This window comes from Bos javanicus, chromosome 12 (assembly GCF_032452875.1).
Source record: "Bos javanicus breed banteng chromosome 12, ARS-OSU_banteng_1.0, whole genome shotgun sequence".
NCBI lineage: Eukaryota > Metazoa > Chordata > Mammalia > Artiodactyla > Bovidae > Bos > Bos javanicus.
Genome location: NC_083879.1, coordinates 24,683,856 through 24,828,034, shown reverse-complemented (window position 1 = coordinate 24,828,034; position 144,179 = coordinate 24,683,856). Strand labels below are relative to the sequence as shown.

The 144,179-nt window shown below is 40.1% G+C and overlaps 4 protein-coding genes, 1 long non-coding RNA gene and 1 pseudogene across 25 annotated transcripts in view; 3 read left to right on the top strand and 3 right to left on the bottom strand.

Annotated features, from left to right (window-relative positions):
* Positions 1-53,820, bottom strand: part of SMAD9 (SMAD family member 9) — a 64,930-nt gene extending 11,110 nt beyond the window's left edge. Inside the window, exons 1-4 of the mRNA XM_061434758.1 lie at positions 53,693-53,820; positions 15,276-15,912; positions 7,954-8,211; positions 4,113-4,334 (exon numbers count right to left, since the gene is read on the bottom strand). Coding sequence (XP_061290742.1) covers positions 4,113-4,334; positions 7,954-8,211; positions 15,276-15,687 — 892 coding nt within the window. The 5' untranslated portion in view covers positions 15,688-15,912; positions 53,693-53,820. The remainder of the gene's footprint in view (positions 1-4,112; positions 4,335-7,953; positions 8,212-15,275; positions 15,913-53,692) is intronic.
* Positions 53,821-53,995: 175 nt separating this feature from the next.
* On the top strand, positions 53,996-61,401 carry LOC133258310 (uncharacterized). 4 transcript variants are annotated; one of them, XR_009739922.1, is made up of 8 exons: positions 53,996-54,411; positions 55,275-55,365; positions 55,461-55,602; positions 55,910-56,070; positions 56,907-56,952; positions 57,230-57,303; positions 57,398-57,583; positions 58,490-61,401. It is a non-coding gene; the product is annotated as an uncharacterized LOC133258310 (long non-coding RNA). The 4 variants fall into 4 exon arrangements; XR_009739923.1 differs by having other exon boundaries at positions 54,003-54,411; positions 56,910-56,952; positions 57,398-61,401; XR_009739921.1 differs by having other exon boundaries at positions 54,006-54,411; positions 55,915-56,070; positions 57,398-61,401.
* A 1,780-nt stretch (positions 61,402-63,181) lies between these two features.
* On the bottom strand, positions 63,182-90,384 carry ALG5 (ALG5 dolichyl-phosphate beta-glucosyltransferase). 5 transcript variants are annotated; one of them, XR_009739918.1, is made up of 11 exons: positions 89,216-89,333; positions 85,547-85,718; positions 85,103-85,149; positions 84,699-84,767; positions 84,066-84,158; positions 82,394-82,507; positions 77,405-77,464; positions 72,403-72,554; positions 65,433-65,518; positions 64,715-64,782; positions 63,295-63,380 (listed from the first exon to the last, which is right to left on the bottom strand). XR_009739918.1 is itself a non-coding variant. In XM_061434754.1 (10 exons), the coding sequence occupies exons 1-10, from the start codon at positions 90,095-90,097 to the stop codon at positions 63,265-63,267; spliced, it is 969 nt and encodes a 322-aa protein (XP_061290738.1). In that variant the 5' UTR covers positions 90,098-90,384; the 3' UTR covers positions 63,182-63,264. The 5 variants fall into 5 exon arrangements, 3 of the variants coding, with proteins under 3 accessions (XP_061290738.1, XP_061290737.1, XP_061290740.1); XR_009739919.1 differs by lacking the exon at positions 64,715-64,782 and adding an exon at positions 67,675-67,744 and having other exon boundaries at positions 63,367-63,380; positions 89,216-89,334; XM_061434754.1 differs by lacking the exons at positions 64,715-64,782; positions 89,216-89,333 and adding an exon at positions 90,038-90,384 and having other exon boundaries at positions 63,182-63,380.
* A 225-nt stretch (positions 90,385-90,609) lies between these two features.
* EXOSC8 (exosome component 8) lies at positions 90,610-99,901 on the top strand. The gene is made up of 11 exons (XM_061434757.1): positions 90,610-90,685; positions 92,590-92,626; positions 92,862-92,925; positions 93,927-94,000; positions 96,393-96,438; positions 97,296-97,401; positions 97,487-97,532; positions 98,300-98,396; positions 98,977-99,097; positions 99,305-99,411; positions 99,688-99,901. The coding sequence occupies exons 1-11, from the start codon at positions 90,669-90,671 to the stop codon at positions 99,801-99,803; spliced, it is 831 nt and encodes a 276-aa protein (XP_061290741.1). The 5' UTR covers positions 90,610-90,668; the 3' UTR covers positions 99,804-99,901.
* Positions 99,813-139,298, bottom strand: SUPT20H (SPT20 homolog, SAGA complex component). Of its 14 annotated transcripts, none has more exons than XM_061434739.1 (26): positions 139,209-139,298; positions 136,916-137,012; positions 134,394-134,429; positions 133,677-133,735; positions 133,154-133,220; positions 130,571-130,700; positions 129,469-129,572; positions 128,053-128,169; positions 127,883-127,936; positions 126,325-126,464; positions 121,658-121,814; positions 121,509-121,565; positions 119,647-119,718; positions 119,206-119,363; positions 117,354-117,380; positions 116,804-116,836; positions 116,130-116,247; positions 115,430-115,532; positions 115,100-115,258; positions 113,087-113,393; positions 112,460-112,614; positions 109,698-109,753; positions 107,643-107,780; positions 102,506-102,611; positions 101,079-101,182; positions 99,813-100,321 (listed from the first exon to the last, which is right to left on the bottom strand). In XM_061434739.1, exons 2-26 carry the CDS (start codon positions 136,916-136,918, stop codon positions 100,184-100,186), a joined length of 2,598 nt encoding a protein of 865 aa, XP_061290723.1. In that variant the 5' UTR covers positions 136,919-137,012; positions 139,209-139,298; the 3' UTR covers positions 99,813-100,183. The 14 variants fall into 14 exon arrangements, with proteins under 14 accessions (XP_061290723.1, XP_061290725.1, XP_061290722.1 ...); XM_061434741.1 differs by having other exon boundaries at positions 130,571-130,697; positions 139,209-139,296; XM_061434738.1 differs by lacking the exon at positions 139,209-139,298 and adding an exon at positions 138,950-139,039.
* LOC133258107 (protein SPO16 homolog) lies at positions 110,048-111,988 on the top strand (annotated as a pseudogene).
* Positions 139,299-144,179: the final 4,881 nt, after the last annotated feature.

The window sequence follows — 144,179 nt, the reverse complement described above, 5'->3', positions numbered from 1 at the left end:
TTTAAAGTAAATGGTTGTACAATTTCAACACTGCAGTACTACGAGGGCCTTATTTCCACATCTCAGAGTTGATTATGACATACTGTGGCTGTGGCATACGACAACCACTTTCATTCCATATCAAAAGATTCAATTCCTCAAGCACTGAACCAAGAGGGGTGCTGAGATGAAAAACCAGGAGGGTCCCTCCCCTCCAGCAGAAGGGAGCAACTGGGCCTGAGAGACAGAGCCATGGGTGCAAAATCTATCCCTTGTGGGACCATGGGTAAGCTACTGAACTCTTCTGAGCTTCTGCTGCCTCACCTGTAAAATGGGACGAAGAAATCCTAACTTGTAGAGTGACTACAGAGCAGTAATATGTGGAAGTGCCTGCAGGGTGCCTCTCAGATCTGGGATCTGTGGGGGTAGCTGAATCATTCAGGAGAGGTCAGGCAGTTTGCCTGGTTTTTAAGGAGGAGTATGTACAGACCTCGGGTTAGAAGGCAGTGTTCCAGGTTCTTTGAGGTCCTGCCTCTGATACTGAAGCTGCAGCCTCTGAGATTCTAGTGCTAACTTGCTAATGGCTATTTAAAGCTCTTGGCCAGAGAGGTCAAAGCAATAGATGTGTTAACTGTTGCAAGGTTACAGAGAAAGGCTTCGTGCCAACCCCTCTGCCTCACGGTGCGTGGCATTAGATGGAGAACAGGATGAAAGAGCACGGTGAGTCAGCCCGTGAACCATCACCACCACAGACAAAAGCTCAAAGTACACGCACTGCTGACAGGGCGGCAGCACAGATCTCTTCAGTGGACTGCCATCTTCCATAAGTGGCAAGAAACACGTGCCAGAAGTGACCTCGAAGCCACTGATAACTACTGAGAGGAGAAATGGCCCATTGTTAACTATAACAAAAGAATCTTTATAGGTGTCTCACCCCCCACAACGCACAGGCTCATTGCGATATAATAGCCAGGGGATCCTTTTACAGTGAAAACTCAGATCTATAAACTCCAACTTAACTCCACCTTCTTGTGTCACACACACAAAGCTAAAGCACTCCGCATGGCTCCCAGGCCATGTGACCTGGTCCTGTCCCCTCCTCCTCTATGACTTCCTAGCCCCCTTGCTCACTCTGTTCCACTCGCCCTGGCATTGCTGCTGTTCCTCACACTGTGCCAGGCAGGTTCCAGGGCCCTTGCACATGCTGCTCCCTTTGCTCAGAAAGGTACCCACACTGCTGAATCCCTCTTTAGCTCTCGACTCAGATGTCACTTCTTTAGCAAGCCTGCCTGCCTGCCTAGCTCCCCCATCCTCCCCCATTCTCTTCCCCTCCTTTTTCTCTAGATACTTACCATTTGACTGTGTGTGTGTGTGTGTGTGTGTGGATGTATGTATGTGTATGCATGCGTGTGTACTAAGTCACTTCATGTCATATCCGACTGTTTGTGACCCTGTGGACTATAACCAGCCAGACTCCTCTGTCCACGGGATTCTCCAGGCGAGAATACTGGAGTGGGTTGCCATGCCCTCCTCCAGGGGATCTTCCTGACCCACGGATCAAATGCATGTTTCTTACATCTCCAGCATTGGGTGGCAAGCTCTTTACCACTAGTGCCTCCTGGGAAGCCCCCATGTATGTATGTGTGTGTGTGTGTGTGTGTATAATTTCTTGTTTGTCTTTCTTTAGTAGTAGATAATCCACAAAGCCAGGAGTTTTTTGTTTTGTTTTGCTTGTTTCCCATTGCTATATCCCGAGTGGCAGAATTGCTTGGCCCAGAGTGGATGCTCAATAAATATTTGTGAGATGAATGTGTATCTCTGAAGTTTGAGCATCTCCCGTAACTAACTCCACAGTTAATGGAATTAGTTAGTTAGTTAACTAACAAGCTAACTTGCTCCATAACCTTGGGATGCGTTTGGCTGCAAACTTACTCAGGCTGGTGCTCCAGAAAGCCATGCAGCTAAGAACCAGGGAAGCCACAGGAGCCCCTGAGAGAGGTCCCCCTGACCTCACAGAAGACCAATCACTCTTGCTTTGGAAATATTCCATGCCATGCTTTATGGCATGTCTTGTAGCCACCCTCCACCCCGCCTTTTTTTCCCCCAGTTCAGTTCAGTTGCTCCATCGTGTCCGACTCTTTGCGACCCCATGAATTGCCACAGCACGCCAGTCCTCCCTGTCCATCATCAACTCCCGGAGTTCACTCAAACTCATGTCCATCGAGTCGATGATGCCCCCCAAACCCCGCACATCAAGGCAATTCCAAAGCAGCTTTCTGAGAAAACTGTGCCTTTGCCTTGGGTACCCTGTTGAGGCTGGGGTGTCCTTCCATCCAGGTGAGTGCTTCCTAGGCTCTCTGGATCTTGCTCTGATGTTTTTTTAACCCTGTAGATTATCTCTCAGTTAGTAACATGACACCAGCCCTCCACGTCTATCCATCCACATCAGCAGCACCTTGAACAAACTGCTTTCAGAAAGCTTCCCAGAAGGTATTCAACACTCTCTGCATATTTTAATTCTATTTTTAGATCAAGTGGCTTAAGTAGAAGTCTCTCTTACAGACCAATCTGCAAAGCCCTGCAGCAAATGGCTCTACAGCAGCACATTTTAACATTCTATCTTTAGATCACCTGACGATTCTTATAAAAATCATTCCAAAGTAAAACCATCCTGAGAAATTTAAGAAGTCAAAAGTATCACTTCCTGTGAGGACTATGTTTTCCCCTTGGGATAGAAGTTACAGATTAAGTTTCCGTTTTCTGAACTCTCTGGGAGCCTAGGGGAAATTTTTAACCACAGTCATAATCACAGTGCTAATTCTGAGGGATGACATACTTGTACTCATCTCCTCGACCCACTCTCAGCTTCTGACTTTCTCTTTTTGATTTATCATTTCTCTATAAAGGCTTCTCGTAAGCCACCACAGAGCCACTATGGGAAGATACAGGATAAAATAAAGTAACTGTCACCATTAAGGGTTAACATCAGTGAACAAATTCGGCCTGCCTCTAATCGACGGTCTGTAGGTTGACAACAGGAGACGTTTGGGAGATAGTTAGGAAAAACACAGATTGCATCACACATGAAATAATGGTCTTCCCTGGAAACTTGAAAGAAAAGTCTTGTGGCTACTTCCCAAGGTGGTAAGTGCTGGACGGGGAGAGAAAAGATCAAATGGCCCTGAAGCCTCTTTACACCTGTGATTTCAGTGGACAACCAGGCATCATTCAGATTGCCAACTCTTCGGATAGGAAAGAAAATATGAGGGCTTCCCTGGTGGCTTCCTTCCTGACAATGCAGGAGGCACAGGTTCCATCCTTAGTCTGAGAAGATTCCACACGCCAAGGAGCAACTAAGCCTATGCTCCACAACTACTCAGCCTGTGCTCTAGAGCCTGGGAGCTACAACTACTGAAGCCCTCGCAACCTAAAGCCCATGCTCCATAACCAGAGACCTGTGGACCGAAACTAGCGAGCAGCCCGTGTTCGCCACAGCTAGAGAAAAGCGCGCGCAGCAAAGGAGACTCAGCACAGTCAAAACTAAACAGAAATAACTAAAGATCCTCAACCAGGCCTCAGGCTAGGCTGAGACAATCACACTGATGAGGTGGGTTCCAAAGGCGTCATTTCCAGACCCGAGTGAGGCCTGTGCTGGTTCAGCTGTTGTAAAAGTGCCTGGACACAAGAAAACCCCAATCCCCTACCAAAGGCTTCCAAACAAACAAGTCATCGAATTTTTAATGAGCTCCCTTCTCAGTCTCTAAAAGTAACTTTACCTGATACAGATTCCTCCTCTTCAGAAGTCATCCTATTTAGCATTTGAGGCAACTCAAAAATAATTCTTGCTACATCTCTTCAATCAGTTCATCCTGTCTTTGTATTTCTCGTCTTGTTCATCTTCCTAACACCCACCCTACGCCATCCCCCAGAAGATGCTGTATCTACCTCAGAGGTGGAGACACTAAAAGACCCCAAAAGCTCTCACGCTCTCCCCAACAGAATCCCCAGCAGTCTCCCAGCTCCCAGCCCTGGGAACATCCCACTGGGCCACGCAGCCAATCCGTGGCTTGTTTCTGCTGCCGTGTTTGTTAGCTCAGAAGAACATATGCAGTGGATTACACATTTGCCTTTACCCTTTCCTATGTGTCTTCTGGTATTTTCTATCGTTGAGTTTCTGTTTACATTAGAAAGAAGTCCGAGACAGAATCTGTTCCTGTTATTTGAAGGATCTGTGAATCCATCGATCAGCACGCTTCGGGAGGAAGCCTGGAATGTCTCCCCGACGCGGTTGTTCAGTTCGTAGTAGGCGACGGAGCACCAGTGCTGCGGCTCCTCGTAGCAAACGGGCCGAAACTCTGAAACAGAAGTGAATCAGACAGGACATCACTACCACCGTGCCCGGGGCCTCCCAGCCCACGGCTCCACCAGGAAACCGAGGTGACCGCTGTCCCCCAAAGGCTGGCTGTGAGAGCCACTGGACTGCTGTGCGTTGTTTTCAAACTTGCCTCTTTCACGGAAGCTGCCTGCAGGCTGCTCACCTGGTCCACGTACCTGGGAACAGGGGCCAATGTCCTGATGACTCTCCCAAGGCTGGAATCTTTGTAAATAAGTTTATTATTTTTGAGGGGCCAGGCAACGTTGGTATGATTGGATCTGTGTAAACTTCATCCCCCTACCCAAAGGAAACACGGCTAAAAGGAAGTTAGAAGGTCATGTCACCTTTACAGCTGAGAGACAGCATTTTACTGCCAAACTGAATTCCTATAGCAAAGAGTATCCTTTTCTAAAGAACTAAAGATGAAAAATAATTGTTCAGATATGATAAAAAAAAATCAAAGCAAAAATACTGCATATGATTTAAAATTGTTAAGAAAGAAAAAAAATTCCATATAGACTCACATTCTTCTTTGTGTATATATGGGATTATTATTTCATGCCATAAATATACTTTAAAGGGAGAGATCTAATTCATTAGGAAATTGATGAATGTTATGTTTTCACCCCAAATTTTTCAAAGTAAGTTGCCAGTAAATTCAGAAACCCAATTTCAGAGTTCTTTCTTTCTTTGCCACTCACGTTCTTTTTCTGCCTTTCTATTGATTATAGTATCTTTCTTTTCTTTGCGTATCCTAGTAATTCTTGTATCTAGAGTGTGTTCTTATAAGCACTAAAATATAAACTTACAAAACAGATAAATTAGGGGGTTGTTATTTGGTTTCCAAATGGACCTTCACTTATGAAAGAATTCCCCCTGAGATATGTTGAATAGTAAAGTCCTTTAGACCCTCCCTTCTTGGTGTGGTTCCTGGGACCACAGCCCCTGCAGCAACCTAGGAACTTCTTAGGAATGCAGATTCTTAGAAGCCACTCCAGATGCAGGGAATCAAAATTTGCATTTATAAAAGATCGCCACACGGTCTGTGTGAACCTTAAAGCTGAGCAACATTTACCTAGCTTATTACAAGGACACAAACTGGAAGGAAATCCACCACAAACCTTTGTTGTTGTTGTTGTTCAGTCGCTCAGTTGTGTAGGTGGATTCTTTACTGTCTGAGCCACCAGGGAAGCCCATGAATCCTGGAGTGGGTAGCCTACCCCTTCTCTAGGGGATCTTCCCGACCCAGGAATCAAACTGGGGTCTCCTGCATCACAGGTAGATTCTTTGTGCTGGACGCACAAAAGAGAAGGCAACTGATCTCAGAGTGGTTGACAAGACACAGTGTGCCAGATGTGACAGTAGATACACATGGAAAATAGCAGCTGTGCTATTGAAGGGCAAAAGGAGTGACTGACGGTGTAACTCAGTGTGATAGATATGACAGTAGATACACATGGAAAATAGCAGCTGTGCTGCTGAAGGGCAAAAGGAAAGACTGATGGTGTGAGTCAGAAGGGAAGAGGAGGGACAAAGCCCTTATCTTCCTACGTTTTATAAGTTTTCTGAGGACGGGAATAATTTCAATTAACATTTTAATTCTCCTTTCTGAACCCTAAGGCAATGCTTGCACACAATAAGAGCTTGACAAATAACTGTCAAATAGTGGGTTGGCCAAAAAGTTTGTTGGGGTTTTTCTGTAACATCTTAAGGAAAAACCTGAACTAACTTTTTGGCCAACCCAATGACTATGGGAAGACATGAGAGGCAGGTTGCAGCATCTGGCACCAAATGCATTTGTGCACACCCTTAAAAGGGCTTCTCAGGTGGCGCAGTGGTGAAGAATCCGCCTGACAGTGCAAGAGACGTGGGTTCAATCCCCGTGTCGAGAAGGTCCCTTGGAGAAGGAAATGGCAACCCACTCCAGGATTCTTGCCTGGGAAATCCCATGGGCAGAGGAGCCTGGTGGGCTACAGTCCACAGGGTCACAACGAGTCGGACGCAGCTGAGCAACCAAATAACAACACCCTTAGGAACTTGTGAGCTGGGGGTATTCTTGATCTCACTCTCACAAGGTATGTAAATCTCTCCTTCATTACCTGACTTAGATCCACCTTTCGAAGGAAAGGACTCCCTTGGATTGCTGAGAAAGGCAGTCAGAGAAGAGACCTACCACTGATTTCACTACAATGCCTGCCCTCAGGCCACGTCTTCCTGGTTAAGTATTTTATAATCTTACTTCTAATTCCTTAAATTAAAAAAGAAAAATCCCTGGAAATTCCAAAGGATGATGTTCAAATCCATCTAGTTTCTCAGAGCTCCTGCACCCCAGGCAAGGCTTGCAGATAAAAAGAGCTCAAAATATCTGTTAAATAAATGAGCATAGGAAGACCTGAATGAGGTGGATGACAGCAGCCAGCACCAAATGCATTCATGCATGTCTGCAGGAACTTGTCAGCTCCTGATATTCCTTATTTTACTAGAAGAAACTGATAACTCATACCAAGTGAAGCAAGTCAGAGAAAGACAAATATCATATGATATTGCTTATATGTGGCATCTAAAAAAAGGCTCCAAAGGAACTCATCTATAGAACAGAAATAGAGTCACATATGTAAAAAATAAACCTATGGAAAAAAACTTATGGTTATTGGGGGCAGAGAGGGGAGGGATTAATGGGAAGATTGGGATTGATACATACATACATACACACTACTAGATAGCATATTGAAAAGCAGAGACATTACTTTGCCAACAAAGGTCCGTCTAGTCAAGGCTATGGTTTTTCCTGTGGTCATGTATGGATGTGAGAGTTGGACTGTGAAGGAGGCTGAGTGCTGAAGAATTGATACTTTTGAACTGTGGTGTTGGAGAAGACTCTTGAGAGTCCCTTGGACTGCAAGGAGATCCAACCAGTCCATTCTGAAGATCAGCCCTGGGATTTCTTTGGAAGGAATGATGCTAAAGCTGAAACCCCAGTACTTTGGCCACCTCATGCGAAGAGTTGATTCATTGGAAAAGACTCTGATGCTGGGAGGGATTGGGGGCAGGAGGAGAAGGGGACGACAGAGGATGAGATGGCTGGATGGTATCACTGACTGGATGGACGTGAGTCTGAGTGAACTCCGGGAGTTGGTGATGGACAGGGAGGCCTGGCCGTGCTGCGATTCATGGGGTCGCAAAGACTCGGACACGACTGAGCGACTGAACTGACTGACTGACTGACTATATATAAAATAGCTAATTAATAAGGACCTACTGTATAGCACAAGGAACTCTACTCAATACACTATAATGACCTATATGGGGAAAGAATCTAAAAAAGAGTGGAATATGTATATGTGTAAGGGATTCACTTTGCAATACACTTAAAATTAACCAACACTGTAAATCAACTACACCCCAATAAAAATTTTTTAAAAAGAAAAAAAACTGATAACTGCTCCAAAATGGATTGAGTCCTGATCAAGAGGGTGGGCAGGGTCCAAGGGCCCCCTAGAGCCTGTGGTTTGAACTGCAAGTGACAAATGATGCTCACGATGGCCCCACCCACACAACCGCGTTGGATCGCATCCCAGGAGACCGCGGCCGGCACTGACCTGAGTGCTGGAAGGGGCTCTCCGGTTCGGAGGGGCTGCCCGGGGAGTGGGGGTAGCCGGCCGTGCACGGGGACGACGGGAACGGGGCCCCGGGCGACGGCGGGAAGGTGGGGCACGGAGGCTGCTGGAAGGAGTCGGGGTAGGTGGCGTTGTGCGGCATGAGAGGCTCGCTGTGCAGGGACGCGCTGCGGAACTTGGCCAGGAGGCTGAGCTGCGGGTTGTACTCGCTGTGTCGGGGTACCAGCACGGGCGGCAGCACTGGGGGAGGAAGAACCGACGCGTTAGATCCTCCGCTCGGCGCCCCCAAATACAGAGTGGACGCGGGCTGCTGCTGTCTGTCCACTCGGGCCACAACCTGTTCATCATTCTGTGTGCTCCTCCTAGCACTGTCCAAGATGGTCCCATCTCTTCTCCAAAAGGGAGCTTGGCAATCAAGCTAAAGCAATGGTTTCACCCCTCGCAGCCAATTTAGGAAAAGTTTAGAGGAGAATCCTCCTGATGTCAGTAGTCTAAGCACTGCCTATTCATTCCCACAGCAGAAATGACTAGAGCTGCCAGCCCTGTTACCTGACCTTGTGGGGATCTAATCGTTCACCTCTTCCTCTGATTCTGCCATTAAAGTGTTTTTTCTTTCTTTCTTTTAATCAAAATCCGTTTCTATTGCTCATGATGAAACCCCAAGTCATGCCCTGGATATTTTTATTCAGATATTAATATCTCAGGAACTGTGTTGAATTATTTAGATGACTAGCCTAAATTTTTTAGGCTCCGTGGTGCTGGTTAAGTAAAAATATTCTACTTGTCTTTAACAGAAAGATTTAAAGGTAACTAAAAATTATAAAGTAAAAGATAAACAGTGAATAATAATAAAAGTGAAGAAGTAGAAGATGAAGCAGTAATAAGAACTTATCTGTTCATTTTAGTAAGTTTCCCTCTGGGTTCCCTACTTTAAAAAGAACATGAGTGTTTTTGCTCCTGACTCAACACAAAAACAAGGACAGATGCAATTCTCAAAGGCAAGCATTGTCCAGACATCCCTAGTGCCCACTGGCTTCTGAAGTGTCCCCAGGCTTGGCAGAAAGAAGTTATTCCATGGAGTGTTGTTGAGGGGTGAGCTGGGACCAACCTAAGTTGCAGAAGGAGAAGCAGGGGAAACAGACAGAGGAAGTGATCAAAGAAACAACAGGGGAAAATGTCTCAGAGCCTGAAGAAGGATCTATGTCATCAGATTGAAAACAGCCACAGAGTATACAGCCCAATGAGTGAAAAAAAGATCCATCATAGTCATACCATCTTGAATTTCAAACATCTAAGGACAAACTGAAAAGCTCCCAGAGGATCACCTCAAAGTCACCACAAGGACATGAGAAACTGATTTATGACATCCCGTCATCAATGCTGGACAGCAGACTGGATTTCTCTGCCGGTCCAGTGGTTAACAATCTGCCTGCCGATGCAGGGGACATGGGTTCGATCCTTGAGCCAGCAACTAGATCCCACATGATGTGAACAACTAAGACCATGTGCCAAGGCTCCTGAAGCCCCAGCTCTAGAACCCATGCTCTGCAACAAGAGAAGCCTCTGCAATAAGCCTTGCACTGCAACGAAGATCTGGTTCAACTAAAACATAAAATAAATAATTTTTTAAAAGGCAATGGACTAATAATCTTCTAAAGGGAAATAATTTGAACCCCCAAATCCCACACTGGAAATATATAATAGCAAAAAACAACAATGTTATATTAACTTAAATAATAATATAATATAAACCAAAATATAGATTGAGAAAAGGAAGAAACGATAAAGGTGATATAAATTAACTAAATCTTCACCTTTTATGTTAGAGTCAATGAAATTAGCTAAAAGTGATAAATTTGGAAATAGATGTATAAGCACATTATTTAGAATTATCTATTTTTTTAGTAATAATGGAGAGAGCTAGCAGAAGAACCAAGCAAGAATGATTAAAAGAAATTGTTCCTGGAGATAGCTGAGGTAGCACTTGTTTCAAATCACTCTATGGATTTCCATCACATGCAAGTATCTATAAAAACTCTCATAAAAAGTAAATATTTTGGAGTAAACAGACAATAAGAACAGTATGGTAATAATCATATCCATCACAAATTTCACCATTTACCCACTATCATACATTTATCTCTTCTTGAAAGTGAAGTCGTTCAGTCGTGTCCAACTCTTTGCGGCCCTGTGGACTGTAGCCCACCAGGCTTCTCCATCCATGGGACTGTCCAGGCAAGAATACTGGAGTGGGTTGCCATTTCCTTCTCCAGGGGATCTTCCCGACCCAGGGATCAAACCTGGGTCTCCTGCATTGGAGGCAGATGCTTTAACCTCTGAGCCACCATGCAAACTATCTCTTCTTAACAAGCAATAATTTTCAGTTCTACAGATAGAATACAAACTCCAAGAGGCAGATGAACAGTTTTAAGCTAAACCACCACAAATGAGGGTGGCAGGGAAACAGTGATTTCTTCCTCCTTTAAAAGCCAGTATTTGCATATATTGCCTTATGAGATTATAGAACAATCCTCAATATCATGATGCAAAAATGACACAGACGATAAGCCATTCAATCTCCTTTTACTTATTGCATGAATATCAGATCAGATCAGTCGCTCAGTCGTGTCCGACTCTTTGCGACCCCATGAATCGCAACACGCCAGGCCTCCCTGTCCATCACCAACTCCCGGAGTTCACTCAGACTCACGTCCATCCAGTCAGTGATGCCATCCAGCCATCTCATCCTCTGTCGTCCCCTTCTCCTCCTGCCCCCAATCCCTCCCAGCATCAGAGTCTTTTCCAATGAGTCAACTCTTCACATGAGGTGGCCAAAGTACTGGAGTTTCAGCTTTAGCATCATTCCTTCCAAAGAAATCCCAGGGCTGATCTCCTTCAGAATGGACTGGTCGGATCTCCTTGCAGTCCAAGGGATTCTCAAGAGTCTTCTCCAACACCACAGTTCAAAAGCATCAATTCTTCGGTGCTCAGCCTTCTTCACAGTCCAACTCCCACATCCATACATGACCACAGGAAAAACCATAGCCTTGACTAGACAGACCTTTGTTGGCAAAGTAACGTCTCTGCTTTTGAATATGCTATCTAGGTTGGTCATAATCTTCCTTCCAAGGAGTAAGCGTCTTTTAATTTCATGGCTGCAGTCACCATCTGCAGTGATTTTGGAGCCCAGAAAAATAAAATCTGACACTGTTTCCACTGTTTCTCCATCTATTTCCCATGAAGTGATGGGACGGATGCCATGATCTTCGTTTTCTGAATTTTGAGCTTTAAGCCAACTTTTTCACTCTCCTCTTTCACTTTCATCAAGAGGCTTTTGAGTTCCTCTTCACTTTCTGCCATAAGGGTGGTGTCATCTGCATATCTGAGGTTATTGATATTTCTCCCGGCAATCTTGATTCCAGTTTGTGTTTCTTCCAGTCCAGCGTTTCTCATGATGTACTCTGCATATAAGTTAAATAAACAGGGTGACAATATACAGCCTTGACGTACTCCTTTTCCTCTTTGGAACCAGTCTGTTGTTCCATGTCCAGTTCTAACTGTTGCTTCCTGACCTGCATACAAATTTCTCAAGAGGCAGATCAGGTGGTCTGGTATTCCCATCTCTTTCAGAATTTTCCACAGTTTATTGTGATCCACACAGTCAAAGGCTTTGGCATAGTCAATAAAGCAGAAATAGATGTTTTTCTGGAACTCTCTTGCTTTTTCTATGATCCAGCGGATGTTGGCAATTTGATCTCTGGTTCCTCTGCCTTTTCTAAAACCAGCTTGAACAACAGGAAGTTCACAGTTCACATATTGGTGAGCCTGGCTTGGAGAATTTTGAGCATTACTTTACTAGCGTGTGAGATGAATATAGAGGAATAAAAAGATGTCTTGCCTCATGAATACTCTGAAAGTGAGGGGCTGACACACTAAATGACATAGGGCTTATTTTTCAATGATGCTTCTTGAGCACAGTGTTAACAATGATCAAATAAACACTCACTTTTCTTTTTTGGATGAAGAATTTGAATACTCTCTGTGACTTCAGTTCTAATATACCTACAGGGTATCCTTAACATTGATAAACAGAATTCCTCATATCTGAAAGCAGAGACCTTCATTCCTCCATGGCCTGCAGATCTGATGCACCAAAAGAGAAGATGAATTTGTCTTTATTGAGATAAACATCTTGATAATGTATTTCTATCATCTGAGTAAAACTAAAGGCAGTGGAGATTTGTAAGGAAAGCTGATAGTATCATCAGAGTTGTAATTCAGCCTGACAAGATCCGTTAACCTTAGGATTGCACTGATCGTATTTGTAAATACTTTCACTCAAAGCACAGCTGTCTTAGCCCCTGTGGACTACTAGAACATATAGACCATAGACTGGGAAGCTTATATACAACAGAAATTTCTTTCTCACAGTCCCAGAGGCTGGACAGTCCAAGAAGGGGGTGCAGCCTGGTCAGGTTCTGGGCAGAGCCTCTACAGAAGGGCTGTAGGCTGCCTTCTCTCTGTGTCCTCATACAGGAAGGGACAAGGGTTCTCTCTGGGGACCCGTTTATAAGGACACTAATCCCACTCATGGGGGTCTGGCTTCATGATCTAGCCATCTAAAGGCACTGCCTCTTAATATGATATCATCCTTGGGCATGAGGTTCTCAATATATGAATTTGGGGGGACACAGATATTTAATCTAGAGCAATAGCTATTCTTAATCACTCAGTTCTATTTCTGTGTGACAACTGCTGCTTGCAAATAAGACCTAGTGAGCTTACAGACATTGGTCTCAACATGTGCTCAGTCGCATCTGATTCTTTGTGACTCCATGGACTGTAGCCTGCCAGGCTCCTCTGTCCATGGGATGTCCCAGGCGAGAATGCTGGAATGACCGGTCACCATTTCCTCCTCCAGAGGATCTTCTCAACCCAGGGATCGAACCTGAGTCTCTGGCATCTCCTCCACTAGCAGGTGGATTCTTTACCACTGAACCACCTGGGAAGCCCCTCAACACAATGCTACCTTTTAAATACCACACCATCTAAGCATGACCTGGGGGCAGATCACGGAAGGAGTTAACTGTCTTATAAGGGACTGCAGAGCAAAGCTGAAAAAAGCTTTTGTATCTTTTTCAGAAGTCATGTGGTTTTGATAAAGTGTAGGAATTTAACACAGAGGAGAAATTATACTGAAATCACTTCCGGCTGCATGAAGAAAAATTGTTATGAGCCCCAAAAACATTTTTGCACGGCTTCTACGAGACACAAGCCACACAAAGTGAGGTCTGAGGACTGGTGAGACTTTACCAGCTGTTGGGTGCCAGTCCATCCAGATACAAGTATTCAAACTGAAAGTTTGTGTTTAGAAACTTAATAGCCACTTGACAGAGTAATTTTATATCTGTTGAAATGAATAGTAAGAAAAAAATTGAGGTTGTATTTTTTAAAATCAAGCTTTCATTTTTAAGTCTTTTAAAAATTTCATCTGCCCAGTAATTTATTTGTATTGTAAAAATATTGATATTTGACGGATTGGAAGCTTTTTTAAAACTGGTGCTTCACTGCAGATAGTTTGAAAAGCACTAAAATAGATTATTTTAATAGTTTGTGAGAAGGAAAAAAAAAATCTAGAATGCAGCCTTCAAGGTTCCAAGCATGGGTGGTCAAAAGATGAGAGATTTCAAAGGCAAAACTTCAGTTGTTTTATGGTAATTAGGGACCCAGCACACTTGCTGAACATTAGCATCTTTCATTGTTCTCCAAATACTGACTTTAAGCCCGGACAGAAAGCTAGATATAAAATTTGTCTTTTTATTTAAAAAATCAAAGTTAGGAATAAAAAAAGACAGCTTAAACATCACCTTAAAATTAATACCATATTTAGCCATCTTTCATCTTGGAAACTCAAACCTAAAATACCAAGATATGAAACCTGCCATATGTAAAAACATTCATTCTATTATTCCTGAAAGAACCTCACATAATATGAAAAATGAAAACATCAAATAATCCTCTAAAATCAGGGTTTCGAGTGTTCAAAAGGAATGCCTGATACATCTTACAAACACATCTAATAACTACATTACTGAGGAAGAGAAAAATGATTTCCTGATGAACATTTTTCATGGGATATATTCTGAATGCTTACTATAACTCAAACTTAGAAACAAAAAAGAAGTCGTTTCTGTCATAAACTCCTTAATGACATGTTTTTAAAGTAGATGAAGAAAGCCCAGAGATAAGCAAGAAAGAGAAGAAAGCAAAGAGGTATATGATGTAGGGAAAAACACACTGGATTCACCAGGAAGGTGGGCCTTTCTCATCATGGTCTCATAATGTATCCTGAGTGACATGACTGTGAGAAGCGTCCACGCTCAGGTGGGTAACATCCTTGACATCAGTGTAACAGCATGATGGCAAGATTCAGGAGCCTGAAAGGTCACCTCACTAAGATTGCTCTAGGCTGGGCAGGACTTAACAGGGCTGGCTACAAGGTTAACTGAATCCAGGAGGGAGCCAGGCGGCAGGCTGGACTCCCCCACCACCTGTGTTCCTAGACAGAGCCGCCTCCTGATGGACATGGGCTGCTTCCCAGAGCGCATGAGCCGGCCCCTCCAGGAACGGGGGGAGGAAGCTCCCTCAAAACCTGCATCCCTGTAGCTGCAGAACCCTCCACTCAAAGAGAAAAGCAGCCCAACTGTTACACCAGTGTGAAGGAACAAAGATGAACACCGGACTTAACACACACGTGCGTGCCTGAAACGTTTTAGGATTAATACCTTCCTATATTTAAAGTCATATTTAAGAAGAGCTGCCAATCTCCCCTCACACCCATTGTTTTCAGTCTTGGAAGGGTTTCCAGCAACTCTGCCATCATCTGCTTAGTTTAGAGGACACCTCTGCTTACTTTAGCGTGGGGAGAGTGCAGCTGGTTTAGTTCAGTACAGCTGAGTTCAAGGGGAGGAAACGGGGAGAAAGATTTCTTTTTTAAACAGTTGATCACGTCAAGGCCATATTTAGACCTTTCAAGAACTGGACGATGACTCGAAAATACATCAAAATAAAATGCCGTTTTCCAAAATCACACAAAGCTTTCATCTATACTGAAATGAAAGATCTTCTGTCTAAGTTATTCTGACTACAAAATTTTGGATCGGCCTCTCCAAACTGAACCTCCCTCATTCTGTCTCTCTTGCAGTGGTGGTAGGGGGTTCCTTCTCCTGACGGTGGCCCATGGCTCTCCACTAACCGGGATGCGCCCTCTTACCTGTCACGGTTAAACCATGAAGGAAACCCACCTGGCGTCTCCACGCGGCGGTAGTGGTAGGGGTTGATGCACACCTCTTTCTGCTTGGAGCCGAATGGGAACTCGCAGCACTCCAGCGGCTTCAGCTCGTGGTGGGACTGCAGGTCCGGCCAGCGCCACACCCGGCAGTAGATGACGTGGGGCAGCCCCTTGCGGTGGGACACTTGAAGCCGCCCGTCCAGGGAGCGGGGGATGGTCACGCACTTGCTGGGCTGCCCCGGGCAGCTGAGCGCCCTCTCCAGCTCATCCATGGCTCCTTTCTTCTTCTTTAACTTCTTCACTAGAGAGTCCACTGCCTTCTCCGCCCACTTTTCCTCTTCATCTCCTTGCTTCCAGCCGAGCAGTCTCTTCACTGCCGGGCTGGTGAAGGAGAAGAGGGAGCTTATGGGGGTGCTGGAGTGCATAAGAGGGGGGAACTGCAGGCGTCCGGTGCACACAGGAGCTGGACCCACAGCCCTTCACTGCCTGCAGGGACCGAGCAAAGTGACCAAGGACGCCCCTTGGGAGGTCATAGGTCCCAAGTCCCCAGGGATGTCATAGGTCTTCCCTTTCTTCTGGAAGTGACTGTGACCAATGCAGGCTGAGAAGCAGTTGACTTTCTCCAAAGCCCTGGGGTGGGCAGGACAACTCTGGGGGGAGGAAAAAAAAAAAAAGACTTCATTGAATTTCATTGGGATAATTTTCAGAAAAGGGTAGAGGTTGGGTGTAAGAGAGAAAATATTTTTCAGATGTTCTATACTTGAAAACACTTAGGATTCCCCTGGTGGTCCAGTGATTAAGAATCCACCTGTCAATGCAGGAGACATGGGTTCAATCCCTGCCCTGGGAAGATCCCACATGCCACAGGGCAAATCAGCCACAGGCCAAATCATGCACCACAGCTACTGAACCCATATGATAGCCACAGCTACAGAGCCTGTGAACTGCAACTACTGAAGCCCGAGTGCCCTAGAACCCACGCTCCAAGGCAAGAGAAGCCTTCACAGTGAGGAAGCCTGCACGCCACAAAGAGTAGCTTGGGCTCGATGCAATTAAGAAAGCCCGTGTGCAGCAACAAAGCCCCAGGACAGCCAGAAATTAATTAATTAAAAATAATAAAGGCAGATACCAAAAAAAAAAAAAGAAAGAAAACTCTTATTAGTCATCTTGACTCTTCCTTCTGTTTTATGCCCTATTCCAAGTCTTGGTAATTCTGCCTTCAAAACGTCTTTCAAGTTTGGGAGGTTTCTCTCCATTTCTGCCAACATCTAAGCCTCGCCCCACCTGACCTCTCCCTTTGATCACTGCAACACTTCTGAAGGAGCTCCTCTCTTCCAATTCTAATCCATGGATAAAGGAGCCTGGCAGACTACAGTCCACCGGGTCATAAAGAGCTGGACACAGCGGAGGGATTAACACAGTAATCTCACCACTCGTTTATGCTTCCAAACTACTTTATAGGATAGTGGTTCTCAAAATGTGACCCAAGGGCCCCTGGGAGTCCCAGAGTCCCCTTTAGGGGACTGTGAGAGCCTCTCTTTTCCAACTAAGACATCTGGGTGCCCTAAACTTTCCCCCATGTACTTGAACCCAAACAACAGATCACAACAGATTGTTTGCAGGAGCAGTTATGAGAATCCAAGTGTCATAGTCAACCAGGCATTAAGGAGACTTGCAAAAATACAAAACAATAACACTCTTCACTATTGGGGGGTAAAAGCTGATTTTTAAAAAATAAAAATGTTTATGTTATTCATAATATATAATGAGTTTATCATTGTCTTTAATAAGTCAGTAAACGTTCTAAGCTTTTCAGTCTTAATTCCTAAAATGGTGCAAAAAAAAAAAAAATGAGCCACATCAACAAAGGTTCTTTGGAGTTCTCAATAATTCTTAAAAGTAGAAAGGGGTCATAAGACCAGAACGTTCTAGAAGTTACACACAGTCACACACACAACACGCATACCATCACTTTTGTTATTCTCCCTTAAAATCAGCTGAACTTTTCTTTGCCTTCTCATCCCAAGGAGACATTCCTCCCCAGTTTTTCAACAGTCCCATTTAAATTTCCTGAGGTAGCTCTGCATTTCCTCTTCTGTGAAAAAATAGCTGGCTTAAACAAAACCCTCTGCTTCTTCCAGATTTTAGAAACCAGCTCCCTTGTTTCCCTTGTAAAATGGTTGCTGGTAGGATTTTGGAGAAAGCTGACTCATTTTAGCATCTTGGAATCAATCTAGTTCATCATCTCCAACAACTTTGCGTTTAATACGCATGAGACGTAATTTTCCCCTTTGCCTCCCTGGAGTTGCACCTTTCTGGGTTCAATTACATACACGTCTTTGGACAGAGGTGCTGTCACAACGCCTGCTCTTATGATGATCATCAGGCAGCTCTGTGAAGAAGGGTTATTGGTGGCTCAGACGGTAAAGAACCGGCCTGCCAATGCAGGAGACACGGGTTCAGTCCCTGGGTCAGGAAGATCCCCTGGAGAAGGAAATGGCAACTCGCTCCAGTGTTCTTGCCTGGGAAATCCCATGGACAAATGAGCCTGGTGGGCTATTGTTCATGGGGTCTCAAAAGAGTAGGACATGACTTAGCAACTAAACAACAATAACAGAGCTGTGTGAAGAGGATGGCAGTCTGATTACACAAAAATGGGTGACATTCAATAAACATGAAGCAACACGTACTTCGCTTTATTCCTTGTGTAGACTTTAGTTAGCCCTGTATACAGAGAGAGGGTAAACTATGGTGAAAGGAGAGTTAAAGACTCCATAGCTGTTCTTTTTCTCCTGGCAGTTTGACTTACACTCAGTTTTATTTGGAAAGGTTGATTTTGTGGCTTAACAATCATGAATTTATAAAGTATAGTTAAGTCACTGTGTTCAAGCTCTGTTTACTTAATTGAGACAGGCTGCCTTAAAGCAATCGTTGAAGAGGATGAAGGGCTCTGAGGAGGAGAAGCAACATGACACAGAATAACCTGAATCTCAAAAGAGCTCTGAATTCTGCTTAGTTTTACACAGAATTTTTTATTAGTAAATCGTGGCATAACTCTTGAAGCTTAGGCCATCAGTAGAAAACAGCTGCTTATAAAGATGTTCAGTAGAGTTAAACTAAAAGACCCTTTAGAAAAACTTTTGCTCCAGGAAACAAATCACAGTTCTGCAAACCCAGGTTTGCTGCTATTGTTTTAACTGCTCCAATCTACTAATGGCCTGGGAAATCAATTTATTGGAACAAATTGCTTTTGTGGAAAAAAAAAAACAGACCCTATTTCAGTGCAGCTAAGAAACAACAGGTATTATTTCATGTAAAAGCTTCATTTGGAGGTACGTGTTCCGTGTGTGTGTGTGTGTGTGTGTGTGTTTGTGTGTGTGCATGTGCGCCAAGTATCGAAGGTCACTTTGCAAAATTTGTTATCATGGGTTACAGTAAAAAATGTTTGAAAAGCATTACTCCTAAACAATACATTTCCTCAAGCCATGTCTGTGTGAGCTGTACCCTGATGAGTGACTCTCGGGGTCCACTGTCCCTCCTTGTCCCCTGGGGAAATTCCAACTAGTCAAGAATCTAGGGTCTGAGAACCCTGGTTCTGCAGTCTGATTTCACTGCCACATTTCAAATCTTTATGAGTCTCACCATGGCTCCAAAACTATGGTTTTATTGGCACACGACACAGCTCCTGTTCCATCACACAGAGCCCTTGCCTTAGCGGGGAGGCCCCAAAGAATCAACTTTAGAATCTCTGAGTAACAAACGCCAAATTCATAATAGTGACCTCTGGATAGGGAAGGAAAAGAATACAAAATACCAAAAGGTTATAGTTAAGGAATTAAATTTAATATCTTGCAAAAACCTGTAAGGGAAAAGAATCTGGAAAAGAATATATAAAAATAGTTGTTGTTTAGTCACTAAGCTGGGTCTGACTCTGTGACCCCATGGATTGTAGCCTGCCAGGCTCTTCTGGCCATGGTGTTTCCCAGGCAAGAATACTGGCGTGGGCTGCCATTTCCTTCTCCAGGAGATCTTCCAGACATAGGGATCGAACCTTCGTCTCCTGAACTGGCAGGTGGATTCTTTACTGCTGAGCCATTGGGGAAGCCCATATGTACATGTATGTATGTATGTGTGTGTACACACACACACACACACACGTACATATACACTGCTGCTGCTGCTGCTAAGTCACTTCAGTCATATCCGACTCTGTGCAACCACAAAGACAGCAGCCCACCAGGCTCCCCCGTCCCTGGGATTCTCCAGGCAAGAACACTATAAGCTGCCATCTCCTTCTCTGATACATATACACATATATGTGTATAACCGAATCACTCTGCTATATACCTGAAACTAACACAACATTGTGAATCAAACTTTAATAAAAATTTTTAATAAAAACAAATTAAATTGAAAATACATAAATTTAGGTTCTGTTTAATGGCACCCCACTCCAGTACTCTTGCTTGGAAAATCCCATGGATGGAGGAGCCTGGTGGCCTACAGTCCATGGGGTCGCTAAGAGTTGGACACGACTGAGCGACTTCACTTTCACTTTTCACTTTCATGCAGTGGAGAAGGAAAGGGCAACCCACTCCAGTGTTCTTGCCTGGAGAATCCCGGGGACGGGGGAGCCTGGTGGGCTGCCATCTATGGGGTCGCACAGAGTCAGACACGACTGAAGCGACTTAGCAGCAGCAGCAGCAGGTTCTGTTTAAGAAAAGTTAAGGTCTAATAAAGCTGATTGGTGGGTCCAAAGATGTTCAAAATATGATTCTCTACACTTGTTTGATGTATATATTTTTAATAGGAAAACTAAGTGCAAAAAAACATATCAAACTTGGACTCTCAGTAACACTAAGGCTTCAGGTTCCTGTCAATGTTAATAGTTCCCATTTGTCCAGGGGTGCAGTTTAGGGTTCCTAAAGGTTATCTCATTCTCATTCCTGTAATACTGTAGCCACTAGTAGAACAAAGGGTCCTCACTTATCTCCAGCTGGTCATCACTGACACCCACCGTGCAGGCCACCCCCACCCTGCCCAAGTCTGTCCAGTAGCATCAATCTGACTCAAAACGGCTTTCTTCTGTCAGATAATTTAGGTTCGCGTAGACTATATGCTCTAACCAAGAGCAAGCTCTAACCTCCTGAAAATACCACTGGTCAGACACATAATAATTTTAGTAATTAACACATAGCATCCCAGGGAGTCATTAAAAAACTGTCACACAAATAGGAGCCGGGGGGTGGGGGGGCGTTACTAAAGCTTGTCCGTACTCCATTCCTATAAAGTACAAAGAAGAATGAAACAGAATAAACTATGAAGATGAATGTACACGCAGGATTGATACACAAAAACAACCAGATGACATCTACAAAATATAACAAGAGCTACACAAGAGAGGCAATAAGTGGCGTAGGAGGAAGAACCCTTGGCCCAACTCAGGGGGTTCTGGAAGGTTCCAAAGAAGATCTCTGAGCTGCACGAGGAAGGCTTTAAGTCACAGTTAAAAGATAACCTAGCTAGGCAGGTGAGGACAACTTTCTAATAAGCTTTTTGTGGTTAAACTCTCACTTCTGTAAGGAAACTGTAACCCTGCCATGGACCGACTGTGTGATCCTGAACTAGTCTTGCATTCTCTCCAGGGCCCCTCATTTCCTCATCTGTGGATCAAGAAGGGCTCAGCCTCATGGGGAGGGTCTGGGCGCCGGGTCCATGATCCCATGGCTGTGGTGTCACAAGCGATTACACACCCACCACACGTAATCCCCCGCATGGCTTGTTTTTCTCCCACTTTAAAGTGAAACCGAACGATTTGTTTGTGCTAAAGGAATGGAAACACCGCATTTCCACGACACGTTTCCAATAGCATGAAGAATATACTTCTTTGTCCACTGCACTTGCTTCACTGAGTGAAACAAGCCTTCCTCGATGCTAATGGCCACTTGCCTCTGCACCTCTCTTCTGCCAAGCAATGAAGTATTTTGTGGCCATTATGCCAAGATATTACTACAACGTTCATTTCAAATAGTATTTTGCACCTTTAAATATTTGTTCAGATTCTGTTTCAGGGGAGCATAAGTATGAGTGCAAAGGGGAAACAGTACTTTTCTCTCAGCTGTTGGTGCTATGCTGCTACCACTGGGGAGTCTGAAAGTAAAGCTTTTCACCCATGAAGATATATCACATGGACCGGGGCAAAACAACTTCTCTCCATGGCTGTCAAACCGGTCCTTTGTATGACAAATGTCATCTACCAATTATAGCACAGTGCCCACTTCTCTCTCCAGCTTTCTGTTTCTTTCCAGCATTATTTTTATCAGCCCCAGGGAGTAAGAGTGAAAACATACGCGTGGTGTGATTGGGTCTACCACCATTTTTGGCGCCTGCATCCGGGGGTTCATGGGGCCAGACATCCACAAACGCCATCTGTTGACCATTAGAGCTTTCCTTCTGTGGGTGGAAGGAAAAAAGCAGCAGGGCCATGCCTTCTCCGGTTCACTCGTGGTCCACTTCACGCACTCACAGCACAAAAACAGTACTGTACTCTCTTTTTCTGGCAACTGAGTTTTACAATAAACCCGAACTGAGTGAGCAAAACAACTTCTCATTTTCAAGTTTTTTAAATAAACAGAACCACTTAAAAGGAAACAGCACTATGGATAGCCAATAAACACAGGAAAAGATGCTCAATATCACTAATTATTAGAGAAATGCAAATCAGAACTACAATGAGGTATCAACTCACACCAGTCAGAATGGACATCATCAAAAAATCTACAAAGGCTGGAGAGGATGTGGAGGAAAGGGAACTAACTCTCCTACACTGTTGATAGGAATTAAACAGATCCAGCCATTATGGAGAACAGAATGTAGATTTCTTAAAAAAAAAAAAAAAAACTAGGAATATATCTACCATATGACCCAGAAATTCCACTACTGGGAACATACCCTGAGGAAGCCACAATTCTAAAAGACCTATGTACCCGCAATGTTCACTGCAGCACTCTTTACAGTAGCCAGGACACAGAAGCAACCTAGATGTATATCTACAGATAAATGGATAAGAAAGATGTGGTGTGTGGAATAATGAGTAATGGAATATTACTCAGCCATAAAAACAATCAATTTGAGTCACCTCTAGTGAGGTGGATGAACCTAGAGCCTGTTATACAGAGTGAAGTAAGTCAGAAAGAGAAAAACAAATTTCATATATTAACGCATACATACAAAATCTAGAAAAACGGTACTGATGAACCTATTTGAGGGAAGGAATGGAGACGTAGATGTAGGAAACGGACCTGTGGACACAGCGGGGGAAGGAGAGAGTGGGATGAATGGACAAAGTAGCATCAATATAGACCCACTACCCACGTGTGAAACAGACAGCCGGTGAGAAGCTGCTCTGTAACACAGGCAGCCCACTGGTGCTCCCAGATGACAGAGGGGTGGAGTCAGGGAAGGAGAGGAAGGCTTAAGAGAGGGAGGGAACAGCTTTCCCTGGCAGCTAAGATGGTAAAGAGTTAGCCTGCAGTGCAGGAGACCTGGGTTCAATTCCTGGGTCGGGAAGATCCCCTGGAGAAGGGAATGGCAACCCACTCCAGTATTCCTGCCTGGAGAATTCCATGGACAGAGGAGCCTGGCGGGTTAAGACCAAGGGGTCACAACATGAATGAGCAACTAACATTTCACATGGCTGACTGCGTTGTTGTACAGCAGAAATCAACACAACGTTGTAAAGCAAATTTTCTCCAATTAAAAAATAAATTTAAAAAAAGGGGGTGGGAATAAAGCAGAACTAACCATGTGTACTCACCATGATTTAACTGTACATTATTCCACACTCAGATCTAATTTGGCTGGATAAAAGTGTGGGAGAAATGAGACTTTAAGTTGTTAGTTTAAACTGAACTTCTGTTACCAGTTACTCAATCTTATTTCCACTTACTTGGCCTCACTGGAAGATCCAACTGGTGAATTCAATCCTGAAGAAGATAAAATTCAAAAATTACTGCTTAAGGTGGATACCTTGGTTGTCTGCTCTGGAGCATATGGAACCACTGAACAGTCCCTCAAGGGCACTGCTTCTTGGTCAACCCAGACAAGAAAAGTCTCCATCACCAACCAGGCTCTGCAAGGGCCACTCTGGAAACATCCAGGACAGAACACTGTTATTTCATTATTTGTTTTTTAATTTCTCAACCTCATCAATTTTTAGGGGTTTTGAAGAAGCCTCATTTTATTTTCTAAAAATTGAGGTATAATTGCTTTACAATTGTTGTGTCCATTTCTGCTGTACAATGAAGTGAGTCAGCTAAATGTATGCATATATCCCCTCCCTCTTGGACCTCTCTCCCATCCCCACCATCCTACCCATCCAGGTCATCACAGAGTACTGAGTAACCTTGTCAGTTCTGATCCTCTGATCCATAGCCAGCATGAAGTACAGCTTGGTATCCCCTCTATAGAACAGTTTACTATAGAAATTTAGAATCTGAACACACTTTCCAAAAGAACATTTAACCCCCTTAAAGGAACAGACTTTTTCTTGACTACTTCTCTATCACTCTTTCGTATATCAGTAATTAATATGGCTTTGAAAGGTAAAAAGAGACCCCAAAGAACATCTATCTAGAAAATAGTTGGCTGTTATTATTACTATTATCACATATATATCATGTCATATTATTGAAGAGAAACCAGACTTAAAACACACACATACACAAATCCACAGACGTATTCAGATCAGTCCTCACTTAAACTAGCCTGTCATCCCTACATGTTCCAAATGAATGGCAGTCACAGGTTTGTCTTGTAAGGTATAAGTAACTACCTCATACACATACCAGTTTAATGTCATTGGATAAACATGCCAGTTGGTGGATAAATATGGAAACGGTGTCATGATTTCACACTCTGGTAAAGAGGTTTTTCTAACAACATTCAAAGACTTCCTACACGTCTATGAGAGGGAAGTTTCCATTCACCAGTCCCTTAGTGAGCATCCTGAGCCGCGGGTAGAATACCTCCTGCCCAGAGTGTCAAGGGAAGTTGACAGACATGCATCGTTATAACAAGGGCTCCCATGGTGGGATTTCAGGGCACCTCTGAAGGGCATCCCTGGTGTCTCTGCAGTAAAGAATCTGCCTGCCAATGCAGGAGATAAGGGTTTGATCTCTAGGTCGGGAAGATCCCCTGGAAAAGGCAATGGCAACCCACTCCAGTATTCTTGCGGGGAAATCCCATGGACAGAGGAGCCTGATGGGCTACAGTCCACGGGGTTGGAAAGAGTCAGACATGACTTAGTGACTAAACAATAACAATAATGGACCTCTGAGGAGCCTCCAGGTGGCTCAGTGGTAAACAACTCACCTACCAATGCAGGAGACACGGGTTCGATCCCTGGGTCGGGAAGATCCCCTGGAGAAGAAAACAGCAACCCACTCCAGTATTTTTGCCTGGGAAGTTTGATGAATGGAGAAGCCTGGTAGGCTACAGTCCATGGGGTCTCAAAAGAATCAGACGTGACTGAGTGACTAAGAAACAACAACAATGGGTCTCAACTATCGGCTCTTACTGGGAGATATATGGATTTTTCAAGGCAATCAATCCATAGGTAATTTTCTTCAAATTCTTAAAAGAACTTGTGACCACCAAAAGATTTTATTAAAAAAAAAAAAAACAGACCCATTGAATTAGAAGAAAGAGGAGAAGGAGAAAGTATGAGAGAGAAGGGGAAAAAGCTGAAGAGACTAAATAGCTGACTATTCAAACTAAATTAGGTGGTGGTGGCAGAGGCATGGGGGACAGTCTTTAAAAAGACTAAAGGAAGAGGATTCTAAGAAGATGGCAGAGTATGAAGCACCAAGAAACTATCTCCCCACCCAGACAACTATTACACTAGCAGAATCTGTCTCGTAATTATTTCGGAACTCTGGTCAATTCAAGGCTTGCAACTGCAGGTGAAGTCAGTCAAAAGCTATGGTTTTTCCAGTAGTCCTGTATGGATGCAAGAGTTGGACTATAAAGAAGGCTGAGCCCTGAAGAACTGATGCTTTCAAACTGTGGTGCTGGAGAAGACTCTAGAGTCCTTTGGACAGAAAGGAGACCAAACCAGTTAATACTAAAGAAAATCAACAATGAATAGTTACTGGAAAGGACTAACGCTGAAAATGAAGCTCCAATACTTTGGCCACGAGATGCAAAGAACCAGCTCATTGGAAAAGACCCTGAAGCTGGGAAAGATTGAGGGCAAGAGGAGAAGGGGATGACAGAGGATGAGATGGTTGGATGGCATCATTGACTCAACAGACATGAGTTTGAGCCAACTCCAGGAGATAGTGAAGGACAGGGAAGCCTGGCGTGCTGCAGTCCATGGGGTCCCAAGAGTCGGACAGACTGAGTGATTGAACAACAACTCACAGAACCAAATAGGGTTGCAACAAAGTAGACTCTGTGTTATTCAGAGCCTAGTCTTAATTTAGACCCAATTCTAACATGCTTTACTGTTATGTATTAGAATGCTTTGACTAAAATTTCATATAGGCACAATGTACATTGCATATTACTGAGAGTGCAATTCTTTATTTCCTCTCTTCTATATTTGTAACTCTTGGTGTGTTTATAAAACATTCCACATTCTTAAGTAAAATAGAATCCAGGTCAACTATTTCAACGTGGATGATTTATTACTTACAAATTGAAGATCCTTAGAAATCTATTTTTACTTAACTGTTTATAAACTGGTGAATAACTATTGCCCTTTAAAAAAAGTCAAACTTTCTGTACCTTAGCAACCTCAAAAAGAATAAACAAGACCTTACACAACACAAGGCATCTTAAAGGGGCCCTTACTCCAGGCAGTTCTGATCTACGAAAATTTGGGTTTGATGCAAATATAAATTTGGCAGATTCCTTTTCTTACAAGACGAATCATACTAAATGTAAAATTATGATGCAATGGACAAAAATCTGATTCACATACAGCTTTTTCAGGAAAAATATCCTTTCAGTCAATAAATACTTACCAAGTTGTCTATGTTGCAGTTCCTTGAATGAACTGTTAAACTTTACTTTTGTAAGTATATCTGATAGTAACAATCTAGACACCTTAGTAAAATTAAGAGATCTCACATTACATTGCTACTTTTAAAATGCAAGTCTAACTTTAAAAATGTATTCTGGCCATCTCATCATCGGAACACTTTGGTTAGGCACTAAAGAACACCATTGTTAGCAAACTGCAGAACAAATCAAATTAGCTTTGGGGAGGCTTTATCTTCTAAACACTTCGCCCATCAAAACACCAAACATCTTTAAAACTTTAAGAATTTTACAACTGTGCCAGCTTTTTGGGTAAGCAATATGGTATTATTTTACTGATGCAGTTAATAAACCACTTTTAAAAAATGTTCCCAGTGTATCCTTCAGAAAACTCTGTTATTCTATCAGATGATATCCATGTAGAATAGCTTAGTTCAAACTCAGAAAACAGATATTTCCCTTTTTCTAAATAGATGTTTTGAAATTGTTTTTGTAGGTAAGGAAGTATATTTCTACCTTCTCATTGTTATAAAGTCACCCCAGGACACCCCGGATCTCATTCATTTTTTAACCCTGATGAGTGTTTAGGAATAGAAATCCAAAACATACATCCTCTTTTTCTCCCTCCCTCCCTCCCTCCCTCTTTTATTGTTTCTCAATAAACGCAGTTTGGCCCAAATATAGGGGATGTGGTGCGGTGAAACAGCAGGAACAATGCATGACAGCCACACCACGCACAGCACAGAGACATGGTTCTCCAAAACTTTCCCTATTTTTCATTCAGAAGGTTTCATATGTCAACACACAAGTAACGTGCAAGGAGCTTAATCGAAAAAAGATTTTTAAGTTCATTTCCAAAACTCCAGCCTGTAATTACGGTAAACACACAAGTCACCTTCCCCTTTTCCTCTTCCCACTCTGTTCCTCTGAGAAACGCAAATCGACAGAATGAATGGCCCTTTGCCCTGTAGGACCAAAAGCAACTTACTACCCTCCCTTGTGCTTAGGTGCATTGCTAGAAGTAGGGATTATTTCCCAAAAGCCCTCTAAAATATATGCTGTGAAGCCATCCTGAAATAATTCTCAACATTTTCTTTCTCTCTTCCTTCCTTCCTTCCTATGAGGTACAGGTGACTTACGATACTATATTAGTTTCAGGTGTGCAATAATGATCCAATATTTTTATAGCTTATACACCATACAAAGTTGTTATAATACCACTGACTACATTCCCTGTGCTGTACATTATATCCATGTGATTTATTTATTTTATGAATGGTAGGTAGTTTGTACATTTTCATTCATTCTTTGAATCAGTCAACACATCTTTATTGAGTCTCTACTGTGTGATGGGTGCTGTGCTGTGCTAAAACCATATACAGCTTCCCAGATTTAAAGTCTTCTTTACCTAAGGAATTAAAAGAATCTAAGTCAGGAAACCATCCCATTAAACTACTTCAAAATATTTAGAGTCTTGAAAATACAAGGAGGGGAAGGGGATATTTTTGGCTTTGCTAAATGGTTTATGGGAAGGTTTTGCTTTATTTTTGTTTTAAACATAGGTGACAAAAGAGTGATTTTATCATAGAGAGTCTAAAGCTCTGGGTCAGCCCAGAAGCAGTCTATTTGCTTCAGTGAACCAGGGCCAGGGAGACCCACCATCTGTAACTGGCACCCCTGGGGCAGTTTCCCTATTGCAAGACCTGTGGATGGACCGTGAGGCGTGAACTTGAACTGCTCCAACCTGTTACATTTTCCTCCAGGTGGAATCTCTGAAAAGGTAGCTATGATGTAACTGAGGAAACGACACCACTTCCATGGCGGTGGTGTAACAATGCTAACAGTTTTGCGTTGTCAATTTCTCCTTCCACTCCATCGGGCATCTGTAAACTGCTACTGCCCCACCTTGCAAGCAAGGGCTTCTTTAAGTCTACAGCTTGGATCCTCGCCAATGAGGAAGAATTCCAGAAATTAAAAACAAAACAAAAAATGGAATCTGTGCTGGAGTCAAAGTGAGCTCACCCACTGTAACGAGCCCTGTTCATTTTCAAGCTAGAAAAACTCACACCCAGAAGAATGAGAAGGTGCAAAGCAGTGCTGGGAAAGATTCTGTCAATGATGATGACAGTATCACTGCAATGTATACAACATGGCATTATTGGGTGATTAGGCTTAACTGGACCACTGACTTGAAAGATTAAACTGGAGGAAGTTTACCTCCTGTTGGGGTCACCTAGTCCAGACAGACATAAGGAAGGTGCCTTACAGGATGACAGGTGATGGCCCATGAACCAAGAGGATAGCTGTGAATAATGAAGTCAATCACTGTGCAGAGCAAAAATTCTCCGTTTGTAGATTCAGTCACTGAATCTAGACTAATAAGTAGATTTTTATGTGCCAAGGAGTCATGAAACACAGCAGGAGCCAAGGGAAAGTGCCCCGACGAAAAGAGGCACTCCCCTGGCAAGTGTAAAAACAGCAGGAAAGACATTCTCAACCTTACAAGTGATGACAAGACCCACAAACTAGCTAAACTAGGTTCTTAATAGAAGCCTTAGATGTCAGGTTGGTTCTACAAAAGGACACATTTTGACATAATCAACCGAAACTTCTCATCAAACAGCCTGCTTTATTCTCATCAAACAGCCTGCTTTTATTTCACTGAGCCTCTGAGCTTTAAACTGATATCAAAACTACCGATAAAAATTCATCTTTTTCAAATGAAGCGTGTCATACTATATCAAGGACAACGTATCTGTTTTCTCAGTCAGTTAAACTGTTACTTAGCAGATAATATCTCAGGGACGCTGAACCTTAAAATAATCAAGCACTGAGACCACAACTGAGAGAGATTACTGTTTGCATACTTGAGCAGCAAAGCAAATAGAGTAACAGCAAGATGTACTTTCAAGCAAAGAATATGTGAAGCATTTGCCAAGCAAGATCTCAAAAAGAATACAGAACAACTCAGTGTAGTTCAGTCTTCTAGAAGTTCTGGCACTTTATTTGGCTAGAAATTTTTAGTCGTAAGATTAGAACATAAGTCAAAATTCTTAACATGTTCTCACTTGTTCATTAAGTTAATAGACTTCTTGTTGAAAACCTAATTTTGTTTGAAATACCAAGTGTTGATAAGAATGTGATTAACACGTTAACTGGCTGTACCCTAATACAAAATAAAAAGTTAAAAAAGAAACGTGATTAACAAAAATTGATAGGAATAGGCTGATCAGCACTTTGGGAACAATTTGCTATCATCTTGTGAAGCTGAAAGTTGCATATCTTTAGACCTAGCAACTCCACAACCTGGTATATGTCCTAGACTAGTTTTCAAACCTCAGATAGAAATGGTTAATAAAATCAGTTCACTGGATTTCTATCAGGATTCTAAAAAAATATACTGGATTTTTATCAGAACCATTGCTCAGAGTATGCTATGCTATGCTAAGTCACTTCAGTCGTGTCCGACTCTGTGCGACCCCATAGACGGCAGCCCACCAGGCTCCCTCGTCCCCAGGATTCTCCAGGCAAGAACACTGGAGTGGGTTGCCATTTCCTCCTCCAATGCATGAAAGTGAAAAGTGAAACTGAAGTCATTCAGTCGTGTCCGACTCAGCGACCCCATGGACTGCAGCCTACCAGGCTCCTCCATCCATGGGATTTTCCAGGCAAGAGTACTGGAGTGGGGTGCCATTGCCTTCTCCGTTGCTCAGAGTAGGGAAAAATATTATATCTAGAAGTTTGAAGTGATAGTTAGGTACACAAATACACAGAGAGAAGTAAGAGAGAGACAGAGCTATCTGTATTTCCTATTGAGTTATAGTGAAAACCATTTGGGAGGCACCACTCTAAGTAACGGGCTTTCCAGGTGGTGCTAGTGGTAAAGAATCTACCTGCCAATGCAGGAGACATGAGATGCAGGTTCGATCCTTGGGTCAGGAAGATCCCCTGGAGGAGGGCATGGCAACCCACTCCAGTATTCTTGCCTGGAGAATCCCAGGGACAGGGAAGGTTGGCAGGCTACAGTCTGTGGGGTTGCAAAGAGTTGGAAACGACTGAAGCGATGTAGCACACGTGCAGCACGCACGTCCTAAGTGACACTATTGCATATACTGTAATATTTACAGTATCACTATTCAAGATAGCACCAATCTGGAAACAACCCATCCATCAGCTAGGGAATGAACAGATAAACAATGGAATAACCTCACAGTGAAATATCATATAGTCATCAAAATATACTAACTATACTGACAAAGATTAATCTTCCATGTTAAATGGAAAAACAAATTAGACCCTAAAAGACTACACAGAGGGTTAAATCATTTTTATAAAGTTGAAAAACAAATGAACAAAATTAAATATCATGGAGATACACACATGTTGTCGATCTGTATTTTAAACATCAAAGCAGTGAAAACACAACACTCATGATACTCATACTTGAGGCAGCGGACCAGCACAAGGATTTCCCGTCTGCTCTGCCTTGCCCTGCCCTGTGTCTCCTCCTCCCTTCTCTCTTCCTTCCTTTTGATTTTAATTAAGATAGGGCATTTTGATTTTAAAAACACTTTACGTTCATGAAAAAGAAAAACAAAAACAAACAACAACCTAAAAACACACACAAAGAAATTTCCTAAAAAGAAAACCCCCAAAACCCTTGCTCATTCACAGAGAAATGCCGATCACTTGCAAACATTTTTAAGAATTTAAAAATCTTTGTTCTAAATAAACATATTTTAAAATAGGATTAGTTCACAGATATGTCTTATATTTTGCCTATTTCAATGAATGAAATATTGTAAGCATTTTCATGTTGGTAAATATTTTGTTTTTAAAGTTTTGTGGTAGTCAGAGTAATACTAAGCTTTCAATTTTAATTCTAAGTTGCATGTTTATTTCACTTACAATACTTTCTTGTTCCATAGTTTGAAGGAAAAGAGGAAAAAAAACAGATTTTAAGCACTCCTTGTACAGATTTTTACAGCTGGTTGTCAACAGTTTCAGAGTAATTGCTAAAACGAAAGCAAAATAAACCCAGAGGCATTTTATTTCTAGTCATACATAAACAAGTCAAGGCACTTTACAGCTCTAATTATATAAGTTCCTCATTAAGCTATTATTCTTACAAAAGTTAAAACATGGACAAGGTTAAATTTCATTTGGTCATCAACTACAATTTCCAAATCCTCATGCCCTTCCTGGTATAACTACTATTACCCCTTTGGGCTTATTTTTTAATATTTTCCTCTGCATGTGCACATACAGACAGATCCTCACACAAAAAAATACAGTATTCGTTTTAATTTTTAAAAACATTTAATCATTCTGCAACTTAAGGGTCTTTTCTATGTTGTTGTTCTTGTTTAGTCACTAAGGCGTGTTTGACTCTGCGACCCCATGGACTGCAGCCTGCTGGTCTCCTCTGTCCATGGAATTTCCCAGACAAGAATATTGGAGTGGGTTGCCATCACCCTCTCCAGGGGCTGTTCCCAACCCAGGGACCGAAGCCACGTCTCCTGCATTGGCAGGTGGACTCTTTACCTTTGAACCACTAGGGAAGCCCATTTTCTATGTGAGCATTATGTAAATCTACTTCATTCTTTTAAAGTGCTGCATACAGTATTCCATATTACGACAAAGCCTTTTCCTGTTTAGGTTCAACTTCCCATTCAAAAAAATCTACGACAGTGTGGGAAATCTAAAATATATTCATGTTTATCTGCTCAAAAACTGGCATCAACTTAAAGAATGCGGTGTATCTTGAGAGGACGTGAAGTGTTGTCTCACTGTGGTTTGATTGGCATTTCCCTAACAATTAATGATGCTGAGCATCTTTTCACATGCTTGATGGCCATCTATATATCTTCTTTGGGGAAAAGACTGCTCAAGGCCTTTAACCATTTTTTTTTTAATTTTATTTTATTTTTTAACTTTACAATATTGTATTGGTTTTGCCATATATCGAAATGAATCCACCACAGGTATACGTGTGTTCCCCATCCTGAACCCTCCTCCCTCCTCCCTCCCCATACCATCCCTCTGGGTCGTCCCAGTGCACCAGCCCCAAGCATCCAGTATCGTGCATCGAACCTGGACTGGCGACTCGTTTCATACATGATATTATACATATTTCAATGCCATTCTCCCAAATCATCCCACCCTCTCCCTCTCCCACAGAGTCCAAAAGACTGTTCTATACATCAGTGTCTCTTTTGCTGTCTCATATACAGGGTTATTGTTACCATCTTTCTAAATTCCATATATATGCATTAGTATACTGTACTGGTGTTTTTCTTTCTGGCTTACTTCACTCTGTATAATAGGCTCCAGTTTCATCCACCTCATTAGAACTGATTCAAATGTATTCTTTTTAATGGCTGAGTAATACTCCATTGTGTATATGTACCACTGCTTTCTTTATCCATTCATCTGCTGATGGACATCTAGGTTGCTTCCATGTCCTGGCTATTATAAACAGTGCTGCGATGAACATTGGGGTACACGTGTCTCTTTCAATTCTGGTTTCCTTGGTGTGTATGCCCAGCAGTGGGATTGCTGGATCATAAGGCAGTTCTATTTCCAGTTTTTTAAGGAATCTCCACACTATTCTCCATAGTGGCTGTACTAGTTTGCATTCCCACCAACAGTGTAAGAGGGTTCCCTTTTCTCCACACCCTCTCCAGCATTTATTGCTTGTAGACTTTTGCCCATTTTAAAACTTCACTGTGAGTCTTTTTGTGTAGCACTGTAAGAATTCTTTATATAACCTGGATATACAGATATCAAGATTACATGATATGCAAATATTTCTCCCTTTATGTATATTGTCTTCTTACTTTCATGATAATGCTCTTTGACGCACAGTTTTTTATTTTGATGACATCCCCTTCATTTACTTTTTCTTTTATTACTTGTGCTTCTGGTGTCCTATCTAAGAACTTGTTGCCAAATTCAAGGTCATAATTATTTACCCTTACATTTTTTTCCTAAGAGTTTTGTGGTGTTAGCTTTTTAATTTGGGTCTTTGATTATTTTAAGTTAATTCTGTGTAGTGTGGGACAGGAGTCTAACTTCATTCTTTTGCATGTGTATACCCAGTTATCTCAGCACCATTTGTTGAAGAGATTATTCTTTCCCCATGGAGTGGTCTGTTAACACCGTTGTCAAAAACTCAGCCAGCCATAAATCCACAGACGGTTGGTTTTATTTCAGGGCTTTCAATTTCTGTTCCATTGTTCTAACTATCCTTATGCTAATACCACACTATTTTGATTTGTGTAGCTTTGTAATAAGTTTGAAACTGGGAAGTGTGAGTCCTCCAACTTTGCTGACCTCTTTCAAGATTGTTTTGTATATTATTGATTTTTATTGTTTATTGTCTCATTTCTCCCACCACGACGCAGGCTATACTAGGATGTGGATTTTTGTCCATTTTGTTCCCAACTGTACCCCTACTCCTAGAATGGGGCTTAGCATGTAGCAGGTGCTAGATGCTGCTGCTAAGTCTCTTCAGTTGTATCTGACTCCCTGCTACCCCATGGACTGTGCCCACCAGGGCTCCTTTGTCCATGGGATTCTCCAGGCAAGGATACTGGAGTGGGTTGCCATGCCCTTCTCCAGGGGATCTTCCCCACCCAGGAATCGAACCCAGGTTTTCTTCAATGCAGGCAGATTCTTTGCCACTGAGCCACCAGGGAAGCCCATCGCAGGTGCTTAATATGTGCTAAATGGATGACTGCGGTCTTGAGAAGACAGAATCATCCACAGCTCAGAGAAAATGCTGGGGGTGTGAGGAGAGAGGAAGAAAATATGGTTGAACAAGCCCTGTCAGACTTGAGACGGCAGGAAGGTGGGTGGTTGAAGCTTGGGATGCAGTGACGAGGAACCCCTTCAAAACCATACTGCCAGGGCTCGCAAGGAGCTGCAGCCATCGTGGTGCATGTGTCAGTCTTTGGTAATTCAAATGTACTAAAGCTAAAAATCATTTTGTTACTATCACATTAACATTTTATATTTTTCAAAAACAAGACATCAGATAAGATGAAGTAGAATAACCATGAATTGCTCTCTCTGAACTGAGAGGAAAAAAGAGCTTTTGCATCTTATCTCAGCTGTCTCCATAGCTTTTAGTGTACATAAATAACTATTTTTGATAAGTTAATGTTATTTTACAATCGTATCGGAAAACATACACCGCAATGCAAAAGGACCGTATTGACCTTTAAAAAAAATTCCGAACAAAATCTTTAGTAAACACATTTATCACATTTAGTTAAATTAAATAAGTGGGCAGTGACATCAGCAAGTCTGAACACTATTGTGACTAATGGGACAGAAGCCAGTGAAGAAAAAGCAGAGCTGGAATATGTGGTGCAGTTTAAGATAAACGCTTTGGCAATTTTCTTTGATGCTCATTGCTTCCTTTTGCTGTGTAAAATTTTTTAAATGTAAATAATTAAGGAAGTATAAAGAGCCACCACTACTGTTGAATATATATTATGTAAACTGCCACTGAATAATTGCATCTTTCCTACCTAACAGCAAATACTGCTGCTATGAGATGAAGCAACATACTGCCATTCTAAAAAATTAAGCCATACGGCCCCATCTGTTTCCAGGTTCCAAGACAGCACACCTACCAGTTAATAAAGAACCTATTAACCAGAGGATGCAAACATGCCTCTTATTTAACTTTTTCAAAATCAACAAGGTGTTGTTGATATAATTTGGCAGTGTGTCTGATTTATGAAGGGAGTGAGATACACACCTCTTTATCTGTTAATGATTTAAAACAATATGTGAAGTATATAAACTGTCACTAAAATGGCACAGCTCTGGGATTTGCCAGGTGCTAATTGCTCTATTCAAAGCCTCAGAGAAAGTGTACAATTGCCCTGGGCAGTCATCCCAGGTTTAATTATGTTCCGGGAGCTTTATTCCCTGGACAGAGGTAACAGTCTGGAGAGAGCTTTGCGTCCACTTGGTCTTCAATTTAGCGACTAAAAGACCACAGGCAATTCACTGCCTCATTTGCAAAACCCACTCCAGGAGGCAATACTGTTGTTCATCCCTCAAATTCAGCCCACGTGACTTCCCTGAGAGAATTCTCTTCTCAGTTGCTTGTGCACATTAGTATTTTCACTTGGGATTGTAATGTATTTGTTCATCTGTCTCTCTATTAAAGAAGTCTTTTAAGGACAGCAACTATCTTCTTGTTCTCTGTAGTTCCAATCCCTTGCATAAAATCTGCATTGAATACACACTTTATTAGTATTTGTGTTAAACGACTGTGTCACCTAGTGCTGGCACCTGGGAAATAGTAGCTGCTTAATAAATATTAATTACTGGAAAATTTTTTTTTTGGAAATTTTGTTTACTAAAAATTCCATTTGTTTTCCTCTTTTTATCACATCCTGCTGTTAGAACTTAACTCAGGCTCTTACTACCCTAGACTAGTAGTTCTCAAGGAGGGGGTGGGGGAATTTTGCCACCACAGGACATCTGGAAATATCTGGAGGCATTTTTGGTTGTCATGACCAGACAGGAGGGAGCAGGTGCCACGGGCATCTAGTAGGTAGAGGCCAAGGGTGATCTAAACATCTTATAAGCAGAGGACGGCACCCCATAAACAAAGAATTATCCAAGCCCAAAAGGCAGTAGAGAGAAGGCAGAGAAATGCTGACCTAGACTTTCATTTCTTGACATTGACTCCTGATCATTCTACTCTATTCCTACCCCTTTCTCTCCTCTGTTCTTCCAAAAATATCCCTTTTTTTTCTAATTGAAGTATAACTGAAATATAACATTATATTAGTTTTGGGAGAGCAATATAATGATTTTGTATTTGTCCATATTGCAAAATAATCAACACAGTAAGTCTAGTTACCATATAGTCACATAATTTTTTTCATGCGATGAAAACTTGAACTCTCTTAGCAACTTGCAAATATGTAGTAAAATACAGTATGATCATGTGTCACCATGCCATACATCACACCTCATGACATTTATTTTATAACTTATATCTTTAACCTCCTTCACCTATTTTGCCCCTCACCCCACTTCTGGCAACCATCAATCTGTTCTCTGTATCTATGAGCTTGCCTTTTTGTTTTGGGTTTGTTTGTTTTTTCCTTTGATTCCTCATATAAGTAAGACTAAAACTATCGTCCTTATCCTGTTCAAAAGGTCTTACATATTTAAAAAATCTTTATTTTTCAATTAAGAGTTTTGCTGGATTTTCAATAACTTGGTTTAAAATAATTGTCAACATATAATTATGTCAAAAGCAGAACCAGAACCAAGTTTTTGAAATTCTTATTTCTAATGCACCTACTTGACAGCTCTCTTGCTTCAGATGAAAGCTTTTGAGAACACTGAGGTGGAAAAAAACAGACTTAGGGGGTGGCAGCTAGTTTTTCTTCAGTGATCCAAATTTCTAGAGCTACAAAGACCAAATGGCCCTTCAAATTTCATTTGCAGGACAAATGCTGTGTCACTGAATGTCAATCACACCTCAGACTGGTATCTCGCATACTTGCCAGAAACTAATTATGATTCATTTGAAGTTAAGATCTAAGACTAGTGGGTTTTAGAAACAAAGAATTTTTTAAAATATCTGATTTCTGTTACTTCTATGACTGTATGTTATGAAACTCCACAGAATTTTAAATATGAAAAGTATATACACAATAGGGAGAAGTTACATATATGTAGTTCTTTAGACTCTTTCCATTAAAAATCATGTTCCATGAAAATCATATATCTGATTAGGAATTCATATCCAGAATATATAAAGAACACAACAATAAAAAACCAAACAACTTAATTCAAAGTGGGAAAAGCACTCAAATATTTTCTTTCTCCAAAGAAAATATAGAAGTGGCCAATAAGGTGCTACTTAATGAGCACCACGATAAGATGCTCAACATCATTCGTCATTAAGGAAACTCAAATCTAAACCACAATGAGATAGCACTTCATACCCTTTAGGATAGACATTACCAACAAAACAGAAACTAACAGGCATTAGCAAGAATGTGAAAAAAATAGAAACTTTGTGCACTGTTGATGGGAATGGAAAATGGCTCAGCTGCTACGGAAAACAGTTGGCAGCTCCTCAAAAATTAAACGTAGAGTTACCATATGAGCCAGTAATTGCAATCCAGGTACATACACAAAGGAACTGAAAACAGGTACTCAGACACGTATTGGTACTCAAACTATTGCTTGTAGCAGCATTATTAACAGTATTCAAAAGGTGGAAAGAACCTAAGTGTCCATCAACAGATGAATGGACAAACTGTGGTATACGTGTGTGTGTGTGTGTGTGTGTGTGTGTGTGTGTGTGTGTATGATGGAATATTCGACCTTTAAAAGGAAGGGAATTCTGACATACACGACAACATGAATGAAACTTACAGATGTTATGCTAATGAAATGAGCCAGGCACAAAAAGTAAATTTTGTGATTCCACTTACACGAGGTAAATAAAATAGGCAAGCTCGCAGAAGTTACAAGGACTAAGAGGAAGGGGAAAGGGGAGTTTCTGTTTAATGGGAAGAGTACTAAATAAACTCCAGTTTGGAAGGATGGCAAAGTCCTGGAGATGGAGAGTGGTGGTGACGGCACAATGTAGACGCACTTAACGCCACTAAACTGCATACTTAGAAATGGTCAGAATAGTCAATTTTATGTATATTTTATCAGAAGAAAATCTTACTCAAAATGTTATGATAGTTTGCTTCATCACTACCTTCAAGGGATTTTACAAATAAAGTCCAAAATTAGACGGTTTCTTAAAACTCTAATTTTGAGATGAAAAATAATGTGCCATTGGTATGTAGAAGCCTTGAAAGAAACTAGGGTTCCTGGTAACATAAAATGCTGGAAAATATTCATATACAGCCCAGGCCCAACTGTGGAGGTTCCTCACCTTTCAATAGCCACACTCACTGCAGGACAGCTGTAGTTTTGTGCAGTCCTGGCATTCTGCCTGCCTTTCAGATCCTTTCTTCCACTTAATGCTGAATCATATAAACATATCAATTTTCTCTGACAGTGGCAGTTGGGCCCGGGGAGAGGAAAGTACTGTTTTAAAAATAACATTTCCTTCTATGCTAAGAATAAGAGGAAAATATGGAACTATCTCTAGAGAGATTATTTTTTAAAACGAGATCTACCTTCTCAAAACCAACCAAGGGCAAGTTTACTTACCACTAATTTATACTGTGTGTGTGTGTGCTAAGTCACTTCCATCGTGTCTGACTCTCAGACCCTATGGACTGCAGTCCACCAGACTCCTCTGTCCATGAGATTCTCCAAGCAAGAAAGCTGGAGTGGGTTCCCATGCCCTCTTCCAAGGGATCTTCCTGACTCAAGGATTGAACTCATGTCTCTTATGTCTCCTGCATTGGCAGGTGGGTTCTTTATAGCTAGTGACACCTGGGACTCCCTTAATTGGTATTACTGAGCTTTATTTTCTTGGAATCAGTTATTCTCATAGTGAAAACCATAAAACTTCTTCACTCATAATAAATTATACAAGCATACACAGATTCAACAACTGTAAGCATTTTGAAAGAAAGCAGAAATATGAATTCCTTTTCATGCACTATCATGTCTGATGTGTAAAGTTGTATTAAAACCTACTAATATTCCAGAAACTCTATGACTTCAAATCTATTGGGAGGTTCACACGATTTGAAATTCATTCTTCCATAAATTGACTTTATAATCCTTCCTGGAATAGAACTATAATAGAATCTACTGCATGGGAAGACTATTGGGTTAAACAAATTTATCTTATACTACACACCTAAGTGGGCTTCCCTGGTGGTTCAATGGTAAAGTACCTACCTGTCAGTGCAGGTGACGTGGGTTTGATCCCTGGGTTGGGAAGATCCCCTGGAAAAGGAAATGGCTACCCAATCCAGCATTCTTGCCTGGAGAACACCGTGGACAGAGGACCCTGGTGGACTATAGTCCTTGGGGTCGAAAAAGAGTCTGACGTGACTTAGCAACTAAACCACAACAAACACCACACCTAAGAATAAGAATATTTGAAGTTAACTTAAATATATGTATTTGTAATCATCATCGGGTATAGTGTGGCTCAGAGGAAGTGACATAATGATTGCTTGAGCCTCATCTGATAAAAGCCCACAAATATATCAAAACCTAATAATGCATAAAGCATACAATCTTACTTTAAAATAGAACTCCAACAGTAGCTTGGTTTCTTTTGATATTAATACTGAATTTCACACAAAACAAAGGTCCTAACAAAAAGTGCTGTATCTCGCTTAAACCAAGATGTTGGTTATACCAGGCAGCCTTGTAGTCATGATGGAAAGTACTAAGGTAAGCTGATGTCATTTGAACCTAAGCTTAATAAGCCTTTGAGAAGTCTTGATCTATGTTCACTTAAATCCCTGAGACACAGCTCTCTTGGTATTCAAAGTCTGGTTTTTCAGCTAGAATGTCAATGTTGGTTAGACATCATTTCCTAAATTTCAGTCTCAAAATTATTTTGGAATTAGAATTGTTGGAGATTTAGAATTATATACTTTTTAAAGGGACAAGATACATTTTTATTGATGCTCATTGTCATTTCCTTTGGAGATGGAATTATTATTCCATGACCTATTTGGTGTTTTATTGATGCCAAATAAAATAAAAGGGAAGTGGAACAGGCATTAGAGCATCAAAGAGGCGTGAAAATGAGTAAAAGAAAACCTCATTCACAATGGAGTCAGGAAGTCTGAGCAGCTTACTTTATACATACCAGCAAGCAGCTTAGTTTATATATCCCAGCAGGAAGAAGGAAGATTTTCTCTTTGGCCAGCAACAAACCAACCAATGAGAAACTGCTGTAACTCAGCCAATGAGAAGTTGCCACAACCCCAAACTCTTGCTCTTCTCCAATGAACTTTCATTCAAAACAGCCCCTCCCAACTTCCTCATTTCCTCAATAAAAGAATGCTCCTCCCTTTTGGTCTCCAGACTTGCCTACAATTTTCTATAGTTTGTTTGTCCTTAATTGCAATTCTTCTGCTATTCCTGAACAAACTTGATTTTTCTGGCTACGTTACTTACTACCTTTTTGTTTTAAAGGTTAAGAGAAGGAATCTAAAGAACATACCTAATGGCTAGGTCACTTTTAAGGTAGAGTTAGAATGCTATCCATTTTTTAGGTAGTATTCTGAACATTAAGAGCAAGATCAAACACTTTTAAGAGCAAGCAATTCTCAACATTTATAAGAGAATGTCAACACTACTTTGGGAAGATGATGGCATAAGTTTCTAGCATTCCAACCTATATCCTTTACACTGTCCACATATAGTTGGAAATAAAGTACACCATCCCACAAGTGTGATACCTTATTATTCAAGTTTGGAAGGGCCCACAATTTAACCAGTGGTTCCACGAACAAGAGGCTACATGATGTAAGCAATTGAAAACACAGGAATTAGTGGGAGAATGCTTGAATCTGAATGCTAGCTCCACTGCTAGCTAGCTGAGACCTTTAAATAATTAACCACTTTGATCTCATTTTTCTCCTCTGTAAAACTGAAACAGTAAGCCTTACCTTTCATACTAACAGGATGTGTGAACAAAAGCAATTTGAAAACTGCAAACTATATAAGGACACTCTTTTTATTATTACATTAACAGTTATACTTACGCTTATTTTTTCTGCATACCTCATTGTAGAAATAAAAGGTGTCCAAAAGATGGGGGAAAAGGAAAGAAAAACAATCTAAGAAATGGATCTGAGACAAAGAAATGGAAAAAGTAGAAAGGAAGATAAATGTTCACATTAAAAAAAATACTATCTCTACTATCTCATATCAGGATTTCATTAGGAATTAAATGTATGGCATTTGGACTTCCTTGGTAATCCAGTGGTTAAGACTTTGTGCTCCCAATGAAGAGGGCCCAGGTTTGATCCCCTGATCAGGGAACTAGATCCCACATGCTGCAACTAAAGATCTCATATGCAGCGACTAAGACCCAACACAGCCCCCCTCCCCCCAAAATTATGACATCATTTCCTTCCTAATCAGCTTCAACTGCTACTATTCACCCAGCGAAGTTGGTGTCTAGAAATTCTTGAGCCCATAATATATACTTTTTATATAATTCCAGGATCAGACGGAGAGGGAAGGTGAGAAGACAGACGGACGCTGACAGAGACGGAGTGAAATCTGCACAAAATCTGACTATCCAGTAATTGCTTTTGTACAAAACATAACTGAGAAGCAGCAACAAGCGAAAAAGAGGCCTGCCTGCCAAAACACATGTGTTATCAAGACTGCACAAAAAAAGATCATGCAGGACCTATTCGCTACTATTCTCGACCCGGTTTAAATGAGCATGTTTCTAGGACTCGAAAGCTTACAGCGAATCAGAACTGCAAATGGATAAGAGGAGGTGCTACCAGCAGGTAGGACAGCAAAGTGACATCAAAGCTGGCAGCATGACCCCGAGGAAGGGGACCAAAGCAAACAAGCAAACAATTGAAAACTAAAACAACAAAAACAAAGCAAAAAAATGTATCAAGAAACAGACATCAGATCTCTAAAAGCCCAAGAGTTTGAGGTCAGTGTGTCTGGGAACGACCAGCCCCTCCCTCTGAGCTGCAGAGCTGCTTACGTGCAGTTTCCAAGGGGGGTTCCTCAGGATTCTGGAGACTGGAAGGAGCCTCGGACACAGCAACAAGGGGGGAGGGGGAGTGGTAGGAGCTAGACACCAGGGGAGGGAGGGGGGCATGCAGGATTCTCTGTCCCCCGCCCCGCCCCGGGTGGACACCACCTTCCACCAGAGCAGGCCTGCTTCACTTGCCTTTACTTCCTGAGGCTTCCATGATGAAAGGGCCTGCTGACTCAAAAACGAGTTTTAAAAAAATTAATACATGACTACCACTAACTCTCTGGTGTCTCAGAAGGTAAAGAATCTGCCTGCAATGCAAGAGACCTAGGTTTGATCTCTGGGTTGGGAAGATCCCCTGGAGAAGGAAATGGCAACCGGCTCCAGTATTCGGTATTCTTGCCTGGAGAATCCCACGGACAGAGGAGCCTGGCAGGCTACAGTCCGCGGGGTCGCAAAGAGTTGGACACGACTGAACCACTTTCACACACACACACACTGCTAATTCCAGAATCCCCCAGAGCAGTACATCCAAATGCAGAAATGGGATCTATTCCAGGTGCTGGAGAGAGGAAGTGACAAGCAGAACACAGACGATTTTCAGGGCAGTGAGACTGTTCAGTAGGGTAGGACAGTGGTGGAGGCAGGTCATTACACTTTTGTCTAAACACATAGAATGCACAACACTAAGCGTGAACCTGGATGTAAACTGTGGTCTTGCGGTGATAATGTACCCACTCCAGTGCAGGATATCAGCAGCGTGGAGGCTGTGCAAGCAGATATATATGGTAAATCTCTGCAATTTTCACTCAGTTTTGCTGTGAACCTAAAACTGCTCCTGGGCTTCCTTGATAGCTCAGTTGGTAAAGAATCTGCCTGCAGTGCAGGTGACCCTGGTTTGATTGCTGGGTTGGGAAGATCCCCTGGAGAAGGAAATGGCAACTCACTCCAGTATTCTTGCCTGGGAAATCCCATGGACAGAGGAGCTTGGCGGGCTACAGTCCATGGCATCACAAGAGTCGGACATGAGTTAGCGACTAAATCTAAAACTGCTCTAAAAATAAAGTTAATGTTTAAAAAAAGAGAGAGAGAGAATTAGACCCTCTTATGTCACTTAACGGAGAAGGCAATGGCAGCCCACTCCAGTACGCTTGCCCGGAAAATCCCATGGACGGAGGAGCGTGGTGGGCTGCAGTCCATGGGGAGGCTAGGAGTCGGACACGACTGAGCGACTTCAGTTTCACTTTTATGCACTGGAGAAGAAAATGGCAACCCACTCCAGTGTTCTTGCCTGGAGAATCCCAGGGACGGGGGAGCCTGGTGGGCTGCCGTCTCTGGGGTCGCAGGGAGTCAGACACGACTGAAGCGACTTAGCAGCAGCAGCAGCAGCAGCAGGTCTCTTAAAGCCCTGTTCTTCTCCCTGCTGGGAGCACCACTCTCTAACCACTAGTCTAGACTAGGAACCAGGAGCCACCCTTGACCCTGAACAGTCCTACAGAAATTCTATCCCTTCGTCTTCCTGAATCCACAGGTCACTAGATCCTGAGCTGGGCCCTGCCACGCCCTACTGAGTATGTCCCGTCCTAGACGTCCTCAGTGAGTCCGAATCACTCCAGGCAGCTGTCATGGACTGTGCCTCCCTGCCCCCAGCAACCCACCCCCGTGACAGCCTCCTCCCCGTGGGGCTCTCATGGGATGTCCTTCCCAGTCCTGAGTGACACCCTGCTGTGAGTCTGCAGCCAAATGGCCAGGAACTGTTTACAGCAGTGGGGATTAAAACTGCTTTGTTTGTGCTTTAAAATTTCTTGTTCAGTCACTCAGTCGTGCCCGACTCTGCAACCCCGTGGACTGCAGCACGGCTGAAGGACAGGCTTCCCTGTCCTTCACTATCTCCTCCTGAAGTCTGCTGAAACTCATGTCCATTGAGTCGGTGATGCCATACAATCACCTCATCCTCTGTTGACCTCTTCTCCTCCTGCCCTCAATCTTTCCCAACATCAGTCTTTTTCAATGAGTTGGCTCTTAAAAAGAGTTTTATCCAAATTTCTCCTCTCAGTAAGTATTTACTTATTTTATATAAAAACATAACAGTAAATATTACTGTGGAGTGGGGTATGATTTGATGCTTTTGGCACTGTTTCAAATCAGGCTCGTCACAATCTGGCCTCCCCAACTATATGTTCCAGCCTCAACAATCCTCGTGCCCTTTGCCCTTGACTCCCTTCCCTCTCCCCAGGAGGCCTGTATGCAGCTGCCTTCTGCTCACTAAAAACCGAGCTGGAAGATTTCCTGGAAACCATCCCTGAGGCCTGGGCACTAACATGGATCGGCCTCCACAGCGCCCCTGGGCTTCCCCATCACCTGACACTGACCTTCACTCCTGACACCTTATTTGTTGCTTGTTTTCCCCAGAGATGCCAAGCTCCTTCTAAAGGGCACAGGCTGTGGTCTGGACAGCTTCACACCAGGTCTGTACTACAATAAATGTTGCATGAGTGAAGGTAAATTCTAGTTTTATCACTAATAGTAACTATTTTATTATTAGGCCGTATACTATTAGTCTAACTGCTGAAAGTGAAAGTGAAGTCGCTCAGTGTCTGACTCTGTGACCCCATGGACTGTAGCCTACCAGGCTCCTCCGTCCATGGGATTTTCCAGGCAAGAGTATTGCAGTGGGCTGCCATTGCCTTCTCCAACTGCTTTGTTGATGTGATACAATAAATTCTTCCAAAAGGCAGAGTTATAGAATGCACTCCCTCCTTCCTGTTCTGGTTAATCATCTGCCTACTTAAGGTGACATTACAGAGAACATCAACCTGTACTTGAATACTCACAAAGTGTTCAGTGTCTGTGAAGATCATTTCAAGTGTTTTTAATAATGATGCGTGGGAAATTTAAAACGTTTTATTGATGTGTGCGTATTGTGGGAGGTTGAGTTTCCTGGCCACAGGCTGCCTGAAGGATGAGATTAAAAACCAATAGAGGAGAATCACTAATGAGGTGTGTTATGCATTGAAGTTTGGGGAAAGGCAGATTTTTAATGGCCCAAGGCATTCATGGTGTATCAACCAACTCACCAGCTTCACCGGGTCCTAATGTGGGCTAATTCACATGCACCATGCCTCTACAACTGGTCTTCACCTTCCTTCAAACCCCTTTGAGTATGCGATTCACCTGTTCAAACACTTAAGTACTTCTCTTTTGACCAAAGGTTAAAATGGAATCGTTCTCTTGTGCCTGGAGATTAAAATCCAAACGCTTTCTTCCTTTACTCTACAAAGCACCAATCTATCTTAGGGGAAAAGAAAAGGACAAGGTCAAAGGAGGAACTAAATTCATCAAATAGTGATGAGGAACCAGACATGGTGCCAGGCGCTGAGTATCTCAAAATAAAAACGTGGTACCTTTCCTCTAGACATTACAGTATTCAGAGGGAGACAGAAATCTAAACACATTGTCATCAGACAGGTGACAGGCGCATTATTATAACTGTTACTAAAAGGGCTGAGGAAGGTTTCCTATAGGAGGGGCCATGCAAACTCCCTCTTGAGACAGCAGAGGATAACGGGGGAAATCAGAGTGGTAAAGTGTCCTTTTCCTGAAAGACACAGGGGTGCAATTCCAGGCCCAGGGATGCCCTCAGCATCCTTAGATTTTCACAGGGACTTGCTGACAGCATCACTACTCCCATGATGCCTTCTGTTTCATCTCTGCTTACGGTCCTCTGTTGCTGTTCAGTTGCTCAGTCATGTCCGACCCTTTGTGACCCCATGGACTGCAGCATGCCAGGTTTCCCTGTTCTTCACCGTCTCCCGGAGCTTGCTGAAACTTATGTCCATGGAGTCGGTGATGCCATCCAACCATCTCGTCCTCTGTCGTCCCCTTCTCCTCCTGCCTTCAGTCTTTCCCAGCAGCAGGGTCTTTTCCAATAAGTCAGTTCTTCACATCAGGTGGCCAAAATATGGGAGTTTCAGCTTCATCATCAGTCCTTCCAATGAATATTCAGGACTGATTTCCTTTAGGATGGACTGGTTGGATCTCCTTGCAGTCCAAGGGACTCTCAAGAGTCTTCTCCAACACTACACAGTTCAAAAGCATCAATTCTTCGGCACTCAGCCTTCTTTATTTATATGGGGCTTTGGACTGTAAGGACCATACTGTGATCCTAATTATCCTTGTCAAGAATGACTCAAAATTCACACACAGTTACAATGGAATTTTAGCCAGAAAAAGAGGCGAGAAATCAGAATACAAAAATCAGATGACAATTTTTGGTATAAAAGGTCTTGGGTAAACATTTTGATATTTGCTTTCCTGACCTCTCTCTCTCTTCATTAGGCTAAGAAGTCCTGGAGACCAGAGTTTTACTTTGTTATGTTACTGTATGTGGTCACCTTTTTATATGGTCCCGAGGGCCTGGTTTGGGGCCTCACAGGCAGTATAGGTACAAGAGACATAGAGAAAATAACACTCAATGAAAGACCAAATGTGTCAGTCCCACTTTCCAGAGCAACTTTTACAGCCACAAATCACATTTTAAGAAGACCCCAAAACATAATCAATACAGTATTTAAAAACATTTTTTAAATGACTGTTTGCAGTCAATGTAGTTCAATTATCACACAAAGAAGGTAACACTCCTTTGAAATAACACCCAGGCACCAATCTGTCACTGTTTGCAAGCATCCAACACCTAACAACTGCCTTGGGAAACACAAAATAAATAATAAATCCTAAGGAAAGCATATATGTACACAAGGGTTTGTCTTTGACAAACATCACATTCAACTTTTGCTCCTAAAAATGAAATCCAACTACTCCTGGGAAATAGAAATGGCTTCTTCCCTGGTAATTCAGCTGGGAAAGAATCCGCTTGCAACGCAGAAGACCCCAGTCTGATTCCTGGGTCAGGAAGATCCCCTGGAGAAGGGAAAAGGTACCCACTCCAGTATTCTGGCCTGGAGAATTCCATGGACTATGTAGTCCACGGGGTCACAAAGAGTTGGACACGACTAAGCGACTTGCACTTCACTTCACTAGGAGATAGGGCAAGAATGATATAAAGGTGTCAACAAGGGAAAGAAAAGCATTTGGGGCAGCATATCTTTTTAACGTAACACATTTTCTCATTTTTCACACTCACTGGCTTCTAATAATCACTCATATCATTAATAATAATCACTCATGTCTTTAACCCCTGGCGGTCCCACTTTACAAACAAGTCATATTCATTTCTGTGTGGTCATCGGAAAATTGGAATTCCTTTCCCCAGAGAAACGATGTCCTGAGAGATGATAAATTCGCTGGCCAACCCACCAAGAGGCTCTCCACTCCTGGTACGATTCAGTTCAGTCGCTCAGTTGTGTCCAACTCTTTGCGACCCCATGGACTACAGCACGCCAGGCTTCCCTGTCCATCACCAACTCCACAGCTTGGTAAAACTCATGTCCATCAAGTCGGTGATGCCATCCAACCATCTCATCCTCTGTTGTCCCCTTCTCCTCCTGTCTTCAATCTTGCCCAGCATCAGGGTCTTTTCCAATGAGCCAGTTTTTCGCATCAGGTGGCCAAACGATTGGAGTTTCAGCTTCAGCATCAGTCCTTCCAATGAATATTCACCTGTACTCCTGGTACAGGTGGCCTCTAATATTGCTAAAACTAACCCAAATAGGTGATGTCCACCTTTGGCATCTGCCGACCTGCTTTCTGCTGCACCCTCTCAAGCTCTGCTGCTGCTGCTGCTAAGTCGCTTCAGTCGTGTCTGACTCTGTGCGACCCCATAGACGGCAGCCTAACAGGCTCCACCATCCCTGGGATTCTCCAGGCAAGAATACTGGAGTGGGTTGCCATTTCCTTCTCCAATGCATGAAACTGAAAAGTGGAAGTGAAGTCGCTCAGTCGTGTCCGACTCTTAGCGACCCCATGGACTGCAGCCTACCAGGCTCCTCCATCCATGGGATTTTCCAGGCAAGAGTACTGGAGTGGGGTGCCATTGCCTTCTCTGCTCTCAAGCTCAGGTGCCTCCAATCCTTGCACCTGTCCTAATGCACCAGCTTTTAAATGACCTACTCTTCCTACAGAACTCCAATTCTGTCAAGTGTGAGTCTTAGTAAATAAAAAGGTAAGATGAATGAATGGATTTATAATGAAGTGTGATTAACAGGAGATATTAAATATTCTACCAAGAGATGGAGAATTCTGATGGAATTTGTCATCTTTATCCGAGTTGTTTTCTGAAATGTGGTACTACCAAGTCAATTAAATTAGATACAAGTATTCAGAAAGCAGGGCTTCCCTGGTGGCTCAGCAGTGAAGAATCTGCCAGCCAGCCAGCCAATACAGGAGACATGGGTTCGATCCCTGGGTCAGGAAGATCCCCTGAAGAAGGAAATGGCAACCCACTCCAGTATTCTTGCCTGGGAAAACCTATGGACAGAAGAGCCTGGCGGGCTATAGTCCATGGGGTCATAAAGAGTTGGACATGACTTAGCAACTAAACAACTCAGAAAGCAACTTGTACCACTTTAGATGAACTCTACTATCCATCACCCTCTCCTTAAGAAAAAAAATCTGCAAATCTGCTCTAAACCTTCCAAAGCCCATAAGTGCTTAGGACAAAGTCCTTCCAGGCTTTTGATAAACTGCCTCAAATACCTATTTCACAATGGACTGTAGTTTCTAAAAACAAACACACACACACACACATTAACTAGAGCAAATCTACAATTGATCAGCTTCCAAGCAGTTTAACAGATTAAAAAATGAAAAATATTAGGCTACACGGAAGAAGATATCTCATGGGTTAAGAAGGGTTTATGAAGGCAGGAGCCCCACTGCCCACCCGGCTGGGGAGGTGCTCTCAGAATCGATCAGGTGAAGCCGTTGCTCCTTCAGAGTGTTGACACCTCCACCACTTCCAAACCTTCTCATTTGCTTCAGGACGAATTCCCAAGGCCATCAACACATCTGGGTGGCCCCTAGAGCACATGTGAACTCTTATCTGTCTAGTGCGAAGGAAACTAGATGGCCATCCCCGATAATCCCAGTGTTTGTAAACAGAGACAGCTTTGTACAACTGCAGCCCTAAACCCACTGTGTGATTGAAGAATACATGTTTCCTATGTACAGTTCCTCAAAGGCAGTGTGACAAAGGGGGAAAAAGGAAGTCATCGGATATGAAATATTAAATTTCCCTAAGAGAAATTTATATATAAAAATAATCCCCACCAGTGATATCAGATAATCAGAAGGGAGAGAGAGAACGATTTTGATAGTATTTAGCCCCCACCAAAAAAGAAAATAAAAGCTGTCTTTTTGGAAAAATCAGGACTTTGGAGAACTCCTTTACACTGATTTCATGGATTAAAGTTTTGTCTTTGAATTAAAAATGGTTTAGGGAATGAAGCACGAGAACCGACAGCTCTTTGGTGGTTAGGACTTCTGACATGATACAGCTCTGCACATCCACATTTATCATCTGTATCTTAATATTCATGCATTTTTCACTTTAAATTTTGCATTTAAACTTTATTCAGGTCTCTTGAGTTTAGAAAACTGGTTTTGAGTTCATTAGACTTCCCAATTAAAACTGTATAATCAACTATATTATACAGGCATGATATTTATATACAAATTGTATTTTTTACATTATGTTAACTCTATTAATTCGAACCACTAAACAGAACGTGATGCATGTTAAGACGGGGTTTAGTATCTTTTGGTAACGTAATGAGTAATAGACAGAAGGGGGATTCAGGTCTTCTGACAAGCCTGATGAGACCCCTTCTACATCCAACCTGATCAAAACAGAAGCTCATCTCAGCAGCAGTCAGCTTCTTTTGTGAGCAGAGTTTGAAACATATACACTAAAAACAGTTTTTCTGTGGCTACTGCTGGTGGGGGAAGGGGGTCGGCATATTGTGTTAGCAATTTTCTGTGGAATCGAATTAGGGTTTCATTGTGGTAGCCGTATCACATTAAAAATCTGGGTTTTTCTTTGCTAAATGGTTTCCATTGTGTGTGTAGTGAATCTGATATGGAAAATTGCTAATGCAATAAGAGTATCATAGAAGCTTTCCTGACTCTAACACTCAACCACAATTTTCAGGAGAAAGAGGCTCCACTGGCCAGGGGTAGGGGGTGGGGTCACTTTCCACAGTCTCTCCACAGGTCCTCAGTCCTCAGCCCCAGCTCAACACTGGCTTCGTAAAGATGGACCGTTAACACCTATCATTTAGAGGAAACTCCTTTACAGATTTTATTTCAGACCATGGGTTCAGTGAAAGACGTGCCATTGAATTAATATTTATTGACAAAGCACTAGACAGGGCACTGTAGTTGGCATGAAACAAATGGAAAAGATAGATAAAACAAGGTCCCTTCCTTCGTAAAGTTTTGACAGGACTGTCTGAGGAGAAGAACGAAATTAGCAAATGAGGAATTCACCAAGAGGCAAGATACAAGGGTGCAAAATGCCAAGGGCCATTAGGTGTCAAAGGAAGACGCACCTGGACAGGACTGTAAAAGATGAGGAAGGTGCTGGCAGGTCTGTAGATCTGGCGAGAGGTGAGGAGGCAGAGGGAGGCGATCTAGGCCTTGGCGTGAGGACACGTGCAGAGGAGCGGAAAGCCAGGGCAATCAGCAGGGGAAGTCACAATTCTTTATTTTAATTGCAGCATAAAATATGGAAGAAGTGAGAAGATAAGCCTGGAAATTGGTCTGGGGTCAGCTCAAGGCCGACACAGAGAGCAGTGGGTGCTGTTCAGGTGGTTTGGGGTGGCAAGTGTCAGGCTGTGGGCCACTGGCAAGAACACTCAGCTTCTATGGGTCTGATGGTTTCTAACACTAACAAACATCTTGAAATCTTAACTCTAGTTAGCCCACGTTTCTTGAGAGACATAATTTTATAGGACTATTTTTAAAGGTTAGTTTATATCCAAAAGATATTTATTTTTTTCTTGTTGTTATGCCCCTACTCTTGTCATGGACAGTTCACTAGGTCAATGTTCTAACGTGCTCATACCATTAAATTCACTCACAAATTTACTGTTTGCTTTTTTCCCCCTTTTAGAATAACTTTTCAACTCACTGGCAACAGTAACCAAGGAAATATAAATCCAACAGCCTAGAATTACAACTATTTGAAGAGACTCATGCTTTCGATGTACTGTTACATTTATAGTTTCATTCCAGACTATTTCCCGCTTCTGAATTTCTCACTAAATGTTAGATGTGATGAGCAGAAAATCTGCACTATGCCTCGTTAGAGCTTTAAAATTCAAGGTAGTATGTTTTCCAAATTTAAGAAAAACCACTTCTTCATTTTCATAACTTTTAGCTTTCCTTATATCAGAGTACATTTTGTGTATAAGTATTATTTCCAACATACTTAAGCCAAACATGGTGAAATTGCTGTTTTATTTATTGCAGAGGGGATGTCAGATATAAACTAGTTAGTTGCCTAAGTGCTATGGTGACCACTTATTAAATACCAACTCTTCAAATACAGCAAAGGAAAACTGTACTCTCTTTAAGAAGAATGAAACTGTTTGTAAAATTGAAATTGACTATTTTAATCTTTATGAAATAATTTCTGGACAGAGTTTTTTCCTCCAACTGACCACATGATTAGAAAGGATAAACAAATTTACCAGTTGTTTATTACTTCTAGAATCCTTAGCAATGTTTCATTAACAACAAAAACCTTTCTGTCTCATCCCATGCATGGTCTTGGGCAATCAGAGAGTAGTAGTTGACATTTGTGAATATTTTCTGATTACTCATTAAATGGAAATATATCAAAAAAGAAGAAAATTTTAAAAGAAGCAAAGTCAAATAGCTCATGCTGACTTTAACAAATAACAAAGATGTGAGAATTACAAAGTATTTAGAGGTTTAGCCTAAAATTTGTTTGTATCTTTGATTTTTAGCAAACGCTGTACTGATAAAAATGAGTTTGCTCAGATCAAGAGTATGTTGGCATTTTCTTAAACATAGCTTGAAACCACAGAGCCCAAGCAAAAAACAGCTCTGACAAAGATGGCCAGTCAAGCATAAAAATGGGAGTTGGTTGTGTCAGAATAGATTAACAGGCTGAAGGCTGTCCGCTAAAGACAGTTGTCTTGCCATCAATGAAGGCGATCATTGTCACTAAAAGTTACTTTTCTGATATGTTATTTGCAACTTATATCATAATATATTTTAAACACTCCTTATTTATAAATGATTACATCATTTTCTTATCTGCAGCGTCCTTCTTGGATAACCACAAACTTGAAAGCAGTCCAAAATCTTGCTCATGGTTTCCTACAAACATAGGGGCACTTACTAATTGAACTGTCTATCTGGAGTTAGAAGAATGTGTTTGGGTTTTACTTTTACTTCCTTTTTAAATATAGATCACTATTTCTACAATGTAAACATTCAATGGCATTCCCTCACAGCGACAGGAATCCCAAGGCAGAAGATACGCTGTAGGATTAATTTATCACCCACCCAGAAGGATGCCTCAAATGTCTGGCTCAGTTATGGCCAAGGAGCTAGCATTATTAAGTGCCTTATGAATTTACAGCTATCCTTTATCATTCCTGTTCAGCAACGCTTCCAAAAGATCATCCGAGAAATCTGGCAAGCCACTGAAAATGGTACTTGTAAACTGGATCCGTTCAAAGCCATCCACAGTGACCTGTGGGTGTGTATCCGACTGTGAATTACTGGGTAAAGAATTTACGTGCAATTTCATTCCCAAACTCGATTTTACCTCATTTGTAGCTTATTTCTCACGAGTACCCAGTTCCCGCCCAGAAACAAGTCAACGGAGTATTTCTAAACCATCATTTCCAATTTCCACTGTCAAGGGTGGGAGGAGGAAGGAATAGTAACGGGAAGACTTGTCAGCGATTAGCCATCCATAAAAACGCACTCCCCTCCTTCCCATCACAATGCTGGCGTCACTTCGTCTCCTGTATCTGTTCCCCACCTCGCCCCCCTCCCCTCTGCGGAGACTTGGCACCGAATGGCAGGCGAAGGAAAAAGACAAACACCCCGGCTCCCAGCACAATCCAAGCGTTAGCCTAGAGACACTTGAACAACATTCCTAACTTTTTTTTTTTTCCCTTGCTCATTTCGCGCGCCTCAAAGGTAAGCAGAGTAAAAATGGTATGAGACAGGAGGCCGAGGAGGCCAGCTGAGTCACATTCGCTGCCCTGCATGCACCCCGATTTCTCCAGTGTCCTCCCCAAGCCCTCCGGCCACGGCAAACAGTTACTCAGCTGCGAGTCTGGGTCTCCACGGAGCCTGTCCCCGGGCCGGGGGCGGGAAGGGGTGGAGGGGACGGACGGCTAGCGCGCACCTCTGCCCGCTCCCCGGGCCACAGCCCCGCACGCCGGCGGGCCGAGCCTTCGCTGACAGGTCCCAGGTGCCGGCGGCCCGCGCGGCCGTCTCCCCGGAGCCGTCCCCTCCCGCCCCACCTCAGACAGGCCCCACCAAGGAGACACAGGGACGGGGAGCACAAAGAGCCCCGGCCACACGCCAGACCCTTCCCTGCGGAAGAAAAACTTCGCTGCACACGCGTCCAGACACTCACACGCCCGGCGCGCGCCGGGGAGGGCATCTCTTACCTGTCCCCGCGCAGCTACTCATCGCCCCCCCTCACCCACCCACCCACGGAGGTCTGGCCGCCCCCCGCCCCGAGGTGGGTCCCCCGGCCGCCCGCTCGGAGCAGCTGCACTCACTGCCTGGCTGCGCGCGCCCAGCGCCTGCAGGGCCCGGCGGCGGCGGCGGCGGCGGGGACCGAGACAGCGGCTGCAGCAGCGGCGGCGGCGGCGGCCCCAGCCGGCGTCAGTCAGACTGGAGCCGCGAAGCCTCATCGCCCGTATTAGTGCGCCGACCTGGAAAGCCGCCAGGAGCCCTGCTCGCGGGTCCGCCCCCGCCCGCCGCCGCCGCGCGCCCAGAGCCGCTTGGGGAGCCCGCGAGGAGGGGGAGCGCGGCCCGCCCCGCGGCCACGTGCGCGGAAGCCCGCGGCGGGGGCGCCTCGGGGACGTCCCGGCGCGGGGTCTCCCGGGCCCCCGGGCGGCGTCCTCGTCCTCCCGTGAGACCCGACTCCCCTTGTCCGCGGCTCGGCCCCCTCGGCTGGGCGGCGGGGGCACCTCGCGTCTCTCTCCCCGAGACGTCCTGCCTCCCCACCTGGAGCCCGAGGCCGGAGTACCGTTTCCAGAACTCGAGGTGTGGGACCGACAAATCGGTTTGGAAACCGTCACCCCCAACAAGTGGCTCTTCCCGAAGTGTTTCTGGGCCCCGAGGGTGGCTGTTCCTTGCTGTTTGTCTCTTACTTGCTTTGCAAGAGTAAAGGGGGTCATTACCCCCAACCGACAGCGCCAGAGTAACTGGTTTGCCCCTGCATAAGCGGATGAAAATCGACTCACTCAGAGTGGTGAGTGGTGGTTAAAACTAGGTATGTAATTTTGTGGGTTGTCGTTTCCTTACCCGTATTTATTTGCTTAACAGCCTAGCCTATAATATATACTGTTATCTAATCTAATAAAGGTACAACCTTATGGGCACTGAGCAACGTTAATGGGTTAATGGACAACCTTCCTTGCTCACGGCCTGGCTATCCCCCTGGATAGCCTGCCTTTGGAGGTCGCTGTGGGCCCCTCAGAGAAGGCAATGGCACCCCACTCCAGCACTCTTGCCTGGAAAATCCCATGGACGGAGGAGCCTGGTGGGCCGCAGTCCATGGGGTCGCTAAGAGTCGGACACGACTGAGCGACTTCACTTTCACTTTTCACTTTCATGCATTGGAGAAAGAAATGGCAACCCACTCGTGTTCTTGCCTGGAGAATCCCAGGGACGGGGGAGCCTGGTGGGCTGCCGTCTATGGGGTCACACAGAGTCGGACACGACTGAAGCGACTTAGCAGTAGCAGCAGCAGTGGGCCCCTCGAACCCGCTCAGAATATGTGTAAGAAATGCCACTAGCTTACTGATGGCCTTTGACCCCCATCAGCCAGCGGTTCTTCATAGAGAAGGCATTTACTGCAGGGATGAAAAAATACTAGAAAGGAGAATAAAGCCACAAGGGACAGTATTCAGTTTGCTCCTGTATGTAGGAAAATCGGTCCTCCACAAGGTCCTGATACCCCTGAAACACAAGGCCGTGAATTGAACTGCCTTTTCTTGTCCTCAAAGCACTGCACTTTCTTCCTGTGGCAGATGCCATGTTTGCATTATCACACTGTTGTCCGCTGAGCAACGACCCTGTGTAAAACAGCATTTGTGTTAGCACTTGAATCATCTTTATACACCTGTGCTCCAGGCTAGGTGTTAAGTTTGAGATGCTCTGGGTGTGAAAGTCCAGGGAACCTTTGGACTGCTACCAATGGCACCTCCTGGGCATTTTATTGCAGGTAAACTAATTAGATCCTCAGAATTGATACCCTGTAGCTTATTTGTTTTTTTAATGTTGTTAAGAAATGACCCAGCCACTGTTTTCTTCCCTTAGGTGCATTAGACAAGGCAGAGGACTCAACGCAGAGCAAGAAGCCATAACCTCTGCAGTGCTGGCTTGGGCTTCCAGCACAGTCTTTATAGGTTCTCCGAGTTCTCTGGGCTCTTGGCAGGACTTGCTTCTGCAGATTCTTTGAGTATGTGGAGTCTGTGTTTTCTGTACATTCTCGTTTACATGCCAAGAAATTCTGGCATCCAGAAGTTAGCCTGTCACTTATTCCATGCCTATCATGTATCCCCTAAACCTAGGAGAGCAGGTTAATAATCCTTTAGACCCCCTGAACAATCAGATCTGATTTCCAAGGAGAAAATGCTAATTCTGGGAAGGAAGGCTCAGAGTTGACACCCCATTTTTCAGAAGCTGAATATTCTTGCAACAGGAAATCTAAACACTATTTCTCTCCTTTTGATTTTTTGTTTGGCTGCAATTGTATTGCTGGTTAGAGCAGGTGACACAGGAGACACGGATTCGATCCCTGGTTTGGGAAGATCCCCTGGAGGAGAGCATGGCAGCCCACTTCAGTGTTCTTGCCTGGAAAATTCCACAGACAGAGGAGCTTGACGGGCTACAGTCCATGGGATCACAAGGAGTCGAACAGGACTGGGTGAGCATGCACACGCATTACAGCTTCCACCAAAAAACTACACTACAGGTCATGGGTTGTGATTTGGTAGAAATGCCAGTAAGATTTTGGTTCAAAACCTGAAAACCATGGCAAAATGAAACCCCCCTCCCTTTTCTGAATTACAAGAACTTGGCAGAACGTGAGCTTCTGCAGCCCATAAACTGGTGGTAGGGTAGCCCCCTCACCCGTGAGAAGGTTCATTCTTTTCACTTGTCATATGCCCAGCACAGTGCAAGGTCGTGACCAAGTCTGCAGTAAACCATAGATGCAAAGATCCTGCTTTGTACATCTGTTGTACCAATGCCTGCCTCTGGTCTTCTTTTTGAAAATCTAAAATAATTGTGTGTTTGTGTGTGTGTTGAGGGGTGAAGTTAGAGGCGATTCATGGTTGTTTTGGGGAAGCGGTGGGCACGTTGAAGGACTTGGAGAGAGAGTCATATAGTTCACAAAACTTACCTTTATAGTAAGGATAAGGTTTATTCTTATTTTTATGTAGAAGTTAATTATTTGATGGTATATTTTACATACACTCCAGTTATAATGACTTTTTCATTTAAATATCATCCACTTATTTCAGTATCATTTTTGTGGGTTGTGGTGCTTGATTTTGTGGCATCTGATCCCTCCAGAACTCTATGGGGTCCCATTCTTTTTGAATAGCAGGAGTTTAAGATGAAGATAAATTTAGTTTTGATTTGGGAACTTTGTGAATATGTTCTGAAATAGAAGGCAGTATCCTAAGGCATCACAGAGTTATGGTTGAGTTTTGCTATTAAGCACGGGTGTCTTAACCAACTGAAATTTATTTCTCACAGCAGTTCTAGAAGTCCAAGATCAGGGTGTTGGCAGATTCGGTGTGTGGTGAGAACCCTTTTTCCTTGTTTGCACATGGTTGTCTTTGCGTTATAGCCTCATGTGCCCAAGAGAGCAAGCTCTCCTCTCTTTCTCTTTTGTAAGGACACTGACTCTGTCATGGGGGCTTCCATGTGACCTCAGGTTCCCTCATGACCTTATCTAAACCTAATCATCCCCAAAGGCCCCACCTCCTAATACCATCCCTTTAACCAAACGCTTCAAGTCAAGTTTTTGCCTTTAACTCAAATTGATGAGGAAAAGTTTCTCCCTTTCTATTTTAAAGGACAGGCTGAGCCCACTAGACCAGCAAGTTGCCTGGCTGGAAGATGCAAGTTTCTCCCTGGTGTTTATCAACAGGTTGACTTTTTGCCATGCTCTGTGACATTTTCTTTTTTATAAGGGCTTGATAAAGTTTATCACATACACACTGCTCTTTATTTTTAATTTATAGATGACTTCTGATGGAATGAATCCTAGGAGAAATAGAAGAGATATTCAAAACTCTTTAAATGAGACTAAAAGAACATCTCTGAAAGCATTTTCTGTACAAATATAATGTTTCATGTTCATACAGAATTTAAGATTAATAAAGGATCTTAATCGTTGTCTGTGCTTCTATCATACTGCATATTGTTTGGTAAGCCTTAGTCTACTTTTAAGACCTCTATTGAAAATAGTTATGCATAGAAGAAAACAGATTCATTACTTTTGGCTTTCCTCTTTAAGAGAGAAGTTTGGGTGGAGGGAAAAAAATCATATTACCTTAGAATAAAGGTCATAAACAAACAATAAAATATGAGATATTATTCTGCATCTATTATTGTTTAGTCACTAAGTCGTGTCTGACTCTTTGCGACCCCATGGACTGTAGCGCACCAGGCTCCTCTGTCCATAGGTTTTCCCAGGCAAGAATACTGGAGTGGGTTGCCATTTCCTTTTTGAAGGGATCTTCTCCACCCAGGGATAGAATCTGCATCTCCTGCATTGGTAGGCGGATTCTTCACTGCTGAGCCATTCTGCATTTACCAAGTACAAAAATATTCTTTTTGATGTGTGCATATGTATTATTTTACATTTCCATAAAACTTTTCTTTTTAAAGCTTAGGCTTGCATTATTTCATTTAATTCAGAAGTAACCCTATAGGGAGGCAGCTCGTGTACTATCTCTGTCTTATCACTTCATAGATAAGAAAACTGTGATGCACACAGCTTTCATCACTGGAAAAATGTCTTGTGATTCACCTGAACAGTATCCATCCACATCTGTTGTCTATCCAGAGGGAAGAATGATGTGCAAGAAACCATATTTTTAATGAAATTTCAATTTCTGACATATATTTCCTATAAGAAATGTAAATAAGTTTCAGTTTTTTGGAAGTATGTTTTCTGAAATGGTCATTTAAAAACAGTGAATGCGATGTAATTGCAGCTAAAACTCAGCTGTTGTGCACTGATTTAATCATCTGCAATGGTGAACACACAGGTATTTGAGAAATTTAAAAAACTGTATGGGACTTGACTAAAAAGGCTATGGTTTTTCCAGTGGTCATGTATGGATGTGAGAGTTGGACTGTGGAGAAGTCTGAGCGCCGAAGAATTGATGCTTTTGAACTGTGGTGTTGGAGAAGACTCTTGAGAGTTCCTTGGACTGCAAGGAGATCCAACCAGTCCATTCTGAAGGAGATCAGCCCTGGGATTTCTTTGGAAGGAATGATGCTAAAGCTGAAACTCCAGTACTTTGGCCACTTTATGTGAAGAGTGACTCATTGGAAAAGACTGATGCTGGGAGGGATTGGGGGCAGGAGGAGAAGGGGACGACAGAGGATGAGATGGCTGGATGGCATCACTGACTCGATGGACATGAGTCTGAGTGAACTCTGGGAGTTGGTGATGGACAGGGAGGCTTGGCGTGCTGCGATTCATGGGGTCACAAAGAGTCGTACACAACTAAGCAACTGAATGAACTGAAACAGGATTTTAAATTTTACAATCTCGATTCATTTCTTTCTTTATATAATCTTGATTCTCTCTTCTCTTTAATGGAAAGAGAATAGTAATCATAGTGGAAAATATTGGGTCAAATGCTTACCCTACCTTCTTCAGTATGAGAACCTGTTACCCTCTGCTAATACTTTTTATCTTAAAAAAGACAGATTGGGCTGTAATTGCACACTTAGCTTACTGATTCTCCAGCAGTGGGTCATAGCTTCCCAGCTGTGATGTCAGAAGATTGCCTAGGGGATTGCAATGCCTGTAACCTCTGTTTTTGCCCCTTTACCCTCCCTCATCTATAATAAACTGTCTTATAAATTCTGCTATATACATTTAGAACCACATCAGACTTTTATACTGTTTGCTTCCACCATCAAACATAATATAAAACTCTTGAAAAGAAGGAAAGTCTTTTGTATTCATCAATATTCTTACCATGTATTTTCTTCCTTCCTAGGGTTCCAAGTTTCCTTCCTTTGATGTTTTCTTTCTGTTTAGCCATTGTTTTAGGGTAGGTCTGTGGGTGTCCAGTTCTCTTAAGCATCTGAGATTGTCTTTATTTCCCCTTTATACTTGAAGGCTATTATTTTTTTTCTGAGATTCTGCACTGACAGTTTCTTATTTTAGGTACTTTAAAAATAGTGTGCCACATCCTTCTGACCAGCATACTTTCTGATGGTAAATCCAGTCATTCTGATTGTTTCCCTATTATAGGGATGCTGTCTTCTTCTTCTTCTTTTTTTGGTGGCTTTCTAGATTTGTTCTGTCTTTAGTTTTCCAAAGTTTAATCACGTGTCTTGTTATAGATTTCTTTGGGTTTATCCTATAAGGAATCTGATTCTGAGATTCTATGCCTTTTACCAAGTTTGAGGAGTTTTCAGTTAGTATTTTTTTTTTTTGATAATACTAATGTTAGATCTTATTAGTTTCACTGAGCCGTTTTTTTTATTATTATTCTATTTTCTCTCTCTTGATCAGACTGAATAATTTCTATTGTGCTATCTTGAGTTTACTGATTCTTTTCTTCATCACTCCCATTCTACTGTTGAGCTTATCCACAAAGCTTTTTATTCAGTTCTAAAATTTCCGTTTGGTTCTTCTCAGTCTCTTCTTTTTCTTTGCTGAGTTTGTTTCTCTGCTGAAGCTTTCTGATTTTTTCATTAATTTCAAGCCCGTTTGTAATTACGTGGAAGCTTTATCATGGCTGCTGTAGAATCCTTCTCAGAGAATCCTAACATCTCTGTGATCTGTGTCAGCATCTCGTCTTTTTTCATTCAAGTTGAGGTTTTTCTGGTTCCTGCTTTGACGAGTGATTTTCTTTTGAAACACAGACATTTTTTATTATGTTGTGAGACTCTGGATCTTATTCAGACCTTTTGTTTTAGCAGACGCTACTCTGGTTGATAAGGAGAAGCACCATCTTGTTACACTGCTGGGGCAGGTGTACGTATGGGCTCCCCACTTGGCCCCCACTGACACTCAAAGGAAGGGGGACTGTTTATTACACTTGGGTAGGGGTAGGAGTTCTGGCTCACTACATGGTCTTCATTGTCACCGCGGTGGGGTGGCTTCATTGCTGCTCAGCCACGGGAGGAAGTGCCTCCTCTGACCCCATCCCAGCAGTGAGGGAGCGCAAGTCCAGGCACCCCCGGTGAAGACTAAGGGTTGGCTGTTGGGGGTGAAAGTCCTGCTTGCTGCTGGGCCTTCTGTGACATCGCCCAGGTCAGGGTGTCCAGGTGCCTGATTCCAGCCTTGTGAGGGTGTGCATCTAGGCTCCTCACTCAGCCTTTGCCGTTGTCGGCAGGTGTGAGGCTACCATTCTTTTCTGTAGTGTTTGGTTGTAGAACAGCAGTTATTGTCTAAAGGATCAAATCTGTAAGGTATTGCTTTTTGAGATCATCAAAATACTAATGAGTTTTAATTCAAAATCAGAGCATTGTAAATGAGTCCAATATAGGATGGACATGTTAAAATCATTAGTTTGTAGATTTGGTGCTTTTGAGTTTGCACAAAAACAAAGCAACCCATTAGACTACTTCAGGGGATTAGCTGTCGATAAAATGGATAACTTCATTCATGTAGTTCTTTTCTTCAGCAAATGAATTGTAATGGTGGCATTATCTAACCATTTGGGGAACCTTTACTGAACAATCACAATTTAGGATGCTGTGGAGACACACAAATAAAAGGCAAGGCTATTACAAGTGAATGAAAACAAACTGGAAAACAGAACTGGGGAATCAACTATGAACAGTGGAAATACACGGTGACACAGATACAGCATTACAGATGGCAAGAGACATTCAGACATAATCTTGAGTCTAACTCCATGTATACATACATATTCTGTAAGAACAGTCGGACGGTTGAAAGTAAATGGTAATGTTGTCTGATTATAATGAGACTGTGTCTTCAGTTTAATCTCACCCATATATGTTTCCTATTGTTTTATTTTTGTAGAAGCAGGACACTGGCTATGTGTGATCACGGGCCAACCACTTGTCTAAGCCTGCGTCATTTCTGCAATGCGGAAAACCATACCTATATACGATACATGTTTTCTCTTACAGAGTGCCTCCGAGTCTGCACCACACTGTTAGCTTAGGTGAACCTGTGCTTCATATCAAGCATATCAGAAGCCTGTAACAGTGCTCGAGGGTGAGCTGCCTAAAAAAGTACTGACACTTTTCCTGAAACTTCCCCTATGCTTCAAACACATTTTTACCACTAACTTGCAAACAGCAATAAATTATTTTATTGTCTTATTATAGTTTCATTAAGGATCTTATTTTTGGCTCAAGGCTTGTAACTTTAAATTCTTATAAATGCTCAAGGTCATTCTGTTTGTTTTCTCTCATTTCTACTTGCATAAGCCTTGTTCTGTTCAAGTGACTTGTTCTGTTCTTGTTCAAGTGACTTGTTCTGTTCTTGTTCTATTTAAGTGATTTAAAGGTTCTCGAAACCTGGTAGTGAATAATTTGTTTATTCACTTGATAAATAATTAAGTGTTTATGCTAAGCACTGTACTGGGAATACTAGTTTTTAAAAACATTTATTTTTATTTATCTATTTTTTGGCTACGCTGAGTGACACGCGGGATCTAAGTTCCTCGACCAGGCCCCTGCAATGGAAGTATGGATTCTCAACCCCTGGACTGCCTGGGAAGTCCGTGAGAATACTAATGTGAATAAGAAATGGTTTCTGTTTTATGAGAGCTTCCAGTCTAATGCAGATGTAACAGTATCACTGTTGTTGAAACTACTGGAGTCATTTTTAGCTTATTTACTTTTCCACATAACTTATAATGCTGTATTTAATGTGCTTCTGAAGCTTTCTATTTACACGTCCCCAGTTATCATACCTTCAGAAACAAGTAGCACGGTCATGAAAGAGCGTAAGCCCCGGATCCGGGCTTTGTGGGCTGGAATCACGCTCCTCCATCTCCTAGCACTGTGAGCTGGGCAGGTGACTGCTCTGTGCCTCAGTTTCATCTCCTTTTGTAAAAGTTAGGTGAGTGATTATGTACTAAGTGCTTACAACAGTGGTCAGCAGATAGTCAACGCTCAATAAATGGTAGGTATTATCATTACTTTCTCTAAAACATCAGAAACAATCAAATTCTGAGTTTCAGGGGATCATTATAATGGCTGTTTTTTAGTCTTTAGCTTCTTAAAAACACATTAGGGTTCTGATGTTAAGTAAATATTTACTAATATCATAAAACTTTCTTTTAATAGAGAATTGCTAATTTTTATTAACAAAAATTCAAGAGAGAAAGGCTGACAGGAGGTAAGAAAGTATGGTATATATAAGAAAACTTAGGCAGAAGATAAATAAGACTAAAGTATTAAGCACGTGGATACCTTTGTGAACAAGCCTATATCCTTTCTTTAAAATACAATTTCCTATACTTTTTAATAGGATCAAATATGAGTTTAATATAAATTTATATACATTTAAATATTTATTTTTAAATCCCTGAACACTGTTATATGATTACTGTTTATATTTAAATTCATGAGAATTATATAGACATTTTAGAATAAGAATGCTTATATCTTCTGTTTATACTTCTCAGAATCATAATAATTGACCTACTAATAAATTAACAAAATTGCTAAAGCAAAAGGAAATCTGACTTTTGCTATAAATACCTTAAAAATTTTTCTCCAAAAGAGGTATAAAGATTTTTACTTCTGACAATAAATTCTTCAAAATTATTAAAAGGCAGACAATACACAGGTTTATTCCAGCTTTAAAATTTTAATTTTAAATGAAATAATGTGACACTGATACATAAGTATACAATCAAAGATGGCAGATAACCTAATTCATTTTCCTGGTTTGTTCAAGCCTCCAGGCACCAGTCAAATATCGAAGTCGTATAAAAAGTAGATCCTTTCCCATCTGTAGCCAGCTCCAAAAGGGAACTAATTTAGAACCTGTAATTTAAAAGTAATTAAAAATAAAAATAATTTCATAGGAAAATGTAACAGAACTGTATTTTAGAAGTCAACCTACACCATCTTTGTGAGCTTCTAGTCACCATAATTTGTATTATCTGTATGTAAAATATAATTTGTACATGTAAAAATGATTTTTTGGGGGGTAAGTCTTCATGTTGTACACACTGCTTTTCAGTTTCATGCACTAGAGAACTGGGCACACCTTGTACATAATACAAGTACAGATTAATAATCTGAGATAAGAAAGCCAAGACAGAAATCCAAATTTTACTCTATTTCTACTAAAGATTCTAAATCAGATAAAAGAAATACATCTTAGCTAGGCCGCCTTCTTGTCCAGTGGTTGTCAAATGGCAATATGTCAAGCCCAGTTGACTCCATGAGATTTGCCCCCTTGAGCGTGTTTTAAAGCTTAGATTCCTTTATTTTACCCCTTGGAATTGTTTTTTAAGTAAGTCAGCAGTAGGGCCTCCCTCCCCTCCAGCTTCCGTTAACTGGGGTGCTGGGTGGTAAAGTGACCTGGTCAGGACCACAGGACAGTCACTGACAGTTTCCAGATTTAAGGCCAAATGCTCTGGCTTTCTCTTTTTCTCCCCCCTGCCCTGCCCAACTTTACTGAAGTATAATTGACAAATAAAATTGAAATGTATTTAAGGTGCACAGTGCGATGATCTGATACCCAGATACACTGTGAAATGATTACCACAATCAAGTTAACACATCCACCGTAATTTTATTTAAATCGTGGACAAGACAGTTAAACATCTTTAAAACCAAAGTGAATGGTTTCTCTAAAAACAATAAAAACAAAACACCTTGATGTGAAATAAAACTTGGGAGGCTCTAAACTGAGAATTTCAGATGGCCCCTGCTCGAGCAGGGAGTCTCGAGCAGAGGGTCTGCAGATGATGAACACAAAACCTGCTCACTGAGTGAAATGGTTAATGAGATTTAATACTCAGCTACCTGAGAAATGCAAAGTGAGCAAATGATCTAAACTGAAACGTAGTGTACTTTCCCCCACTTCAGCTTCCCACAGAGTCTATGCTGGGCACAGAGCAACACAGACACTTCGATGGAGCCGATCACAACGGGTCTGAGCATCCTCTCACCTGCTTCCCTTCCCAGGTGGTCTGCGCTGCTACCATGGAGAGGAGTCAAACCGCTGTAAACTCAGTATGATTCAGCAAGACTCCCAGAGGTGTGCATAGTTTGTATGGTTTCTAGACTGGTTCTTAAGCTTTTTCTGTCCCTAAACATCTCAAGTTGCTTAATACCACACTGACTTTTCAAGAGGAAGCCATGCTCACCTGGAGGAGAGGTAACTGAAAGTCTCCAGTAATGCTCCTCCCACACGGTGAATTAATTTGGGATCATTCTAAGGTAAGCAAAGGAGAACACTAGAATATATTTTGAATTCTAAACAGTGAGATCTGTTTAAGCACTTCTGAATAAAAATTATCAGGAATTATGATAGATTTCACATTATTATAAACCTTAGAGATCTTTACATTTTTGGATGTATATACAGATACTAGCTAAAAACCAGCTGTGAATGGATTATGGATATTTGGAGTAAAAGCAGCTATAATTCTTCATTTAGCTTTGCAAAGTGGTTTGCAGGTATTCTAAACTCACTGAGCAATGATATAACACAATACTAAAAAAAAGGTATTATAAAAAGTAAAGTTTACTCCAAGACTATCCACCTTGCTTGTAGCCCGAAGTCATCATGATCCTGTCTACTGTACAAGTTTTTACTGAATTTCTTAGGCAAGCCAGTAGGCCTAATGAAGACCCTAAAAAGAGACTAAAAAAATCCAGAAGGCAGTAAGCCAGCTGGAGGCAGGTAGTGGGGATCAGTAGGCAATACTGTCTGTGAAACTGCCCCTCTGAGTCAGGACAGCTGAGCGGGCCCTGAAGGGGGGCGAGGGGTGACAGGAAAGCCAGCTGACGTCACTGGGCAACTGTATGGTCTGAGGTCTTCCCCTGACTTAAGATCAGCTGTAACATAAACAATATGCTCACCTTCAATTTCAGTCCAGTTGACAGCAATTTCTGCTATTGGGATTTTAAAGAACTGTGCTATGTAAAGCAGTTCTACATCAAATGCCCTGAAATAGAAAATATATGGCTATTTATTAAAAAGACAAACAGAGTGTAACTAAATCTCTACCTTGGCATGTTTTAAAGAAGCTTACACAGCAGATTATAAAAGCTTATATTGTAAAAGTGAAGGTCAGATAAATGTAAGGTCAAATAAAAGTCAAGGAGTGGAGGAGTTTCAAGGCAAATAAAAATGTTGTGTGTCACTGCGTAACATTTAAATGAGAAATATGGCCTCTCTCACAATGCCGAAACGCGCAGAGGTAAAAATGTTCTCTTGGTGTCTAAGAGAAAATTTAATCCAAGAGAAATTTTTAAGATTGATGGTTTTCACATCCCAGCTTTAGCTAGCTCAAGATACAGAACTGATAGCATTTTAAACTGATTAAGAGAGCTGATAAAACAACCACTGAGAAGCACTAGGAATGTTCTCAATCACTTTAGAGCTGCTTGATTATGTTCTTCTACCATCCAAGAACCAAGGTTTCATCTCCAAGTACAGGGTCCCTGTGGCCTACCTTCTGCCTTCCCCTTCCCAGTGCTGTCCCGGACTGCACAGTAGAGGCAGCTGGCACAAGTGAAAAGCCACTTTCGGCTGGTGTGAAAGGCCTGGTGGGTATAACTACATACGTACAGAGAAATTATCTCCAGTTTCAATTCCCAGCTCAGCCTTCCTTCTACCTGTGAAAGGTTCTTAAAGATCCTCTTCAGTCAGTCCTTTGATTTAGGTCAAATCTGCTTCCCTTAACATTTCTGAATCCTGATATGTTGGATTCTTCCAGCATTTTCCACCAGTTGCTTCCTTGCACTGGCATTAGTACCACTCCCTGTGCTGCACTTCTCCATGCTTTTGCCTGTCTCTAAAGGCACTGAAGTCTTTCACTGTTTTGCTTTCATTCTTGAGACATTAACACCCTCTTCTCACTCCACTTTCTCGACTGCACAGAACATACTTCAAACTTCCCAAGCTTGATTTTAAAATATTAGCACAAATAGCAAAACGCCTCAAATCCATTTCCATTTGATTTCCCTGATCCCAAGCAATCTGAATTTGGAGTTTTGTTTTCTTGGCTGCAATACTACCAATGTCCATTATGCAACTAGTTTAAATCCCAAGTGTCTGGATAATTCAATACGAAAACTTTTTTTTTTAAAAAACATGTAGTACTTTTTCTTATCCTAATAAAATATTTACTTAAGATGATAAAACCATCTACAAAAGTGTTCTTTGTGTTTCTAAAAGGACTATGTAAAACTTCCGTTAAATAGAATTGTGATACTCATGAAAGAAGGAAACAATTTGAATATTAAGCCGTGTGCTTAATCCTTCACTCTCTCAACACAAAACCCAAAAATTACCTAATGGGCTTCTGAGTTGGTTCTAATGATATTCAATAATCTGATCAAGATTATTAAATATTTCTCCAAGGATATCAGTATAGAATCACTGTCTCATCAAAGGCACAACACAAGAATGATGAATGAAAAGGAGTGGGGTGAAAATGCAGCTGAATAACTGAATTTATATTAAAAAAACTGAAAGTGCTATTCATCTTCTAAACTATTATTTTTATATAGCCTTCACCCCTTAAACACTTTAGATATGAGGTGTTTATTAAAACAAAACACATTACCATTATTATCAATAAAAGACCAATCTGGTACCAAAGCAAACATTATAATTAAAATACCAAGTCCTTCTAGCTGGATAATAAAGAGAAGGGTTATTCTCCAACTAAGTGACTTCTTGAGCTTTTTAAGTGTGGAGAGGGCAAAGCCGCTGTGTTTTCTTTTGTGACTTAGTTCCTGGTATATCTGTTCCCTTATGAACAGATCTATTTCTGGAGAATGAAGAGTGTGCTGACTCTGTTAAACGGCAGATACACACATACCCTCCTGCTCCCTCCTGAAAGACCACTAAAATTAAAACGACAATGAAAGGATAGTAAGACAAGAACAAAAGATGATGAGAGTAGCCAAAAAAAAAAAAAAACATATGAATGTTGGAAAGCAGCTGGACAAGTAATCAGGCAGAGTGGACAGCGGCAGAGGGAGAAGCCCAGAGCAGCTAATGGTCACAGAGGCCCCTGAGGTTCAGGCATCAGGGGCCTCAAGGGACCTCTGTTAAGTGGAGGTGCAGTGGGCTGCAAACTGGAGGACTCACTGAAAATCTGTATGAGATTCTCCTTTCTTCCAATTGGTTCTGTAAATGCTGGCAGCCAGGCTCATGTGTCCTAGGCAGGAGATTGAAGGATCTCACTTTAGTGAAAATGACCAGCCCCCAAACACAGTGACAGCTGGGAGTTACCCATACAAAGTGGCCCCACTCGTTTAGTCCACAGTGACATCTACCAGTTGGTCAGAGTTCTTTGACCATGCACACAGCTACTGATGAGCTTTACAGGGTCATACTAAAGATACCTGAAGGTAAACTTTAATGATAGAAATAAACATAAAAAAACTGGAGCAAAAGAAACAAGGCACGGAAAGAAGAAAATCTCAAAGTGTTAAATGAGACATTAAGAGACGTAGCGGAAGATACTATAGTCGTAAAACAGAGAAGAATGAATACTGGAATACAAGAGTTGTAGGAAATTGCAGTTTTGATAGCAGAGATAAAAATTCAAAAGGAAGGTTAGATGGTAAAATCAAGGAAACCTCAACAGAAAAATAGGAAGGAGAAGAGAAAATAAAATTAGAGGATCAACAGGGAAGTTCTACATGTGTTTTACAAATGAGAAGAGAGAGGAAATTGTTGAAGAAAGGATTAAAGGACATTTCTGAGGAACAAAGGACATGGGTTTCCAGAGTTAGAGGCCCACTGAGTTCTCAACAAAATGCATGGAAAAGAGCCATATTAAGTCGCTGAATCATGACATTTCAAAACACTCTAGAGGAAAAAAAGGCTTCCAAAGCGGGGTGGAAACAATATGCCACAGAAGAGAATCAAGATTACATTATCGACAGAACTGGACTTTTCCACAGAAACACAGAGTGCCAAAGAAAACAGAGCAACGCTTTCCAAATCCTGAGGAAAAATGATTTCCAACCTGTAACTCTTTCTCCAGCTAAATGGTAAACGAGCATGAGGGTGGAGTAAAGGCACGTCTCCGCACGCGGGGTCTTGCAGTGCCTGCTTCACATTTTCAGCAAGTTTCATAGAGGATCCGCTCTACTAAAATAGGGGGGAAGCCAAGGAGGACGAGATGGAGGACAGGAGCTGCAGCAGACCAGGAAACAACTAGAAAGGAAGAGCCGACGAGGTGTTTCTGAGAAAAGGATGGAATTGAGGCATAATCTGATGCCTCTGGGAATTCACGCTCCTGTCAGAGTGAGCATGAGGAAGTGTCAGATCCATCAAGAAATGCCAACAAAAAGCTCCAGGCAGTTATTACCTTCAGGAAAAACAAAAAGTACTACAATTACATGGGTCTATAATCTCATGGCATGCTACAGATCAAATCTGAATTCTCCTTACCCAGCTAGAATGATCAACGCTGAGCTGAGCAAAATTACTTTAAAACTTCAGGAGGCACGTAAGTGTGGAGGGTAAACAGGAATTTAAGAGAATACTTAAACATTCACTTCCTACTTTGGAAAGTAATAACTAAAACTGAAAAACTGAGACGCAGCTATGCAGACACTTTGTTCTGAGCATGAAGCAAATGCCACAAGCAAGCAGTAGAGAAATGACCGTGGCTACAGTGAGGGAGCGGAACCGGGGCGGGGGAGGAAAAGGAGGTGGGGCCAAGGAGGGAGCGGAACCGGGGCGGGGGCAGGGGGGGCAAAAGGAGGTGGGGCCAAGGACAGCAGACTTCTTATAAACCCGACGGAATGGTTTCAAATTATAAACATGAATAACACTGATTAAAAATAAAAAATATTATTTACTAGAAGAAGGTACAAAGAATCCATTTCAAAAATTACTCATAAACGGGGTCAAATTATACCTTAACGTTAACTGGGAAGACTTCAGGTGAGGTAGAGTTCAGAGGATGGAGATTATATATATTTATATTTAACATTTAATGCTACTCATACTCAAGCAATTCTGAATCAAAGAGATGGCTGCAGTCTTTCAACTTGAGCAATACAGTGTGTACTATACCTTGATGTTTTCTAACACCTAGAAACTCTACTTGGATTTTCTGAAAGTTACGAGAAAAATTTCAGTGAATCTTTAGACTAAGTCCTCTTAAGAAAACTGTCTAAGGTGACACCTACATGGAAACGAGTAGATGCACAATTTAATTTCTAAAACTTACACTGCATAAGAAAAAACCCACATCAGCTCTATAGTGTTTCCTGATTGAAGTTTAAGAACAGAGATGTTTAAATAAAAACAATGAGACATTACTGCTTATCAGGCTGATACATGCCTATTTGATGGTTCTCCTTTATGGGTACAAAAGAAACATTATTGGATCCTAAAGAGAGATGTGAGAGGTTAAAGTTTTAAGTCAATCAAATCTCAAATTAAGTAATTAGAAAGGCGTGCACATGAACATAAAATTTACAGAAGAAAAAAAACCAAAACACATTCTTTAACTTAAAAACACATAAAACCTGGGAATGGTGCTGGCCAATAGGGCAGCCACTATCCACGTGTGGCTGGCCTGAACCGACAGGTACTACACTCTCAAGGCACAGTACAAAGAAAAGAACGTAAAATAGTTCAATATCTTTTTCATACTGAATGCATGCCAAAATGACCATGCTTATATTGTGCTAAAGATAACATTAAATTTGATCTTTCTACTTTTTAATGTGGCTACTACAAAGTTTAAAATTACACATATGGCTTGCATTTGTGTCTTCTACTGTATTTCTGTTGGACAGTGCTGCCTTAGAACAATCCTGACAAGGAAATTTCATGATTTTAAAGTCATCAAGCCTAAAACCCTACTGCTCTCCATTTTTAAATCCTTCCTTTCAAACTACAAAGAACCTAGCTCTTTAACCCTAGATTTGGACATAACCGCTTAATGAAAAATACCTACAGCAGAGGTGTGTTTCTGGAGTGGCTTCTTAGAGTCTCTGATTTTGAAGTCCATTAACTATCAGTATATTTTCTTCTCCAACAACATAACAGAAACATGCATTTAAATTAAAAGACCAAATATAAGTACTTAAAAAAGAAAATTTAACCTAGGGAAAAAGGATTTAAAAACATTTTAATTCTGAAAGTCCAGTTTCTTTAAAGTTATTTGGGAAGATTAGATGACATCTATTTCTAGGGGGTAACAAATATTTGCAAACACATGCATGAAAGTTATACAGACTACATGAATGAATATCTACTGGAATAATTATGCAGACTCCTGCCACAAACAGAATTCACACGGAACCCAGAACTAGCACTGAGTATTAATTCTTACAACAATATTTACTGAGTAGCTATGATGGGTCAGGCACTCTCTTAGACAGTGAACTATACCATATGTTAATATTTTATATTCTGTCATAAATGTTATGACATTTAATCATTGCTAATCCATTTACTTTTTTGTTTTTAAAGTGTGCAACCAACTAGGATTTTCTGCTCTTGTGGAGCTTATGTTTTAATAGAGAAAAAGAAACATTACACAAATAAAACACTACAGATGTGACAGGTGCAAAGGTTTATGGTGCTCCAACAGCATACAGTAGGGGCATCTGGTCTACTACAGAGAGTGAGGGCAGGTTGTCCTAAGGAAGATCTGAAGGATAAGTGGATGCTGATGGAGAGGCAGTGGGTGGTGAGAAGGGAAGAAACTGCATGTGGAGACTCAGGTGGGCAAAATTATAAAATCAATATTGATGCTGATATCATTATCACTCTCAAGGCCCAGGGAAGGCACTCAAAGGCAATGGGAAGCAAAGAGCTGTGTCTGATCATTTCTAATTTTTGAAGAGATCCTCCTGGCTGCAGCACAGTAACTGATGTTCTATGGAGCTTTTAATTCTGAAACTGGAGTTTCAGAATTAAAATGAACAAACTGATGGTGGTGAAGAGGAAGAGAAATGAAGGGACAGTTAGAATGACTCCAGGTTTCAGGCTTCTGTGTCATACTGTTAGTCCCTAAACAGGCTGAGAGCTGACGTGAGGTCTGGGATGAAGAGAGGCTGAGAGAAGAGTGTATTTTAAGATAGAGTGCTCTGAAGTACTGAATGTTGCTGATGGTTCATCAAGATGGTAAGTAGTCATATTAAATAAGATAGCTGGATTTAATGATAGGAGGGTAACGAGATGTCTAGATGGGGGGACAGGTGAGGAATGGCAAGTAGGAAGATGGAGACAATGAATACAGACCATTTTTCCAGGAGAAAGTTGGCTGTGGAAGGAAAGAGGGCTGGGGCTGGAGGGGTGCTGGTGGCTGGTGTCAATGGAGACCATGTTTTTCTAATGGTGAGGGAAATTTAAACTTGAAAAAACTGATGAGAAAAACATGGTTGAGAGAAAAGGCTAAAGACACAAGAGAGAAAGTAAGTGAACAGGCCTGCGTTCTTAGAAGGTGGAAGGGGATGCAGAGACCCAAGAACTGGCCTTAGGCAGGAGAGGGAACTCACTCCTGTCAAAGAAAAAAGAGAAACTAGATACCCTTTTCTGCTTTGATATTTCTAAATTTTTCTTCAAAGGAAAAAAGGAAGCTTAAGGAAATAGGATGTTTTCAGGCCTCTTGATTGATACTGTCTACAATTAAGGTGAATATATAACTTCATACCCTATATGGGATTTGAGATTTTAAAAATAAGAACCAAACCAGTATAGGCACAGATTAAGTTTACAGATATAAGTATGAATTTTGTTTAAACCTGGAGGTTCATTATGAGAATACAGGGTTGCTTCCCATTAGCTGGAGTAACTGCTGCATAAGAAGACATACCAGACACATGCCGGTTAGGAACCTACCATCGTTCAATGTGGAGAGATGAAAACGTCCGTGACGCTGCTTCTCGAGTTAATAATTTGAACCCACACTGTGTGTCCCTGATTCCTTTGACACAAAGGAACCACACCAGAAAGTGGAACCCATACATGAGAAGAGTACGGAAGTAAGAACGCTGCAACAAAGACAAAATATAAATGACTTTTGCATTTATCTATAAAGGAGACATTGAAAACAATCTGACTGCAGAGAACTGCAATTTAATGTTTAACTGACTGGGTAGCTCTCACACATGAACACCACCATCCCATTAGCTGCCCTGGTGAAGTCTATTCTAGACACTGAGGATGCCTACTGCTTGGAGCTGGGCAGGGGCTAGAGAAGTAGTTCCTTCCTTCCTGGAGGTTTAGTCAGACAAGAAGAACCACAGTGACTGTGAGAGCTGAGGCTTCAGAAACCTGCACAGCAGTTGGGGGCGCTGCTATGAGCAAGAGGAACATCTCCTCCACTGTCTTTTGTGCCTCTGTGCCCCAAACATATTTTAGTTTCAAAAAAGGTGAGTTACCAGAATATCTTGGAAAAATGAAAAATGAAGTTAACCTGAAGTTTGATACCTGGCTAATGAGAATACAACAGCAGGGGTCAGCAAGAGTGTTGCAGAAGCCACAGACCATCAAGGAGTTTGAAACAAATACCCAGTCTCCCTAATTAAGTATGACAGATATTTCTGATAAAATATACTTTAACAGGCTAAGTTCTTTAATATTTTGGAAATTAAATTTAAGTAGTCTTTTGTCTAAGTATTCCCTATTCTTAGCAGTCATTAATTTTATTATTAGTAGTAACACAACATGTATTTTATTCTTAAAACAATGAAAACTTAAAAGCATAAGAAAAACAGATCGGTAATTATCATGGCAGTCAAGACTTTCACATTTAGGATTAAAAAAGGATAAGATCTCTTAAAATTTTCTATAATTATGGTAATAGAAACCCATGGAATGATATATTACATATGCACATAAAAAACCCAGTAAAAGTCTATGCAAATTAATATCTCATCCTAGTAAATCAAGGTCCTTCCCTCCTTTTGGCTTTTCTTTTTCATTACTGTAATCTTTAGGATCGTTCTTCATTCACATGACTTTTTCTATCACCAAGGAACAAAATCATGACTCAACAGTCACATAAGATGACCTAAGAGAAAAGCCACTGCACTGAGCAGGCCTGTATTTGAATCCTGGCTCCATTAATAATTAGGCTGACCTTGAGCATGTTACTTCCACTCTCTAAATCCCACTTCCCTCATCTAGAATAAAAATGCCTGCCTCACAAAGGTAAAGATTAAATGGTATAATATTAAAGTCTTTAGCCTGGTGTTTGGTACAGGAAGTAACAGACACTTAATAAATGCTTTTAATAAGGGAAGGAGGTTTGAAAGCTCACTTTAACCTCCTGACCGAATTTCACTTGTGTATTAAATAGGACAAGAAGGGAAGGAAGAATAAAATATCAAACTTATCTAGATGGTACTGAAACAAAGTCTTTGGAAAGCTCTGACACTTCTCCCTGGTCACCTAGAATCATGAGTTACGTTTTGATGTAAGTATGTCTTACCTCGCTAAGCAGATAGGGCAAAACCCTCATCTTAACATACTCTGGGAATCTCACAACAGCTTGCTCAGTGCCTTCCATTTAAAATATTTCCAATAAAGACTGGTTGGCTGACTAAACCTCCAAAAGAGCACTTATGCTCAGGAAAGGAACAAATAGAAATCGAAAGACAGAAAAATAAAAATTAAAAGGTAGAAAAACAATACCTATAAACAAGTTCTTGAATGATTTTTAATGTGACTGAGATGAGCTTACTAGGAGCCAAGTAAAAATATTCATGACTGCTTTTGCTTGGATGTTAATAGAAGATTTTTGTTTGTTTTAGGATAATGGCTATCTAAAAGAAAACCAAAACAAAACACAAACATGTGGAGTTCACATGAGGACTTTAAGTTATTTGGTTTCTAACATATTGAAAAGCGTAACAATATAAACAACAGGATCTTTAATTTTTAAAACTTGAAAAAGTCTCTTAAAGTTTAGAAGACATATAAAAACACAGACCTATTTAGTTAAAAGAAGGAAACAAAGTCATAGGAGAGCATTATATGAACTTCTGAAGTAGATATTTTAAAATATTTACTATTTTAATATTAATAATTTCTAATATTTATGAAACATAAGGAATTCAGGTGAAATTTAAAGCTGACTGGTTATTTTATTATCTTAAAAAGAGAAGTTAAAGAAGTCTCAAGATTTAAGCAAAGACTCTTCAAAATATAACCTAAAGAGATCAAACAAGCAGTAATGGATTCTATTTTGAATCCTTTAAAAATGATAAATTTGAGAATACCGAGACAGTATAAACACAACTGTTTCAACTGTTACACAGAACATATGGGCATATGAACACATTTAAGGATGCTTAAATGACCCCACCGATGCTGTATCATGCACGTTTGTCTTCCAAGAGGGCAACAGAACAGATGGTAGGATTAACTGAGAATATGTATAAAGGTGTTTAGGAAAGGTAAGTCTGAAAACTACACAGTTTAGCTACCAAAGTTGCTGTTTACTGTGTTAATTAATACTCCTGTAACTTTCTCACTGTCCACAGATCGATCACCATGGAGGATTTGCATCACCTATAGGACATTAAAAGAACCCAAGTGTCCAAGAAGTGGATGGTCGTACCGCAGTTTCCTGGACATGTGGCCAATGGATGTGTTGCCCCTTGGAGATGACCTTCTCTATGACAGACACACTTCTATGAGACTCACCTGGACTTGAACTACAAGCCTACTCAGCAGGAGTTATACACAGTGGCTCCAGTGGATAACTGCTGATCAGTTTACCCTTTCTCTCTGGAGCAGCTGCCAGTTCTATAGAGCCCCAAAGCACTATGTCAGTCACTAAGTTTTAGGGACGGAGGAAGGGATGGACAGATGACAAGAGAAAAGAGATCCTGGGGTAGATCCCTTGATGACTGGTTAAAAGCAGCACTAAGTAGAAGAAGGTCCAGATCATAGCACAATCCCATTCTAAATACTATTTTGAAAAAATTCAAAGAGTTTTCAACTAATGGAAGTGAAAAGAATTTACATCGTTAAAAACAAAACCAAAAACCATAATTCCCTTCTATTGCCAACAAACAATAACAGGTCCCAACCATTTCTTTTCTAGATTACTTCAACTGCTTCCTATTTCTCCAATGTTTTTCCTTTCCAAGTTTATTATAATTTTTCCCCATTTATATATTTTTTTAAAAAAAGGAAAAAATTTACTCACAAAACCCTTAAATTAATATGTCTGTTTTCATTAAGTATTTTTGTTTGAATAGATTTTTTACACAAACAAGTATACTGCATTTATAGTATCATACTGTTTTTCATACAACCTAACATTTTAGTATTTCCCTATATTATTATACAGTCTCCACTGTGAAGTGAAGTGAAAGTCGCTTAGTCGTGTCTGACTCTTTGTGACCCCATGGACTACATAGTTCATGGAATTCTCCAGGCCAGAATACTGGAGTGGTAGCCTTTCCTTTCTCCAGGGGATCTTCCCAACCCAGGGGTTGAACCCAGGTCTCCCACATTGCAGGCGGATTCTTTACCAGCTGAGCCACCAGGGAAGCCCACTAGCATCTATTTTGTTGCTGTATGCCATTTCATCCAGGGGAAATATATACAGCTTCTAGCATCAGGATACAATATTTTATAGTTTCTAATATTTCACAATTAAAAATCATGTTCTGAACATCTTGCACATACACTTTTCCTTTCCTTATCTCTTGTGTATCAGTGAACTGATGAAGTTGGACTAGCTAGCCTCTAACTTCTTTCAGCACTAAACTTCTAGGAGTTTGATATTCTCTATGGTTAACAGATTAATCTTTTCCAAATACCAGTAAGATTTCATAGGGTTACAGAGTTATATTTGGACAAAATGCTGAAGAAGATACAATAATTTATTTCTTAAATAAAAAAAAAGGAGAGTTCAAGTTTTCACATTTGAGCAAAATCCTTAAGGGATTTAATGGTTCTGCTATCAGTATACCTTGGGAAAGAATTAGAATGTTTTCATGTCCTATTTGAGAATCACTGAGGGAAAGGGTCAATCTTATATTCCACTGGTTCTCAAATTCTGGTTGCATAGGGTGACCTGGGAAACTTAAAACTGCAGACTCTTGGCTAGAATCTGATTTAGTGTCTGAGACTGGCCTAGGAAAGTGCATTAAAGAAAAACACAAAGAAAACGCGCCCCAGATGATTATGACCTTCCTCTGAAAACTACCGCTTTATGCTCAATCTACGTGACCACTCTAGCAGATGAACATAAAAGAATATAATGGACAATTACTGAGCCTGATTCATTAGGTCTACATTTTTTCATGAAAAAGAATTAAAATAAAAAACACTGCATAGAATGATTCTTTGTTATATTTTTTCCTTGAAGTCACTCCAGCTTCTTAGTCTAATCTGTAAATTACCACCTGAAGAAGTTAATGTCTTCACTGATTTTTTTAATATACTGAAAAGGGCAGCACAACTTTACTCACGTGAAGTTATGTTGCTTTTCTAAGGGAAACAGGTTTTAAAAATTTAAACTTTGAATAAAATTTAAAATATAGTATTTCAGTGTGCTGACATGAGAAAAACTAAAGGCAAGTTCATTGGTTCCAAAACGCATCATTTGGAGAAATTTGCCTTATAACTGAATGGGGACGCTCTTTGTGTCTTCAAAAAAGAGCTGCCTGCATCCTAAATCAAAGTGAAGTCTATAGTCTCCCTTTACACTCATGAAAAAGAAAAAAAAAAAAATCAATTCCTGTATGTGCTAGTATTTCCTTTTGAAAGGAACCTCATTTTTATGAGATTAATTATGAAAGCTTAAGCTTATTTCATGCTAATGTATATGTAAAATAGAAAGAAAAAAAAAAAAAGGATGCATGATTGATGAAAGCCTCACCTGAGCAATGGATTCTTTTTCCAAATGAGCTCGAGATCCACAAGCGATAGCCATTTGATCCTGAAGGAAGAAGCAATGAAATCAGTATCACTAATAAAAACATTTGCTTTCAATGTAAATATCATATTTTTTAGAAACTATTTTTTTAATGTTAAATATCTTTAAAGGTTTACTGAGGAGTTCGGAATCTTAAAGAAGTCTAATTGTATTTACTGAGATGACAGTTTTCCCTCTAAATATAAGAGGCATCGATTATTTCAGAATTCATATATTTAAGCGATTTTTCTAACTGAAAATACTTTGTCAATATAATTGTAAGAAAAACTAGTAGTATTAGAAAGAAAAGGGTTATCTGTAGATAGTGTGATTTTATATGTAATCACTGCATTATGGAAAACCCAAGAATATCAACTGAAAACTGATTACAAATAAGAGAATGTATTACGAGAATGTAAAAGATGAGTGGGCACGAAATGAATATATGTATAATATTTTAGTCTTATATGTAGATACAATGATCAGATAATCATAATGGAAGCAAAGACAATATTAATAACACGAATAAAAAGGAAAAATTTATAATCTTTACAAGAAATGTAGCAAGATCTAAATAAAGAAAACATACAAATGCAACCAAAGGAAAGAAAAATATCCAATCACAGAGGGCAGACCATGACCATGGATGAGAGGATGTGATTACAGTATTAAAAAGGCAACTCCCTAAGCTAACCTTTAAATTTAAAGCCATATCAATAGAAACATAAAAATATTTTTTCATTGATTTACATAAGCTAATTTGGAAGTTAATATTGAAAAATAAAGAACCAAGAAGAGCCAAGAATATTCTAAGAGTGAGAAAAGACTAGTGCGAGAGGATTTAAAGTTACATTAGAAAGCTAAAAATAATTAAAACTAAAGTTGTTGTTTAGTCACTAAGTGTGTCTGACTCTTTCATAACCCCATGGACTGTAGTCCCCACAGATCCCTCTGTCCATGGGATCTCCCAGGCAAGAATACTGGAGTGCCATTTCCTTCTTCAGGAGATCTTCCCAACCCAGGGATTGAACCCATGTCTTCTGCACTGCAGGGGGAATCTTTACCACTGAGCCACCAGGGAAGCTAGAAAAACCAAGGTGCTATGCTGTGCTTAGTCACTTAGTCGTGTCCGACTCTGAGACCCCATGGACTATAGCCTGCCAGGCTCCTCTGTCCATGGGATTCTCCAGGCAAGAATACTGGAGTCGGCTGCCATACCCTCCTCCAGGGGATCTTCCCAACCCAGGGATTGAACCCAGGTTTCCCACATTGTAGGCAGATTCTTTACTGTCTGAGCCACCAGGAAGCCCAAGAGTACTGGAGTGGGTAGCTTTTCCCTTCTCCAGGGAAACATCCTGAGCCAGGAATCAACCAGGGTCTCCTGCATTGCAGGCAGATTCTTTACCAGCTGAGCTACCAGGGAGCCCGAAAAACTAAGGTGTGTGTGTTAGTCACTCTGTTGCGTCCGACTCTGTGACTCCAGGGACTGCAGCCCACCAGGCTCTTCTGTGAATGGAATTTCTCAGGTAAGAATACTGGAGTGGGTTGCCATTTCCTTCTCCAAATGATCCCAAGGAAGGCACAAATATACAAATCCCAGAAGTATTTATCAACTTGACAAGAAAATCTTAAAGATTATTGCGTGGCAAAACAAGAAAAATCCAACCACATTAAAAATTAAAAGACAAATAAATTGGGGCAAAATACAGCAATTTATATTACAGACAAAAGGGTAATTTCCAAATAAAGTGCTCCTACAAATTATTAAGAAAAGTACTCAACAACTGATTTGGAAAGAGGTGAAGGTTATAAACACAAATTCACAAAAATAGGAAGTGGAAATACCTTTTAAATCACTGAGGAGATTCCTACCGCAATCATACCAAGAGCAATGTAAATAAAATCTATTAATGTTTTACCATATTGTACACACACATTCTATATAGACAGCAATTTGAAAACTGTTACCTCAATTACAAATATGTACATAATTTGATGCAGCAATTTAACAGCTAGGGATTCTTCCCATAATAAACTTGCATATGTGTAAAATGACATCTAACTAAGGTTGAACACTTCAGTATTGTTTGAAGAAGCAAACCTGTACGTCCATCCAAAGGGACTGGCTATGGAGCTGTGAAAGAATAAGAAGGATTCTGATGTACACAGACGGCTCACTCTCCCAGATAGGTTGTGAAATGCAAACAACAGGAACAATGCACAGGGTGTATTTAAAAAATAAAGAATACAACACCCATCTTCTAGGTGGACATGTGGAAATGGATGACTCTAACTTCTGAGAGTGACTGGGTGACTGAGAAAGGCAGAGCGAGATTCACTGCATACCTTCTTATACTATTTGAACTTTGAACCATTAATCAGAATAAATAAAAAAAAAAGTGTTCATTGTAAAGAAATTGGTAAGCATATAAATTTACATGCATACGGAAAAAAACTTACTATAAAAACTCATGCATAATCTCGCTACCTAAAAGCAGCCATTGCTAACATTTGTATTATTTCCTTGTGTTTTTTTTGCTTTTGCTCTCCTTTCTCAAGTACTATTTACCCCAGTCTGGGGGGGAAACCCACAAAACTGGCTTAAGAAATCACTCCCTGATGCTAGTCCCAGTTGATTCTATTTAGAATAGTTAAACTACTGAACAGTTCAGTTCAGTCGCTTAGTCATGTCCGACTCTTTGCGACCCCACGAACCGCAGCATTCCAGGCCTCCCTATCCATCACCAACTCCCGGAGTTCACCCAAACCCATGTCCATTGAGTCGGTGATGCCATCCAACCATCTCATCCTCTGTCGTCCCCTTCTCCTCCTGCCCTCAATCTTTCCCAGCATCAGGGTCTTTTCAAATGAGTCAGCTCTTCACATCAGATGGCCAAACTACTAAACAAGTGATCATCATATACTTTGCTCAAAAAATTATTTTATAAGATCTAACATATTTTTATTGAGGTAGGACACTACAGGTTAGGAAACTGAAAAGCTTTACATTAAAAAAAAAAAAAAGATAAACTACTTGGAACTGTAGATCCCTATTTCATTTGTTTGTCATATAAAGCTCTACTTGAATTATACACATTTAGTTCACAACCTTAAAAGAATAATCATCTTCAGAGAAGGGACTGTAGGAAACTTTTAAGTTCACCAGGTAAGAATAATTAGCCTAGAACACATGACCTGGTTACTCTAAGAGGATATGCAAGAAATCAGTATAGCTGACCCTTGAACAACACAGGGTTGACCCGGGCGGGTGGAGGGAGGTGCGGTGTAGGTACTCCTACACCCTTTTTGTTGTTCAAGGGTCAGCTGGAGCAGCAGATTTCTTATTGCTGCAATTAAAAATAAAACCAGCCAAGAATAGAGAGACCAGTGGAAGCCACTGAAGAACATGCTGGCAATCCTGTCAAACCAATGTGGTAAAAGACATTTAAGTTAACTTCTGCCATCTAGTGAGTCAGTTGTGTGTTCATTAGAGAACTTGACTACTTTGCAATTCATGTTCCGGCTTCAGTATTTTCAGAACTATTCTAGTCAGTTTTCATTAGGGTTTAAGGAGATACATGTGAGGCATGCTTATGGGCTTTGTGGCTCAAATGGATTGAAAAGGGAGTACCAATTACATGAAAGATAGAACAAGAGCCTGTATCCTGAGAAACTGAAATTGAACATGCTGATGTGTAATAAACTCAGAGCCACATTTCCATTTCTTAACAAAGCAAAAGAAATACAGAGACAGAGGTAACACCTCTCAAGAGGTACAGAGGCACCAGTGTAAGGATGGAGTCAGGGTGCAGTGGCAAGATCTGTTAGGTAACAGTGTCATGTCGTAACTGGATCCTCCCCAACTTTGGCAGAAAATGACCAGGATGATAAGAAAAAGAAATCTGCTATTTAAAATCTGAAATAACTATTGACAGGCCAAAGTCGAGAAGACACATGGAAAACAGATAAAGTTCTATGCAGCTTTGTTGGGTTACCTGGGTGCCTTGCTGTTGTGAGATTTTTGTCATTCCTGTACAAGGGTGCAGGGCTCTGAGGGATGGATCCACACCCAGCTTGAAGCCCTGACAATGGGGAGCCCTAGGAACTTCTGCTAAATCCTGGGATACAGTGTGTCAGTGAATGGTGTCCATAGGCACTAACTCATCCTCAAAGTCTGAATCTTTCTAGATCAGGAGTATTTGGTAAAAAGCTCAGAATATGGTAAAGTTATCTCCTTTCTCTAAATGGCTTTTAAGGGCTAGAAATGGCACCAGGATTTTCTTTCTTTCCTCAACCTTTACTTTTTTTTTTCTTTTAAAACAAATGTTGATACTGCCTTTATTCATAATTGCCAAATGCTGGAAAACTGTCCAAATGTCCTCCAACAGTTGAACGGATAAACAAGCTGTGGTACAGCCCACAATGGAATACCACTTAGCAGTTAAAAGGCACAAATCACTGATACACAGCAACTGGGATGAATCTCAGATGCGTTATGCTGAGTGAAAGTCAACCTCCACTTTTTGAAATTGTGGCACAAACAGACACGTAATCTTTTTCGAGTAGTTGTTGCTTGTGTTTTGTTTTTGTTTCATAAAAATAAGATTCTGTGATCCAGTGTCATTTCATATCTCCACCTAGAAAGGTCCATCTGTGCTTTTACATAAAAGATTTAGCTGAATATGCATGATAAATGTTAAAACTCTGGTGGGAGTAAAGCAATTTAAAATTGAGAGAGATGGACAGAATATTAAATAAGTAATTGTGAAGTGAATCTCAGAAAATCAGTGAAAGTAATTAGCTCTTCTGTGGGACTGCATATAGGAATTTCACCCCCCCCCCCCAAAAAAACAAAAATTCCCCAACTGTTTAACTTAAAAACACCATTTTGATTTTACTTTAGGCCCCCTCTGTTCTTTACTGAATATCATTTAAACTATATTCTATACTCACTGGCCAAGGCTGTAGATCATTCAGTCCTTTTTCTAATTTCTCAATATCTGGAAACTTGGTGGCTCCATCAGCATCTGCCATAAGGATCTTTTTACCTCGAGAACTGAATACACCCTGTATGTCAACATTTCAATTAAAAGAAAGCTGCTTAAAATCAAAGTTAAATTTGCTGACATAGCAATTTGTTCTGCTTTACTTAAAATATCCAAGAAAGAAATATTAGGTATGACATGGCAGGAGGCCAAAGTTCCCTGAAAACAATTGATAAGATCATTCCAGAAGTATCCAGTGTCTACTTCATGATTTTAAAAACTTTGTGATGTCATACTACTAATACCTTGGAAAATACCGAGATGAGAAAATAGATTTGGATAAAGATATGCTGCACCAGTAAGAATAAAAATGTAAAATACCTTCTATAAAATTATATCTGTATTATGTAAGTACAGTGGCACTTAACAGGGACCAGGGGCTCCTTAGAGGAGTATATGGAGAAGATATTTGTGGAGAGATTGAACAAATATAATAGAGACAGCTTTGCTGTGGAATGCATCATAACATGACAGAGCTTTGGTATTTTTTACTATGGGATCTAAAATGTTTAAAATTAATTGTTCAATAAAGAAATGTAGAATGCCACTAAAATTTAGGGAGTGTGGGTATCTTCAAACATTACTTTAGGCATCTGACACTTAGCAAACTTATGCCACCCAATTGTGAACTGATCAATCTTTGGGCAGAATATGGCCCTACCAGTGCATACTTCACACAGAAACTATGCATCAACTCTTAATTTCACGGTGCATTTGAATGAACACATTGTTTCTTAAGTATAAATATACTGTCACTTAACAGTGTGCCTATAGATAAGACACACATATACAAATCTAGGGGGCTTCCTCAGTAGCTCAACTGGCAAAGAACCGCCTGCAATGCAGGAGATCCCAGTTTGATCCCTGGGTTGGGAAGATCCCCTGGAGGAGGGCATGGCAACCCACTCCAGTATTCTTGCCAGAAGAATTCCATGGACAGAGGAGGCTGGTGGGCTACAATCCATGGGATCACAAAGAGCTGGAACACAACTGAGTACTAAGCACAGCACAGCACATACAAATATAGACAGAAATTGGATCATCTATTCTACACCATTAAGCCACTTATTAGTAAATGTGATGTCTTTTTATCATACTCATTAGAATATGGGTGAAAAAGCAGAAATAAAAAGTTGTATTTAACATCTGAACATCATATATTAAGTTTTCAAAAAGAGAAACATTACAAGCTACAAAATCTGTAGCTATATGTTTGCGATTAAAAAAATAATAATAATAAAGGAGTAACTCAGTGATACACGATAAGGGGGTTTCTTGAATGTGGGTGACCCTCCTGATTCTAACACTGAGGGCCTCCACCTCACTGCTAGATCAAGATGAATACTTCTTTCCGAATCACCCAGCACATTATAGCTATGGCATGATATTTTCTTTTTATTATGATCACATTATATATACATATATGTAAGAAGTTATTATTAAAAGCAATTTACCAGCCTTACTTGAAAGGCTGGTATTGAACCACCAAGTTGCAGAATATACATGTGCTGTAATCGACAAAAGAGGCTATTCAAAATACCTTCATATTTCAGATAAAAATGTAGAAATTATGTTATTACCATCCTAATCGCTCCGCCCTTTCCACGGTTCTTCACCAGCGTTATCACTCTCACTTTGTCACTTCCGTATTTCTGGCAGTATTTAAAAGCTACCTGTCAAATTACGTAAAAGTCAGAATTAAAACAAATTTGAATTCCAAGACAGTAACAGAAACTGGGTTTCTGATTTTGGCTTAAACACTTGATATTCTAGTTGCTGCCTCTTTGTGACCGGGTGACACCCACAGCGGGTTCTGGTGGCCTAGAGAAGCTGCTGAATTCCTGGGGCCAAGATCCAAGCCTGACTGCTGAGGTCACAGCTCCCTTTCCTGCAGAGGAGACACCAGAGCAGGTAGTGGCTGTCTCTTTTTTCTTGACTCCTCTGCCTAAGCTACAGAGCTTCTAGAGAAAATAAAAATAAAAGCCACGTGCTCCTTGACTGTTACACATTTGTGACTGGGTTCCCAGAACTGCTTAAAGACCTGTTTACTTGTCAGCAGCCAACCTTACTCCCCAGAGAAGCTGTCTGTATCCTACACCATTTCCCCCAAATCTTCTCCTCGAATTCCTTACTTGCAGCAGAGAATCCCACCAGACTTGTCCTCTTCTGAGTCTTCAACCTCTTTCTCTCTGCTGGCTCCTCAGCAAACTTACCTTTGAAGTCTGGTCTTTGCTGCCATCGTCAACTATTATCACCTCATAAGTGAAGGTGGGATCTTGTTTCTGCAAAAAGCAAAAATAAAATACCACCACTTGGCATGGCCGACATCAAGATTTCTAATCAAGTTGTAAGAAAGCTAAAAAAACAACTAGTGTTTTTTTTACTGTTTATGTGTATAAATATGAATATAAATTTAAGTGTACAAAGGACACTTACAGAATGTAACTGTACAAAGTGTATAACGTGTAAAAAGGCCAAGGCAACAGGCTGAGCACAGAGGCCAGGGCCTTGACAGCCTGAGAATGGCCGGCACCACCTCTCATCGCGGATCCAGCCTGGGGTTCACAGCTTGGTGACCCGTTCTAGTATTAATTAGACATCAGAGAAAACATGATACCTGTCTGTCTTCCAGATAACCCAGAGCTTCATCCATCATTACAGGCACTTAAAGGAAAAAAAAGAAAAAAAAAAAATATATATATATATACACACACACATATATAAATTGCTTTTGGAAATCACTTTATCCCAGCACACAGCTTATGTATCAAAGAAGCCTGGCTAACTAAGCCCTCCCGGGCTGTCCCCCCAGAGGCTATTTCAATCTGGAACGTCTGTCTTCTGCTCCTCTCTTGCTCATCACTTCTCTTCAACACTTCAGCCTCAGACTGGATGCTCCTTTCTCGTCTAATCCACACTCATCCTTTCTCGTCTAATCCACAACCACCAACCGTGCACACTCTCTACATCCCACAAGTATCAAGGCTCTGGCCAAGTCCAGACTTTCAATTTTCTTTTCTTCCCAAACTACCCCTTACCAGAAGAATCAAGGAGGGCTTACACCGTTTTTCTTCATTGTATGAAGGCACGACCACAGAAAGCTGTTTGGTAGGTGAGTCCTGAATGCTGGGTAAGGCTTCCCTCTGGCCCCTGACATTTAAGAAGAACTCCTCTTCTTCATGTCGCTGAAGCTGTGGCATCTCTGTAGCAGTTATAAATGCAACAAAGGAAATCTAAAAGCAGATATGTTAATAAGAGATTGCATTGTGGTGACCTTTTAAAACACCTGTTATGTTAGAATAGGGGCTTCCCTGGTGGCTTGGATGGTAAAGGATCTGCCTGCAATGCACGAGACCTGAGTTTGATCCCTGGTCAGGAAGATCCTCTGGAGGAGGGCATGGCAACCTACTCCAGCATCCCTGCCTGGAGAATTCCACGGACAGAGGAGCCTGGTGGGCCACAGTCCATGGGGTCGCAAAGAGTCGGACATGACTGAGTGACTAACAGTGACATTAGAATACATCGTTTACATGATGCTTCCCCCAGGAGGTGAAATATTTACTGTTTTTAGTCCATTAACAATGGTCTGGAGGTGACTTCAGAACTCCAAGCCTTCACCTCTTCTTGTAAACTGATTACTGTTGTCCTTTCTTCCCTTACTAAGCCCAGGAGGCGCTCTGTGTCCTGTCATGCCCCAGGCTTCTGTCATCTCAGATCTAAGAAGGAACAGTCACTACGGAAGTGACACCTACCCCGAGATGCCCTGAAACCCAACCCCTTGCCCCACTCCCCCCAGAGCCTCTGTGACAAAGGACACATTACAGGGAGAGGCTGTGGGCGAGGGCAGACCTCTCACTCAGGACCAGGCTGATCCAGGGTTGCAAGGAAAGCATCTGCCGGCCCCAGAATAAGGACAAAAAAGCTGAAGAATATATACTCATCCCAGATTTCAGTTCAGAACACAGAGTTTTTTGGAGTCGAGTATCAAATTTGGAGCCTATAGGCACTATGAACTGCTAACATTATATAGCCCTCTTCCAGATTCACTAGGGAGCTGGCTTTGGAAATAACCATTCTTTGTAGCACTGTTTCTACTGATATACTTTCTGCTTTCAAAACAATCAACCTACCAACTTTTGGAATGCAACTCATTTGTAATTCAATGACCATTTATAACATCCCACTGGAAACATACTGAAATTGAATGTGCTTCTGGTTAGCATGAGTATGAAGGCAGTGTGCCGCCTAGTGGTTAAAGAGTTCCTGCTCTGTACTCCAAGCAACAGATTGTGGTTACTAAATTCAATTTCCTACTAAAAGTAACCAATGCTCCTAAGAGAAATGGCTGATTCAAGTGGAATAGCAGTCAGGCTAGGAAGCTACAAACATAATGACAAAGTAACCAACTTGACAGGCTCCAACTTGACAGGGAAGAATTGAAGCTTCAAAAAGAGTAACTAGCGCAGTGTATCAAAACACAGGAAAAACTTTATATCATGGGTTCTTAATGATACTGAAAATAAAAAATTAATTAATCACCTTTGTAAGAAGCCAGGGAACCATCTCATTATTTTCAAAACTTGCCTTTTATCTTTACCTTTTAAAATATGAAAGGTATTTTAGGATAACTGAATAGCTGAGGGTGAGTTTTTTTCATTATAAAATTCTAGGTAACACATGAAGGAAAGATACAATTAGAATATTCTACTCTGCAACCCCCAATGAAACAGTGGATTTAGGCAGTGATCATCAATGGCTGCTAAAACCATTAGGTTAATGACAAAGTTAATGATTGGTGGGTCAAGCTAGTAACTCCTGAAGCTGTGAATCCCACTAGACACCAAAGAAAATCAGACATCACATGCTTCCTGATACGACACAAAAGGAGTGATCAGCATCATTCACACACTTCTCTTGATTAAAACACAAATATGCATTTCATCAAATTGCAGCTGTAACCAGGAGTTCACAGGAAATTCAGGGGACAGAGCAAAATGTTAAAAGTCACCTAAGGGATGCAGTTAGTAAAATCCAGATTGTGAGAAATTCAACAGAACAAATGACTGTTTATGAGAGACAAGAAAAAAAAAAAAGAGAGAAATTGTTTAAGAGACTTGAGACAAACTGATCTAGTGCTAAGTGTGTGTGGATACTGAATGAAACAAACCAGTTATACAAATACAAACCAGTTATACTAATACAAAGGCATTTGAACCAACAGTGTATTTTAAATCACTTAACAACGTTAAACTTAAAACTGCGATAACCTTATTGTGATTATGTTTTTAGAAGGGGGTTGTAACTTCAGAGAAAAATGCTTAACATTTACAGATAAAATGTTATGTCTTGGATTTGCTTCAAAATTAACTCAGAAGAGAAGTGGGTAAAGAGACAGTGCAAAGATTATGTATGAAACAAGACTGATGTGTTGTGTAATGATTCCCTGCTCTGGCATCTAAAAAAGTGAAGTTCCACTAGTTGGGTGACATTTGCCTTCATGAGTCCATGTTTCCAACATCAGCTTCCTCACCAGTCAAGGGAAACTAATGATAACATTTCTGTCAGATGTTGTTTTAAAGATCAAAAGAGAGAATCCTGGTTAAAAGCTGAATACAATATCCAACATATTGGAAGTATTCAATAAATGGAAGCTCTTATAATCACTTTGAGCTACTAGGATCAAAAACTTCTAGTACAACCTCTTGAAGTGCACATTTAACAGGGTCAACACAAGACAGATTCAACCTAGGATTCTGTCACACTCTGCCCCACCAAAAACCTGAAAAAAAAAAAAAAATCCCAACAAATCTCCATATACGACTAAGGGAAAATAGACCTCTTCACTCACGCAGACACAAACACTAAACATGTCAGGATACATTGCTTGTTCTCTACCTAAACTACCTCTAAGCTGTAAATTCTGAGAAGCTGGCCCAGTGGCCTCCCTGGCAATGCTACTACCTAGGCTGCTAATCTCAACGTCAAGGAAGCGGAAATCTCTCCCTTTACTAACTAGATGGCGGGCCCATTCCAAATTACATGGAAGAAAGTTCACTTGGCAAATTTTCTACTACTTATGGATCAGGAAGTGTTACAACGTTTCTGTGTTTCCACAGTAGTGGCAAAAGAAAATCTGAGTTTGAATACCATTGTACTGTTTCGTGCAGATGCAGTAAACTTAGGGTGCTGAATTCTGGGACATAACGACCCCTAACCATACGGTAACAACCAAGCCTTGACCAGCTTGGTCTTCTTGATCCGCTGATTTATCTATTCTGCTAATAGCTGGCTTTGGTCAGTCCTGTCACCACTTTCTATTTGCTTAACTATACCAGGAAAGAGAGTGTCTAGAAAGCACACACTTTCTGGGGGGGCTCAGGACCTCCCCAGGCAGGGCCAGAACTGCAGACCCGGGAGGGAATCTTGGAGAGGTCAGGGCTGAGAGGGCGGATGGGCAGAAGGTCCGGGAACCAGGGGACTAAGAGAAGACAGGGTGGGCATGTCCCAGTGAACGCAAGTGCCAGGTTCTGAGTACGCAGGGAGAAGGAGCTCCAAAATAAAAATAAAGAACGGAAGGAAAGGGGGTGTGAAATTATGGGGTCTAGGCTTGGGGAAACGTGGTGCAAGGACACGTCAAAGAGCGGACAGCTCGGAGGAGAGGATGCCTGGGGGCCGCGCCTCCAGAAGCGCAGTGAGCCCAGGCCCGCGTCTGTCCCCATCCCCTCCTCACCAGAATCAGGGCCGCGGCGACCAGCGCCGCGCCGAGCGCCGCCAGCTGCAGCAAGAGCGGAGCCATCCTCCATGCCGGGCCGCCAGCCGCCCTATCCCGCGCCTACACACACGCGGAAGTGCGGTCGCGCAGCCCCGCCTCCTGCCCGCAGAGAGGCAACGCCAGCTGGGCGCCCGCCGCCCACAGCGTCACCTCGCGGCCAGACCCGGTCACGCCCGGGGACCCGCGATGCCCACAGCGCCACCGCGTGACGGGACGAATGACTATATTGTGTGCGAGCTCCTCTGTTCAAACCCAGTAGCGTTGTCAGAATCAGCAAGGAGAAATAAACGGATGTCCACTTAAATTGAATTTCAGATAGCAACGGATCGGTTTTTAACAGCATTATTAAAATATAAAGTTCACCCATTTAAGAGCCTTTTGTTATATTAACTTTGAAATACTGATAAAATTTCCCATTTTAACCAGTTTATGTGTCTACTACAGGGACATTGATTGCATTCACAGCTTCCTGCAACAATCACTACTGTATATTTCTAAAACTTTCCCAGTTCTCCCCCAGCTTCTGGTAACAACTAGTAACATGAACAATTTTGCGTGTACTCTTTGTTCACCTGACATTCAAATTGAATCGGATGCCCTGCGTTTTATCGGCAACCCTTTCTAGGAAGGAGGTGGAGTGGAGGTTTTGAGCCACGACGCAGGCCACAACGAAAGTTGTTTGTTTGGAGCCCACTCTTGGCAGCTGCGTAATGTAACCTGACGTGGATAACGAGCGCATTGAATTTTTAAATTTTCGGTGCTCGAGCAGGAGGCTTTTACCTGGAAGAAGGCAAGCCCAGGGCTCAGCCTAAGGAGGAGGGGAAAAGGACGCTGAAACATTGGAATAATGCTCCACGCTCAACACTTGATTCTTTGCTATAAGGTCGGTTTTCTCTGAAACTCTTGAATGGTGGGCTTCCCTGGTGGTTCAGCGATAAAGAATCCGCCTTCAGTGCAGAAGACACAGGAGACATGGGTTCCACCCCTGGTTTGGGAAGATCCTCCCACTCCAGTATTCTTGCCTGGAGAATTCCAAGGACAGAAGAGGCTGGTGGGTCATAGTCCATCAGGTCGCGAAGTCTGATTCTACAGAAGAGACTAAGCACGCACGCTTGAACTATCAAACTGTTTCTAAACAAACACTCGTAACTTCCGTAAAAGCCGATTCGCCAAAAAACGTCAAGCTCAAGAAAACCTAAAGGGGCGTCTGGCTAGAGGGTTGTCGAAGCGAAGCCATGCGGGAAACCGTCCTCACTTCTTCTACCTCTACTCTGGCCCATACAACCCTGCCTTCTAGATATCAGGTAGCAGAATCAATGTTGAAAGTGCTGAAGCGAAAAAGCAGCGCGGGCCGGAGCGGCGGTGATACGCAGGCGCAGACGCGGCACATGCGCAGATCCGCGGGCGGAAGATGGCGGCTGGGTTCAAGTGAGTGCGGTAGGCTGGCGGGCGCGAGTTTGTAGCCTACCGGTCGGTGGCTACTCTACCCTTGGGATTTTCTCATCGGGAGGCCACCCCACCTGGTTCCCATTTGTTTCCACCGCAGAAGCAGACGTTGGGCGGGAGAACTGAACGTCTCCCTTTCTGAAGGGAAAGGGCGCATCTTCTTCACACTGAGGCGGGCGATAGGAAGGACTGTGCTGAGCCGGTACCCGGTGCGAACGCTAGGCTTGGTGTGTAATGGACTTTGCTGCCCAGGAGACACTTGTTCAGTTCAGTTCAGTTTAGTTCAGTCGTTCAGTCGTATCCGACTCTTTGCGACCCCATGAATCTCAGCACGCCAGGCCTCCCTGTCCATCACCAACTCCCGGAGTTCACTCAGACTCATGTCCATCGAGTCAGTGATGCCATCCAGCCATCTCATCCTGTGTCGTCCCCTTCTCCTCCTGCTCCCAATCCCTCCCAGCATCAGAGTCTTTTCCAATGAGTCAACTCTTCGCATGAGGTGGCCAAAATACTGGAGTTTGAGCTTTAGCATCATTCCTTCCAAAGAAATCCCAGGACTGATCTCCTTCAGAATGGACTGGTTGGATCTCCTTGCAGTCCAAGAGATTCTCAAGAGTCTTCTCCAACACCACAGTTCAAAAGCATCAATTCTTCAGTGCTCAGCTTTCTTCACAGTCCAACTCTCACATCCATACATGACCACTGGAAAAACCATAGCCTTGACTAGACGGACCTTTGTTGTAATGTCTCTGCTTTTGAATATGCTATCTAGGATGGTCGTAACTTTCCTTCCAAGGAGTAAGCGTCTTTTAATTTCATGGCTGCAATCACCATCTGCAGTGATTTTAGAGCCCCCCAAAATAAAGTCTGACACTGTTTCCACTGTTTCCCCTTCTGTTTCCCATGAAGTGATGGGACCGGATGCCATGATCTTAGTTTTCTAAATGTTGAGCTTTAAGCCAACTTTTTCACTCTCCACTTTCACTTTCATCAAGAGGCTCTTTAGTTCCTCTTCACTTTCTGCCATAAGGGTGGTGTCATCTGCACATCTGACACTTGTAATCTTGTAAAAAGCTTTGCGTCCAAATCTCAGGGCACCCTGCTTTCCCTGCCCAGTAGTTAATGTGTAAAAGCATTCTGCCTTGTTAGAAAGGTTTTCCTTAAGCGTTTTTGGTGCTACTCTCTGGGGAAGGCTATAGCTTTTCATTCTGAGTCCAGTTTTAAATGGATGAAATAAATAGGATTCCAAAGGAAACCAGTTATATTGAAACGACCATGTATTTTTATAAACTCTGGGCTTTTGACACAGTGAAATACCTGTTTTGAAATTAACTTTCTTAGAGAAGGCCTAGTGGGAAGTCTAAAGTAACTCCTGAAATTTCAAAGTAATGATACGCCTTACACTTACCTTAGGCAACTATAAAGTAAAAAAAAAAACATTTAATCTGTAGTTGTTAAAGTCGCAGGTAGGGCTAATATTATAGTGGTTTATTGCCTATGCTCGTAATCAAAGAATATGCTAAATTTAAGTCACGGGATAGTGAAAATAAATAGTAATTTTTTTTTCCTACTAACAAAGTATTCCTGCATCAAAGTGTGAGTGATGCACACCTGGATTAATTATCTTTTTAAAGAGACCTAGGATTTTGGTCTCCTTACTTATACTTGTTTAAAGCAGAATTAAAGTCAGTCTTTGAGTGTGATTGTTATTGCAAAGGTAGCTACTTTTTATAATTAGCAACATGTGGCAATATAAACTAGAATTCATAACAGAAACTTAGTTACAAATTTTGGAGATTTCTGCTCCATCACCCCACCATTAAGATTATTGTTTCTGGATTTATATTGATTTATAATTTATCTCATATTTTTCACATGTCTTTCAGAACTGTGGAACCTCTGGAGTATTACAGGAGATTTCTGGTAAGTAAAGGTGATTATGTGATGCCTTTCGATAATGGTATCATATGCTTTTTTCATAAATACAAGTATTGATCATTATGTTATACATCTAATGTGTCAAGTATACTTCAGTTTTTAAAAGACAGTTTTAAAGTAATACAGATTAATTTATTTGAATTAATGAGGTTCAGTGTGTTTTCCCTGTTCTGTGTAAGATATACATGTAGCTGTAATCTACTTTCATATATTTACTTAGAAAGAGAATTGCCGTCCTGATGGAAGAGAACTTGGTGAATTCAGAACCACAACTGTCAACGTAGGTGAGAGTACATTGAATTCTAAAAGAGAATGTTGAAGTTGCTTCAGTTCTGAAAATAGAATCTTTTTTCTTAATAGCAAGTTTTTATTTGTAGAGTTTTTTTTAACTCACTCTCCTCTCACTAGTGGGCTTCCCAAATGTCTCAGTGCATAAAGAATCTATCTGCAGTGCAGGAGACAGGTTCAATCCTTGGGGAGGGAAGATCTCCAGGGGAAGGAAATAGCAACCCACTCCAGTATTCTTGCCTGAAAAATCCTATAGACAGAGGACCCTGGCAGGCTACAGTGCATGGGGTCACAAAAGAGTCGCATACGACTGAGCAACTAAGCACATCCTTTCAGTTTTTATGTTCATGTTAAATTTAAAGTAACTCTGAAGTGTTTTCCCCCCTTCCTTCAAAAGTTGTAAGGTTTGGTTTCCTTCTATACCTTACACTTATTAAATCTTCTGTTGCAAACATGGAATTTTCCAATTTTACCCATATGACATTCCCAGGTTTTAGCTTCTGAGCCATTTAAACAGTATTTCAGATAAATTCTACCATGTGTAAGGGATCACAGTGATTTTTCTGTCAAGAGATTTTAATTTTTATAATAGCCCTGTGATTGAATGACAAATGACTCACTCAAAATCAAGAAAATGAATAATAATCCTAAAACAATTTGGTTGACCCTTGAACACTGAGAGGGTTAGGAGCACCGGCCTTCACAGAGTTGAAAATCCGAGTATAATCTTACTGTTATGGATTGGCACTCCATATCCAAGGTTTAGCATCCTTAGATTCAACCAACTGTGGATCATGTAGTACTATGGAAGTATTTATTGAAAATAATCTTTGTATAAGTGGACCAGTATAGTTCAAGCCCATGTTGTTCAAGGGTCAACTGTAATTTTACAAAGACTCAAGGAAGGAGTACATTTTCATGGACAACTTAGATATTTAGAGACAAAAATCATACGTAAAAGAAGAAAACTTTTTCATTTTTTTAAAATACTTTTCAGGTTCGATTGGTACCGCAGATGGTTCTGCTTTAGTGAAGCTGGGAAATACTACAGTAATTTGTGGAATTAAAGCGGTAGGTTTAATATACTTATTACCAAGATTTGAGTTACTAAGTTAGCTTCATATACATTAGATTATAATATACATCTATAATTCTACTGTTGATTAGGCAGTCAGGTATTTTAGTATTTATTTTCATTTCCCAAGTTTTCACCTTTGAGTTTTAGATAATACAACCCAAGTTTAATGACTTAATTATAATTTGTGAACATTTGCAAATCTGCTGAAATGAAACAATTTTTTAAAAAATCCTCACTGCCTTTAATTTTTAAAGAATTTGGTTGTAATTTGAGAAATTTTAAGAGGTTTTTGGTGACACATTTTTATACAGTGATGGCATTTAATCTGTGCAAATGGGTAGAAAACTGCTTAAAAGTCTGAGGGAGTAAGAGCTACCATTTACTGAGTACTTGCTGTTTCTAGCACTTTATGTTGGGTACTTTCAGAATTGCCCAGTTTAATCACGAGAAACGCTGGGCTGGAAGAAGCACAAGCTGGAATCAAGATTGCCGGCAGAAATATCAATAACCTCAGATATGCAGATGACACCACCCTTATGGCAGAAAGTGAAGAGGCACTAAAAAGCCTCTTGATGAAAGTGAAAGAGGAGAGTGAAGAAGTTGGTTTAAAGCTCAACATTCAGAAAACTAAGATTATGGCATCTGGTCCCATCACTTCATGGGAAATAGATGGGGAAACAGTGGAAACAGTGTCAGACTTTATTTTTGGGGGCTCCAAAATCACTGCAGATGGTGACCGCAGCCATGAAATTAAAAGACGCTTACTCCTTGGAAGGAAAGTTATGACCAACCTAGATAGCAGATTAAAAAAGCAGAGACATTACTTTGCCAACAAAGGTCTGTCTAGTCAAAGCTATGGTTTTTCCAGTAGTCATATATGGATGTAAGAGTTGGACTGTGAAGAAGGCTGAGCACCGAAGAATTGATGCTTTTGAACTGTGGTGTTGGAGAAGACTCTTAAGAGACACGTGTACCCCAATGTTCATCGCAGCACTGTTTATAATAGCCAGGACATGGAAGCAACCTAGATGCCCATCAGCATATGAATGGATAAGAAAGCTGTGGTACATATACACAATGGAGTATTACTCAGCCATTAAAAAGAATACATTTGAATCAGTTCTAATGAGATGGATGAAACTGGAACCTACTATACAGAGTGAAGTAAGCCAGAAAGAAAAACACCAATACAGTATACTAACACATATATATGGAGTTTAGAAAGATGGTAACAATAACCCTGTGTACGAGACAGCAAAAGAGACACCGATGTATAGATCAGTCTTATGGACTCTGTGGGAGAGGGAGAGGGTGGGGAGATTTGGGAGAATAGCATTGAAACATGTATAATATCATGTATGAAACGAGTCGCCAGTCCAGGTTCAATGCACGGTACTGGATGCTTGGGGCTGGTGCACTGGGACGACCCAGAGGGAGGGTAGGGGAGGGAGGAGGGAGGAGGGTTCAGGATGGGGAACGCAGGTATACCCGTGGTGGATTCATTTCGATACTTGGCAAAACTAATACAATATTGTAAAGTTTAAAAAAAAAAAAAGAGTCCCTTGGACTGCAAGGAGATCCAACCAGTCCATCCTAAAGGAGATTAGTCCTGGGTGTTCATTGGAAGGACTGATGCTTAAGCTGAAACTCCAGTACTTTGGCCACCTCAAGCGAAGAGTTGACTTACTGGAAAAGACCCTCATGCTGGGAGGAATTGGGCGGAGGAGGAGAAGGGGACAACTGAGAATGAGATGGCTGGATGGCATCAACAACTTGATGGACATGAGTTTGGGTAAACTCTGGGAGTTGGTGATGGACAAGGAGGCCTGGCATGCTGCGATTCATGGGGTCGCAGAGTCGGACACGACCGAGCGACTGAATTGAACTCAATCCTCTGAAGAATCACTGGAAATTTTTCTCTCCAGATACTTCAGTTTAAGCTGACTCCAAAGTCTCTGCTTTGACTACACTGAGCTCTGAGTTACTCAGGCTAAGTTGAGATTCTTCCCCAATAAAGGTGGGGTGACATTTCACAAGACTTGCCAGGTTAGGGGCTTAATATTGTCTCATTTGAGGTTGGGGTTTAAATTCAGATTCTTGGCTACTGAGTAGGGAGAAGAGAGGTGGGGCAGAACTTTTAAGAACCTCCGGTCATTTTGCTGAGGTGCACTAGTCAGCTTTGCCATACCGCCTTCTTGCCTTGCGGAGCTAGTGCGAGTGGTGCTGATGTCTCCAGAGCCCCTGACCCACCTTCCCAGGCACAGTGGATGCTCGTGATGTTGCCAACTAGCTAAGATGGTCTTTGGTAGAGCCTTCCTTGACTGATTGCTGTCTTCACAATTTTCTAGTAGCTTCTTTCACATGGAAACGTTTATATGCTTCTAGGAATTTGGAGCACCACCAACAGATGCCCCTGATAAAGGATATGTTGGTAAGTTAAATGGTTTTGTAATTTTTTAATAAATACTTTATTACTATTATAGTTAAATCTTAGTGGGTGAATTGAAAATTATTCAGAAGCTTCAGACCTGAAAAGTTTAATGTATGTATGTTAGAAGATAGTGTAAATTAAATAATCCTGTTAAATACTGAAATTGTTAAAAGAAGGTAGTACAACAGCAAGGTACAGAATTTTGTAAATACCTTTGTCAAACTTGTTTGATCAGTTTATACAGGTGTCATCAAGCATCAACCTTTGACTCTTAGGCAAAGGGGTGTAATTGCGAACTTTTCTATTTCCATAAACTTACTTTATACCACTATGATTTTCTTTTTCTTAACTTGGACCATCTTTTCTTTATGGTGGGAACCAACATTTTAAAAATGCAGAACAGCTGGTATGATTAGTGAGGCTATATACTGTTCCAGATTGGGGTACTTTGAAAGAAACCTAAAAACTTTTGTGAATAATTTACAATTGAAGGAAGTCTTAAATAGATGCTTGGGGTGCTGTGTGGTAGTGTATTTTTTTGTGCAGAAAGTCAAAAAAAAAATAAATTTTATCTAAGCCTAAGATTTTCACGTGGAGAAGGAAATGGCAACCCACTCCAGTATTCTTGCCTGGAGAATCCCAGGGACAGAGGAGCCTGGTGGGCTGCCGTCTATGGGGTCGCACAGAGTCGGACACGACTGAAGCTACTTAGCAGCAGCAGCAGCAAGATTTTCACGAAAAATGGAAAAGAATGTAATTGATGTGTTATATGCTTTCCACTTGCCTTTGCAGTGGATAACACCTTTGAAACTAAACCAGAGGTGAAATTTGGTTCACAGCTGCAGTGTTTCTTTCAGTTCCTAATGTGGATCTATCACCTCTGTGTTCCTCGAGATTTCGGTCTGGCCCTCCTGGAGAAGAGGCCCAAGTGGCCAGCCAGTTCATTGCAGACGTCATTGAAAAGTAAGATTATCGTGATAAAGTTTGACTGTCATTCACTTTTAGAGTTTTTGAACTTTTGTTTACTGTGCTCTGTCTTTAAATCAAGTTCACAGATAATTCAGAAAGAAGACTTATGCATCTCTTCAGGAAAGGTAAGAGGGAGTAAAGAAGCTGTGAGCTTTTATTAATTCTGAAGTGTTTTTTGGGGTGGGGAAAATATAAAAAACACAGAAGCCTTAAATACAGATATCTTGTTTCTAGATGGAATTAAAGAAAAAAAAAAAATCACTCCTACTCTGTTAACTATCTAGATATAGTTCACCAAAAAACCCAGTAAATTTTGTTTACTTCATTGCCTGGCTAGAAACTATCTTTTAAGCTGATGTAATCTTTTTTCAACTAATAATGCAGTCATTTAAAATTTTTTTCCAGCAGATGGTTAATATCTGATCAGCTAACATGTTTAAGGTGAATCCACATTATAAATTTCAAGTCTGTCTGAAAACTTTGAACTACATTGACAAGTACCTAGAGGCTTTTCATGTTTGATTATATTGATTTATTAAGCAGTGTGAGACCTAAAAATTTCATGTATTAAGGTTTCTGTGGTAGAACACATTTTGAGTCTCATTTGGGCTTTTCAGAAGCAATTCCCTCATCTGCTAATTTAGCAGTAAGAATGGAAATTCCTCCTACATCTGTAGCTCCCTTGAGGGGAAATGGAGATGTTCACTTGTCAGCTTTTGGTAGTTAGAAGCCAGCTTTTACCAAACTTGCTCACTTTTTTACTTTATAAAGGTTAATTTAAGTTTTTGCTTCAAAAGTTGATTGTTTAACCAAGGATGTGGTTTGTGAGTAGAAACAAATACCACATTATACCCATCAGAAAGCTTTAATTTCTTTGTCAACTCCGTTTTAGCTTGCTTGGGTTTTGTACTGTGATCTCATTTGCCTCAACCATGATGGAAACATTTTGGATGCTTGTACCTTTGCTTTGTTAGCAGCTTTAAAAAATGGTAAGCAACTTTAATAAAAGGGAATATTCCTACTTAAATGCCAGTGTTCTGTTTTGGTAAAATTTTCTAAAGGTTTTTGTGAGGATTTATCCACATGTTTCTAAATTAAAGAAAAACAATGTTTGTATCCACCATATTTGCTTTGTTTTGTTAAGTAATACTTCTGCTACTGTATAGCATATGGAACTCTGCTCAGTATTAATGTGGAAGCCTGGCTGGGAGGGGATTTGGGGGAGAATGGATACATGTATATGTATGGCCGAGTCCCTTCCCTGTTCACCTGAAACTGTGCCAACATTGTTTGTTAATTGGCTGTGTGAGTGTGAGTGCTAAGTCTCTTCAGTCGTGTCCAACTCTGTGCAGCCCTTCGGACTGCAGCCCGCCAGGCTCCTCTGGGATTCTCCAGGCAAGAATACTGGAGAGGGTTGCCGTGCCCTCCTATACCTCAATACAAAATAAAGTTTAAAACAAAAAATACTTCTGGACAAGTTTAAACAGAGGGAAAAGTGAATTAATCAAGCATAGAATGCCCTGTTTAACTGGAGTGAGAAACTGACTTAACATATTTGCCTTTTTGTAGTACAGTTGCCTGAAGTTACTATAAATGAAGAAACTGCTTTAGCAGAAGTTAATTTAAAGAAGAAAAGTTATTTGAATATTAGAACTCATCCAGTTGCAACTTCCTTTGCTGTGTTTGATGAGTAAGTTAATCAAAAGGTTGTGTATTTAACTGAAGGGCAAAGATTCTTACAAGTACAATTTTCAGCTTGCTACTAGCTTTTCTGGTTTCTACCGGTTCTGTCTAGCTCCCATCTAAGCTAAAATGCAGGTAGGAAGTTTAACTTACTTTTCTAACATAAAATGTGTCTAATGGGTTGATAATGTATACCTTTTTATTTTTAAAATAGCACTCTGCTTATAGTTGATCCTACTGAAGAGGAGGAACATCTGGCAACTGGAACCCTAACAGTTGTAATGGACGAGGAAGGCAGGCTCTGTTGTCTTCACAAACCAGGCACGCACTTTTCTTCCATCTCAGTACTAAACATGTAGATGAAAACCCAGAGTGAGCTTCCTTACATTAGGGAGGGCCAAATGGAATGTGGGATGTTTTATTTACTCAAGATGCCTTGCATCTTATATGTTAGTGGTTCTTAAACTTCAGGAGGTCTTGTTAATACATACCTACAAATCTTGAGACCATATCACTGGTTTATATTATTCAAATTTTGTTTTATAACTTGACATGATATAGGTCATGTAAGAATTAAGTGTTGGCACAATTTTTCAGGTGGAAGTGGACTGACTGGAGCTAAACTTCAAGACTGTATGAGCCGAGCAGTTACAAGACACAAAGAAGTAAAAAAACTGATGGATGAAGTATTTAAGAGTATGAAACCCAAATGAGCAACCACGTTTTCAAAACAGATTTATAAAAACTGTATTTGTTACACTGTGCACAAACCTTTTATACTAAATAAATACCAAACTACATTCTTTTGAAAGATGTTTCTAGTATTTCTCAGGTCACTTCTGTATTATGTACCGTGAAACCATTTTTAAGAAACAGTGACTTAGGCAAACCAACCCTAATGGTTTGTTAAACCATTTCCCTGTTTTTATTTAAAAATTATTTGTTTTTATTTAAAAATCAAATTTCTGTATAAAGTTTGTATGTCTAACAATGTAAAATACTGACACATTTTAAAAAACAAAAATGAAGTAGAAACTCCGAATCCTTTTGATTCAATGCTCTTATGTTTTTAAAAAGGAAAACGATTCAAGACTCAGAATTTTGGAGTGGTTGACGTGCCTCTCTTCATTTTACTTTTTGACTGGCTGCCTATATGCCGATGACGATGTAGCTGAGCTGTTTGTGCTGCTGCTGCTGCCATAGCCATTTGATGCTGCAAGAATCGTAACTGCTGCAAAGAGAGGGAAAAAAATCTAGTTAGGTTAAACGTAGGTAGGTATGGAAAGATGATTTTCCTGAGAGTGATGAGAACAAAACTGAAAGGGAGAGAGCACCAAGATAACAAAAAGGGACTATACCACGTCGAGACAATGCACAGTCAAACAGCACCAGTGGTACAGAAGCCTGCTGAGGGCTTTAAAGACAGGGCTTTTAAACTTGAGAAGAAGCTCTGTTACTTTGCCTGGCCAGTCTATATTGCAGTAACTCAGCAACTTCAGTTACCATTGTGTTGTATGATAGTTTATAGCAGTATAAAACCACCCTGCAAATTAAAGATAGTCAAGTATACTATTCTGACTTCCTAAGAATGGAATAACACCTTTCTAAAACAGGTAGGACAATTTACAAATAGGAACACTGGTATACTTGCCTTTTTCTGCAATACAGTATTAAGGAGTTAACCATTGGCACTTACAAATGACTATTTCAAAATATAAAGGAATCTAAAAATGTATGTTAATGTGCCACCAGCACTTCAAGAAAGATTTTAAATTAGGCAGAGAGTATGACTTAAATGTACAAAATAGATGTAGTGCTCCAAGTTGACTTGCTAAAGTTGTCAGACTTTTAAATAAATTTGCTAAATTATTTACCAATTACTGTATAGTCTCAAAAGACAGTAACATAAAACTGAAGTAAGGTATTTTGAAGTACTTTTGGAGCAAAGTGTCTTTAAAAATGTAAGCAGAGTGAAGTTGCTGGATTACTTGGATCTGTTGCTGCTGCTGTTGAAAGGCAGAGGAGAGCTGGAGTCTCTGCTGAGGAAGGCTTTGCTCAGGTCTGTTCTCGGCAGAGCCAAGCTGAGACAACACTACAGAGAGGAGAAGGGGAAAGCAGGCCAGTCAGAAAGTTTGAAGGCTACCAGGGTTAGAAAAGGACAACACAGAAAATGAAATAGAAAAGTATCAGTATGATTAATCTTAAGTATCAAATCACAGACATTTCAGAATAAATTTAGTACAGTATCCTGTTAGTTGAGGGGAACCACTGCCTGCAGGACTTCCTGGACACGAAGAGGGGAGGGCATGTGGCCGGAGCACTGTGCCCTCTCTCTTCCTGCATCTCGCTGCCATTTCCCTGAGAAGGCTTTCTAGCAAAATGCTGACTATGCCAAGTTTAAAATACAACCAGTCAAGTAGGAAATGCAGTGGGAGAAACCCAAACTACCATAAGGACAAAACTGGTAGACAAATGCCAGAAGACACTACAATGACTATCAGACCACACTATTAGCAACAGAGGTGGTGAACCTTTTAGAGCTGAGTGGGATCAGGTGTTAAGTTCAACTATCTGTACAGATGAGGAAACTGCAGGCCTCAATGGTCTGAGGGACTCACTACAAGGTAATTTAGTGGCAAGTCTGGAACAAACGTTCTTTCCATTAAAATTATACTACTGCCATTTTAGGAAATTTATAGTTTGTAGGGTAAAGGTTTATTAATAATAAATTTCCATTTGGAAATTAACTAGCTCTAAATTAGAACCTTATGTAGCTATTCCAGACACTGGAAATTGTACTGAATTCATAGTAAGCCCAGTGATAATTCAAAATATTCACAAGTTCACTCATTAGTCTTGACACACTATCTCAGATTCCGCAGATATGTGACTTACTGATTTTAATTAAATATGAACTTATAACTGCTGTCTTAAATTGATAATTTTCACTAAAGGTAAATCTTTGATTCACCATTTATTACTAGAAGTGGTGAGCAGTCATTTAGTATATCTCTCTTTTTTCTTAACAATTGTCTTAAGCTTTGCTACTAGACTATTAAGTCCTAATTCATGCACTATAAGCTACTAGCATGAGACAAAAAACTGCAATCTAGAAAAGTGCAGTCTAGATAACCATGATAAACTAGAGTCAACTGCTTGGAAGCATCCTACTAAGTTGGGTAATTGTACAAAATTTTGCTAACAAAATATAGCATGAGGTAAACAATTGCTATTAATAATGTAGGTCAAAGCACTTTATCAAAATAATGAAAAATATCTGTCTCAATAGTTCACACATTAAATATAACTGAAATTTTTTCTTGTTTTTGCTTGCAAAAATGAAAAAGTTTCAGTGGTGAGATCTCAAGAGATACTTTTAATAAATTCAACATTACTTAGTTATGAAGATACCAACCAGCTGCCTGTGAATGCATAAAACTTCCTACTCCGGCAAGGTTAATAACTGCAGCGTGCTGAGCAGATAAGGCTTGTTCTTGACTGGTCAAACTTTGTTCAGAACCCTGAATTAAGAAAAAAAAATATATGACATGTACAAAAAGAAAAAAACCAATTTTGGGTTAGTGGGAAGGATTGGTATTTTTTCCTGTATTAAAAATCAACATTAGACTAAGTCTTATAAAAACAGTAACAAGGAAAAGCCTTCAAAGGTATTTAGAATTAGCAAGAATAAACAGTATTTCAAAAGCAAGAAACCTAATTTTCAGAATTGATTCTGTATTGGTTAAAAGGCAGAGGAACCAGAGATCAAATTGCCAACATGTGCTGGATCATCGAAAAAGCAAGAGAGCTCCAGAAAAACATCTATTTCTGCCTTACTGACTATGCCAAAGCCTTTGACTATGTGGATCACAATAAACTGTGGCAAATTCTGAAAGAGACGGGAGTACCAGACCACCTGACCTGCCTCTTGAGAAACCTGTATGCAGGTCAGGAAGCAACAGTTAGAACTGGACATGGAACAACAGACTGGTTCCAAATAGGAAAAGGAGTACGTCAAGGCTGCATATTGTTACCCTGCTTATTTAACTTATATACAGAGTACATCATGAGAAACGCTGGACTGGAAGAAGCACAAGCTGGAATCAAGATTGCCGGGAGAAATATCAATAACCTCAGATATGCAGATGATACCACCCTTATGGCAGAAAGTGAAGAGGAACTAAAAAGCCTCTTGATGAAAGTAAAAGAGGAAAGTGAAAAAGTTGGTTTAAAGCTCAACATTCAGAAAACAAAGATCATGGCACCTGGTCCCATCACTTCATGGGAAATAGATGGAGAAACAGTGGAAACAGTGCCAGACTTGGGGCTCCAAAATCACTGCAGATGGTGACTGCAGCCATGAAATTAAAAGACACATACTCCTTGGAAGGAAAGTTATGACCAACCTAGACAGCATACTAAAAAGTGGATATTACTTGGCCAACAAAGGTCCGTTTAGTCAAGGCTATGGTTTTTCCTGGGGTCATGTATGGATGTGAGAGTTGGACTGTGAAGAAAGCTGAGAGCCGAAGAATTGATGCTTTTGAACTGTGGTGTTGGAGAAGACTCTTAAGAGTCCCTTGGACTCCAAGGAGATCCAACCAGTCCATTCTAAAGGAGATCAGTCCTGGGTGTTCCTTGGAAGGACTGATGCTAAAGCTGAAACTCCAATACATTGGCTACCTCAAGCAAAGAGTTGACTCATTGGAAAAGACTCTGATGCTGGGAGGGATTGGGGGCAGGAAGAGAAGGGGACGACTGAGGATGAGATGGCTGGATGGCATCACTGACTCAATGGACATGAGTATGAGTGAACTCCGGGAGTTGGTGATGGACAGGGAGGCCTAGAGTGCTGCAATTCATGGGGTCACAAAGAATCAGACATGACTGAGCGACTGAACTGGTTATTTGATGCTGTATTAATAATTACTAAGGCATCTAGAAAGCTTCATCAGAACTATCTTTTTTTGAGGTATAGCTGATTTGCAATACTGTGTTAGTTTCAGGTGTACAGCAAAGTAACTCAGTGGCTGCACCAATTTACATTCCCACCAACAGTGCACAAAGGCTCCCTTTTCTCCACAGCCTCTCCAGCATTATTTGTAGACTTTTTGATGATGAACATTCTGACCGATGTAAAGTGATACCTCATTGTGGTTTTGATTTGCATTTCTCTAATCATTAGCAATGTTAAGAGCATCTTTTCATCTGCCTGTTGGTCACCTGTACATCTTTGTTGTACATATGTCTATTTAGGTCTGCCCATTTTTTGATAGGGCTGCTTGTTTTTTTGATATTGCTTCTATAAAGCTTCATCAAAACGTTTTTTAAAAAGCTTAAAACACTCTTTGAACACAATACTAGTTTCTAGTGAGCAAATTAGATCTAGAAAAGGAAACAGACAGATAATAAAGGGAAAAAAACCCATTCTTATTTGCAAATGGCAGGACTATTACTGGAAAGAAAAAAATCCCTAAGCAATCTACAGAAAAAACAGAATAAGTGAGGTCAGTAAGATCACAGAACACAAGGTCAACACCAATTGTGCATACTAGTGATAAACATGTAGAAAATGAAAAACAGTACCATTAACAATTCCCGCACCCCCCCCCCCCCGCCCCCCACCCCCCACCAAATGGATAAAGCACAAAAACAAAACTTAGGTGTAAGTCTATAATACACATACAGGACTTGCATGCTGAAAACTAGCTGATTTTAGCCTAGAGACATACCATATTCATGAACTAGAAAACTCACATAAACATGGTAAACCTCTCCCAAGATGACCTACAGGTTTAAACTCAATTCCTTTAAAAATCCCAGCAAGGTTTTTTTGGAGATATAGACAAGGTGATTCCAAAATTTACAAGGAAAAGCAAAGGATCTAGAATAGCTAAACAATTTTGAAAAAGAAGAACACGAGAGGATTTTCCCTTTGATTTTAAGATTTACTATGACCTCTGAGAAAGGTGCAAAAGTAATTCAACTGAGAAGGATGGCTTTTATAACAAATGGCGCTGGAGCAAATGGCCAACAGTTTTCCCCCATAAATGAACCCGGACCAATGTCTCACACCTTATACGAAATTAACTGAAAATGGATCATAGATTTAAAATGGATTCTTTTGGGCAGAGAAGCCAGAGAGGAGTTCTTAACACTTCACACCTAAAGCAAAATTCACTAAAAAAAAAAAAAGTAACTCAGACTTCCATCAAAAGTGGAAGCAACCCAAATGTCCATCAATGGATTAATGGATAAACAATGTGATATATAAATCAAATACTACTCAGTCTTAGAAGGGAAATTCTGACACACACTACAAGATGGATGAACCTTTTGGATATTATGCTAAATGAAATAGGTCAGTCACAAACAGACAAATACTGTAAAATTTCACCTATGAGGTGCCTGGAGTAGTCAAACCCATAGAAACAAAAAGTAGGCTAGGGGGAGGGGAAAATAGGGAATTCCTTAATGGGTATACCATTTTAGTTTTGCAAGATGAGAGAGTTCTGAAGATTAGTTGCACAACGGTAAGAATATATCTAACACTACCAAAGCGCACACTTAGAAATGGGTAGGATGGTGAATTCTGTATTACAGGTATTTTACCACAATTTTGTAAAGAAAAGTACAAATCAAGAATTTTTTATCGAGCTAAGTAATCCTTCTTCATGTGTTAGTAAAACCAGGTTTTGTTTTTTTTTTTTTTTTTGCTTCTTTTGACTTAGTTCTCTTTTTTTTTAAAGAATCTTTTATTTTGTATTGGGGTACAGCCAATGAACAATGCTGTGACAGTTTCAAGTGAACAGCAATGGGACTCAGCCATACATATACATGTGTCCAAAAAATAAATAGTTTTAAGTACACCATTCTTGAGAAGTCTAATAGGGGATGAGCATTATCCAACCAAGACTTGACTGGGCAATCTTTGGCAGAAGGACTGATGGTGAACATTTCATATGTTTAATAGTGAGCTAACCTGACCTGCCTGTTGATAAACCTGTATGCAGGTCAGGAAGCAACAGTTAGAACTGGACATGGAACAACAGACTGGTTCCAATAGGAAAAGGAGTACATCAAGGCTATATATTGTCACCCTGCTTATTTAACTTATATGCAGAGTACATCATGAGAAATGCTGGGCTGCACGAAGCACAAGCTGGAATCAAGATTGCCGGCAGAAATATCAATAACCTCAGATATGCAGATGACACCACCCTTATGGCAGAAAGCAAAGAACTAAAGAGTCTCTTGATGAAAGTGAAAGAGGAGAGTGAAAAAGTTGGCTTAAAGCTCAACATTCAGAAAACGAAGATCATGGCATCCAGTCCCATCACTTCATGGCAAATAGATGGGGAAACAGTGGCTGACTTTATTTCTCTGGGCTCCAAAATCACTGCAGATGGTGACTGCAGCCATGAAATTAAAAGACGCTTGCTCCTTGGAAGGAAAGTTATGACCAACCTAGACAGCATATTAAAAAATGGAGATATTACTTGGCCAACAATGGTCCGTCTAGTCAAGGCTATGGTTTTTCCAATGGTCATGTATGGATATGAGAGTTGGAGTGTGAAGAAAGCTGAGAGTCGAAGAATTGATGCTTTTGAACTGTAGTGTTGGAGAAGACTCCTGAGAGTCCCTTGGACTGCAAGGAGATCCAACCAGTCCATTCTAAAGGAGATCAGTCCTGGGTGTTCATTGGAGGGACTGATGTTGAAGCTGAAACTCCAATACTTTGGCCACCTCATGCGGAGAGCTGACTCATTTGAAAAGACCCTGACGCTGGGAAAGATTAAGGGCAGGAGAAGAAGGGGACAACAGAGGATGAGATGGCTGGATGGCATCACCAACACAATGGACATGGGTTTGGATGGACTCCAGCAGTTGGTGATAGACAGGGAGGCCTGGCATGCTGCAGTTCATGGGGTTGCAAAGAGTCAGACATGACTGAGCGCCTGAACTGAACTGAAAGGAAATGCTGCAGGTGGGACTCAGGAATCAGTATTTTTTTAGCTTCCCAGATGACTCCAAAGTGCAGCAAATGATCAGAAAACCCTGAACATTTTAAAAGTAAAGTTCCTTTTACTACTTTACTGCAGTTCTTATTCAATTTCTCTTTGGCAATATACAGAGTGTTCGTTTTTGTCTATTTTCTGTTTTAAGCTTCACAATAAAAAGAATTTCTCTATTCTAACAGAAACAAAATACTATAAACAGAAAGATGACGATGGGGTGGAAAATACATGGCCTATCATAGAGGCAGAAAGACCTGGATGTGAACCCCAACTCTGACGCTGTGTTGTTGTGAGCGCACTGGTCACTTGAGTCTACTGCAGACTATGCAAGATGGAAGTGACATCATCTGTTCGGTGTGCCTGTTGTGAGAGTTAGAAATAGGCCTTGATAACTGATAGCTACTGCTGTTAATAAAGAAAGGACAGCATATGAAAAGTTTGTTCAAACAGTCTAAAAACACTTGAAATAGGCCTGAAACATACCAAAAAAAGATATAATTCTACGATATCATATGGAAGGTAGAAAGGACATACCTGCTCCCCAGGCTGTTGAGGACTAGAAGTTGTGGGTTGCTGGGGCTGCTGAGGCTGCTGTGGTGTAAACTGGGAGAGCTGCTGCTGCTGCTGCTGCTGTTGCTGCAGAGTGTTAAAAATGAGCGAGCCGCCTGGAAGCTATTAAGAATTTGAGCAAGAAATAATTAGGCAATTTTGGATTATTTAAATTTCCTTATTCTACAAATGTTTCTGGGGCATTCCCTACCCGTCAGGTAGTCTTCCAGGGATGAGGAAAACGAAGTCAACAAAACTGAAAACAAAACAAACTCCCTGCTCTTTAAAAAAAAAAAAAAAAGGGACAATCTCTTTAAATACAATTTTCAAGTGCTATTACTCTGGCTCTCAAATACATTAGTAATCTCAAACATAAATCTTTCTGCTTCAAGTTAATACTTAGCTGTCTAAATAAACATACTGCTTTGGCTTAACTGTTTATACATCAACACAAAACAGCATTAAATGCATTTGCAAGTATAAAAAAAAAGCTAGTGATAATGAGGGATATATGTTACAAAAGCTCATTTCCCTAAATTTGGTCTAGCTTTGCCCAAATCCAGAGGTGCATGGGTTTTTATATAACATAGCCAGGAAGTCCAAAGCTGAAAAGAAAATGCATTAGATGCCCATATTTAGTTTGGAGACATTACAAACTCTGTCATTATGAATCTAAATTAATAATAAAAAAATGTTTTTACAAGAAGCATCCAGAAAATTCCATATTAAACACGAAAACTATGCATTCCAAATGCATCAGAAAACAAATGTTTTTCCATTTTATTTTATACAGGTTTAAGTTAAAAGCACTTTGAAGTTTTGGGGCAAAGTCCAAGCAAATACCTGGTGAGAAACTCTTAGATCTGTACAGTCAAAAAAGAGGTGTCTAGCGTCAAAAGCTCTACACCCAGCAGAGCTCATTGTTAAGTAAATCTGGACAAAGCACAGGTCAAGTGTTTCCTTCTCAATTAGTTAGATAATAAAAATGTAGCAGAATATAATTTGTAAGGAGGTTTTTGCCCTTATTATCAGTGCTATTAAGGAATGCCACTACTCTTAACACTGAGCTTGATCCCTACAGAAATCCCTACAGCAAAACGCAGGAAAGCAGGCTAAACAAGCTATCCCAATGTGTCCATATTATAAGTGGATTATTCTGCGATGCGTATGTAAATACTGACACTGTCTGCATGCTGTACAGGAAGTAAGTTAGGTTTTAGTTCTAAATGTATTTCCTGATTTATTATTTCTGAATATCAGGTTGGATGGATGTGATTATTATTTTCCAATAATCCCTAGCTCTGCCATTCTGTGTCTCCAAATCTTTATTTTCATGTCTACCTTTTCTAACAATTCTCTGTAGACAATCTCATCCATTTCCAACCTACTAGGCTTAACACTGAGTGCGATCCTTAAAGGACCAAGCACAGCCCAGAATACTCTAAATTCACAACATGTACTAAATATTCTCTACCTACATTTTCTCTTTATATGTTAATACTGAGAAAATGTATAAGAAAAGTCTCATCACTCAACACAAACTGTAACCTAATGGACATTTACTGCATGACTATTTAATAGCGATTGAACAGTCACCTGCCTGGCACTGTGCTGTTAAGTCATATTCTCCTCAGGAAAAGAACACACATACCTTCTCTAAAAAGCTTCTATTCAGGTATAAAATCTATTGTAAGCAAACAGCAATACTTATGTATATACATAAAAAATCTGTTACAGAACAATTAATTTCTAAGTGTATTTGCTGCTACTACTGTAGGCAAGTTATTCTTCTTGGCAGCTGTGAACTCTCCCCTCTGGAAATAGTTCTTAATTTGGCAGGGCTGTCAGAGCCAACAGAAGTGTGGTACATGGGTACCAATTTTTTCCTGCTTATCCACTTAATCATACTTTTAGATGATTCTCAACAACCTCAGAACTTCAAATGCTAAAATGTGCAAACATACATGGTTAAAAAATAAAAAGCACTATAAGAAACTTAAAAAAACAAACAAACTATCAAAAGCAGTGTTTCAGGTTTACCTGGAGTAGATTTAAGGGCCTGAGACTTGAAGTATTTTTTAAACCAAATGGAACACCTATTAAATAAAACTCATGGTTAAAACAGGAAATTAAAACTTTATTATATTTGGAGGTACTTAATACTTTAGCATATAAAAATACAACATTTTAAGTACTCTCTGCACAGGCATGCTTATTTTCTATACTTTAAAATTTTCTTAAAACCAGCCCTCCAATTTCGTCACTATTTGTTGATAACGAGATCTTATTCAAAGATGTGAAGCACCAGATATACCTTATATTCTGTATTTCAGAAACTGAGACTTCTTTATAACTACTTAAACTACTGGCTGGAAAAGTAATCTAGCAGCATGCAGATACCACAGGTATGATAAGACTGTCACTACTGTGCAAACACATTTCACATATTGGTATCTACTTATATTTCTCAGTGCCAAACAGTATGTGGGAACAGTCCTGTCTCTGAGAACCAGTGTGCTTTGTGCTATTTCTTAAAGTGCAAATGCTAATATTAATAATGCTGAAGAACACCAAATTTTGTGTGTAAGGATCAAGCTGAAAGTCGGTAAACAATGCTTTGTTAATTCTGAACTTATTCCCTCAAATTTGTGACACAACACAGAGCAAATCCTAAAGCAGGCGTTGCCAAACTTGTCCAGTAGGCTTTGTGGGCCACAGAGACTCTGTCCCTTACTGTTCCTCGTATCTTTAAGAAAACAAACCTTAAAAAATGTAAAACTATTCTTAGCTTGAACTGTGTGTTACAGTTTGCTGATGGCAGTCTTCAAGTATGTATATATCTTCCTCACTAAATATACCAATTTGAACTCTAGTTTAAAAGGTTACTAGTCCTCTAAGCAGGTAATTATATTTAAAAAAGATAAAGGGTAGATACCGCACAAAAGACAGTATGAAAGGCTTGTCTGAAAAATGGAAAAAAAATGTGACAATATGGATAGCCTCTCCAGGAATTCTCATTAAAAAAAAAAAAGATAACTCCCTTTAAGGGTGGATGACATCTGGGTAATGCTTTATAGCTTATTAAAGGCATTTCCTTATCACTTTATTTATTTTCTTGCAAGTAACAACTTAAGTTAGCTACTTCTACTCTGGCTTTAGAACAGATGAAACTGAGGTTGAGGGGGAACAATTAAGTGACTTCTTCCAGGCCCTACAGTAAGCATTTGGAGCTACCAGTAATTAGAAGAATTATATGTAAATGTAATATCCCAAATTCAACACTGATTCCATTTTCCAGGGCTCCTACCACTAAAGCATACTTATACACAGTAAAAGAAGAATATCAGCTAGAATCAGAAAATCACTGTAATATATTGTTGGCACCACCAGAAGCTGATTTGATCCAAAGAGATGGCTGAAAGTTGATGGAAAAGAAAAAATAAAATGGACAACCACCATTATTATTAGCTCATCTCTTAAGAGTTATGAAGTTGCAGCTGCTCTAGAAAATCAAAGCCACAAGGTTCAGTATTCAGATTCAGTGGAAAATGGATCAATTATATTTTCTCTTTCTGGAGTTGCATTTTTATTGATGGATGCTAGAGAATGCTTTATGTCTGCTGAAGAAACATTTCTAGCCAAAATTGAGAAGTTTATTAACATCTACCAAAATAGTTTTTTGGTTCTGTCTGCTGCCCTGCATGGACCTGAAGAATGGAAACTGATGTTCAGGATTTAGCAGAGATTCCTGGGTAGTACCTTACGGATACTTCCAGTACACAACACAGTAAATACGATTAACCTTATGTGCACCATAGCTAAGATCACCTCCAAACCATACATAGATAGCATCTGCTACAGAATGATAACAACTAAAGCTTACATCATTGAGCAAAGTCCTGTGTGGAAAACACTTCAAAAGATAAAACTGAGTAGTGATACATTTAACCCAAATTAGATTATCAACTATAAATGTTTAATTTAAACATATTTAAATTATATTCTTTGGGTTCTCTTTCTCCTACTCATAGAAAGTTTCTCATAACTTATAGTCAGTTCTCCTTACTATGCTGAGTTTGTTTTTCTGTTCATCTTTTTTTTCTGAGTAAGAAATGAGACTGTTCTACGATACATTCTCTCAAAGAACTTTAAAAGTAGCACAAGTTGTTACAACATTTTCCCAGTACATGTAATTACATTACTACAACCACCACAATGAATTACTACTAATGATGGGGACAGCAGTCATTTTTGAATGTTTATCACGTCTCAGGCATAAACACCTCATCTGTATTTATCCATGTAATCTTCACAACTGTGAGGTAAAGTGTTATTATTATTCTTATTTTATTTATGAGGAAAATGAGGCCCAAAGGTAACTTTGCTATGATTATGCAGTTATGGTAAGTTGCACAAGAAGGATTCAATCCAGGCAGTCCGGCTTCAGAACTGAGGCTTTAAAATGTCACGCTATGTTGCTTTTCTTGCTTACATGTTTTCAAAATATGTTTCTTTTACCTGGAGCAGGACTACACTGGTAACCATTAGTTTCTTTTATAATCATGTTTGGAAGTCAAATATAAAATCTGCAGAGACTTACAGGCTTACCAAGTTTCTTCAGAGAATTTGATAGCCAGATGGTTTTTAATTCAAGTATCAGAATTTTAAAAGCTTTTGATAGGAAATATATTCAACATAATATTTCATTTAAAAAGGATATTAAATGTTTATCACTTAAATGACATTTTAACATAAGCATGGAGTGTAATTTTGTTAGAGATTATTATTTCCAATATTCTGACCTGCTTGAGAGGCTGTCTGCATTGCACCCGGCAATGCGTTTGGTAGCAGACCTCCTGAGGGTAGAAGGCCACTCAGGTTTACTCCAGCAGGAGTTATGGCACCAGTGTTACAGCCCAGCACAGGGTTTGAACCACTCATCAAAGCTTGAGCTCCACTGCAGGAGAATAAGACAAAGCATTAGGCTAGTGCTGTAAAGGAAAAATCTGCTACATAAATCCTTGGATTAAAAAACAAACTGCTCCACAAACACAGATACTTCAGTCTTAAATATCAACAGCAAGGTTGGCAAAAATTAAGTACTATGTATCTACTAAGGTTTAAAATATTATCTGGTAGAGTAACATACTCATCAATGGATTAAAAGATGGTAACACAGGATAAACAGGAAAAATCTAAGCTGCTGTCAACGTGAAATCAGTAGTACCACCTTAGTGCCTATAATGGATGTATTACTACCTAAAATTCAAACATACTTGTTGAGATAAATTCTAGTTACGCAGAAACCTTTTTTTTTCAGTTTCAACAATATACAAATTGTTTTTAATTTCACAAATAATTTCTTTAGATTGGTGAGATTATCTTAAAAAAAAAAAAAAAAAAAAATCAGGGCTTCGATGCAAACTTACCAAACAGAGCCCACTACATTGATGAAGTTAAGTCCAGCAGAGTTTGCCATGACCTGGGTGGCTGTGGTTCCTGTAGTTATAGATGTTACCATGGTGGAAAGAGGAATGGTCGTTACAGGCATTGCCTGGCTCAGACACTTTTGCTGCTGAGCAAACTGAGTTAACAAAGTGGGCTGAGGGGTGAAGCCTGAATCTTGGGGAGTAGGGGTAGCTGAAGGGGTAATAGGAGTTGAGCTCTGAGCATCAGGAGGGTGTGGGGTCGATGAAGGGGTTGGTGTAGGAGTAGATGGCTTAGGAGTTCCAGATCCTGCTCATTGAGAAAAATAAAAATTGCTAGTTTGTTATAAATGGCCAGTCCTTTTTCAAATAAGGTTAATGGAATCTTATTTAGCACTGACAGTCTGTTCCAGTTTTTTTTTTTTTAAAAGCAGTTAACTGCAAGTGTTAATTTCTACACATGATACTGAGTGTTGCTACACTCAATTACAATTAAGGATGCAGTATATCACCTACAAATGCCATCAGAGATGCTATTACAGTAACAGTAAAAATATACATTCGTATTCTATCACAAAACCCATTTAAAAGTTAGTTTCCTACCATGCTATCTTTGGCCTAAAAACTTTAAAAGGAATTCAAATTAATTTTTGTTATTTACGATTTCACTAATTTAGGACATCACTTAGAAATATTGCTTATTTTCTGTTAACAGTCTGAGATGAAACTCTGAACATATTTAATAAATTACATACAGTTAACTATCGTATTTGGCACCTAAATATACATATTTAATTCCTAACACATCAAGTTTACCCTGACAGACAAATTTTACAAAACACAGTAATAAAGCAAGTATTTGATAGATAATACTGCATCTTTAACAGTAACTGTGTACTTCGGTTTAAATGTAGAATGTATAGAAAATCTGTTGTGAATGAAGTATGCACAGTTTATCAACTTTAAAAAAAATAAAAAATAAAAAAATAAAAAAAACAAAACCAGAAAAATAAAACCAAAAGCTCTTGAGGTGTTTTCTTTTTTAGCTTTCATGTCCTGCAGAAAGAAAGGAAAGAAATGTGAATGTCCAGAAGCTGTCACTCAACCCTTACTTAAAGTAACAACTGTGTGCAGTAGATTAACATAATAATCCATACCCACAACATAAGAAGTGTGAATAAGACTTTCAGGAAATTTATAAATTTTTTCTTTGTGCAAAACAAGAAGGCAGAAAAATTACACCTTTTGAGCTATCAAGATGAAGATGTTTACATCTAATGCAAAGACCACCCTGTCACTGTGCAGTGTACTAAAACTTTCAGCACATATTCATCATTTATTAAAAAATCTAAAAAACTGGAATGCTTTTTTTATTTGCAAGTTGGTACCTAAATATCTCAGATATTTGTTAATTTGAAGAAATTCAAACTAATGCTAAAATTCTTGAGCAATTATTCTTGATGTTTAAAAAAAAGTATTCAGTAGTAAAAATTACATTTTATTATCTTCAGAATGCTTTATGATCATCCCACATTTTAGTAACTGACAGCAATTAATGAGAGTGTACGGGTATTATTAAAAAAACTAGCTTTCAGTCTACTTCTTACATTTACGAAGACAGGACTGCAGCAACAACTCACATGACATTTTTTTCCGTATCAGCTGCATAGTTTACATAAAATGTAACATGTCCTAAGGTACACTGGTACAAAAAATAATTTGGAATCTTACTGCTACATTTAGCTATCAGATTATTTTTTTCAGGAGATGTGTAGGTTGCAAGTCTATAAGAAAGGTATACACAAGCTGCATACATAAATACAGAAAAACAAATACAATTACAATAAACACATAATACATACAGTCAACAAGAGATCTTCCTGAAGCTTCTTAAAACTTGAACATTTTGGGTAGACAGTACATTCAGATTTCACTATTTCACTGGAAGAACTATCTTAAGAAACACTAATGCAAAAGCTTATGAAGAGTTAATGAAGCATTTAAGTTACAACTTACTTTGTGATGAACTGGCAGGTGACAGGGCAGCTGGAGAAAGCATGCTAACTTGATTAAGATCCACGGATGACTTCCGAGAAAGACTTGGTGGCTTAGAAGCAGGAGGAGGAGTTGGAGATTTAAGAAAGCTGCTGGCCTGTTGTGGTGTAAAATAGTTACCTAGGGAAAAAAATATAGAAGTTATTTGCTAGGTTTACAATTTAGGATTTGATGAATTCTGCTATTTCTTAGATTTATAATTAAAAATTCTGAGCAAATCAAAATATGAATAAATGGATTATGATCATCTGTTTCTTACTCTAGATTATAGAAAATTAAGGAACGCAATACCTGAGGAACTATTTCCTGAGGTTGAGGGAAGTTTGATGGGTGGAGGTCGATGTTTCACTCCCTTCCCCAGTACTGAAGACTGAACTGACACGGTCTCAGGCTGCTGAGAGACAATGATATTAAGCATACTCATTAAAATGATGTCAAATCAGAAATTCACCAATTCAAAACACTGTAACTTATGGATGAAAACACAGTTTAAAAAGATTAGGTATTACACATATTTCAAAAGATTGCACCTTTACAAAGGGAGAAATATTTCTGAGTAAAAAGGTGAAGAGTTTGAAGGAGAAGAGCAGAGTAAGATGACAGCAAAGCTTCACCCTTAAATCTTCCCCAGAAAAATGACAGCTGTAGAAGCCAGGCAGGTGATCAGTATACACAGATGTTCATTACGCTTTTTGTTTTATATCTCTGTGTACATTTGAAAATTTCCATTATATAAAGTTAAATCATGAAAAGAAAATTAAAGTTAAAAGTAAATACAAAACTAAACAATGGACATGACTTTGAACACATTCCAGGAGATGGTAAAGGATAGGGAAGCCTGGTGTGCTGCAGTTCATGGGGTTGTAGTTAGATATGACTTAGCGACTGGATGGCAACAATCCCTCAAAAACTAGTCCTTAATATTTCTCAGATTCCTTGAGAACAATCAGGCAGGAAAAAGTAATAGCACAAAAAAGTTAACCAAACGCACTTCTGTTTCTTTCCCTGGAGAAAGCTGACTCAAGCTGGCTGAGCCACTGGAGCTATGCGACATCTTCACTGGACATTTGGCTTCATTCTGGACCAATTCCTGGTACTGACTGACTACTCTGAAATATTAGGGGGAAAACAAGCAATGATTAGCTAACTCTATTTTAAACATAAATTTATTACATAGGAAATGAATAACTTAATGAAAAAAGTTCTATGAAAAATAACACAAAAATTAAAATTTAGACAATTTATCTTTGATAAAAGCACAGTCTTTTAATATGTTCAGTAACAAGCTAAAACTGAAAACATTTTGCTAATTAACAATTTAAAAGATCCTTTCAGTATCTTGTCTCTAATATAAAATTACAGGTATTATTCCACCAATAAGCAGCCAAAAGAATTAACCACTGACTCTGACTTATATTCTGATTAAAGTACTACCGAAAACTCATTTTCCTTAGCTACTATAGATATATCTAAGTTTTATTTAAAATACAGCTGTATTTTAAACATTATCCTTTTGTTACTTTCTTAATTCTATTTAAAACTCCTAGGAATACCTAAGATATAATTAAAATCAAAGCTTTGACTCCTAACGGAGTATTCTCTATCCTACAAGAGTAAAGTTTATCATACCTATCCAATCAAAAATAAAGATACAAATATTTTTACCTCTCAGCATCAGTCTTTGATCCAATAACGAACCTAAATTGTTTTTTAAGAAGAGAGAAAAGTATTAAAGAGACTTGTTTTAAGGAGCCCCGAGATTACTTTTGAAGTCTTTTAGTAATTTTAAATATAGAATTAAAATCTATTAAGATATCATGAAAAAAATATTGAAAACACATTAAAAAATATTAAATGATGATCAAGTCTTGCATGCATTACAAAATAATTCTGTGAATAAATTGGCTGATTTAATTTAAGGGAGATTTATTTGAGGCTGAAAGTTGCTAAGTGCTACACACCCTTACAAGTGTCTGTCCCACAGCAAAAGTCACTGACCTACCTTGTGCAAGGCCTGTGGCCTTCCTCTCGCTTTACACTTTTGATTTTGGAAGTCATTATTAATGTTTACAGAGCAGGACCTTAGACTACATTTTGACAAAGAAGAGTTTATCACCAACTCAAATAAAGTCTTTACCGACTCTCTTAAAAGGATCTGACATTTATATGATTTCTTAACAGATTAAAATAGTGAGTTTGTTTATTTTTTAATTACCAATTTGAATGATCATCTGTGGAGAAGCTGAAATATAAAATGTAAAAAAAAAAAAAGAAGAAAAAACTTGTTAATGCAGCTCAAACTTTTAACTTCATAGCTATTAAATCAAGTAATTTATGAATATGGGAGAATGACTGGAAGGTAATAAGCCACGGAGCATTTCTGCAGCAATGTCGTAAAGCAAAAGGCAAAAAATTCAATTCTCTAATTATCAAACAAATATATAATCAGTTGGCTTTCTGAACCAGTTTTTTTTTAAATGAGAGATATGTCATTTCACTGTGTTTCAGAAAAGTTAGTAACTAACTATTTAAAATGACCAACATGTGTTTCTAAAGGGAAGACTTAAAAAAAATATGGCTAATCAAAATATCTGGTCTTTCTACTAAGTATAAACAAAATAGTAGCTGAGGATCCCCTGACTGCTACTGTTTTCTCCTAATGACTTTTACTTAGGTATTGGTGAGGTTATTCTTTAAAATCCATCTTTCTGCTGTAATTTCAACTCGTATTTTGTTATGATTTAACATAGAGCTAGCTCTTGCTTTTTTTTCCTGCTCAGGTTCTCTTTTTCCTTCTTTTCAAAACACCATCAACTTGACTAAAAGAGAACTAACAATAAAACATGAAAACAAAACTAAATACTGGATACCTTGTAGTAAACATATGCAACCCATAAGTTTAGGAAGTTCAACTACAGTTGGCCCTCTATATCTGTGGATTCTGTATTCTCAGATTCAACCATCATGGAGTGAAAATATTTGGGGGGTGGGGGGCGGAAATATTCCAGAAAGTCCTGAAAAGTAAAACTTGAAGTTGCTATGGGCTGGCAACTATTTACACAACATTTAAGTTGTATTTACTACTTATTTACATGGCATTTACATTGTATTGGGTATTGTAAACGAGTATGTGGGAGGATATGCGTAAGTTGCAAATATGTACTATTTTGATGTAAGAGACATGACCATCTGCAGATTTTGGTACCCAAGGGGTCATGGGATCAGTGCCCTGCAGATAGTGAGGACCAACTTTATACTTATTGCTTTCTATTATTTTTGGCCACACCGCGCAGCATGCAGGATCCTGGTTCCATCACCAGGGATCAAATCTTTGGCCCCGCAATGGTAGCATGGAGTCCTATCCACTGGACTGCAGGGAAGTCCCATGTAGACATATTTAGAGAGCCAGTAACTACATGAAGCACTGAGTCCGTGTCCTTACAGGCAGTGCTGAAATATCAAGCATTTTAAACAGCTTTTACAGTTACAGTAACCTTGCTTCCCATTTAAAACCAATTATTGCCAGAAGCACTTTATGCTCACAGAGGTTAAAGTCATAAGTGAAAGTGCAAGTGTTAGTCACTCCATCATGTCTGACTCTTTGCAACCCCATGGATTGTAGCCACCAGGCTCCTCTGTCCATGGAATTCTCCAGGCAAGAAAACTGGCATGGGTTGCTATTCCCTTCTCCAGGGACTCTTCCCTACTCAGGTCGAACCCAGGTCTCCTGCATTGCAGGTGGGTTCTTTACTGTCTGAGTTACCAGGGAAGCCCCTCAAATTGTAAGTGGCAGCATATAAATATATCAAAAGGAACAGCACAGGCATAGATTTTATAGCAAATATAAAAATAACTAAGCATAGTTTTTAAAAAAGAAATTACTATTTTAAAGAACTCATGGACAACAATGGTAACTACAATTTAAGTTTACTGAGGTCTGCTGCCAAATCTAACTGAAGTTAACTAACAAAAAAGGGAAATTTTTATTCATCAAAAGCTCATGAGTAGTCACTGAATAAACTCTTGATGGTTTACTTGGTCAAATACATGTATTTAACAGAACTCACTGGGATGGCGACATTGGACTGTCACTCTCCTCATCTTCTTTACATGGCTGGATTTTACCATAGTAAAGTGGATCACCAAGTGACTGCAAAATGGTCAGCTTTGTTTTCTGATACTGATTACCAGCTTCACATTCAAATATATAATCATCTTTTACATCCTGAAAAAAAGCATCCCAAATAAATACCCTCTTCCGAAAATACATTATCAGAATTAACAAAAACCAGGAATAAATAACACATTAACTTATATCTAGCAATTAAGAAACATGGAACATAGTCTGTAGACCTATTTAAAACTGTCTAAAAGGGCATTCCTGGTGACTCAGTGACAAAGAATCCGCCTGCCATTCTTTAAAAACAGAAGGAGATCCCAAAGTAATAAATTCAGATCCCAGATTACAAACGACATCAAAAGAAACAGAGCCTGCAATGGTTACTTACATGGGCTGGCCAGACTGTTGGTTGTGAGTCATCAGATTTGATAGATTTTTCTACTTTGGCATATTTTTCCACCTAAGCAACCACATCAAGAGACATCAGATATAATGAAACCAGTATTATGACAATAGACAAAAACCTAAGTAACTTAATACAATATGCTCTTTAGCACAAGAATTCTTGAATCACTAATAACATCAACTATTTATGCTTAAGTAGTTTCAAATTCTCCTGATGTATATTTAACTAGACCAACTGGTTTTACAATAAAACAAAATTAGGATCTCTTTTGCCATTAAACAAATGTAATAAACACAAATGCCTCTTCCTTTTACTCCATAAGTAGGTATCATATTTGTCTTTTAGGAAAACTGGGATGTCAGAGAGGTGAGCAGGACCAGGATCTTTTCTTTTGGCTGGGTCTTTATTGGAATTGTCACGTAACAGTGTGGACAAAACTAGAAAGAGACTACGGAAATTATATTAAAATTGGTAAAATTTTTGTAAATCTCCATTTTCTCGTCAAACTCAAACCATATTTTCCATGTATTTTCTACCAGACTCCATGAACTGAAAAGTTCTCTTCTTTCTGGTAACCACGATTTTTAAGAGTAATAGACTCACTTGGGCATCTGGTAAAAATTCAGATTCCCATGTCCCTCCCCTGGAGACCTGACTCTGTAAGCTGGACTGAAGTGGGGCTTTAACTGGTATCCTAGATGTTTCAACTGATCAGTCAGACTGAGAAACTTTGTATTAGGGCTTTTCTATTCAAAGCAAGGTCTGCAGAGCCCAGTACCATGCAACCTAAAAGCCTGTCAAGTACTGCAAGAGACCAGGCCCTAGCCCAGACTTGCCGAATTGGAATCTGCATTTTAAGAAGCAACCCACATGATTCTTATGTACATAAAGGTTTGGGAAGCGCTGCTTTGTATATACCCAGATCGCCCTCTGAAGTCAATTCCTCCCTTTGGTATTTGCACCAAACATCTCTTCTCAGGCCATGTTCCTTGAGGGGTGTATAGATAGATACACACTGAAAGATAATGTGGCTTACTTTCTTGAGTTGTATATAGTCTACTTCTAATGCTTTTGGCTTTGTGCTTTTGAAAATTTTTTTTAAATTACAGATAATAAGATCTACACATGTGCTAGCCAAGGAAGTATGCACAGGGCAAACATCTGTTAAAATAACTAACCACTTCTACAGAGTTTAACGAATAATAAAAACAGGAGAAATAGGAAAATAAAAGAAATACGGGACCTCCTATCAAAAGATCTCTTTCTTTGCTCATTTATAGTTCATGTACATTATAGACCAGCAAAGACTACTACTCAAGGATGAGAACCTTGGCCACTGCTCCAGTATTGTTAATTTTTAAATTTAACCAATGAGAAGTATTATCAGGAAATTATGACAAAATATTATGAAAAAAAAATCAGAGGCATTTTATGCATATTATGTAATATGTACCATTTTTTTACACATTTGGAAATACCTTGCTTATTTTTCCTGCTCTAAAACAAATTTATATTAAGGAGTTACATAACTTAGACAAATAATATGAAAGACCAGCTTCTGAAAATGCACAGTTGACTTAAGAAGTGTTTTTGCACAAACATGGAGAATGAACTAGTGGTTAAAACTAGGGGAAAAAAAGGGGGTTATTATGGGATTATATAAAATCATGTGTGATAAAATTTTGAAAACTATAAAGCACTACATAAAGAATCTTTCATTCAATAAAATTAAAAGAGAAAAGTAGCGGTAATAAGAATCTTCATTTTCCCAAAGTATAAGATACTATTAGTGAGATTTAGGAATCTTACATATGAAAATAAGTGCAATTCATGAACTGACTTACATCCACCTCAGAAGGTACAGCCAAATTACAGGGACTCCGTTTCCACATATCTACACACTAAAAAAATTAAAAACAGTATAAATAAATATACTTAAAATGCACAATAAGGCATTTGGTATAATAAGCTTCATTTAAAAACATATACTTACATTTCCTGCTTTAGAAATTTTGAGGTCATAATGCTGACCTGCTTTTCTTTCCTTTCTTTTTTGTAAGAAATCAAGTAATTTTAGCTGAGGAGGAGGTGGACAATGAGACAGATCCTGTTGCCGATTCAGAGAGGACCTGGAATATCTCTTGAAACATCTGAAATATTAAGAGATTAGAATTATTGATACACCAAGCTAATAAAAGAAACTCAGAATAAATACGGTTTAAAAAATGTGTAATTAAACCACAAATATTTGTAGAACACTGTCACTTGCCAAGCAATGTTCCAGGCACTGGTGAAATAAAAATGAACACGACGAAAACAATTCCTGCTCCCATGGAGCTGACAGTCAAAAAGAGAAGACACATATACATTCACAAAGGAACAGGTCAGATCACTCCAGATAACAGCAGAGTACGAGTGAAAAGCAGGGTCCTGGGAGGAGTAAGTGATACGGAGGGCAACACTAGGGGAGGGCAGGAAGGACTCTGAAGAAAATGTGTGAGCCAAGACATGAAGAAGAAACAACCTGTGGAGGGATAAGGGAATGAGTATTTGAAGCAGAGAATTTTAAAAGTTTCTGAGGCAGGAACAAAGCTGGCTTGTTTCAAAAAGGAAAAACATAGGTGGGACTAGAGCACCAGCAGGAAATGAGGTCAAAGAGCAAGGCAAGGGCCTTCCTTGCAGATGAATGATAACATAAAGTACAATGGGATGGTTTTAGAGGAATTTAAGCAAGTGGTGGCATGATCTGCTTTGAGGTTTTTAAAACATTACTTTGGTTTGCCTGCGTGGTAAACAGACCAAAAGGGAGCAAAGGTGAAGCAGTCAGACCAGGTAGGAAGGCGTTTATCACAGAAGTCAAGATGAAGATGACAGTGGTTTGGTCTAAGGTACTGGCAGTGGGTGTGGAGAGATGTGGAAAGAGGTTCTAGGGCACTTTATGGGACTGCTGACGGATTCTCTATGGACTTATTTCACTATTTCCAAAGCTGTACCTTTTCCTCAGCATATATTACTTCAACAGTAAAACAGAGAATTTAGAAAATGGGTAGGTTATTTCAGCCCCTTCAAACTTGAAGATCCAAAGTGGACAATGGAAATAGTCAAAGAGAACTTCATGATGAGCCAACTATAACTGCAATCTAAATTAATATGTATTCTTTTACTTTATTGAGATGGCTAAAATATTCAAAGACAAGTTACCATGTTATAAAAGGGCATTTAGTTATAAACTGACTTCTAAAACTATTATCGCTTTTCCCCAGATCTGTAAAAGAAATTACAAATTGATTTTTTTAAAGGTAACATTAACAAAAATTACACTGGTATTAGGAAGGGATAAATTATTCTTTATTCTTATACTCGTCTCTGCTCAGAATTTCTTTTTGGTGAACAGACTCTAAATTTATAGGTTCAGTTCAGTTCAGTCACTCAGTTGTGTCCAATTATTTGAGACCCCATGAATCGCAGCATGCCAGGCCTCCCTGTCCATCACCAACTCCCGGAGTGCACCTAGACTCACGTCCATCTAGTCAGTGATGCCATCCAGCCATCTCATCCTCTGTCGTCCCCTTCTCCTCCTGCCCCCAATCCCTCCCAGCATCAGAGTCTTTTCCAATGAGTCAACTCTTCGCATGAGGTGGCCAAAGTACTGGAGTTTCAGCTTTAGCATCATTCCTTCCAAAGAAATCCCAGGGCTGATCTTCAGAATGGACTGGCTGGATCTCCTTGCAGTCCAAGGGACTCTCAGGAGTCTTCGCCAACACCACAGTTCAAAAGCATCAATTCTTCAGCGCTCAGCCTTCTTCACAGTCCAACTCTCACATCCATACATGACCACAGGAAAAGCCACAGCCTTGACTAGACGGACCTTTGTTGGCAAAGTAATGTCTCTGCTTTTGAATATGCTATCTAGGTTGGTCCTAACTTTCCTTCCAAGGAGTAAACGTCTTTTAATTTCATGGTTGCAGTCACCATCTGCAGTGATTTTGGAGCCCAAAAGAATACAGCCTGACACTTTTCCACTATTTCTCCATCTATTTCCCATGAAGTGATGGGACCGGATGCCATGATCTTCGTTTTCTGAATGTTGAGCTTTAAGCCAACTTTTTCACTCTCCACTTTCATCAAGAGGCTTTTTAGTTCCTCTTCACTTTCTGCCATAAGGGTGGTGTCATCTGCATATCTGAGGTTATTGATATTTCTCCCGGCAATCTTGATTCCAGCTTGTGTTTCTTCCAGCCCAGCGTTTCTCATGATGTACTCTGCATAGAAGTTAAATAAGCAGGGTGACAATATACAGCTTTGACGTACTCCTTTTCCTATTTGGAACCAGTCTGTTGTTCCATGTCCAGTTCTAACTGTTGCTTCCTGACCTGCATACAAATTTCTCAAGAGGCAGATCAGGTGGTCTGGTATTCCCATCTCTTTCAGAATTTTTCAGTTTATTGTGATCCACACAGTCAAAGGCTTTGGCATAGTCAATAAAGCAGAAATAGATGTTTTTCTGGAACTCTCTTGCTTTTTCTATGATCCAGCGGATGTTGGCAATTTGATCTCTGGTTCCTCTGTCTTTTCTAAAACCACCTTGAACATTAGGAAGTTCATGGTTCACATATTGCTGAAGCCTGGCTTGGAGAATTTTGAGCGTTACTTTACTAGCGTGTGAGATTAGTGCAATTGTGTGGTAGTTTGAGCATTCTTTGGCATTGCCTTTCTTTGGGACTGGAATGAAAACTGACTTTTTCCAGTCCTGTGGCCACTGCTGAGTTTTCCAAATTTGCTGGCATATTGAGAGTAGCACTTTCACAGCATCATCTTTGAGGATTTGAAATAGCTCAACTGGAATTCCATCACCTCCACTAGCTTTGTTCATAGTTGATGCTTTCTAAGGCCCACTTGACTTCACATTCCAGGATGTCTGGCTCTATGAGTGGTGACACCATCGTGATTATATGGGTCATGAAGATTTTTTCTGTACAGTTCTTCTGTGTATTTTTGCCATCTCTTCTTAATATCTTCTGCTTCTGTTAGGTCCATACAATTTCTGTCCTTTATCGAGCCCATCTTTGCATGAAATGTTCCCTTGGTATCTCTAATTTTTTGAAGAGATCTCTAGTCTTTCCCATTCTGTTGTTTTCCTCTATTTCTTTGCATTGATCACTGAAGAAGGCTTTCTTATCTTTTCTTGCTATTCTTTGGAACTCTGCATTCAGATGCTTATATGTTTCCTTTTCTCCTTTGCTTTTTGCTTCTCTTCTTTTCACAGCTATTTGTAAGGCCTCCCCAGACAGCCATTTTGCTTTTTTGCATTTCTTTTCCATGGGGATGGTCTTGATCCCTGTCTCCTGTACAATGTCACGAACTTCTGTCCCTAGTTCATCAGGCACTCTATCTATTAGATCTAGGCCCTTAAATCTATTTCTCACTTCCATTGTGTAATCATAAGGGATTTGATTTAGGTCATACTTGAATGGTCTAGTGGTTTTCCCTACTTTCTTCAATTTCAGTCTGAATTTGGCAATAAGGAGTTCATGGTCTGAACCATAGTCAGCTCCTGGTCTTGTTTTTGCTGACTGTATAGAGCTTCTCCATCTATGGCCACAAAGAATATAATCAATCTGATTTTGGTGTTGACCATCTGGTGATGTCCATGTGTAGAGTCTTCTCTTGTGTTGTTGGAAGAGGGTGTTTGATATGACCATGCATTTTCTTGGCAAAACTCTATTAGTCTTTGCCCTGCTTCATTCTGTATTCCAAGGCCAAATTTGCCTGTTACTCCAGGTGTTTCTTGACTTCCTACTTTTGCATTCCAGTCCCCTATAATGAAAAGGACATCTTTTTTGGGTGTTAGTTCTAAAAGGTCTTGTAGGTCTTCGTAGAACCGTTCAACTTCAGCTTCTTCAGCATTACTGGTTGGGGCATAGGCTTGGATTACTGTGATATTGAATGGTTTGCCTTGGAAACGAACAGAGATCATTCTGTCATTTTTGAGATTACATCCAAAAGAACGCGGTCCACTGGAGAAGGGAATGGCAACCCATTTCAGTGTTCTTGCCTTGAGAACCCCATGAACAGTAGGAAAAGGCAAAATGATAGGATACTGAAAGAGGAACTCCCCAGGTCAGTAGGTGCCCAATATGCTACTGGAGATTAGTGGAGAAATAACTCTAGAAAGAATGAAGGGATGGAGTCAAAGCAAAAATACCCAGCTGTGGATGTGACTGGTGATAGAAGCAAGGTCCGATGCGGTAAAGAGCAATACTGCATAGGAACCTGGAATGTCAGGTCCATGAATCAAGGCAAACTGGAAGTGGTCAAACGAGATGCCAAGAGTGAATGTCGACATTCTAGGAATCAGCGAACTAAAATGGACTGGAATGGGTGAATTTAACTCAGATGACCATTATATCTACTACTGCGGGCAGGAATTCCTCAAAAGAAATGGAGTAGCTATCATGGTCAACCAAAGAGTCCGAATTTATAGGGAGTTTGTTCTTCAAAAGAATGCACAGAGCACATCATTTCAAAATAAAGCAGAGTATTAAAAAACCCCTAATTCTTACACTTTTACTCTGTAGAGGGAAAAGATACCATAAATGTCAATATTCAGAGCTCTCTCTCTAGCTCTCTTTTGGTTTATTCTTCCACAAAGGTGATTACCGTTTCATCGGGCGCGTGTTCATCTTCTGCCTGTTATAGAGCAGTCTGTTTGCAGTGCAGGTTACAGCAATGGAAGGATCAAGACACAGTGGTTCCGCTGTAGCCAGAATCAATTGGCTCTCAAGCAAAAGTTTGTCTTCCTGAAATGGGTAAGAGTAAATACCAATACTAGCTTTAAGATTTAAGATTTTCAAATCATATATATCACTTAATCTAGAAATATTCCTGGGAGTATTTCTGCTAAGGAATAGTACCAACTTCAGGGTATAAACTTTACAAACTGAACAGCATGACATCACTAATGGAATTTCAGCAATTTGGACAAAGTGGGCAAGCTGTAAGAATGCCTGTTAGCCCAACAAATATTTACTAAGCACCTATAATATGTGAGGCGCTGTCCTAGATGTCAGAGAGTCTTTGTTTAGACTATAGGTTTTTCACATCTAAGAAATACAGCTGTCTAGACTCATTAATATTTTCAGGTTGATGACATTTTCAAATGAAAATGATATTTTTCTGAAGAATTTTCCTTGAAAAGGTACAATAAAGGATATAGCCTCTCACTTTATTTACCAATTGCCAGAGTTAGAAATCAATACCCTTGGAACCTCCACATGACCAACAATTTTGTTTGAACATTCCTTTAAGAGCTTTTAACCTTATAAATGAAAAGATTACAGCCCAAACTACAACACAATGCTTGACAGTTACTGATGAACTGAATCTTATTTTATAATCCTATTTCACAGCTACAATAAATTTCACTACTGACATTTTCTTTAGTAACTATTCCTTTTTATAGTAATAGAGAAATAAGTGAACACCCTTGTGAATGGGCACCTCACTGAATCAGCACTGGAGGACTAACTGGCTATTCCCTTGAGTAAGAGGTCAGTCCCTAGGGCTCTACCCAGTGCAGACGGCAAAAACACAGGTTAGGTGTGCTTTAGAACCCAAGATGACAGAGTATCAGCATCTATTTGTATCCACTGTGCAAACAAAACATTCTACTTGCTGCTGCTGGTGCTAAGTCGCTTCAGTCGTGTCCAATTCTGTGTGACCCCATAGACGGCAGCCCACCAGGCTCCCCCGTCCCTGGGATTCTCCAGGCAAGAACACTGGAGTGGGTTGCCATTTCCTTCTCCAATGCAGGAAAGTGAAAAGTCAAAGTGAAGTCACTCAGTCGTGTCCGACTCTTAGCGACCCCATGGACTGCAGCCTACCAGGCTCCTCCGTCCATGGGATTTTCCAGGCAAAAGTATTGGAGTGGGGTGCCACTGCCTTTTCTGATTCTACTTGAGAGAGGATAAAAAAACGAAGTTTCACACTGGGTAGATTAGGTCAACCTCACCCTAGTTTACCATGTCCTAGAGCAACTGGAACTGAACTGGTTTAATTTCTTGCAGGATTAACGCATCTTTGTAGAGCTCATAATGAACCAGATACTTTACTCATAAATCAAATTATGAGCAGGAAATATCTTTTGCTTAACTTAGTAAGCATTGCTTCATCCTATATATTACCTGTTTGGGATTAAAAAAACAACACAACAACTAACCTGGGTCCACTTATGGTTATCACTTGTTATTGAATGTACATCACAGATTAAAGTCTAAAAGAAATAATGATTAAAAAATATTAATATATAGGCATGAGAACACATGAGAACATTGAATAGGTAAAACTCAAAATGAAATCTGAAATATTTCTGAATTAAACATTCCTTACCTGCATTGTTGGACGTAACAGAATGTGCCTACTTTGGTAACCAGGAGATTTCATGTTACTGGACTGCCTATAGTCACGTATTTCTGCTATGACGCATCCACAATGAAAAATATTAACCTGTTTTGAGTGAAAATATTTAAGTAAACCTAAGTACGTAGGTTTATATTGAGTGTTTCAGGTTCTTAGCATTCCCATGCAATGGAATTTCTGACCATTTACATACTCAAAATTCCTTGGTGAACTAACCATCACATAAACTCTTTGAAAAGAGAACTGTTTTATGTTCATCACTGTGACTCAGGAAGCAGTTTAACACTGTTTCCTAGTTACAGAATGACATTTGGCATTTATTTACTATTAATGTTACAGATCACTGGAACTGCTGTTCTTGACACTCACTGGGTCACTGTTGTACTCTGCTAACACTGTCACTGTTATAAATTTGTTAATAAACCATGCCAGAATTGCAGCTTACAGATACAACTGCTATATCTGCTCTGCTAAAACTTCCAGGAGACAGGTTTCACTAATAACAGGAAGAAAGCTAACATTAATTCAAATAATAATCTCCTGCTAATGATATTATTTTCTAGTTCTAAGTCCAAAGGTAAGGAACTGTATCACTCAAGTCTTGCAAATTATCACTTGCTACAGTTGCTTTGGTCTTTTGTGGTTTTTTTTCACCATTTAGAACTCGAGTGAGTACTGTGACTTCCATGTTATCAGTCATTTTTCTGCTCGTGCTTTTTAACCAATATTTGCCGAGCTACTACAATGTGAACTGTTACGCACTATCCAAATATCCAAGAAGTTTCACAGATAAAGTGGTGAGGTAACTTGCTCTCAGTGTGGAAAGACAGGCAATAAACATGTAAACAAAAATGAGGTAACTTGAGAGACTAATGCTATAGAGGAAATAAAACAGGGAGTGACTAACTCAGACTGTGTGTTCAGGTAGAACTCTCTGATTGAGTAATTTTCAGCTGAGACTTGAATCACAACACAGGGCCAGATAGAAGAGCAGATCAATAAGATAGGAATAAGCTTGGTGTGTTTTAATCTATAAAAATGGCATGGGTGGCTGGAGTGTAGTGAGTGGGGATGAGAACCAGGAGGTGAAGACAAATACAAACACAGGGGTTTTATACCGTGAGAGGACACTGGAGAACTCTAAGCAGGGAACTTTGTTGTTTTCTGTTTTTGTTTTGGAAGCTTAATCAACTACATCTATACATTTCAGTATATAGCCTAAAGGATAAATATCCCATAATATATCAATTTTCATACAGGCATATATATATATTAGGTCTCACTTCCCTTTCCAAGAACTAATGAGAATAAAACGAAATATTCTTTATCACAAAACAACATGTATTTGGCAAATCTAAGGACATTTTATGGAGAAAAATTTTGTACCTGAGATTTTTCTAGGAGATCAACCAAAATTGGAGGTAATTCTTCTGCATCCAAGTATTCAAGCAATTCTCCTTCTTCATAAGGCAGTCGAATGGTCTCAGAATCTTAATTTTTAAACATAAAAGTTTCTGAAAGTGATCAGGCTCACCAAAAAGCTTAGGCAATAATTTAAGTAACTTTTCATAAAAATAAAGAGAATAAAACTAAAAGCTCTGCTGAAGTCCTTCACTTATCTAAAAAATAAATCACCTCATAAAAATCTTGATAAACTGTATATAAACAGTTTTAGACTGGAAGAGAGAAAAATACCTAACATCCTATGGAAAACATCTGGCACAACAATCACAAAACAAATCCCAGCCAGCAGTACAATAATCAGAGTGTGATAAAATTCCAACCGTTAACTAAAACTCCCTTAATCTAATCTGGAAGTCAGACTGATAATCTGGTATAGCTTCGAAAAATGACTACTTACAAGCCAAACTTCTCTTGGTGTTACAGTTTACAATTAACGACCAATACAAGAAAAAAAATCCTTAAAAATCTTTAACTGGGTAAGTTCCTTACAGAACTTATAGTATCATCACCAAATCAAAATTTAAATGCCTCTTTGGTGAAATCTCAGAGTGTTAATACTTTAAAATTCTATTCTGACATTCACATTCATCAGAATAAGATGTTGAAGACTATTCAAAAGGTAGTGAGTCTGCTTAACTTTGAAAGTTTCACACTCAAAATATATTCAAAGCATAGAAGAAAAACATATTTAAAACACCTTACACCATCTTAAATACATTAACAGCAACAGAATGAAAGGAAATTTTGACACATTTTAAAATTACATCTTTTATGATTTAATTTCAAAGACCTTTCTCAATTAGAATATTTCTCAAATTCAGCAAGGCTAATCACAGGAGAGTTAACTTCTCATATTGTAACAAAACATCATAAAGAAGAAAATTTGAAATCAAAGTTTTCTGTTGTCAAGGCATCACTGATGTAAAGGACAGATCATTCAGCAGGGTGAAGGCTCTTTCTAAAAGACAACACATCCTGCCCAGCAGATGCAGTTTCATGGCTGCTGCCCTCTGGAGGGTCTTACCTGATCCATTTTTTCCCCTGAGCATCAGAGAATATCCCTCATTTCCTGGGTATAGGTTGACCACTAAACATGATAATGTCTCTTGCATAACAAGCTTCTCTAATAAGTTCACATTTCTTCTTAATTTCTGCTTTAGAAAGAGGCAGAGCTCATGAAAATAATCCAGCATAATTTCAAATAATGCAATCACTTAACGAAACTAGACCTGAGTTAGTTAATCTTTGATGCTCCTTCCACATCTATATAAAATTAATGTTGATCTATTACTGTTTTATGCAAATGAATATCACCAAGAAAAAGTGATCCATAAAATAAAACCACCTAAATACAAATATATGTACCTGAGTACACAAGTAGCAAATATTAAAAATATTTAGAAAGGAAAACCATTAAATGTAATTTTTTTTCAAAGAGGCTATAATGTATAGTTAGTTTCTATTAAGTTTAAATGTACATAAATAATATGAGGCATTCTCTTTGGTTGTACTGTTACAGAGCACATTTCTTAAACATTTTATGGCCTAAATTAGATCCAAATAAGCTCAACAGCTCTAATTAGCTGAAATGTTAAATTCAAAGATATGCAACTGGTTAAGAGGATGAAAGTGATTTAAGTAATTTTCTGTAAATTGAATTGAACAGCTTCCTAGAAACCACTTTGCTAAAAACAAAACCAAAAAACAGAAAACTATCAGGAAACATATATACATCAAAATCCATTCTTTAGAAACTCATACAATTTAAAGTGAAACCCACTTATAATAATTTCTTTCATCAAATCTTATTTGTGAAAAGTTATCAGTTAATAGAATATTTTTCATGACCTCAAAATACAAGCCTGTTTACAGTACCTTATTTTCAACATGTATATATATAGTCATATGCAAAAATTATGAATTCTTAATCTATAGTCAACATAGAAACAAAAAACTGTATTTTGAAAATAATAAATAAATATTTAAAAAGCAAAGCAACTTTTAACCACTGTGATGCAAAGCTGGAAAATATCTTTATTCTTAAAGGACCACATAGCACTTTAGCCTGTGGGCCATAAGGTCTGTGTTGCAACTATTCAACTATGCTATTATCTCAGAATCAGCCATTGACAAGACAGAAAACAAGGGGTGTTGCTGGATTCCAGTAAAAGTTCATTTACAAAAACATGCCGTGAGCCAGATCTGGCTGGTGGACAGTGGCTGTCAACACCAATCTGGAATCTTTTATGTATCTCTCCTACCTTAGTTCTATGTATGCTCATCATACAGACTGTGGTGATAACTGATGGGTGTATAATGTGAAAATTAATAAAAGGAAACCTCAATTAAAACTGGAGTGGGGAAGGCCTGCAGAGGGAACTCTCCTGCTCCACCACTCATCATCCATTACCCCCCCGGAAGACATCAATTACTGATCCCACCAGGAAGAGAATTACCTTGCACTCCTAAACAGGAAATGCAACTATTTTCCTTCCCCAACTAGGGGAAGACTTTATTCTTGCCCAGCAATAAGCTCAGTGAGTGGGAAAGGACTGCAGCCCAGCCAATGGAAAACACCTGTAGCTTAGCCAACGAAAAGCCAGCATCTCCTCAAGTTTTACTTTCCTCCAGTGAACTCAGCTTTTCCTTGCTAATGACTTTCTTTCCTTGTCCTGCCCTCCTTAACAATATACCTCTTCCATGTTGTGTTAACTCCTCAGAGTATCTCTGTCTGATGAGATGCTGTCCAATTCATGAGTTGTTTAATAAGGCCAGTTAGATCTTCAAATTTACTCAATATTTTTTAAAACAATGCATGTCAAAACTTACAAAATGTGTTACATACTTCAAACATACACAAATTATTGTAGGTCAATTATTCCCCAATAAAATGTATGGAAAACATGCCATAAAACTCATGGTTTCACAACCATGTTTTTCCTAAATATTTTAAAACAGATACTATTAGAATTCCACTAATTTTTTGCCTAAGAGCTATTCATTTTTAAATTAAAGACACACAACAGAAGCTCACTAGAGCCTTTAAGGCCCTTATAAGTCAAGGGTCCAAAAAATATCAAGAAATCAATTTCTATTATATTTCTACTGCCCATATGTTCATGCTCAATAAAAATAAATTAAATTTGGCCATGAACTAATTTTTGTGACCAAATTCACCTTTTATTATTGTCTATCTAAATTTCCTACATGTCCTGCAATAGTTTTAACTTTCCAGTGCAAATTACCATGAGGAGATAGGTTACTTTTCTCCTGATCTTTGGTCTACAGATAACTTCTCAGGAAGAAAAAGAAGCAAAAGACAATATACATGGTGGTTTTGCTTCTTCTAACTTCCCAATGAGACAGTCTGCTACTCAGCAAACATGTTGAGTTTGCTCACCTCTCCTACCCAAGTAGGCTATCTGCCTCGTACCATATTAGCCAGAGCTCTGGTTTAGCTGCAGAATCAGGTAGTCTGGTTAGAAAGTACTATATTTGTTCACTAACAAAAATACAAACCGTTACCTGCTTCAAATCTAATTCTTTCAAACTTCCCTTCTTCCACTATATTTCAAAAGCCATAATAATATAAAAAAATTATACTTACCTTAACCTCAGGCTCTTTTTCACATTCTTCAATATATAAGTCATAAAGTTTTTGAAATATAGATTTTCTAAAATAAAATAAAGACAACATACAAAGTACTGTGAATATAATCATCATAAAATAAACATTTTGAATTTTCCTGTCATTCCCCCCACAATTTCCCAAAAACTGGGTGGTGAAAAGAGGCTGGACATGGCTGCTGCTGCTACATCAGTTTAGAAATTACTAATACAGCTGACCCCTGCACAACATGGAGGTTAATCCTCAGGTAACTTATAGCTGGCCCTCTGCATCTGTGGTTCCTCTGCATCCACAGATTCTACCATGAAGTACAGTAGTGTTTACTGTAAAACATCTGCAAATAAATGGACCTGCACAGTTCAAACCCACACTGTTTACAGGTCAACTGTATATGCAAAGTACCCATGATACAACATTTCTAGCTCAGTGTCTAGTAAGAAATAAATGGTGGCTATCATCACATTTCAGCATATCTAAGTTACCATCAATTAAGTATTCATACCTTCCACTAGATAGGTATTTCCTTTTAGGAGGTCTCTGCCGGGCACTTTCAATGACATACTAAAAAAGAAAAGTTTAAGAAAACAGCTGGCCTTTTGCTTAGTGCATGAACAACTGCATTAAGTATATTTAAATCATGTGTAAGGCTAAAGACTATTCAGTCATTCAAGTCTTGCATGCATATTGAATCATACCTTTTAGGGAAACCTACTAAACTTCTAAATATGTGTAATAAACAAGTGAAATTTAAACTGCAGTAAAATTTAGCTCAATATTTACTTGCATGTTATAAGCAAAATCATACCATTTCACCACTGTGATTTCACAGTCAATAATATTTTCAATGTTTTATAGTTGTTCAGAATATATATAGCATACCCAATTACAAAGACTCTACATATTTGAGCTATTTCTCCTTTAATTAAGCAAATAGAAAATTTGTTATAACAGAAAACAGAGTTTCAGAAACTCTATGTCCTTGTTCAAACATTTAACTCACAATACTGTTCAGTTTTTACTCCACAGCATTACTATCTGAGCATTCCAAGTAACAGATGATTCAAACATCATCTGGTATCCTTATATATATATTTACAGACAGTATACTCATCCTAATATTAACGTATGCCCTGAACAGTCACATACAAAAATCTCTTGAAACTGAGTTTTGTCAATTAAAGACAACACTATTTCAATATGTAACTTAGTCATGCCTCACCTCTGCACGATCCAAAGCTAGTTCTAAAGCTTGTTGCTGTAAAAAGTAATTGGTGTATTTTATTATATTAGTTATTTTCACACAAAAATAACAATACACATATACCATTTTCTAATTAAGTGCTTTATTTTTTAAAATAGGTCTAACATTTTCCTTTCTTTCTCTCCTCCACCCACCCCACTGCATGCTCAAGACATATTACAGGAAAAAATATGGTTATCTCAGACACCTGATTCTGACTACAAATTAGTTAAGAAATGTTACAATGATTTTCTCTGGTCATGCTTGTACAGCTGATACAGGGCTGAAGGTTTGATATGGCAACTATTACCATTTTATAAACTTCAGCATTTTAAGAGCATCATTTAGGAAAATACACTGGCCATCAGGTATGCAATTAAAGTGAAGCAAAAACTGAAATCCCTTAAGCTGCTAGGAATCCTAAAAACTGAGGGGGCTATTATGTTGGTGCCTAATATCAACTTAGACATTCTTAACATTATGAACAGAAACTAGGCCAGTGCCTAGAAGAAACAGAGTAAATGATGGCTACCTTTACCGATTTTTAATGAATTTAAGATACCATCAGTTACATGCCTGAATTATTATTTAACATTAGGGAAGAAGAGTATGCTGCCAATAATAAGTTTAAGATGTCACTAACTGTATCATAGATACATTATCAATTCAGTAATTAAAATGTAAAAGCAAAAGCAGATGCACCTTAGAACTGATGAAAATACAGTATTATTATTACATGTAGTTTGAGATCTACTAGTAGATCCCCATCCTTCTTTGATTTCTCAGAGACCTGTCTTATAAGGCAAGAGAGATTAATAAGGGTAAACTCTGTCTTCTTTATTTGTACAGTATTCTTTTGTAATGATACCCAAGAATAAAAAATACTAGATTAAAAAAAACTTAAGCCAATATACCACCAGTAATTTCTTTCTAGTTTTGTGGTTTGGGTATCACATAGAGATAAACCATTTTTCATTCACAATGACAATCACTTTTAATTTCACTGAGAGGCAAAGAATTTTCATATTTTTCTGTTATTTTGGACTCTCCAACAATTCAATCTACCAAGTTCCATGGAGTAAAAACTCCTAGTACCCATCAAAATCCCAAGAGGGCAGGAGTAAGAATATATATTGCCAGGTTTCAGAAATCATGAAGGTTGAAGTGACCCTGTCATCCTAGTTATAAGGATGGAGAATTAATATTACAAAAACCGCCAGCCTTTTAGAAGAGCAATAGAACCTGTACATTACCAAGCATCTAAATGGAGTAGGTAAAAGAAAGTCTGAAATATGCCATTACTTCAAAACATTGTTAAATTTATAACAATTTATTTAAAAAATCTCATGGGCAGAATTCAGTGAAACTGTTCCCCAAGAACTCAAAACTAGATTCTTGAGCATAAACTATTTTCCAATATATACTCTTGACAAAAACACAAGGTTCTTTTATTTTGGCCATAAAACCTTATAGAGTAAGTTTATAACTTATCAAAAAATTATAAAACACAATCAAATGTATATTCCAAGACCATTTCAAACAGCCACTCTTCTCAAATATTTAATCTTCTGATATCAAAACTGTAAAGGGTCTAGTGAGATATACCTGCATATGTAAATGCCAGTTATCATTTATTCACTACTGCATTCAAATACTTAAGACAATATGAAAGCAAAATATAAGGTAAGAACCCCACTGTGATAGCTCCACTTTTCTCTAAAAAGGCGAGGGTACACAGGCAAGATCCCAACAAGAGAAGACATATGTTTTCTGAAGTTTATTCAACAGGGTAGTCAGTGCTCATTTATTCTCTGTCAAATGCTGTTTATAACATTAGAAAGTGATCTTTTTCTTCCGTTTTTAATTTTTTAATGTTTAAAGTTAAATGCCCAGCCCTACGTGTATGTTTAGTGACTGTAAGTGGTAAGCAGAAATGTGCCATTAGAAGGCTAATCCTAATGCTGTTTAAATGTTAATTGCAGTAAGCAGGTTATACTTCTTGTTAATTTTTTAAAAAAATCTGTACTAACAAGAACTTCAAAACATGAGAAACCTGTACCCCCAAAACTATTTATACTTATACCCAAGGTTCTTGCCAGTGATTTGGACTATGGTAATAGAGGACTTCCCTGGTGGCTCAGATGGTAAAGAATCTGCCTGCAATGCAGGAGACCAGGATTCGATCTGTGGGTTGGTAAGATCCCCTGGAGAAGGGAATGACTACCCACTCCATTATTTTTGCCTGGAAAATTCTATGCAAGAAATTTTTTCTTTTTACTACTTCACAAGAATAAGGACAGATAGATTATCTGTGTAACCTGGATATGATTATAATACTGAATTGAGAGATGAGCTTCATATTTTAAGATTTTGCATGCAATTGCTAAGTAATTTCCCAGTTAGAGTAACTAGGGTAGCTATCAGGATTATTTGTTTCATACTGATATTTTTTGAAGGAAGAGAATATTCTAAGAATATTAACATACTGATTTGTAGCTCACCATTGTGATATAAAACAGGAGTCCAAAAAGGAGAAAATTTATGTGCGTTGATGAAGCTGGATGAAAACCATATCTTTAGAAATCAATCTTAAGAGTACTGAAAAACAAAAATGACAAAACCCCTAAATTAACATAAATCAACATATGAGATTACTTAGTAATTAACAAGGAAAACTGAAGTATGTATATTTGTATGACACTTTAAAAATAACCAGTCACAAATTCACATTTGACAGTCTATTCACTCATTCTGGAAAACACAGTTTTAACTAGGTAGAGCAAAAAAAAGTTTGCAAGTTAAAATCATTACTCAATTTGTTAAAAATATTTAACATCCAGGAGAGAACGTTTGTTTAATTTCTTCTATCTTCACAGACACTGCTCTGTTACTCAGGATTTTAACAGCCTGCCCTTTGGCCTTGGTCACTGCACAGTTCATTTTACAAATCAAAACATTTCATCACACCTGCAGATAAAAGTCCTCTTTAACATTCTCCCAAATGCCTCAGGCTACACTGTCCAATGTAGCTCCAGTCCTTCCAGCTTGTCCCCTCCAAGCAAACAAAACACACTCTAGAAGAACCTCATTCCTCTAATACACAAACTCTCATCCTGGCTGCACAACACAGTATCCCTGGAAACTTTTAACAGGTGGGATACCCACGCTCCTCCAGAAATTCTCATTAATTGGTCTGGATTAGAACCCAGCGGTCAGCATTTTTGACTCTCCCTAAGCAATTCAAAAGCGCTGCCAATGTTGAAGTCTACTGCTAGATCTTCTCTGCCTCTCACAGAGATGCTGTTTGCTCTGAAAGTGATGCTAAATCAAGATTATTTGTAATCTAATTCTTTACCTAACTCCTTGTAATCACCCCGTGTGTCTATACAGAACTGAGCACACCTTTAAGCAACAGAAAACAGCATTTTCCATGTAAAATTGTTTTGGTTTGTTTTCGGTGAACCCAAAGCTTAAGTTTTGCCAGGTCAGTCTTGAAAAAGAAGGTAGAAGACAGGAAAAAATTCACAAACCCACCAGAAATGACAAGCACCGTACAGGTTCCAGGAATAAGCATTTCACAAATGAATAAGATGTTAATCCTATTCTACAAAAGTTCATGCGAGATTTAACATGAACTTAAGGTGAAATTTTTCTGACCACTGAATCTAAAGATGAAGATACACCAGGTATAGGCAAAATGTGATGACTTTAAAATCAGATCTCTTGTCACTAAACTGTGGGGGATGGAGGACAGGAGGGCTTAGTGACTTTAAATATTTAAGTACTACAAAACCCCATAACCACTTACAAATCCAAACATTCTGACCGTAATACATTATCTACTAGAACGGTGAGAATACCACTGTAATTATTATCGTAGCCATTTTACAGAATAAGGCTCTCAGAACTAGTGATTTTCTCAGGATCACACAACTAGACCGGAACTCAGACTCCTCTTTTTAATCTTCAGATTTTTACTATTAAATCTTAACAACCTTCAGACCACTCAACCCAGCACTCGTTTTTGAATTTTTAAAAGCATTTAAAATAAGGACTTGATTCTGCTCAAGTTAATACTTTGTCTTAATTTTGATCTATTTTTACATCATGGTTATCAACCATTTTTCACTGTACTCAATCTAACTCGGAAAACCGCGCTAATCACTTTTTATCCCGAGTCCTAACAGAGACTATTTACGATACGCGCTGCCCCTCTCCGGTGGTGGTTATCGGAGATGGCTTCCAGGGGTGGCTATTCGCCAAGTTTATTTCTGAACTCCCAGGAACCACGGCGAGGATCGGTCATCAATCCAATTCTAAATACCGCCATCAATCCCACTGACTTCCCTGATAGACCTGAGTCTCCTGTAACTGCTCGAGCTTTGTTAACAACTTAGACTTTACCTGAAAAACGCCCCAATTCCACAGCCCAGCTGACAGCCTTATTCAATATGGACACCAAAAACCCCGCCCCCGCCCCGCCACGCTCCCCACAAAAAGCGCTACGCCAAATTCTAGCGAATTTCTGGAAATACCTGTAGCTGCAAACCAAACGTCAACACTAAAACGAAAAACGCGAGAGGAGACGAAGGCGACCGCCGAGGGGGATGCTGGCTCGGCTCGGCCCGGCCCGCCGCGTCTCCAAGAACACCGTCTTCCTCGCGCGGGCGCCGGGCCCCGGAAGCGGCGAAAAGCCACTCGGGAAGCCGTTCGTTCCCCTCTGACCCCGCCCCGAGTCTCGCGCGCCTACCCGGCCCGCCGCGGGCGCGCCCCTGCCCTCCCGCCGCGGCCCACCTGTGCAGACGGCCAACTCTTGACCTCGCCCTCCGCTCGGCCAGATCGCGACGCACAGACGTCGGCCCGTGCTGGCTGCTGCGCGCTGTCCCCGCACGCCCCGCCCCCGCTCTGGCCCGCGCGGCGCCGCAGCCCCGCCGACCGCCTGTTCCGGCGCCCACACTTCCGACTGGCGCGCTGGGCGGTGCGGGCGGCTGGCCGCGGGCGGAAGTGGTGGAGGTGGGAAGACGGGGCCGCGGCCAGCGGGCTCGACGCCGGGATGCTCCCGCCTGGGTCCGCCCCCGCGAGCCCCGTAGTGACTCGAGCCCGGTGACAGGGCGAGGTCCACGAGCGCCTTCGCCGACCCGGCGTCCAGGTCCTTAAAAGGCGAGGTAGCCTGTGACTATTTGTGAGGTAGGAAGCCCGGTTAAAGTACTACAGTGAAAGAAGCTTGTAACGAACTTTCCTTGTTGCTCTGTCCATCCTCATGCTAGGGAACGACACCATTTCTGCCTATCCTGGTGCCGGCCTTGCAGTCTATGATGGTGTACCAGTCAAGTGCCAATGAATGCAATGTTAAAAACAAAACACCTCACTGAAGAGTTCTAAACCTTCAGAAGCGGAATAACCAGCGCATATTGCAGTGTCTGATTGTAATTCTGCACTTTTGAACAACTTCAGCTGTTGGGTTATAAGCTTTAAAAAAATACATTATTGAAACTCAAAAAACGTAAAATGAAACATCTTTAAATACACAATTCGGTGCATGTAGTATAATCGCAATGTTGTGAAACCACTAAAAATGTCTAGTTGCAAACCATTTTCTTCATTCCTGTTAATAATTACATTCTATTCTTCTCACTCCTGGAACCTAAGAGCTTTCAGACTCTAAAAAAAGTGAAGTCGCTCAGTCGTCTCCGACTCTTTGCGATCCCATGAATCGCAGCACACCAGGCCTCCCTGTCCATCACCAACTCCCGGAGTTCACTCAGACTCAACGTCCATCGAGTCAGTGATGCCATCCAGCCATCTCATCCTCTGTCGTCCCCTTCTCCTCCTGCCCCCAATCCCTCCCAGCATCAGAGTCTTTTCCAATGAGTCAACTCTTCACATGAGGTGGCCAAAGTACTGGAGTTTCAGCTTTAGCATCATTCCTTCCAAAGAAATCCCAGGGCTGATTTCCTTCAGAATGGACTGGTTGGATCTCCTTGCAGTCAAAGGGACTCTCAGAGTCTTCTCCAACACCACAGTTCAAAACCATCAATTCTTAAGTGCTCAGCTTTCTTCACAGTCCAACTCTCACATACATACATGACCACTGGAAAAACCATAGCCTTGACTAGACAGACCTGTGTTGGCAAAGTAATGTCTCTGCTTTTGAATATGCTATCTAGGTTGGTCATAACTTTTCTTCCAAGGAGTAAGTGTCTTTTAATTTCATGGCTGCAGTCACCATCTGCAGTGATTTTGGAGCCCAAAAAAATACAGTCTGACGCTGTTTCCCCATCTATTAACCATGAAGTGATGGACCAGATGCCATGATGTTTGTTTTCTGAATGTTGAGCTTTAAGCTGACTTTTTCACTCTCCTCTTTCACTCTCATCAAGAGGCTCTTTAGTTCCTCTTCACTTTCTGCCATAAGGGTGGTGTCATCTGTATATCTGAGGTTATTGATATTTCTCCCGGCAATCTTGATTCCAGCTTGTGCTTCTTCCAACCCAGCGTTTCTCATGATGTACTCTGCATAGAAGTTAAATAAGCAGGGCGACAATATACAGCCTTGATGTACTCCTTTTCCTATTTGGAACCAGTCTGTTGTTCCATGTCCAGTTCTAACTGTTGCTTCCTGACCTGCACACAGGTTTCTCAAGAGGCAGATATTCCCTGGTATTCCACCTGGTATTCCCTGATATTCCATCTGGTATTCCACCTGGTATTCCCATCTCTTTCCAAAATTTCCACAGTTTATTGTGATCCACACAGTCAAAGGCTTTGGCATAGTCAATAAGGCAGAAATAGATGTTTTTCTGGAACTCTCTTGCTTTTTGCATGATCCAGCGGATGTTGGCAATTTGATCTCTGGTTCCTCTGCCTTTTCTAAAACCAGCTTGAACATCAGGAAGTTCACAGTTCACGTATTGCTGAAGCCTGGTTTGGAGAATTTTGAGCATTAATTTACTTGTGTGTGAGATGAGTGCAATTGTGCCGTGGTTTGAACGTTCTCTGGCATTGCCTTTCTTTGGGATTGGAGTGAAAACTGACCTTTTCCAGTCCTGTGGCCACTGCTGAGTTTTCCAAATTTGCTGGCGTCTTGAGTGCAGCTTTTCGCTTCTCTTCTTTTCACAGCTATTTGTAAGGCCTCCCCAGACAGCCATTTTGCTTTTTTGCATTTCTTTTCCATGGGGATGGTCTTGATCCCTGTCTCCTGTACAATGCCACGAACCTCTGTCCCTAGTTCATCAGGCACTCTATCTATCAGATCTAGTCCCTTAAATCTATTTCTCACTTCCATTGTGTAATCATAAGGGATTTGATTTAGGTCATACCTGAATGGTCTAGTGGTTTTCCCTACTTTCTTCAATTTCAGTCTGAATTTGGCAATAAGGAGTTCATGGTCTGAGCCATAGTCAGCTCCTGGTCTTGTTTTTGCTGACTGTATAGAGCTTCTCCATCTATGGCCACAAAGAATATAATCAATCTGATTTCTGTGTTGACCATCTGGTGATGCCCCTGTGTAGAGTCTTCTCTTGTGTTGTTGGAAGAGGATGTTTTCTATGACCAGTGCATTTTCTTGGCAAAACTCTATTAGTCTTTGCCCTGCTTCATTCTGTATTCCAAGGCCAAATTTGCCTGTTATTCCAGGTGTTTCTTGACTTCCTACTTTTGCATTCCAGTCCCCTATAATGAAAAGGACATCTTTTTGGGCTATTAGTTCTAAAAAGTCTTGTAGGTCTTCGTAGAACCGTTCAACTTCAGCTTCTTCAGCATTACTGGCTGGGGCATAGACTTGGATTACTGTGATATTGAATGGTTTGCCTTGGAAACGAATAGAGATCATTCTGTTGTTTTTGAGATTGCATCCAAGTACTGAATTTCGGACTCTTTTGTTGACCATGATGGCTACTCCATTTCTTTTGAGGGATTCCTGCCCGCAGTAGTAGATATAATGGTCATCTGAGTTAAATTCACCCATTCCAGTCCATTTTAGTTCGCTGATTCCTAGAATGTCGACATTCACTCTTACCATCTCCTGTTTGACCACTTCCAATTTGCCTTGATTCATGGACCTGACATTCCAGGTTCCTATGCAATATTGCTCTTTACAGCATTGGACCTTGATTCTATCACCAGTCACATCCACAACTGGGTATTGTTTTTGATTTGGCTCCATCCCTTCATTCTTTCTGGAGTTATTTCTCCATGGATCTCCAGTAGCATACTGGGCCCCTACTGACCTGGGTAGTTCCTCTTTCAGTATCCTATCATTTTGCCTTTTCATAAGGGTTTACCTAATCTGAGTATTTCACATAAATGGATTTATATGATCATTTTGTGCTGTCTGCTTTCACATAAAGGTGATTTCCAGGTTCATCCACCTTATAGCAAATATCAGTATTTCATTATTTTTTATGGCTAATACTCCATCTTATTTGTATGTATATACCACAATTTACAGAGAAGGCAATAGTACCCCACTCCTGTACTCTTGCCTGGAAAATCCCATGGACAGAGGAGCCTGGAAGGCTGCAGTCCATGGGGTCGCTAAGAGTCAGACACGACTGAGTGACTTCCCTTTCACTTTTCACTTTCATGCATTGGAGAAGGAAATGGCAACCCACTCCAGTGTTCTTGCCTGGAGAATCCCAGGGACGGGGGAGCCTGGCGGGCTGCCGTCTCTGGGGTTGCACAGAGTCGGACATGACTGAAGCGACTTAGCAGCAGCAGCAGCAACCACAATTTACCCATCCATCCAGCGATGGACATTTGGGTTATTTGCACCTTTGAGCTATTGTGAATACTGCTGCTATGAATATGTGTGTGGAAGTATTTGTTTAAACCCTGTTTTCAATGCTTTGGGGTATATACTGTTGAAGAAAATCAGAATCTGACAGTAATTCAATCAGCGAATAAAAACAAAGCAGATTTTACTTAGGAATTATTGCAATAGAGAAAAGAGACCTTAGTATAGAATTGGAGTCAGTTAAAAACATCATAAACAAGTGAGACCCTATAGCCAGCGGGTGGAAATTTCCTAAAATGAAACACAATATATAAGGGCTAAATTCTGGCCAAACCATTTTAACAGGTTTCTTAATTGAAGGCAGACCAGGTTGAGGATGATAAGTTATCCTGGTAAGGGTTCTCTCTAAACCGACCTGACTTGATTCTTATGACAACTAGTTGATGCAGGTCCCACAAGACCAATACTAAAGTAGAGGCTGAGAGAGCTTAGAGGACCCTGACTAAAGTCAAGAAAACACTCCTTGTCAATAATCAGGAATGGAACTGCTGGGTCATGTGGTAATTCCATGCTTAAATATTTGCAGAATCAATAAACTGTTTTCCACAGTGGCAGAGGTGTTTTACATACTGATAGCAATGTATGACAGTTTCAATTTCTCCACATCCTCACCAATAGTTTTGTCTTGTTTTGTTTTTGAAAGCCATCCTTGGGTCTTCCCAGGTGGCTCAGTGGTAAAGACTCTGCCTGCCAATGCAGGAGATGCAGAGACTTGGGTTGTTGGATCCCTGGGTCAGGAAGGTCGCTGGAGGAGGAAATGGCAACCAACTCCAGTATTGCCTGGAAATTCCCATGAACAGAAGAGCCTGGCTGGCTGTAGTCTATGCAGTTGCAAAGAGTTGGACACCACTGAGCACACATGCATAACCAGCCTCGTGGGTATGAAATTGTGGTCTCATTGTGGTCTTGAATGGTTTGCCTTGGAAACGAACAGAGAGCATTCTGTCGTTTTTGAGATTGCATCTGTCACG

Coding starts and splice junctions, on each gene's coding strand:
- ALG5 (XM_061434753.1), bottom strand. CDS start 89,281: ATGGCTCCGCTCTTGCTGCAGCTGGCGGCGCTCGGCGCGGCGCTGGTC. Junction 85,719..89,215: donor TCGCCGCGGCCCTGATTCTG/GTGAGGAGGGGA, acceptor ATCTGCTTTTAG/ATTTCCTTTGTTGCATTTAT. Junction 77,465..82,393: donor ATGATCTACAGCCTTGGCCA/GTGAGTATAGAA, acceptor TTCTTCCTTCAG/GATCAAATGGCTATCGCTTG.
- EXOSC8 (XM_061434757.1), top strand. Junction 98,397..98,976: donor GTTAGCAGCTTTAAAAAATG/GTAAGCAACTTT, acceptor GCCTTTTTGTAG/TACAGTTGCCTGAAGTTACT. Junction 99,098..99,304: donor TCCTTTGCTGTGTTTGATGA/GTAAGTTAATCA, acceptor TTTTTAAAATAG/CACTCTGCTTATAGTTGATC.
- SUPT20H (XM_061434739.1), bottom strand. Junction 115,533..116,129: donor CTCCAGGGAAAGAAACAGAA/GTGCGTTTGGTT, acceptor ATTGTCTCTCAG/CAGCCTGAGACCGTGTCAGT. Junction 113,394..115,099: donor ACCTGCCAGTTCATCACAAA/GTAAGTTGTAAC, acceptor CTCAATGAGCAG/GATCTGGAACTCCTAAGCCA.